General features: G+C 47.3%; 3 protein-coding genes, 1 long non-coding RNA gene and 1 other non-coding gene across 13 annotated transcripts in view; 3 read left to right on the top strand and 2 right to left on the bottom strand.

Moving 5' to 3' along the window:
• The window catches only part of LOC134479447 (uncharacterized), a 45009-nt gene extending 28895 nt beyond the window's left edge, over positions 1 to 16114 (top strand). The window contains exon 2 of the long non-coding RNA XR_015623174.1: positions 14391 to 16114. This is a non-coding gene — a long non-coding RNA (uncharacterized LOC134479447). The remainder of the gene's footprint in view (positions 1 to 14390) is intronic.
• The window catches only part of Slc39a9 (solute carrier family 39, member 9), a 38916-nt gene extending 18851 nt beyond the window's left edge, over positions 1 to 20065 (bottom strand). For 3 of the 8 annotated variants that reach the window (NM_001399670.1, NM_001399666.1, NM_001399668.1), the window contains 2 exon segments: positions 1181 to 1289; positions 19291 to 20065. In NM_001399670.1, the coding sequence (NP_001386599.1) occupies positions 1181 to 1289; positions 19291 to 19386 (205 nt within the window). In that variant the 5' untranslated portion in view covers positions 19387 to 20065. 8 annotated transcript variants of the gene reach the window in all.
• A 336-nt stretch (positions 20066 to 20401) lies between these two features.
• On the top strand, positions 20402 to 30682 carry Erh (ERH, mRNA splicing and mitosis factor). Of its 2 annotated transcripts, NM_001109442.2 has the most exons (5): positions 20402 to 20501; positions 21393 to 21449; positions 22999 to 23086; positions 27315 to 27435; positions 30178 to 30682. In NM_001109442.2, exons 1-5 carry the CDS (start codon positions 20499 to 20501, stop codon positions 30278 to 30280), a joined length of 372 nt encoding a protein of 123 aa, NP_001102912.1. In that variant the 5' UTR covers positions 20402 to 20498; the 3' UTR covers positions 30281 to 30682. The 2 variants fall into 2 exon arrangements, with proteins under 2 accessions (NP_001102912.1, NP_001406426.1); NM_001419497.1 differs by lacking the exon at positions 21393 to 21449.
• An 8228-nt stretch (positions 30683 to 38910) lies between these two features.
• Positions 38911 to 39015, top strand: LOC148005375 (U6 spliceosomal RNA). Its single transcript, XR_015623545.1, has one exon. It is a non-coding gene; the product is annotated as a U6 spliceosomal RNA (small nuclear RNA).
• A 21798-nt stretch (positions 39016 to 60813) lies between these two features.
• Positions 60814 to 142076, bottom strand: Galnt16 (polypeptide N-acetylgalactosaminyltransferase 16). Its single transcript, NM_001100863.1, is given in 15 exon segments — positions 60814 to 62973; positions 67248 to 67373; positions 67988 to 68129; positions 70940 to 71023; positions 72290 to 72382; positions 74228 to 74354; positions 78643 to 78746; positions 79050 to 79134; positions 81289 to 81376; positions 84526 to 84647; positions 86908 to 86973; positions 87819 to 87886; positions 88421 to 88519; positions 91575 to 91732; positions 141742 to 142076. Coding segments are annotated over 15 exon segments (1677 nt in total). The 5' UTR covers positions 141919 to 142076; the 3' UTR covers positions 60814 to 62835.
• Positions 142077 to 143313: the final 1237 nt, after the last annotated feature.

Below are 143313 nucleotides of genomic sequence, written 5' to 3'. Positions count from 1 at the left end.
AGTAAGTTTGTTGGAACTAAGAGTTTGCTCCCTATAGGCTCAAGTGTTTGAAGACTTGGTTCTCAGCCCTGGAGTTATTTTAGAAAGAGTTATAGAATTTTTAGGTAGGTCTTTTCTTTAAAAAAAAAAAAAAAAAAAAAAAGGCTTGCTGGTTCAGACCTTAAGGGAAACATCTACCTCTGCCTGAATATCTCTTCCCTGCCACTTCCTAACTGCCAATGCAAGTTACCAGCCCTTGCACGCACCTGCCACCATAGCTGTGAGCCACTCTTGCACCCAGGCTTTTCCTGCCACTATGGAGATGATCCTCTTAAACTGTGAGCCAAAATCGCTCTTCATGGCTTTCCTCAGGGACTTGATCACAGTAATGAGAAAAGTTACTAATACAAACACCTTCCAACATGGACAAAATTCTAGCAAACCCTAGAAAAAAATATTAGTTCAGCAATCGCTTCCAGAATATGGGCAATAAGGGAATAATTTTCAACTCTATGAGTTCAAATCTCCAGTACTTCTGTAAAAAGCCCGGCATGGTGGTGTGCCCCTTTCCTAACACTGAGGAGGCAGAAGCAGGAGGATCCCTGCAGCTCTCTGGCCTCCCAGTCTTGCCAAATTGGTGAGCTCCAGGTTTAGTCAAAGACCTTTCTCAAAAAATAAGATTGAGTATATTAGGTAAGAGGCTAAAAATGAATGCAACCACGCCCGATTCAATCCCAAGGACCCACATGTTAGAAGAGGAGAACTGACTCCCACAAGCTGTCCTTTGACCTCTGCACATGCACTATGGCATGCGTGTACCCATCCCCTCATACAATAAACATAGTAATAAGGGAAGGTGTGGAGATCTAGAGGAAGAGACCAGATATCAATCTCTGGCTTCCATACTCATGTGTACACATATGTACATGCATATCACACACACACACACACACACACACACACACACACACACACACACGAACTGTTACACTCAAAAAAACTAAAAGCCGTCATTATTGCAAACAAATATGAGGTAGTGTTTCTGAGTTACAGCATTCACAGAACTGCTAAGGACGTGCACAATGTCCAAGATGTCCAAAGTGTCTCTTAAATGCTCTTTCAGGACAAACATAAACCATATCCAGAAGAAATTCCATGAATTCTCTGCCAACACGTCTCAAGTGAGGTGTGTCTCTCTCACCCTCCAGGACCTCCTCATAAAGTGCATGCACCCCTTCCGGCACGATGACTGCCAGTGCAGTTCCACAGAGAAGGCCAGCACCCAACACAGTCACCAGCTTCAGCCGTTCCTAGAAAAACAAGAAAACTATTAGAAAGACCAACTGATGATTAGGGAACATTTTTCATTCATGAAACCAACAGCTGCAATGGCCAGTAAGCCTGAAAAATGGTTGGCTTCACAAGTAATGCCAGTTAAAAGATGAGAAGTTGGGCACACAGGCTTCTGAGAAGGCTGACACAGGAAAGACTACTTGGGCCCAGAAATTTGAGGCAACCTGGGCAACACAAGATCATGACTCTTTGCTTCTTTGTTTGGAGGCAGGGTTTTGTGTAGCCCAGGCTGGTCTCCTAGTTGAAACTGTTGTTGAGGATGACCTTGCATTTCCTCCTACCTCTCTCTCCTAAGCGCTGAGATTACAGACATGAGATCCACACCTGGTTTTATGCAGTGCTGGGGACCAACCGGAAGGCTTCCCACATTCTATCAGCTGAACTACATCCCAAGTCCATCTGTTTGTTTTATAAATAGCTAATTTTTATTAGTTGAAAAACTTGCATACGTAGTAACGAGTCTCATATGGCACTGAAACACTGCTCCAGCATGGAATTTAATGTAATCTGAGCATACGTCCCTCTCCATTTCAGTCCCACTGTCTCCTATCCTCTTCCCAACTAGCCGCGCTGCCACTTTCCTGTCTTTTTCTTTTAGTGATCCACTGAGTTTTGTTAGGGTAGCTTTTAGCAGACGAGTGAGGGTTTGTTTACAGAGCACGAGCATCTTACCAGTGAAAAAAACATTTCAGGCTAGAGAGATGGCTCATCGGTTAAGCGCAATGCTGTTCTCCAGAGGTCTTAGTTCCTTTCCCAGTACCCACATGGCAGCTCCCAACTGTCTGTAACTCCAGTTACAGGGGATCTGGCTCACTCTTCTAGCCTCAGCCGGCACTACACCCATGTGATGCACAGACATACATGCAAGCAAAACACCCATACACATAAAATACAAAATAACAATTTAAAAAAGAAAAGAGAAGTCTCTTCCTCCCTCATAGAACATTAACTACCTTCCAGGAGTAATAAGGTCCCAAACTGACCTGGCCAGGATCTACCAGCTTAAGCAGGCTTTAAAACCACAGCAATCCTACCTTAGTTTCCCAACTGCTGGGATTACAAATATCAGCTGCCAGGGAGACCACAACCCTTAAAGTAAAATGAGAAAATTGGTAACGACCCAGGAAGAGAGTGCTCATGAACAGGGGCAATGAGTGTATTTCCCTAAACCTGCCATCAATGCAAACTGCTACAACTTATCTGGACTACAATTTAACAATTTAGGCTTAAAGTCTTAAAGATGTGAATTCTTGTAAGAAGCTTGCTGTACAAGTATGGGACCTGGGTTCAAATCTCCGCAACCATGTAAAAAGCTGGGCGTGGCTGTATGCCAGCCCAAGGCCAGGTTCAGTGAGAGACCCAGTCTCAAAGGAGTAAGGCAGAGTGAGAGAACAGGGCACCCATAGGTCACACACACATACACACACACACACACACACACACACACACACACACACACACACACGCATGCACACACGCACTCACGCACGCGCGCGCATGAGAAAAAGAAAACAAGCAGTAAGTTATACAGTGTTAGCATGCAGCTGGATGATCTCCATGAGCCAGTTGACGATGACCAACCTATGACAGAGGCAACATTGCTGAAAAGGACCATCAACAACATAAGTGCCACTGCTATGAGATGCAGTGAAGTTGCAGTGACAAATTTTGTTAGGAAAATTTTTTATTAACTACCTTAATTTGGGTTTCTATTGCTATGATGAAACACCATGGCCAAAGCAAGTTGGGTTAGAAAGGATTTATTTGGCTTTCACTTCCACATCACTGTTCATCACTGAAGGAAGTAAGGACAGGAACTCACACAGGTCAGGAACCCGGAGGCAGAAGCTGATGCAGAGGCCATGGAGGGTGCTGCTTACTGGCTTGCTCAGCCTGCTTTCTATAGAACCCAGGACCACTTGTCCAGAGGTCACAGCACCCACAATGGGCTGGATGCTCCCATAATCATTAAGAAAATGCCTTACAGGTTTGCCTACAGCACAGTCTCATACAGGCATTTTCTCAGTTGAGGCTCCCTTTCTGATGACTCTAGCTTGTATCAAGTTGATTAAAACTAGCCAGCATACCACCAGAATCATTTTAGATGCAACATAATTCATTTCAAGCCTAGAAATAATGGCTCCACGGTGTCTACATAGCTGTATTCTCTCATGTAACTTTACAACCGGGGATTCAATCTCAAATTCTGTGTTTATCAAAGTTAACAAAGTGCTGGTAGACTCTCTCCTTTGCCTGTGGCAAATCACTAAGAGAGTATATTTAAATGACGAACTACAGATTCCAGGTATATTTCAAGATGGGAAGAGAGCTCCCAAGCAGTAGTTTCTGTCAGAGTGATGCACTATTTTCTCAAGGGAGGCATGAACTGTGCAGTGCCATTGGTTTTGTTGCCTCATCTTAGAACTTCACAGTTGTAGCTGACTGGGCTGAAGAGTCAGCCAGCTGTATTCATTAAAACAACAGCTTGCATTCAATGTCATTAACTATCAGTGCAAAGCTTTGAAGTCTGTTTAATTTTCTTGGCAGACAGCAAGAAAATTAAATAGTTTTTCTTTTCCTGCTCATAAAAACAATCAACAAATTATTCTGTTCAACCAAATAATACAAGCCATGGCTTTTAGAAACTTTTGATACTGAAAATTCCTGTTTCAATCCTGTGTCCAAGCCCACCTTAGTACTCAAAGCATCAACAGTGCCCTAAACAAACAAAGCTTTTCTCCACACTCTACAAAGATGCTTCGAAGAGATGTTTCTTAATACTAACGTAGCCACTACATGATCTGCCGTTAAAATTAATAACTCAGATCTAAACTTTGTTCAAGTTCTTCTGTCTGAAACAAGGCCCCCCAAAGTTCCCGGGCTCTAAGGCAGCTCTCTGACCCTCCCGTGCTTCCGTCCTCGGTAAGCAAATACTGCCCCTGCCACTGCATAGCAAGAGGATGTTGGCACACTCCACGGAGACTCTGCTAGTTCTTATCTTTGATATCATCTGCTTCATGCACAGAAAGCTTCTACAAGTAGGGTAATGCAGTAAGTTATACAGTGTTATGAACAGTAATGTAAATGAACAGTAGCCAGAGACATCTAAGACTTCTCTTTCCTAATTCATAAAGATTAATGAAGTCTTCCAGGAAGTAATAGTAAGCATATACTTCATGAAAGCCACTTCCCCCAATCTTGAAATAAAAGACTAATCTGTTTTTCTTTCTAAACTTTTATGTTAAATATACCTGTTGATGGTGGCATATGCTCAGATGTAGAGGCAGTCAGGTTTCTGAGCTTGAGGCCAGTCAGGGCAGCCAGGGCTGTACAGAGAAACCATGTCTTAAAACACAAAACAAAACAACACAGAACTGAATATAACTAAAAACCTATGTAGAGTCTTTCAAGTGACCACTGAAAACAAAAGCAGAATCCACTAGCAAAGAAGTTAGGAGAAAATAGACAATAGATGTACCAGTAATATATAAAGGGCCTACTGAGTAGACTAAAACAATAAAAGTATTTTCCCTATCAAAGTTATTTTTAAAATGAACAACAATAATATGGAAATAAAGTGCCATGGGGATTTATGGGGTAAATACATCCTTAAATATTGAGAACCTTCTTAGAGATATTTATGCCCTTTGACCCATCATTCTATTCTCATATATATTCTCTCTCTCTCTCTCTCTCTCTCTCTCTCTCTCTCTCTCTCTCTCTCTCTCCTTTTCTTTCTGTTTGAGGCAGGGTCTCTCCATTATGTAGTCTTTCTGTCTTGGAACTCACAATGTATACCAAGCTGGTCTCCAACTCACACAGATTCACCTGCATCTGCCTCCAAAGGGGTGTACTGGGCCACTACGCCTGGCTCCATTATTTCATTGTTTTTGAGACAGGGTTTCTTGGTAGCCTGGCTGTCCTAGAACTCCCTCTGTAGACCAGGCTATCTTGGAATTCACAGAGATCCGCCTGCCTCAGCCTTCCCAGTGCTGAAATTAGAGGCATGCACCACTACCACCCAGCTTATTATCCATTCTTAATATGTGAAATATGGCCACAGTTTTAGACATTTAAAAACTCAATCTAGTATGTCAAAAACAAATGGGTACACAAGAATTTCAGTATAATAAATGATTGAGTGTAGTGAAGACATTTGAAAATGGCTCTATTAAACTTGAACAATAAAGGAAAATGATAAGGAAATAATTCCCAAACAAAAGGGAAAATATAAAATTATACATCACCTACTCAACCATGTTAAAAATTACAACAGAAGGCTGAGCAATGGTAGTAAACACCTTTAATACTAGCACTTGGGAGACTGAAGCAGGTGGATCTCTGAGTTCCAGGACAGCCAGAGCTGCACAGAGAAACCCAGTCTTGAAAAAAGAAAAAAAGAAGGAGGAGGAGGAGGAGGAGGAAGAGAAAGAAGAAGAAGAGGAAGAGGAGGAGGAGGGAGGGGGGACAAGAAAATGGACATAAAATGTGTGGTGATTCAAATGGGAATGACCACCATAGGAGTTTAAATGCTTCGCCCATAGGGAGTGGTGCTATTAGGAGGTGTGGCCTTGTTGGAGGAAGCGTGTCACTGTAGGGGTGGGCTTTGAGGATTCATATATGCTTAAGCTAAGCCTGATGACAGTTTCCTGCTGCCTGTGGATCATGAGGTAGAGCTCTCAGCTCCTTCTCCAGCACGCCTGCCTGCCATGGTTCCCACTATGATGTTAATGGACTAAATCTTTAAAACTGTAAGCTAACCCCATTTAAATGTTTTCTTTTATAAGAGTTGCCTTAGTCATGGTGTCTATTCACACCTAAGCAATGAAATCCTAAGACAAAATGTGATTCCCACAAACTATAAGTAAGTATAAACAGGCCTTCCCCCACCCTAAGATGCTGGAAACAGAAGAGGACTGAGCAGGTAAGAGCTCTATGTGCTCTTCCAGAGGACCACCTAAGTTTGATTCCCAGAGCCCACATGGCTTCTGGCAACTATTTGTAATTCCAGTTCCAGAGTATAGACATGTATGCAGACAAAACACCCATCCACATAAACTATTTTTAACCGCTAACTATGGGCTGGGAATGCAGCAGGATTCATGGCTAGCAAGCATGAAGCACTGGGTTTCATCTCTAACACCACATAAAAATAAGTGGCATCTGTCTGCAATCCCACCATTAAAGTGGAGCCAGGGGTTTCAAAACCCAAGGTCATCCTTAGCTACTCAGCAAGTTCCAGGTCACTCTAGGTTAGCATCAGATTCTGTCTCAGGTGGGGAAAACCTCAGGAAGCAGAGGAAAAGTGAATCTCTGATGGTTCCAGGCCAGCCAGGGTTACACAGTGAAATCTTGTCTCAACGACAAAAATTCCTGGAAGCTGGAGAGAGTTCAGCAGTTAAGAGTGCTTGCTGCTCTACCTGAGAAGGTTTGAATCCCAGCACCTACAGCAGACTTAAGAACACTTGTAACTCCAGCTCCAAGGGATCCAGTAACTTCCTTCTACTCTTGTGGACACCCCCACACACATGCACGCACTTTTTAATTGCCAAGTTAACTAGAGACTATATAAACAGGCCTTGAACTTATTAACCACTGAAACTCAGTTTCCCCTCATCAGGGTTACTACTAAAATCAACACAGAACTGGCATGTAACTCAGTACAAGCCATTAAAAATATTGTTCTCTGGTTGAGTCAGGGGTGCTATGCTCTGGTGTCACCATTAAGATGTTTTCTCCAGCTGAGGGTGGATCAGGAGGAGTTAGGGGTAAAGTGATCAAAATACACTGAATGAAATTCTCAAAGAATCAATAAAATATTTTAAAAGATTAAACTTGATTTTATCCATATGAATGCTTTCCCTGCATGTATGTATGTGCACCATGTGTGTGCCTGGTACCCGTGGAGGCCAGAAGGCAGCAGCGTCCTCCGGAACTGGAGTTAGGAATGGTTGTGAACCACCGTGTGGTTGCTGGGACCCACACATCTGCAAGAAAACATGCTGCAAAACCCTATACTGTCTTGTAGCCCGTAAATATATTCTTAAAAGGTGTTATTTCCTTTGCTGAGTGGTTTTAAACTTTGCACTTTGAGGGTTTGTGGTTCTTTGGAATGCTTTTCAGTCTCTTGCTCTCTGTCCTGTGTACTCATTTCCTCTCCTAGTCCCTGCCGTCTGTCTGTACACAGCTGAGGAAACCATGGGGCCCTCCAGAGGCTCCCTCAACTCAAGTGTGGGTTGAAAATGTGTAACTCTAAGTCACAAAATAACATTTGGAAGATTTCCAGTTCTGGAAAAATAGAAAGCTTTGGTAGTATCTGGGACTATGTATCAAATAATATGTGGTTTTCAGGTCCTCACAGCTCTCATTACTACCTGACCATTCCATGCAGACACTAAAGGTCAGCTGCCATGCACTATGGCACTGGACTGATTTTTTTTTTTTTCCGGGGCTGGGGATCGAACCCAGGACCTTGCGCTTCCTAGGCAAGCGCTCTACCACCGAGCCAAATCCCCAACCCCCTAGACTGATTTTTAAGACATGGATCTTACCATGTTGCTCCAGCTGGCCCTTCCAGACTCAGTCATCCTCTTGTTTCAGCCTCCAGCATTTCTGGAGCTACAAGAGCACACCCCTTTGCCCCAGTTAAACTGCTGGATCTTATGTTAGACCAGTATGAACAATTACCTAGCTGTAACAGAGTCCAACCAAGAAAGAGAAACCACAAAGTCATCTGAACAGGCAAAGTTGAATACAAAGAGGAAATTTAACAAGGGGCTAAAATAACTAGCTAGTAAGAAAAAGCTTTAAAGAATATACAGGTAGCAAATACAAGGAGTGGCTGCCACCCAAGGACAGATATAAGAGTGCCGGAAAAATGAGAAGACTGTGGTCCAAAGCCTGCTGAAGAGGGCATAGCTGGAGTTGAACGAAGAGCAGAAGTCTCTGAGTTACCATGCTGGTAGAACTCACTGCAAACAAGCACTCCAGGGTGTTGGAAAAGCTGTTCATGAGTGTCTCACTGGAGACTGTTCCATAAAATACCCAGGAGGGGTGCCAATGGAAACTGATGCCTGCTGAGTGCCCCAAGAGCCTAGACTGAACAGTTGGCTGCAGAGAAGCCTACCCAGAGGAGGGGTTAAGACTCCAGCACATTGCAGGAGTTGCCAGGGATAGACATTGTGTGGGGCGGCTGGCATGCTAAAGAAATAAGTGCCAGAGAAACTGCCCAGGAGCCTGCTCAGCAAGGATGCCAGAACGAGAAGGATAACACCTCCCTCTTATTATTATTCTCTAGCCTCCTTTACTGACAAGGAGTTAACATCCTGCCAGCTGGCAGATGAGATATTTAAAGGGCCAGGTACATGTTTTTTGCAGAGAGAATGATGAAGACTGAATTTGGAACAAAAGGCACTCAACTGGTATCTAGCCCAATAGTTTATGAGAAAAAGCAGGAGCTACATGAGAACCAAGGGCAAAATGCTTATCTCAGGAGGTCTGGCAAATCAGACTTGCTGGTTCTCTGGATTCTCTAGGTTTCCAGAAGGCCAAGTTCTAGATAGGAAAAGTGCCACCAATACTCTGCCTATCACTAAATAACTAGCAGTTGTCAAGTACTCAGTAATCCACACGCTCTATCTACTACAATCCCTTTACATGTGTCAGCTCAGTTAATCCTAGCGACAATCCTATGAGGTAGGTACTTCTATTATCCTCGCCGTACAGTGGGAGAAACCAAGACCTAGAAAGTAATTTGCCTAGCCTCACATTGCAAGTAAGTGGCGGAGCAATGACTTGGACCTATGAAGTCTAACCCCAGAGTTTATACTCTTTTTTTTTTTTAAAGATTTATTTATTTATTATATATAACTACACTGTAGCTGTCTTCAGACACACCAGAAGAGGGCATTGGATCCCATTACAGATGGTTGTGAGCCACCATGTGGTTGCTGGGAATTGAACTCAGGACCTCTGGAAGAGCAGTTGGGGCTCTTAACCACTGAGCCATCTCTCCAGCCCCAGAGTTTATACTCTTAATCACTGGGCTAAACTGCCTGTCATAAAATGTGTTTTACTGTTGAAGAGTTTTTTGCTTTTACCAAGTGTTCTCCCATTTGCCTGTCAAATGCATAAAGAAATGAAGCTGACTGTGTGGCTTGGTGGAGAGCCCAGGGTTAGCTAGAGTATAATAAATGCACAGGATCAAGGCAGCAAGGAGACCCTTCCACGACAGGTGTCATCATCTTGACCTTGTCACTTCACGGCTCATATAACTGAGACGGGATCTCCAACCCAATAACCCATCTACTTCTGGCTCAGGAAATTGGAAATAAAAAACACTAGTGTTCAAGGGTAAGTGAAGAGCTTTCTGTTTTTCTTTTCTCTTCCTCTTTTCTTTTCTTCTATGTAGCCTCAGCTAGCCTGTAATGCACTCTGTAGATCAGGCCAAGCCTAAGCTCACAAAAATCCCCATGCCTCTGCCCACCATGTGCTGGGACTAAAGGCTTGGGCTACCATGCCCGGCATTCTTCTCTTCTTAAAGAGAGTTCCTAATACATGCAACCGAGTGGCTCTGAACACCCATCTCAGCTGGGATGACAGTGATGCAGTAGTACCTCACCTTGCAGAGGCTCCTAGGACCACACTCACATTTAGCACTATTCTTTTTTTTTTTTTTTTTTTTTTTTTGGTTCTTTTTTTTTTCGGAGCTGGGGACCGAACCCAGGGCCTTGCGCTTCCTAGGTAAGCGCTCTACCACTGAGCTAAATCCCCAGCCCCTAGCACTATTCTTTATTACCTGGAGTTCCAAATGGAGCCCTAGTGGATGTTAGATCTCATCATTCAAAAAAAAGCCTCAGTTCTAAGTTCATCCAGTGTGGATTTGGGGATATGGCTCAGGGTTTGGTAAAATGAAGATCAGAGTTCAGATTCTTAGCACTTATGGAAAAATTTGGGAGTGATGGTGCGTGTCTGTAGCACCAGCACTTGGGGCAGAGACAGGTCAGTGACAGGGAGGGAGCCTTGCTGGCCAGCCAATCTAGCTGAAAAAAAGCAAGCTCCATGTTCTGTGAGTGCAAAAGTTGAAGAAGCAACTGAGGAATACAGACAGATAGACAGACAGATACACGATCTTCAATTAGAAACATTCCGAATAGGTTTTTCTCTTCCCTTTAAAAGGATATCATCATAAAAAAATGGAATATAATTAAATAGTGAAGATATCAAGTTGAAAATCTTAGTTCAAAATGGCAACTACTTCAGATTCCAATTGGGCACATGTTATAGACATCTGGGCCTTGCACACATACAACTGTTTACTAGAGGGGTTGAAGTCTTACTATCCCAACTAAGACCATGGTGAGAGAGAAACTGGGAAGGCAAAATGTTCTTGGTGTTGAGATGCTCCTGGTTTAGTGGGTGGAAAGAACCGACGTAAACAGATCCTTTCTCACAACATCTTTACAGTGCTCATCAGGAAAGTGGTGTCATTCAGCGGACAAACACTCTGACATCCGGAGTCAAAGTCTCTTGACACCAAAGTGTGTGGCTTCTGCCAAATTAGTTATTTGTAAAGCTACATTAACACTACCTTTGGATCTTGTCCTGAGGCTTAAATAAGACAAGTCATACCAGTGCCTGATATATAGGAAGAGCTCAGGAGCACACACGAAGGTAGAGGCGCGCACCCTTGACTCTAGCATTCGGGAAGCAGTACAGGTCTCTATGAATTCCAGGCAAACCGCATAGAGTGAGGACCCTTTGTTAAGGAAACAAAAGAGGGGCTGGAGAGATGGCCGGCGGTTAAGAACACCGACTGCTCTTCTAGAGGTCCTGAGCTCAATTCCCAGCAACCACAAGGTAGCTCACAACCATCTATAATGGGATCCAAGGCACTCTTTTGGTATCTGAGGACAGCTGCAGAGTACTCATACGAATACATAAAATAAATAAATCTTAAAAACAAAAGAAAAAACTACTTTATGGGGGCTGGAGAGATGGTTCAGTGGTTAAGAGCGCTGACTGCTCTTCCTGAGGTCCTGAGTTCAAATCCCAGCAACCACATGGTGGCTCACAACCATCTGTAATGATATCAGATGCCCTCTTCTGGTGTGTCTGAAGACAGCTGCAGTGTACTTATATATAATAAATAAATAAATCTTTAAAAAAAACTACTTTATTATGCAAGTGAATTTTAATTATGTATATCCATATAGCATCTTAGAGAAAGTGAATTTTTCATAAAAGTATTGGATCTGATTATATCCTAATTTTGTCTCACTTAAACTTAGTTTATCAGTCATAGAGCCTTACAAAGTAATCATCTGTAGTTATGAGGAAAAACGTGTTACTGGCTGCTTTCCAAATAAGGATAAATCCACTGAGGTAAAATTTAAAGTTTTTAAAAAAAAAAAAAGATTTATTTATTCATTATATATGAGTACGCTGTAGCTGTCTTCACACATACCAGAAGAGGGCATCAGATCCCATTACAGATGGTTGTGAGCCACCATGTAGTTGCTGGGAATTGAACTCAGGACCTCTGGAAGAGCAGTGCTCTTAACCACTGAGCCATCTCTCCAGCCCAAAAGTCTTAGAACTCAGAAATAAAATTCAAAAAAGGGGCAAAAGCTATTGCATTCTCATAAAGAAATAAAAGAGTAAGACACCAGACAATGCAAAATGTCCTTGAACTGCCTCAAAGGGGACCAACTGCCAAAGAAAATGCAGACTGAACAAACTTGCTCTTTAAACACAAAGCCTTGTATTTAGTGATGAGTCAAAACCCAGAGACACCTATTTTGAATGAATCACTTATTGTAAGCAGACACAAAAGACAACCCCAAAATGTGAAAGGACAAAACAAACCTTAACACTAATATTTCAGTACAGAAAGAAAAAGAAAGTTACATACCAAGAACATTGTCACAAAGTGGGGAAGTTACAGGGCAAACATGTCTCCAAGGAAAACAGGAGCCATGAAAGCTAAGGCCAGCCACCACCACAAGCTGTCTGTAGTACAAACAAAAGCTAAAAAGTGTCTATGATTGTGAAGGAGGTGAGAGGGGAAGCTCCTTCATTATCAGACGTTTGTTGCCACAAGTCATCAGAGAAGGTCAGGGAAATGGGAGGGAGGAAGTGTAAAGGAAAGTTCAACCAAAACTAAGCATATATGGAAAAGCCAGAAGGAAACCTAATAAAAAAGTTTAAATGGAAGTCCCCTATGACAATAAATAAAGTTGTTTTCAGAAATTATAGGTTATTAAATTCCTATCCCAGGGAACATAAATAGTTTTATGTCAACTTATCAGAGAGGAGAGAGCCTCAATTGAGAAAATGCCTCCATAACACTGAGCTGTAGGCAGGCCTTTACGACATCTTCTTAATTAGTGATTGATGTGAAAGGGCGCAGCACATTGTAGGTGGTGCTACCCCTGGGCAAGGTGACCCTGGGTTCAATAAGAAATTGTTGGCTGGAAAGATGGTTCAGTGGTTAGGAGCACTTGACTGCTCTTCCAGAGGTCTGGAGTTCAATTCTCAACAACCACATGGTGGCTCACAACCATCTGTAATGGGATCCGATGCCCTCTTCTGGTGTGCATGATATACATAAAATACATGAATAAATAAACCTGAAAAAAAAGAAATGAAGCAGGCTGAGCAAGGCAGTAAAAAGCACACCCCCATGGCCTCTGCATCGACTCCTGCTTCCAGGTTCCTGCTCTGAGTTCCAGTGCTGACTTCCTTCCCTTCAATAACAGTGATGTGGAAATGTGAGCCAAATAAACCCTTTCCTGCCCAAGCTGCTTTGGTCACGGTGTTTCATGATAGCAATAGAAACCTCAGACAGGTGGGATACCTCTCTACCAATGGTTGGTCAAGGACCTCTGAAGACTCCCAAACAATATGAGCATCTGCCGTGGCTGTTGGCTGTCCACCATAACTAGAGGACAGCATATATTTTGGTTGCAGGAACATTTAAATCAGGCTGGAACTGAGCTGGACGCTTCTTCCTGTTAGTTTCTACACAGTGCTTCAGGGAAAATCATCACTGATTATGAACCTTGTGTGTTCCACCATCAACCAGCCGTAAGAAGTACTCCATGGTGCAACAGTGGCAAGCCAGTAATGAAAATGAAGGTAACCACTACTCCTGGTCTGAGTTAAGACCTTCTCCAGAGGAGGGTAAACATAGTCGGTACTGTAACCCTGGTCAAAAGCCCATGGGTGGGTATGCTGTAAGCACCAGTGGAAAAGCTCCCGCTATTGTTTTGCTAGATGGACATAAGATACCCATTAAGTTGCTAACTAAATAATCATGTTTATACTGATAAATCTGCCTGCTGTTAGCCGTGCTCAGAAAGCTCCTTTTATCAGTGTTCAGTGGTAACTACAGAAAGTCTCAACTCAAAGTGTTGAGAATAAGAAAGTTTTCAGTGACCTGCCATAAATGGGACTTTTCTATCATCCTCTCCAAAGTTGAGGAAACACCAAGGAAGACAGGATAGAATGAATTAAGAGCAGAGGAAGGAATGGAACGAGGTAGATGTTGACATCCTGTCGTGTAAGGGAAAAAAGCTCATGAACCACTCCCTCCAAAGCTAACTCCTGTAGAACCTATAAGCAAATAATAGTAGTTGGAGAAGTGGGGGCTCATAAACTACAGCCCCTCCTTGTCTGTTTATCTAAAGATAGTTAATGGCCTGTGGGGGAGGAGAGAAATTTCAGTAGTATAGTTACAAGAGTAAGGAGTCCACACTCCTGCTAATAACCTCTCACCCAAATCCTGTAACCAATCTTAATGAAACTCACCAGGTGGTCAAAATACAAATAAACAAATAAAGACATAAAAGTAGGTAGAGGAGGGACTAGGTAGGAAGAGGAAGGGTGTGAGAGGGAGAGGAAGGGAAGCAAGTAAGGGCCACTGGGTAAATATGATGAAAACATATGCATGCATAAATATCCCACAGTGGAACCCCCACTATCATGTCTAATTAACACATTCTAATAAAACTAAATTAAAAAACTGGATATCATGCTCTCTTCCCCTTCCATTCCAGAAACAGCTGTATCTTCTTGTGCAGTGCCAGCCTCATCTCTGAGACATGATTGGAGTGAATAGATTTGGCCATATTGGGTGCCTGGTTACCAGGAGTGCCTTCACCTTTGACAACATGGAGATTGTTGCCATCAATGACTCCTTCATGAACCTCAACTACATGGTCTACATGCCCAGTAAGACTCCACCCACCGGGCTGCAGAGATGGTTCAGTAGTTAAAAGCACTGATTGCTCTTTCCGAGGTCCTGAGTTCAAATCCCAGCATCCACATGATGGCTCACAACCATTTGTAATGGGATCTGATGCCCTCTTCTGGTGTGCATGAAAACAGCAACAGTGTACCCACATACATGAAATAAATAAATAAATAAATAAATCTTTAAGACTCCATCCATAGAAAATTCCACAGTACAATAAAGGCTGAGAACAGGAAACTTGTCATCAACAAGACAATCTCCATCCTCTGAGAGAGAAATTTCCACCCCCATCAAACGTTGATGAAGAGTATGTTGTGGAGTCTACTTATATCTTTACCACCATGAGGAAGACTGAGGTCCACTTGAAGGGTGGAACCAAAAGTGTCACCATCTCTGCCCCTTCTGCTAATGCTCCCATGTTTGTGTTGGGTTATGTTGGGTGGGAGCCATGAGAAGTATGACAACTCACTTAAGACTGTCAGTAGCTTCCTGCACCACTGATGGCTTATGTCCCTGGCCAGTGCCATCCATGACAATTTTGGCATTGTAGAGGGATTCATGACCACAGTCCATGACATCACTGCTACCAGAAGACTTGTCAGTGGAAAGCTATGACATGGTGACTGTGGGGCTACACATCCTCGCAGTCACTTGCCAAGGTTGTGGGCAAGGTCATCCCAGAGCTGAACAGGAAGCTCAGTGGTATTGCCTTCCTACACACAATGTGTCCACCATGGATCTCACATGCTGCTTGGAGAAAGTTTCCAAGTATGATGACATCAAAAAGGTACTGCAGCAGGCATCAGAGGGCCCACTAAAGGACTAGGTTGTCTCCTGTGACTTTACCCTTTACCCAGCTTTAATGCTGGGCTGGCACTGGTCTCAATGACAACTATCGTTTTCTGATATGACAACGAATATGGCGATAGCAACATGGTGGTGAACCTCATGGCCTACATGAGTAAGAAATAAGAAGCTTTGGACCACACAACCAGGAAGAACGTAAGAAGAAGAAAGGGTCTCTGATGTTGGGGAGTCCCTGTCTCAGCTCAGCCCCCAACACTGAGCATCTCCCCTCACAATTTTCATTCCAGAACCCCAGAAGAAGGGAACAGCTCAGAGAACCCTACTCTCTTGAATACCACCAATAAAGTTCACTGCACCCCTCCCCCCAAAAAATTATAAATCAAATGAAGATCTTAAAAGGCTTTATAAGCAGTACTGAAAATCCTCCCCACATTTTCCAATGTCCTTATGTCCTAGGCCTAGCTTACTTCATTTCATCCTTCCCATAGCCTGTAAGCCGAACACAGATGAGATGAGTGTGCAACTGCTGGCTCAAACAACACTGACTGGGGTTTTATTGTTCTGAGATTATAATACAGTTACAACATTTGTCTCTTCCCTTTCTTCCCTCCAAATCCTTCCATATACCCCTCCTTGCTCTCTTTAAATTCACGTCTTTTTTCATTGTTATTGCATGTGTGTGTGTGTGTGTGTGTGTGTGTGTGTGTGTGTAAACATATATATTCCCAAATATAACCTGTATAATGTTGCTTGTATGTATGCTTTCAGTACTGACTATATGGTATGGAATAACCAAGTAGTGTATATTCTTTCTTGTTTTGCTTTTTGAAACATGGTGTCTCTAGCTCAGGCTTGATAGAAACTCACTATGCAGCAGAGGCTGGGCCTCAAACTGTAATCTTCCTGCCTCAGTCTCTGAGGGCTGGGATTACAAACTAGCCCCGATGATACCCAGCGATTGTTGTCTCAGCCCCTCTGAGATTGGTGGTTAGTCAAACTAGGCGCTAACCTCACCCTACAGCAGCACTACGCTCATTTGCCTACTACAGCCTCGGTCTCTGCAGATGAAAACTCAAACTGCTCTCTCAACACAAAAGTCCCCACGCTGAAAGTCTTCAGAAACTTTTACAACAATATGATTACTACAATTTCAGGGATAATTCTGTGTCTGCTGACTCTAATAACAACACCTATGGGGCTGTATTTGCTATGCCTTTTTTCCACTTCATTTCATTTTTGCAAATGTATTGGGTCTGGATTTGAATGGAAATTTAAAACAAAAATAATCCTCAGGCAATCAACCTAAAATCCCATTCTAGCCTTCTGTATCTACTTCATTCATCAATCAGGACAGCCGAGGAGTGTGAACTAGGTAAACTAGGTTCAGTCTGTTTCCACAGCGTTGTTCCCAACTGCCAAAGAAAACCAACCATCTAAATGTCAGGATGCTACACAGGACCTCAAAGTGAGCTGTGGCCTCCTCACAAGTCTAGTTCACATCCCTATATGCTGAGAAATTAGCATCTTTATAATCATAGTTATATATAATTGATTTGACAACTAAAAATTTTATTCTTTGTTTCAGAAATCAAAAATTCATGAAGGTACAGTTTCCAGGCCCTAGGGTAAAGAAAAAGCCATCCACGAAGAAAGGTGGTTCTCCGGTGGGGAGAAAGTGAAGGGAAATCAAGTCATACCCTTTAGATGGTCAGATGTAACAAGGAGACTGCTCCAGCAATTTCAGATCACTCATTTCTAACACTAATGCTTTAAGAGTTGATGGTTCCATCCGTCAACTGACTTCATTTCTGCTCTGAGAAATCTTTAGAGAAGCACATCTTTAATTCTGCTTTGAGGAGGCAAAAACAGGTGGACCCCTGTGAATTTGAGGCCAGCCTGGTCCACAGAGTGACTTTAGGACAGCCAGGGCTACACTGTCTGGAAAAACAGCCGGTCAGTGGTAGCGCATGGCTAGTTCTAGGAAAACAGATGCTCCCTTCTGGCCTCCAAGGGCACTAGGCACACACAAGCTGCACAGATATCCATGCACACCCCCCCACACACACCCCACACAAATATTTTAAAAGAAAGAACAAATGAAAGAAAACATTGTTAGAGGGATAACAGAAACTTAGGCAGAAAAGTAACCCAAAAGTTCACTGGTCAAGGGCTGACAGGCCACCTGATGCCCAGCTCTATCCAACTGCCACCTTGACAGGAAACAGGAAACAACAGTAAATTTAAATACGCTAGCAGAGTCAGTCTGTGAGCAGGATTTGTCCATGTGCTAATAGTACATGTACTATGTACCCTTGCCACGGTGGACAGTGGCTGAAAGTGGCTGTGACTCAGACTATCTCATTCCAAGATACTTGATGAACTTTTTCAAGTTACATAGCCCGTTTCCTTGTCTGTAATATGGTTGAGTGAATCTGTTGCTGGGGTTTTGTCTGTGTCAGTGCTAGGAACCAAATTTGGGCTTTTCATATTCTAGGCAAACACTACCATTTGTCTATACCTCAGGCCTTTCAGAGAGTCTTATACATATAGTCATATATGTATGTATGTATGTGTGTGTGTGTGTGTGTGTGTGTGTGTGTGTGTGTGTGTGTTAGGGTTAGGGGCTGGAGAGATGGCTCAGCAGTTAAATCACTAACTGCTCTTCCAGAGGACCCAGGTTCGATTCCTAGCACCCACATGGTGGCTCACAACACTTTGTAACTCCACTTCCAGAGGACCCCACAACTTCTTTTGGCCTCCAATGACACCAGGATTACATGTGGTACGCAGACACACATGTAGGCAAAACATCCATAAATAAAAACAAAACTAAAAACCTTACAGTATCATTAGATCCCAAAGGGCACACATGAAAAAGGAAATAGAAAAGAAACACATGAGCAGAGGTGAAACATTCCTTTGTCTGGCTGAAGGCTCTATTTCTCCTCCCCACCTAGACTCACCACCCTTTCCACCACAGACTGTTTTCTTCACCACTAATGCCTTTCCTTCCCAGTCCCTTTGAGGCCTACCTCATGCCTCATCTTTCCTCTGAGGAAGTTAGTCCTTTCAGGAATAGAACTGAGGCAAGGATTTGTTTACCTACCAATCTTGAGGATGACACTATGGAATTCCCTTGCATGGAGTAGTTTTTCGCCCTAAACCTTTGAGCACTGTATGCCTAGGGAACTCTGACGATCTAAAGAATAGATGTGCATATCCTTTCTCCCCCTCCCATAACCTCTGTTTAATGGATGACAACCTAACAAAAAAACCCTGCTATGTAGACCAGGCTGGCCTTGAACTCAGAGATCCACCTGCCTCTTCTTCCCTGTGCTGGGATTAAAGGTCCAGCAAAAAGTTTATCTCTAAACAAACAGATTTGAAATTAATCTCAGAATATCCAGTCCTTGGCTTCTTTGAAAGTGATACTAACAATCTACTTTAGTTTTTTTCTCTCTCACACTGATTGTAGTGCTGACATCCTAAGCTTTCCTCCAAAAGCATTTATGATTTTTCTCAAGAAATTGTTATACTGATTTCGCCTCAGTGAAATAATAGTTTCCATTTGGTTTTATCTGATATCTTGATTTCTTGAAACCTCCGGAAATGTAACTGTGGTTCCTGTCTATAGAAAAATGCAGAGCCCCAACTTTTGGTAGTGGTGGGGTGTATAATTTTCAGAGGATTCTGAACACTCCAGGTTCTCCAGTGTATCATCTTTCCACCACTCTTGGTTAAGATTTATAGGGCTGAGTGTGAGCTTTGTTTCTACTGTGAAATGTTACATCTTTCCCTTAATGAGTCCTTAGAGCTGAGAAGCAGCTTCTTTGCAAATATCACTATGTCTAGCACCATCCTACCTAATGCTTGGCAGAAAACGGACAATTTCTTACCTCTGAGAAATTAACAGCCAAAGGAATGATTCCAGCCACGTAACATCCCACCAACATTGCCAAAGACAGCAGACTAATGGAGAGAAAGTCATCCATTCTGCCCTCCTGTAGTCACCCCTCCACCAGGCTTTAAAATTCCAGTTTCAAACGGCGCTTGGGCTGTTTAAACGTGTGGTCTTCCAAGAAAACGGGAATTTCCTCACTTCTTTCAGCCTTGCCACCGGCCGGTGAGTTCATGAAGCCCGCCGCTCTCTTAAGAAGCAAGCTCCTTTTGCTGATACTAGCACCAGAGAAAACTTTGCGCAGTCTTAGGTACTTGGTTGCCAGTCACTGGGATTCCGGTAGGTAACAGATGGAGAAATTGTGCAAAAAGAGATCTCCTTAATCGTCAGAATGAGGGTGACACGACGACCCGCTCCCCAAGACAACGTCCCTGGTAGCAGCAGGAAAAAAAAGGTAAACCCAAGTGTCTTCTCCACACGCGGTACCAGTTCCCAGGGGTGGCACCGCAGGTGATACGCCCCCAGGGAAGGGACCAGCCCACCAGTGCCAGCAAAGTACCTTTCGAGTCTAGAGTCGGGCAAGATGTCCTGCAAGTCTCTAACAATGGGCTGGAGGATTCAACAGCAAAGTCGATACGACGCTGTCTCTGTCCTACACCCGGTGCTACCCATGGTACTTCCCTCAGCCAGGCCCTGACCCTGAGCCGCCAATACTACAGCTGCCATGGCCGCCAAGTGGCACCTCTTCATTACTCCCACTTCCGGATTGTCTCGCCGCCTCCTCTTTAGCAGGGCACTTCCGGGTTACAACCGACCTATAGGCCCGGGCCCTTATATTGCCGCCATTTTTTAGAAAGGCTAAAAAGAGATGACTGGTGTCGCTGTTGTATTCCCCATCACTTTAGCCGCCTATCTGTTAATTAAAGTACAGAAGGCAACACCCTGAAACAAAGTGTTCTTTCTAAAGCTCCGAAAGATTCTCTTACACATCTCCGCGCCCTTATCCAAGATGGCTGAAACAGAGTCGGTATCCACTCTAGAAACCGGAAATGTGTGAATCTCTATGGTCCGAAAGGCTCTTTTGCGTCGCGCTTCCGACGATTTCCGGCGACGGCTCTCGCGGGATTGGCTGTTGGCGGCGTTGCGGCTGAGCTCGTGTGCGGCGGCGGAGGTGTTATCGGCGGCTGCAGCAAAGCGTTTGGCGCGATGGTGAGTTTCTCAGCGGTTGCCGGGGTCCCCCAACTTCCAGGGCCACCCCTGCTCCATACATCTTCCCAACCTTCCCGCCCCTGCCCATCTAGCGCGAGCGAGCTGCTCCCCGCCCCCTTCCCCCCAGCTCGCGGATGGACCCTTTCCCTTCCCGGCGCTGAGCCGCGGGGCCTTGACTGTAGGCCCCGAACCTGGTCTTACTTGCGGCTGCGCGCCCTGATGCTGGGGGCGATGTGTGCGGTGGGCTGAGAATACGCTATCTGCCGATCGCTGCCTGTAAGAGGGAGGCGTGGGGTGCCGTTCTTTCTCTTCAGATGCACTAGCGGACTCTAGGAACAATGGCCGGGGAACGTGTGTCAGACGTTTCCTGAAACTGACACACCCGTCACCTTTACTGTTTCCCGTATGTCGGCCTGGGGGTTCGGATTTGCTTTGCAGTGTGCAGCATCAGCCGTCCCTCGGCCCCCGAACTTAAAAGAAAAAAGTTTTTCCCTTTTTCAGTATCCTTACTTGCCCTGTTTTGGCAATTATGTCAGCATTCAATCTTGCCTTGGAAGTGGAGCCAAAAAAGAGACTCCAGGGTCCTGGCCCTAAAATCCAACAAGGAATGTTTTTGTTTAGTTTGTTAAGTTATGTGTCTGTTTGCACGTTAGCACAGGTGCCCTCGGAGGCTAGAAAAGGGAATGAGATCCCCAGGATCTGGAGTTACAACAGGCGGTTGTGAGCGGAGGATGTGGGTGCTAGGAACCAAACGCATGCCCTCTGTAAGAGTAGCACGTGCTCTTAACCAATGAGCTATCAACATTCTCGTTTTTCTTTTTTCGGATCTTAAAAGATTTCCTTTTCTGTGTATGGTGTTTTGCCTGCATGTCTTGTGCCACTTGCATGCAGTGCCTGCGGCAGACAGAAGAGGGCGTCCGATCCCCTGGATTGGAATTACCGGTGATTGTAAGCGACCATGTGAGTGCAGGGAATTGAAAACCGGTCCCTTGGAAGAGCAGCTTGTGCTCTTAACCACTGAGCCATGTCTCCAGTACTCCAGCCCTCCTGCTTTTAAGTAAACAAAGGGGAAAGATTTGTAGCAGGTGTGTTTTTACTTTTCAAATGTTACTATTTCAAATTACTCCTTAATTTGCCTTAAAAAATTTAAAAATGTGGCAAAGAGTGACTACCTTGTTGTCTAGGATGAGCCGTTACAAGAAAGTAAATATGGTTTCCATGAGACCAATTTTCTTCTCAACCACAGACATTCTGAAAGTAACTTTTGAGTAGCTGGCCTTTTATGAGCCCCTACACAACTAATCCCACTTTCTCTGCCTATTAATCACCAAAAAAACACTGTTTACATCGTTACAGTTTCTTTTGTTACCAACCTAGGGTTTCGTCTCAAGTCTTCTCAAACTTAATCAAAATGACACAAATCTCTGGGGATGGAGAAATAATAATGTTCTCTTGCTATATGAAATTTAAATTACTTTTTTGTTGTTTTTTAATACCCAGATAGCCTAGATCTCAGATTCTCAGTTCCATTTGTTGATAATTAAATTTTTGGATTGTCTCAAAATAGTTTGGACATCCTGACATAAGAATTTATTTTTTACCAAACACTAGTATTGCAAGTGAAGAAAACAAGGTGAATAGTTTGGTTGAGGATTAGGCTTGCAGTGGGGTTGCATCATGCTAGCATTTGTTTAATTAATTATTCATTCTTAAATGCATGGGAGACACTACATAAGATTATGCTGACCAGGATTCTTCTTTGTCTCATTTGAAGACATTTTTTATTTTTGCTACTTTGAAGGGAATTGTTGTTGGTGACATATAGTGAGTAGAGACCAAAGATGCCACAAAACATCCTATGTCAAACCCAAAGAACTCATTACTGTCCCAGAATATACTGAGAACTCTGAACTGACTCCACTCCCTAGTGAGCAGGAGAAAGGCTTTCAGCGTCCTGCAGTCCCTCTGAATTCACAGATAAATGATTTGGGTATGCGCTGGCCCTTTAAGGCAATGGATGATTTTAGTGTGGTATTTACTATATACATTTTATATTGTTACTTTTTCTTACATCTTGATGTTTAATAGCTCCTGTATAAAATGTGACTCCACTGTTGTGCTCAAGTCAGAGAAGACATTAGGTCGATACAGTGATTATAGTATTTCCTTTCTCCTTTGATTACCCCATGTCTTAGTTTTTATTGAGTTAATAGAGCTAGAGGCCAGTGGAGACAGAAAACAGGTTCTAAAGGTTGTTAGTAAGAAAATACAGAAGCAGGTATATTTGGAGTTTGAGAAATGATGCAGCAGAGAGTAAAGGACTGACTTAGTTAAGGGAGTTGTGACCCAACACTGATACAGAAGTACTGCAGGATGAGCAACCTAGTTATGTTTCAGTAACTATAATACCTGTCTGCGTCATGTTGGAGCTTATGTCATGACGTGAATTTCTGAGTTGCTTGTTAGGATATTCATTGAAGTTGTTTTTCCCCTTCAGTCTCACACCATTTTGTTGGTACAGCCTACCAAGAGGCCAGAAGGCAGGACTTATGCTGACTATGAGTCTGTGAATGAATGCATGGAAGGTGAGTGAGCACGGAAGGTAATGAAGGGGAGTCCTCAGTCCCTCACACACACCATACCATTCTCTTGGGAGATGAGTAGCATGTGGGGATGAGAATCTTTTGCCCCCTACTTTCTTGAATTACTCGTTTAGGCAGGGAAAATAGGTTTTTAGCATGGACTGTTACTGCATTTTGTTATGAAATATGGGTGTTTTACATACATCCTTTATATCCCTTGGCTAAACTGTAGCATCCTTGAGTTGTTAACATGGGCTCTGAGAATGCCTTCTGAACCTAAAATAAGTTAGCTCAGGGAAGGTCAGGGTTCACAGAAGGAGGTCAGTAGGATTTATCGGGCATTTGCTAAACTCACACCAGACTCAAACCCAGTGGAGCCATTAGAGAGCACAGACTTACTGTTCGCTGCTAAGTGGATTTATTTTTGTGCTTAATCATTACATCATACTAACTGGTTGTGCTGCCCGACATTTCTAGGAAATTATTGCTTCTTTCTATCAAAAGTTATGTAGTTGATTTGGCTCCTTTAACTCCTAATCACACTGATTACTGTGAAAACAAAAGATTCTTATAATCAAAGATGACTTTAAGGTAGCTTTTCTACAATACCCATGGCACTGCCATCAGACTCAGCTCCTAAAGATGAAAAGGAGAGTCAGGTGGTGGTGGCACACACTTTTAATCCCAGCACTTGGCAGGTAAAGGAGGTAGATATTAGATATTTGAAGCCAAGCTGATCTACAAACTAATTTCCCAGACAGCCAGGACTACGCAGAGAAACCCTGTCTTAGGGGGAAAAAAAAAAGGAAAGGAAAGAAAAAGGTAGGTTTTACGGAGGAGGGGAGACTTGCAATGTCTTCAGGTCCATTTTTCTGCTAACCTTTTGTTATTAAGCTCAACTACATAGCAAAAAGAACTGCGGCCTTCGAGGACTGTCGCTGGGCCCATGTTGTCATGTTTGGACTGCAGACGGCAGCCTTTCCTAGCCTTAATTAATCTTAGTAAAATCTAACTTTGTTTGCCTATGTATGAAAGAGTTTTGATACCTATTCAGGCTAACCTGGAATGCAAGATTTCCCTGTGGCCTCCTAAGTACTGGGATTGTAGATATGTGCCACCATGTCTGCCTCTAATATTTTGAATCTTGTACTTTAATTGATACATGGGTTCAAGTTTGTAGAAAAATTGAACAGAATATAAAGTTGGTCCCCTGCCTCTGTCCGTTGTTGATGTCTTGGGTCGGTGTGACAGGTTGTTCCAGTGGGGCTGACTAGGGCTGACACTAAGTGGTGACTAAGTTTCCTAGTTTACATTAGGGTTCATTCTGTGTTATCCAGTTCTGTGAATTTTGCCAAATTTTGGTTGGCTTGTCAATTTAGAGTTATAAAGAAAAGTTTCATTGCCCTGAAATTTATGCCTGCCCTGTCCTCTAAACCCATGGCAACTACTAGTCTTTAAACCTGTAATACCTAATACAGTGTAATATGTAAATAATATTACACAGTTTTTGTTGGAGAAATAAGTAAAGAGTATAGATGTTGAGTACTTGTGGCAATCGTTTTTCAAATGTTTCCAACCCATGATTAATTAAACCCATGAATACTGTGACCCCACACAGGCCCAGTGAGCTGGTTGTAATTGCTGCAATTGCAATAACAGTGTGCATTTAAGGTTCTTCTGTGTTTTATGACTTCATTTCGTTTTTTAGATTATAAATGTAGTTTATGAACTTGGATTGTAGCTCATTTTATAGAGTACTTGCCTAGTACTTGTACAAAGCCTGAATTTGTTCCTTGGCACCACATAAACAGGCATAGTCCGAACCTGTAATTCCTGCACTTGGGAAGTGGAGGCAAGAAGATCAGAAGTTCAAGTTTATCCTGTTGTAGTGATTTCAAGGCTAGCCTGGGCTACATCCTATTGAAAAGGAAAAAATGGTAATTTATTTTCCGTATTAAAAAGTTAAAAGACGAGTGATGGTCATTACCATCCTATGTGATTCCAGCACTGCTGAGGCTAAGGCCAAAGAAGTGAGAGTGTAAGGGCGGCCTGAGCTACATAGTAAGTTACAGGACAGCACGAGCTGGGTACTGGGGTACTTTCTGATAAAGCCTGCGTGGGGAGGATGTAGGGGAGGGGCTTGAGAGGCTGGGGCAGAGCTCAGCAGTAGAGGATTCGCTTAGCATTTGTGAAGCCCCAGGTCCAAGCCTACCACTGCCAACAGCAAACACTTCTTTACCATGAAGATCTGCCTATATCCTTCCCTCCATCCCTTTCTCCCTCCATCCAAATCTGATTCTAGTAAAATTATTTACCAGATTTATTAGTAAGAGCTTTATATAGAGATAGTTTAAATTTCTTTTCTCTTTGGGGGGAAGTATATAGAAATAGAGCTGATTTTCATGTACTGATCATGTATGTTACAGCCTTGTTACTTCATTTATTAGTTATAATCATGTCTTGGTGGCTTCATATCGACAAGACCACCTCATTTGCAAATAGAGACAGTTTACTTCTTCCTCTCTGCTCTAGATGCCTTTTAACTGCTTGCCACTTTGTTCTGGCTGCGGCCTGTAGTGAAGTGCTGAGTAAATGTTCGTCCTCCACATGGTAGCAGATAAGCATGGTCTGTGTCCACAAACATGGCAGGAGTGACAGGCCAGTGCCGTTTAAAGATGCACAGGGAAATTAATTACTTTCCTGGACTTGACTTCCTGTTTGATTCTAACAATTAGTTACCTGATTGGAGTGTAGTGTGCTAGTTGCAGTTAAGAGGGGAAGGGTGGCTCAATAAAGGCTTAAGCACCAGTGGGTGAGAGCCCAAGACCCCTGTAAGTAAGCAGCCTGTGCTTAGGATCTGATGCTGAGGTGTGGAGACGGGTGGGTGGGTCCTAGAGGTCCAGTGGCCAGTCTAGCCTGAGTAAGGTGCAGGCCAGTGAATACACCCTGTCTCAAAAGTGAACAAGGATGGCATTTCACGTCGGTTTCCTCTGTAGCCCTAGCTATTCTAGAACTTGCTCTGTAGACCAGACTGGCCTCCGACTCACAGACGTCTGCCTGCCTCTACCTCCTGAGTGCTGGGATTAAAGGCCTATAGCAACTCAACTCCAGCTTTTAAAAATTAGTTTAGAGGTTCCTTAAGAGCTTATATACTACAATATAGGGCATGTTGCCCACAAATAACTAACATTGATAGCACTTCTCCCTTGTGTGGTTAGTGGTAGCAATGGACTGAACAGGTAAATTCCCCCATTTGTAGAACTTTTTACTGGTTGGAAATTAACAGGTAATGTGCTCTGTTGATAATTGTTAATGCTACCATTGATTGTGAAGTTTTGGTTTGGAGACAATTTCATTTATAGTAAGCTGGCCTGAAACTCAAAATATAGCTGAGGATGAGCGTGAACTTCCGATCCTCCTTCTTTGCTTCTCAAGTGCTGGCATTACATATGTGACCACCACATCTGGTTTTATTTTCTTCTTGTATTGGAGTACTTGGCGTGTGCTAATGCTTCATATGTGTTACTTCAGATAATCTATAGAACCCTATATAAAGGTGTTTACTATTTGTCAGGTAAGGTTTTTCTGGGTAGACGCGTTCGTCCTGAGTTGTGTGATAAGTAAGCTAACGTTCTAGCTTCCTCTTGAGTCTAACATCTAGGCCCTTCAGTGCCATATTAGGTCAGGTTCCAACTCCGTCACCAATCACTGTGACTTTCCCATTGCATCAAAAGTTGAAGGTGAATAGGAAACTTCTGTGTTCTGCTCTCCAACTTTACAAAGATTTACTGGGAACCTTGATAAAGAATCACACTAAAGCTGGGCATGGTGGAACACACCATTAATTCCAGCACTTGGAAGGCAGATGCAGGAGAATCTCTTGAGTTCCAGGACAGCCAGGGCTATATGTAAACAGACCTTGTCTCAGGGAATGGAAAAAAAAACCACAAAACCACAGTAATATCTGAAAAGGGTCACTGCTAATGACCAAACAAACATGGGCCCTCAGGCTAGCAGTCTACTCAGGTGCCCAGCCCAGACCTTTAGTGTTTGTTCAACTCCAGGGGTTTGAAGTAATCATATAATTATATAAAGCACAACATAGTTATCAATATTCTTACAAATTTAAAACAAAGGTGACCAGCCTGCAGTTCTTTTCCAGATTAGTTTTCCTAAGGTAAATAAAGTGACAATATAGCCCTGCTTAATGGTCTTGTTCTCTCCCCCATAGGTGTTTGTAAAATGTATGAAGAACATCTGAAGAGAATGAATCCCAACAGCCCTTCCATCACATATGATATCAGTCAGTTGTTTGATTTTATTGACGATCTGGCAGATCTCAGCTGTCTTGTGTAAGTATTAGCCACTATATCTTTAATTTGTATTTTTCTGGCTTTTGTCCATTTATATAGTTACTAGTGTTTCACATACAAATAATTAAAGGTTAAGATGACTCTAGAGCTGAAGGCATCCGGGGTTTGGCGGTTGAGCGTGGGATGAGGATAGACAGGCTCCACATCGTGTGCTCTAATCCTGATAGTCCTTTTCTTGGGGTCTCATCCTCTTACATTTTCCTAAAGTAATTCTTTTCAGATTAAAACCAAAGTTCTGTTCTTGAAGTTTAATTTAGTCCTACCTTGTGTAAGCAGGGTTTCTTTTGTTTCTTTGGTGTGAGGTTTTAGATTCTAACATGTTTATTATAGTTGTATTTGAGTTTTACTATCAGTAGTACCAATGTAAATATTGTCCTGTAGTCTACACCTTTAAGTAGACTAGATTGCACTTAATAAGGATACATGAACAGAGCACGGTCCTGGGGAGTTACTCACTTTTGAATACTTCCCATGAAGAGCCTTAGTAAAGGACTGCCTCTGTGTTTTTTTTTTTTTTTTTTGTTTTTTTTTTTTGTTTGTTTGTTTTTTTTTTTGTTTTTTTTGGTTTTTTTTTTTGTTCTTTTTTTTTTTCGGAGCTGGGGACCGAACCCAGGGCCTTGCGCTTCCTAGGTAAGCGCTCTACCACTGAGCTAAATCCCCAGCCCCCTGCCTCTGTGTTTGATGAGGTAAGTCAGGCAGGGGAGAGCTTAGGCGCTTGGAGTAGGCAGCCTCTGGCCTTACCTTTCAGAAAACTCTTGGTGTTGCTTGTGTAGAGCATTCCTATATGTAGGAGTGCAGGTTTGTAATCCCAGCTAATCGGGAGGGTGAGGCAGGAGGATGGATAACATGAAGCTTTAGCTTAGATACTGGTGAGGGGTCTGGTGCATGGACTGTTGAGCTGTACTATGTATAATGGATGACAAGATTTATGATCTGAAGAAAAATGAACCTTGCCCAGCATCACTTAGCTATTAGGTTGCTTCACTTTAACCCTTGATTTCCTTACTTTTTATTTTTAAAAAAAATTTCAGGTACTTGTAGGGATTTTTTTTAAAAAGCTAAAGAGAACTAATTTAGATACTTTAAGTAATATCCCATGCTTAGTAACAACTTTGTGGGATTGGGGCTTGAGGCAGAGTTTCTCTATTTAGCCCTAACTGTCTTGGAATTCACTCTGTAGTAGACCAAGCTGGCCTTGAAGTTAGAGACCCACCTGCTTCTGCCTCCTGAGTGCTGGGATTAAAGGCCGTGCCACCACTTGGCTAACTTTAATACATACTATCACTTACCTAATTCTTTTTTTTTTTTTTATTTGTATGGGTATCTTGTCTGCATTCTTATGACTTTTTACTACATGCATTTCTGATGCTGTCAGAGGCCAGAAGAGGGGGGTCAAATCCTCTGGACTGGAGTTACATACAGATGGGTATGAGCATTGTGTAGGTGTTAGGAATTGAACTCAGATCCTCTGGAGCCATCTTTCCAGCCCCCTCCCCCAGTTTGTCTTTTTGGTTGGTTGGTTGGATGAAAACATGGTTCCTCTGTGTAGCCCTGGCTGTCTAGGAACTTGATTTGTAGGTCAGGCTGTCCTCAAACTCAAATCTGCCTGCCTCTATCCCCAAGTGCTGGGATTCTATACTGACACACCCGGTGCTTTGTCTCCCTTGTTATACTCCAGCTTTGTTTGTTTGATATTTTCTGTGTATAGGTGTTTTGTCTCCATGTATGTCTGTATACCATGTACTCTGTATATGCGGTGCCTTCAGAAGTCAGAAGACAACATTGACTCCCCTGATACTGGAGTCACAGACCCTCATGATGTGGGAGCTGGGGATCAAACCCAGGTCCTCTGGAGAGCAACCAATGCTCTTAACCACTCACTAAGCTGCCTCTCCACCCCTGTACTGCAGTGCAGCTTAAGTGTGTGTTCCTCCACATAGAGTTGAGTTTTAGACAGCTGGAAAGCTTCTCTGTTCTTCAAGACCCATAAAGACACTGTGACTGGCTCGGTGTACTGCAGTCTCTGAAAACCTTCATTATCAATAGCGTTCTGCTGCTGGAGTCTTCTGCCTTACCCTTCTCTTCTGGAATTTCCATCTGTGGGCCTTTGGGTTTTATTTTAAAAAGCAACTCTTAAACTATGAGTTCCTTAAGCAGCCGGAAGTCATTGTTGAAGTAATAATATTCTATTAGAGATTTCTTAGTTGATTCAGAATAAACTTAGCAAATCTAAAGCTACTAGTATTTAGCTTTTGTTTTTAATCACTAAAGGAATTATAAAATAGTTTGATAAAAATAGAAGCTATGTAGTGGAAAAAAAACACAAGGTTTTGGTCAGTAGGTGTGTTAACTGGGTGCTTAAGAGTGCTGAGCCTTGGCTTTTACACCATAAGATCATTCTAGGTGATGCAAATCTGTTTGTTTAAACAGCAGCACTGGGCTAGAGAGATGGCTCAGTGGTTAAGAGCTCTGACTGCTCTTCCTGAGTTCAATTTCCAATAACCATATCGTGGCTCATCTATAATGGGATCTGATGCCCTCTTCTGGTGTGTCTGAAGACAGCGACTGTACTTATATACATAAAATAAATCTTAAAAAGCAAAACAAACCACAGCAGCATTGTCCACTTTTGACTTTCTTTGTGTGTGGAAATGTGCAGGTTGATGCCATGCCAGGCAGTTCTGTGGGGCTCTAACTTTGCATGTTTGTTTCTGTTCTCAGTTACCGAGCTGATACACAGACATACCAGCCGTATAACAAAGACTGGATCAAAGAGAAGATCTACGTGCTCCTCCGTCGACAGGCCCAACAGGCTGGGAAGTAATTGAGTTGGAAGCGTTAGGGGCTGGGGGTGGACTTGGAACAGGTGCCCACAGCGCGCTGTAGTGAACCTTTTGTATGATAGTGAGCCTGTTTCCGCTGTGTTACACTCGAGCCAAGATTGAATGTCTGACGTGAACCGTGAATGATCTTTTCACTCTGAAGCCACCGTTGCCCCTTTGCTCCTTTACTTTCGTTTTTTTACTTAAACATTTTTATGAAAATTCAGATAGAAAGCATTTTTGCCATTTAAGGTTGGTTCCAATCCTTGAAACTGTCCGAGTCTGCTTTATAGCAGTGAGCGCACTAACCCTTCGTGGGGGGTGGGGTGGGGACAAGGTTAGTTATGTCCTCTGGGAAAGTCTTAGTGAAAAATAAAGAAATGTTCTGTAGTTGTATTTTCTCACTGAGTGGTTTTCTTATTTGTTTTTTGTCTCTAAATATTGAATTGTCTGACAGACCATTTCTGTTTTAAAATCAGCAGGCTGCTACACAGAGGACTTGAGTTCACATTTGGACACATTTTACTGTGATTTCTATGACAATAAGCCTTTACCTCATTTTTTCCAGCAATCAATAGATCTCAATTGTAGTGCCAATATTTGTATCTATTATGGCTACAAGTATAAGATGTTTCTACACTTAATAGTAGGACCACATCCCATGACAAATTGGAAATAGTCTAAGACCAAATGCATTTGGTGCTACAATCTAATTAAGAACAGAACACGGAAAACACTGCTTTCCTCTCCTGGCTGCCTGGTAGCTGTTTCTTACCTCACTGCAGCTTCCCAGCATTGCTAGGAGTATCTAGACCTAGTATCATCAGCTTAGGACAAGAGTGGAACTCAAAACACAAAATGTGTGTCTTTCACACTATCCTAAGTTGGAAACTATAGCATTCTCTGGGAGAATGTACCCTGGGAATCTGCAGCAGTAAATACTAACTGCTCACTCCTATGGAAGCTATTAGAGTGAAGGGAAGACCACGCAAAATATACAGAGTCGTCTTGTTTTGGATACAGTGGTTCTGTGATGACTTAAACACATCAACCGGCCTTCTAGTTGTTGAGTGTGTGCACTCCTAAGTCTATTTCATGGAAGTCAGCATCTTCATATACTGATTGATAGTTTACAGGGAGGCTCATGGCTGGCCTAATGTTCCCCTCTTTTTCCTTCCACATCTCCTGCATTAGTCCTTTGACTCTTTTATGTTTTACGCAAAATCAAATTCTGAAGTATATATTGTAGCATTGGAGATGAACTTGAGGCCTAACACATTGAAGTCATACTCTCTCAGCACTGAGTCACAGTCCTGCTTGTCTTAGTGAATGTATCACTGTACCAAAGACTCATTAAGACTAGGGTGCCCAACAACCCTATCAGTGATGTTCACTAGGAATTAGCCTGAGGCCATAATTTTTCAAATAGCTGCAGAGCTAAGTCAGGTGGATGTTTTTAACAGCATTTGTCCAGCTGCTAATTACGTTTTTCCGGCGCGATCTTTGCTTTGTTTAAGGTATAATAGAACAAGTCTGGAGGGAGGGAGGGAGACTCTTCATCCTCCAGCTTGATTATAGGTTATGACAGACATAAAAGTTACAGCCCTGTCCATGGTCACACAGGAAAGGGTCAAAAGGAGGTGGCGGTAAGGGGTTGCTGATGAGATGGCTCATTGGGTAAAGATCTTTAGTAACCCTGTATACAGGTAGAAGGAGCAAACATTTCACAGTTCTCAGAGCTTCTCATAATTTATAATTTTTTAAAAGTTAGCCTTTTAAGGTGAGGTCCGTAGTAAACTTAGTGCTTTGGCTCAACTATTAACACTGCCCCAGTGTTGGCAAAGATTGTTAAACAGTGGCTGGTTGGCTTTTTCCATAAGTAAAACAGATTTGATTGCTGCTGCCTAAGGCAGGGACTTGAAGGAAAATTACTTCTGACACAGGCCATGGAAGTGGCTCATCTTGTAAAGGCACATGCTGCTGGGGGTTGGGGATTTAGCTCAGTGGTAGAGCACTTACCTAGGAAGCACAAGGCCCTGGGTTCAGTCCCCAGCTCCGAAAAAAAAAAAGAAAAAAGGCACATGCTGCCAACACTGACAATCTGAGTTCAACCCCAGGACACGGTGCAAAGAGAAAATCAACTGCCAAAAGTTGTACTCTGGTCTCCACATGTATGTATGCGCACACTCAGCTCAACAAAAAATTGGAGCAAGTCACAGCCTAAATAAGCTAGGTGTCTGTCATCGAAGTGTTGGGCAGGAATGCTGGTGAGCCATTCTACATACAGCAAGGCACGAGTGGTTCTGTACGATTACAATGGCCAGACTGAGATGGGAGAAACAGCAAGACAGGTTGAAGGTGATCTGTATCAATACTGTTAGTATTTGACAGTTGAAATGAATCGGGCTGTCCACATGTGCTGTCTAAGAAACACTTGGTAGGAAGACTCTCAGGGATGGTTTCCAACTAGCTTGATGAGACCAACATTAGCACTTAGGACAACAGCATGTTACTATATTAATCTGTGTGTACACGTGCGTGTAGAAATCAGAGTACACTTCCGGGATGTTGGGTTTCTAATGAGCTCCTAGATCAGGAAACAGTCATTGTGTCCCTGCAGCACTTCAAAGTAGGAAATAAGTGGTTTGTTTTATTTTGTTTTGTTGGTATTTTGGTTTTTATATTTTGGCTTTTTCCCTCTGAGTCAGAGCCTCCCTCTGCAGCCTCTCTCATCCGGCCTTTGCTCTGCACCTTAGACTAGTATCAAACTCAGCAATCCTGCTCCGGCCCCTCAACCACAGAGGACTACAGGCATCCATGAGCATGCTTGCATTCATTTCCATAAAGGATGAAAAAGTAGGACCACACTCCGTGGGTGATTCACTCGCAGATTACATAGCAACAGACTGGATGGAAAAGACAAAATTTTAATCTCAAAGACCTTCAGGGGCTGCGACTCCACAAAAATGAATGGCTGTGGGCTGCATAGTGCATTTGACTGCTGTCGGAGAGACCTGACCAGACTCGATTCATAAGCCTGATAACCCACGCTTCGCCCCGGTTAACTCCTAACACACAGCTTGCTGATTCAGTTGTCTTAGGGTTACTATTGTAATAAGGCACCCTGGCCAAAAGTCACTTGGGGAGGCAAGGGTTCATTTGGCTTATATATCCTGAATCATGTTTCTTTGAGGGAAGCCAAGGCAGGAACACAAGATGGGCAAGAACTGAGGCAGAGGCCAAGGAACAGCACCTAGGACCTCCTGCACCACCCACAATAGTCAGGGTCCTCCCACATCAGGATCGGAGAAAACACTCTACGGGCTTGCCTACAGCTAAATCCTATGGGGGGCAATTTCTCAGCTGAGGTTCCGTCCTCTCAGGTGACTAGCTTGTATCAAGTTGACAGAAGTAGGCAGCATATCGGCCAGGCAAGTGCTTCTCTTCATGGTAGTAATCCTCGTGGTGGTTCATCCATCTTCCCAGGGATTATCCTGAGCACAAAAACACGACTCATGTACAAGAGATGACTTGAGTAAGAGCCACCCTATCCTAGACACCTCACGCATGAGTAACACCTCTCATAGTTCTTGACTTGGAGCAAGAGGCCAGTGCAAACCCAGTTATGAGAGTCACTACTGAGAGAAATAGCTGTTTCCTGCCTTGAACCTGTCATTTTTCCCAGTTTGGGTATAATTTGCCATCTAAGGGTCATTGCTTACATAACCAACAATCTTGCCTAGTAGTATATATCATTATATCCCCTCGAGAAGGAAACCGAAAAGTCAACCCACAGTCAAGGTTTGTCTGTGGAGCAGAAGTTTTCGTTAATCCCTTATCTGCAGACCAGAAGTGTAAGGTTGCACAGTAGCCAGCTCAGTGAAGAGAACACTTCTGTTGCTACCTGGCCTCAAACTCCTGGGCTCAAGTGGTCCTCCCCCTTTATCTCCTGAGCAGCTGGGGTCCCAGGCTGGTTAGAGGACAGTCTAAGCTGGGCCTAGAAGGACAGTGGGAAGCTAGGACAAGCTGGGGATGTGCTGCTGAAAAGTGTCTGAGGGATAGTAAGCCACTGTGTTGGGAGTAGAGAACATAGCAGCTTACAGGTATCCTTAAAAGATTTTCAGTCATAACGTGTCAAACCTTTGCGTGGAAAGGATTAGGCACTCTGCTTTGTAGACTAGATTGGAAAGCCAGAGAATGTAATATCCTTGAAGCCTAGTCATGGAGTTTTTCAGTGAGATAGGTAAGGTGAGAAAAAAAAAAGGCTCTTGATTTGTATTACAGGAGATCTTTGCAGCAGTGTGTTGTAAAGACACATATCACATTTGCAGGAAAAGGGGCAGGAGTGTGGGTGATACACCTGATCCTAATGTTTGGAGAGTCAAGGCTTGAGGATCTCCAGCTTGAGATTGGGGGTCGGGAAGCGGCTTCATTGTAACAGCCTATTATAATCAGCTACATGCTTGCACTCTCCCTGTCTCTCTCCCTCTCCCTGTTCCTCCTCTTCTCGTTAAACCTCTCCCTCTCCCCCTCTCTGTCCCTTCTCTCTCCCTTTCTCACTCTCTCTCCCTCTCTTCTTCCCTGTCATGAAGGACTTTACTCTCAACTATGATCCTGTTGCTTTTGGTTCTTTTTTTTTTTTTTTTTTTTTTCCCAGAGCTGGGGCCTTGCGCTTCCTAGGCAAGCGCTCTACCACTGAGCTAAATCCCCAACCCCGATCCTGCTGCTTTTGTCAGGGATTTTATAGCAACAGGAAAAGTAACCAAGAATGAAGTTCACTGAAAACATAAAAGTGTGGTGATATGGAATGGTAACTTTCTAGGGTGGAGGTGTGTGTGTGTGTGTGTGTGTGTGTGTGTGTGTGTGTGTGTGTGTAGAACTTAACAAATAGGCTAGAATGCTTGACCAGCAACCCCGAGGGGTCCACCGGTTTCTTAAAGCTGGAAGTCCAAGCTGACTTTTTAAAAACATGAGTCCTGAGTGTTGAACTTGGGTCCCCCTGCATGTCAAGCCAGCCCTCTACCACTGAGCTGCTTCTAGACCTGCATTTGTTTTTTCCCTTTTAACGAGGGCAATTTACTCACAGGTGTAAACAGAGAAAATGTCTAAGGTTTTTATTTTTATTTCTTTAATTTTTTGAGATTATAATCTAATTGCATGACTTACCCTTCCCTTTACTTGCTCCAAGTCCTCCCCTATATCTCTCTCTGCTATCTTTCCAATTCATGGCCTCTTTTTTCATTAGTCATTGTTACACACGTGTGTGAATAGATATATACAAATTTCCCAGGTCACAAAGACAACCTGGAAAAGTTGTAAGAGCGGGAGGAACAAGGGGTTTTGCTGTGAAGATGTCAGAAGCTGCACCTATGAGGTCTCACCAGCATGGCTGCCTAAACATGAGCTGAACAACAAGCTAGGCAGTTGGTGGCACACCTCTCATCCCAGCGCAGATCGTCAAGGACAGTCAAGGCTATACAGAGAAACCCGGGAAGGGCTTGGAGACAGGGCATGACCAACAAGAGCCATGCTAGTGTGCCACAGGAGCTTCAGCGGTACAAAAGAACTTCCAGGCAACTAAGGAATGCTGAGAATGGGAGAAACCGTCTTCCCCAGGGACGAAGGCACCAGTTATCAAATACTGAGGGGCCATCCCAGAAAACAAACATACGCAATTAACATTATACAGACTCGGTTTTATTTTATCGGTCTGCATGCTACAACTTTTCAAATCCCAGAAAACTGGATTCAGTCAAGAGTTTGGGCCAGCGGAAATAAAAAGCAAAAATTACCTAGACTTCCACCTCCATAACAGAATAATAAAGCCTAGACCAATTAAAAAAAAAAAAGTGGCGGTTCCACTCTTGAGATGCTAGGCAACAAGACATCGCGGGGCTGTGAACTAGGAGAAACTAGGAGTCCCACACCTCTGCCTGGATGGAGTTTTCTGGATGGCAGACATGGGGAGGGTTCACATAGGGCCACCCACCTTGCAACTGAGGAGAGCACTTAGAATCCAAGTGAAGCTGAAGTATCTGGGCATCACAGCTGACGGTTTGAAAATACTCGGCCTAAGGAGTGGCACGACTAGCAGGTGTGGCCTTGTTGGAGTGGATGTGGCCTTGCTGTAGGAAGTGTGTCACTGTAGGGATGGGCTTTCAGCCCTTCCTCCTAGCTGCCTAAGAGTCTTCTATTTGCCTTCTGAACAAGACATAGAACTCTCAGGTCCTCCAGCTCCATGACTACCTGAAAGCTGCCATGTTTCCCGCCATGATATGGGGCTGAATCTCAGAACCAACTAAATGTTGTCTTTTACAAGAGTCGCCTGTTCTTGGTGTCGCTTTATAGTAATGGAAACCCTAACTAAGACACAGGACAAAGATAGGGACAGGAGGAAGCAGAACAGAGAGGATCTCCCAGAGTCCCAGTGTTGGGGTTTAAATCTCGGCCCGTGCCTAGACAAAGCTCACCAAGCCAACATGGTTCCACGTGGAGAGGTTTAATGAGAGAAGAAGAGTAAAAGGGGTGGGGGAGGGGAGGGGGAGTAAAGGAGGTTGACCCTGGGCACGTGGGGGTAAGGGAGAAATGGGGAGAGAAGGGACAGGGGAGAGCAGAGCAAAGAGAGAAGTAAGAGGGAAGTAAGAGAGCGAGGAGGAGCCAAGCAGCCCCTTATATAGTGTCAGGCACGGCTGGCTGTTGCCAGGCAACTGCGGGGCGGAGCATTCCTGGCTGTTGCCAGGTAGCTGTGGAGGTAGAGCTTAGACAGACTACCAAAACCCAGGAAGCAGGAGCCATGGAGGAATCCGCACAATGGCTTGCTCCTCAGTTCATGTTCCTATACAAGCCAGGTCCACCTGCTCAGGTCCCCTGCACAGTGGGCTGAGCCCTCCTACTTTTTAAATTGTCATTAATCAAGAGAATGTCCCCTAGACTTGCCTAGAGGCCAATCTGATAGACACATTTTCTCAGTTGAGGTTCGCTCTTCCTCAGTGACTAGAGTATCAAGTTGACAAACTGACCAGCACAGAGAGGTCACCTCTTAGAACTCATGTGGGATGAGGAGACGTACAGAGAGTGACCAGCCCAAATAGGTCGTATGGTTACATAGGGCATACACTGAAGCCCGCAGTGTGTGACCTATTCATAACCAATACTGAACTGTCCCTCAAACCAAACTGACGCTAAATTTCCTTACCAGAGCTTTAAAATGCCACGCAAAGGAATCAGTTGATCTGCAAATAATTTCTGTGCCAAAATAAACACCAATATCTATTGAAGAAAGATGAATAAAGTAACATACCTGTCCAACACTCAAAAATTACTAGTAAGAGAAAAACTGGAAACGTTGCTCATAGCCAGAAATGAAAATCAGTCAGTGGAATCTAACCTTGAAATAACAGGGAGGTGACTACCAGACAAGAACATTAAACAGCTTTTATAAATGTATAGATACTAGCTAGTATCGTTGTTTAGGGGAGAATGGAAGACATGTCTAAATTTAATAATTTTGGCTTTGTTTCTGTTTTTCCAGACAGGGTTTCTCTGTGTAGCCTCAGCTGTCCTGAAACTTATTTGTAGACCAAGCTAGTCTTGAACTCAGAGATCCGCCTGCCTCTGCCTCCCCAGTGCTGGAATCAAAGGTATCCGACCTGCAATTTAATTATTAAAAAAGAAAAAAAAAACAGATGGAATTTCTAAAGAAAAAAAATGTATGTTTGAGCAGATGTGGCTCAGCTGTTAAAAGCATGAATTGCTTTTCCAAAAGGACTAGAGTTTAACTCCCAGCACCCATAATAGGCAGCTTACAACTGCCTGAAACTCCAGTTCCAGGAAATTCTACACCTCTGGCCTCTATGGATACACACTCACGTGCGCGCGCGCGCACACACACACACACACACACACACACACACACACACTCACACACATACACACACACACATGACCTATGCGCACACACATAGGATTAAAAATAAAATAAAATTGTAAATACATGTATATATGTTTTTAATGAAAACCATACTAATAGGCTACAGTTAAAAACAATGTGCCATTTCTTGAAATTTGCTGAGAGTAGGTTTTAAACTTACCCAAAGTTAAATGTTAGGTAATTCATATGTTAATTAGTTTGATTTAGCATTTTCATAATATATAAATTAAAACATGTTACACCTGATAACTACACATAACGTCAGTTTGATAAGCTTAAAAGTAAAATGTAATTTCGAAGCCATAGTCAGAGTGCAGTGTACTAGTTTCATTTCTGTTGCCATGATTTAAACATTCTGACCAAAAGAGGGAAAAGGAAGAAAAGGGCTTATTTGGTTACAGTTCCAGGACACAGCCCATCACTGAGAAAAGGCAAGGCAGGAACTTGAAGGAGGGAAGGGCTAGGGGGATCACCCAGTTGTTAAGAGGGCTTCCTGCTCTTCCAGAGGATCAGAGTTCAGTTTCCGGCACTCAGTACTTAGGGGTCTCACACCTGCCTAATTCCATCTTTAGAAAATCTGATGCCCTCTTCTGGATTATGCCAGCACCTGCACGCACACACACACACACACACACACACACACACACACACACACACACACGAAAGTTTTTAAAAAATAAAATAAAAAAGTAAGACTTCCAATGCTAAGTTCAGTGACACATATAGGAATTTGGAACAATAACGCAAAGATTTGTACGGCCTCTGTGCATGGATGATATGAAAGTATGTGAATCATCTTTTTTTTTAAAAGTTTTATTCATTTATTATATATAAGTACACTGTAGCTGTCTTCAGACACACCAGAAGAGGGCATCGGATCTTTTTACAGATGGTTGTGAGCCACCATGTGGTTGCTGGGAATTGAACTCAGGACCTCTGGAAGAGCAGTCGGGTGCTCTTAACCGCTGAGCCATCTCTCCAGTCCGTGAATCATCTTTTTGTAAAAAAAGAAAGAAATCTTTATTTTCTAGTCTTCAAAAAGCCAGATTCTTCTTTTCACAAGATAACCATGATTAGAAAAATGGCCATCCAGGACTGAAGAGATGGCTCAGCAGTTATGACTGCTTCCTGCTTTTGCAAAGCACTCATGTTCACTCAATTAGTCTGCAGCACTCATAACTCCAGTTCCAGGGGTCAACACCCTCTTCTGCCCCCTCAGGTGCTGCATACTTGTGGTGCTCATATGTGCAACATACACACAGGCAAAACACTCAGATGTACATACATACGTATATATATATATATATATATATATATATATAATTATACACATATATATACATATATATATGTGTGTGTGTGTTTCTATAACATATAACACATAACACACAGAATAAAACATATAACATGGGCTGGAGAGATAGCTCAGTGGTTAAGAGCACTGACTGCTCTTCCATAAGTCCTGAGTTCAAATCCCAGAAACCACATGGTGGCTCACAACCATCTGTAATGCGATCTGATGCCTCTTCTGGTGTGTCTGAAGACAGCTACAGTGTACTTACATATAATGAGTAAATAAATCTTTAAAAACAAAACAAAGCAAAAAACATATAACATGTGTGTTTATATAATATATAATATATGTGTGCTTATATAATATGTTATATTATAGATAATATATAATATATTATATTATAGATAAGATATTATATTATAGATAATATATAATATAATATATATTAAGATATATTATATACATATATCTGAAAAATCTTCAAAGTATTTCTGTTTAACAAGAAGCTTGACTCTATAGAATCTAAACATTAACTGCTTTATAAAAAAGTCTACTTCTTTGCCATTTTTAGACCAAGCAGAGCCCAGCGTAAGTCAAGGCAATCTGTTCACACGTCAGGCTTCTCCCCAGGAAGCACCTTGTTATGTTATCCCCATATGCAGAATCCGATCTAATATAGTCAAACCCTGTGATACATTCCAGCATCATACTGACACAGTCATCAAGCCTTACAAGTGTACCAACAATCCCTTTGTCGCTTTCACCACAACATGAATTATTGGTCCTACATTTCCTGCCCACGTTCTCACAGCAGGAGCTGCAAAGGGTGAGGGAAGGAAGCATTGGCCACCATGGCTATGATGGGAATATCAGTGTCTTTCCAGTGGAAGCTGTTTATCATAAAAATTTAACATTACATACTAATCACCTTGACTTAGCCATTCTATGATGTGAGCATGCGTGTATATCTCTTTCCTTTCTTCCTCCTCCTCCTCTTCTTCCTCTCTCTCTCTCTCTCTCTCTCCCCCCCCCTCTCTCTCTCGTTCTGGGGATCAAACGCTGAGTCTTATACATCATAGAGTACAAGGTTGTACAAAAGTATTTTTAACAAACATTGATTTTGGAGTTTTGAGACAGGGTATCACATATTCATGGCTGGCCTCAAACTCACTACGTAGCTATAGATGACCTCGAGCTTCTGATCCCTGAGTACTGGGATTACAGGTGTGCCACCATACAGGATTGGATTCTTTTTGTTTTGTTTTGTTTTATTCTGAAACACGATCCTGCTATGTCACTTAGACTCAGGCAGACCTCCTTCGTCATCTTACTCCATGACTGCTACCCACAGCTCCAATATATTCAATTCCTGTTTCTCAATTTTTAAAAGTTCTCAACTAAAAAAACAGAAAAGATTCTCAGATAAAATCAGAGATAACCGACTGCCGGCGTGGACTATACGAGATCAAAGGAACCTCCGTAGACCAGGTCGAGAAAACAGATGCACACTTAGCAGTGCACAGGGCATCGCAGATGGGAACCATACGGATAAATAGGGGAGCCTCTCGTGTTTTGAATCTTATTTCCTATTTGTGTGTACACAGGTGTGTGCAGGTGCATATGCCTGTGCATGCAGAGGTAGAGGTCAGAGGTCAGCACTGACTGCCTTCTTCTATCCCTCTCCATCTCACTGTTCCATACAGAGTCTCTCACTGAACCCTCACTGGTTGGCTAGACTGGCTGGCCAGCCAGTGCAGGGAACCACTTGCCCCTGCCTCCCAGCACTGGAATTCCATGTGCGCTGACATGCTTTTTTTCTTTTTAACTCGGGTGCTGACAATCTAAACTCAGATCTTCATGCTTTTTCATCGAGCATTTTCCCCACTGAGCTATCTCCCTAGCATTTATTTTTAATGTATTTGATAAAACATTCATCTAACCTGGTCAGGCAGCACATGCCTTTAATCCCAACACTCAGGAGGCAGAGCCAGATGGAACTCTGGGAGTTGGAGGCCAGCCTGGTCTACATGGCAAGTTTCAAGACAGCCAGGATTATATCAAGAAACCTTATTTTAAAACATCACCACTTAAAGTAAAAACATACTGTGGGGTTTATAACAAGCAAGGAGGCATGTATGACAGAATAGCCATGGGTACAGCCCAGCTGCTAGAGTGCTTGCCTCCCCAAACATGAAGCCCTGAGGTCAATCTCTGTCACCATATAAACTGTGTGTGATGACATCATATAATCCTAGTGCTTGGGAAGTTGGGGCAAGAAGATCAGATGTTCAAGGTCATCCTCAGCCACAGGGAATTTGTGGCCATCATGAGCTACATTAGACCCTGCTTCAGAAATCAAACTTAAAATCAAACAACAACAAAAACAACAACAACAAAATCTACATGTAATTACTCCTGAGGAGATTTGACAGGCACTTAGTCTAAATGTTTAACTTCTGGGCCTGAGGTGAGGTCGAACGTTCTACATTTTGCAAAACTTCCAGGTGGCTGTACTCTGAGTAACAAGGTACCCCACATGATGCAGCTTTGTGAGGTAACAGAAGAAAGTGCCTGGTATATTTAGATGCACAGTGATTAGTGTCTAGAGGGAGCAAAACATTACAAGGCACAGGTTCAGCTACGAAAACAGAATGGTCTCCGGCATTGTGGGGAAGAGCATAAACTTTAGTACCAGGTGCTACACATGGTTGGGGGCAGAGGTATTGGCATGGGCAGAGAAGACAAGGAAACAGGAGACTTGCACATTATAGAAAGGTCAGCCAAACAGTAGGCCAGCCCCTCAGATGAGTGACAGGGTGGAGTGGCTGAGAGTCTGAGGTCATCAGGACATTTGAGAGATAGCAGGGTTAGAAGAAGCTAGCTCATGATCCAGTGGCTGTATGTGTGTGTGTGTGTGTGTGTGTGTGTGTGTGTGTGTGTGTGTGTGTGTGTGTGGTGTGGTGTGGCCATGATGGGAACCTTCGGGGAGTCATTTCCTAGTGATTTACTCTTCTGTCTACTCCAATTTGCAGCTTGAGTCATAAGCCATCTCTAAGAAAGATGTTTTATCTTTGAGGACAGCAGCAAGCCTTCCTGCTACATTTGAGGGCCTGTGTGAGCTCATCCTGCACGCACCTTTCTCTTTTATAATTATATACTTGCTTGCACTGGATGCCAGATTCCAGACATATTGTGGAAAGGTTGGTCTAAAAGCCTCTTCTGTGCCAAACGTAATTTGCTTTATGCTTCTCGAGAGAACAGGGAGAAGCTAACAAGAACTGATTACATCACTTTAACTGAGACAGGCCCTGGGTCCTTGTCAAGAGATGTTTGAATTTAAGGCCTCTAGACTGTAATTTGGGAGAAATGGGATAGATCATGGTTTCTTTCTTAGAAGCCTGTGGCTGGAGAGCTGCCATGGTTATGCTAACTCCCACCTCAACCTACAGGCTTTGGTTTGAGAATACCTGCCCTGCCTCGGGGCTCCAGGCTTAGCCAGCTACATTGCTTCTGAGGTCTCAGAAAAAGAAAGTGTAAGTGAGTCTTCCACTGTCTGCTCCAGGGTGAATAGGCAGATACCCAGCAACACTGATGCCTTCCCCTCAGTGGCCTTGATCATGTCAGAGACTACTTTGCCTTTGACCCTTCATGAGGTCACAGTTGGAAGCCTGTGGAAACACAGTCACCATTCCCACTGTGATGTGGTTCCAGGAAGGGCTGTCACTTACCCAGTCATTACTCTAGTCCCAGTGGCAGGTCGCAGATGACAGAGGAGTGTTAGTGGGAGACTTCAGGTGCTGGTACTGAAAGGCTATTGAGGACAAACACTGCCATGACTGAGGAACTGCTGTGGCTCTAAGAGGTCTAAAATTAAAAACCTTGATGTCACCAGAGTCAGGCCTTCTGAACACGTTCAAGATTTTTGGGTCAGTGGTTCTCAACCTGTGGGTCATGACCCCCTTGAAGTTGCATAGCACTTCTTTACATTACGTTTATAACAGTAGCTAAATTACAGTTATGAAGTGGCAACAAAATAATTTTATGGTTGGTTCCACAACATGAGAAACTGTATTAAAGGGTTGCAACATTAGGTAGGTTGGGAACCTCTGATTCGGACTAAGAGATAGTCTCTTTCTTTTGCGTGAAAGTCTGTGCTTGCCCCTCACATAACTGTGTACACCAGACCTGTGTGGCCTGTGTGACAGAAGAGCATTTCTGTGGTCTCACTGGCTGTTCCTGTGCGGCTAACTGTAGACAATGGAATCGTGCAGTTGATATAAGAGTCTGGGTCATTCTTAACAGGCCTCAACAGGGGGTTGGTGACCCCCACAGCAGCTAGAGTGTTCTGTCCTAGAGCCAGCGATTGGAAGTCACTCATTTTCCCCCTCAGAGACCACCTTCTCCAGGCCAGTGAGTGGTTTTCTGAGCAGCTGTCCTGTAGGTCTGGTATGTACCAAAAGGTTTAATAGAAACATGGGGTTTGGGGTTTTCGAGACGATTCAAGGAGTAAAAAGCACACTACCTAAGGTTGGATCCCCCAAATCTACTGAAGGCCAGATGCGGTAGTGTGTGTGTCTAGAATCCAAGCTCCTATGAAGAGAGATAGAGACGTAAGACTCTCTGGAAGCTCATAGGCCTGCCCGCAAGCCTGACGCACACAAGCAAGACGGTTTCAAACAAGGTAGAAGGTGAGGATCAACAGCCAAAGTTGTCCTCTGACTTCCACGTGTTGTGGCACGCACATGTCCACACACATATCATTATACCATACACACATACATACACTCAAAGAGAAGGAGGGAAGGAGGAAGGGAGGCTTTGATCTGTGGAGAGGCTTTGACCTTCTGGGCCGACATCTCTCTGCTTGGGCTCTACCCTGCCATCCCCCTACTTCACCCCTCATCTTGCTTGGGATCACTCCCGCATGGTCATCCTGCTAACCCTATCCATTCACCCAGGTGACTTCACATTCCTGTGACAGCCATCAAATGGCAGCTAAGCTACTTCCCCTTCCCTTTCACCTCAATGAGTGTGAGCCTTCTGAGCCATCTGAGCCACCCTCAAACAGCTGTCAGGCTCGCAGGCTTTTGTGCATTATACTGTAGTAACAGTGCTACTGATGAAATACCTCAGAAAGGAGTGTGAAAGGATTCCTACCGCCATCATCTTACCACTGCCTCTTAGAAGCCTGGACCCTCCAGCAACCCAGCTTCAGAGATAGGAATCACTTTTCAACGTGCCAAGAGAACGGGCTAAAACCCTGCTTTGGTTCCCTACTATACTATGTCAAAAGGGCTTTAAGTTGAAAATGTCGCCAAGCGCATTGGTAAGATCCCACTGTGGCCGGCTGTCTCCATTGCTTCTTGTGTTGTTTTGCATCTGGCCCAGCATCCTGAGAGGCAAGAAAGAAGGCAGCCCCTGCATCAGGTTGGGTTCAGACTCCATCTTACGGTTCGCTCCTAAGGTTGGACTCTCTAGCACCAGTTTCCAGGTTACTCCCCAACAAATCTGCACCCCCAGGTTACACGCCGGCCCCTGGAACTTCACTTCCTAACAACCACCAATCAAGAGAAAAGCAGAAGTTACGTTCCCAGCACCAGCCAGTTATGTTAAAGGACAAATCGAGTTCCGTAATGGCTCCCCAGTCAGATGTGTGCCAGGTTGGATACCCCCTTCCTCCCTCCCATCCTGCTACATCAGAGATGGTACTGTGGCCCAAGCCTGAGCTTGAATAAAGACCCTGGTGCGATGGCATCGGAATCGATTTCTTGGTGGTCTTTTGGGGTTCAAGAACGCTGGACTGGTCCAACACACGTGATGCCATGCCTGTTGAGGTCAAAGAACAACAGAACAACTTACAGGGCTCAGTTCTCTCCCTCCATCATCTGGGTCCCTGGGGACCAAACTCAGGTTGTAAAGCTTGGAGGCAACCGTCTCTACCAACCGAGCCGTCTTGCTGGACCCTTGCTGCCATTTTTATGTGATGTAAGACCCAGGGCAAGCACTTTACCACCGAGTCATATCCCTGCCCCACTATGATTGTTATTTGTTTGGGGTTTGCTCCCAAAAACTCTATGGAGAGGTATAACTGAAACAGGAGTAGTCGTAAACCGATAATTACCAACAGCAGGTGATAGGTATTAATCGATGTTTTTTTCCTATACTTGAGATTTCTCATCTTTTAAATATTTATTTATTTATCATGTATAAGTACACTGTAGCTGTCTTCAGACACACCAGAAGAGGGCATCTGATCTCATTACAGATGGTTGTGAGCCACCATGTGGTTGCTCGGATTTGAACTCAGGACCTCCGGAAGAGCAGTTTGTGCTCTTAACCGCTGAGCCATCTCTCTGACCCAGAGATTTCCCATCTTGACACCTTTCAGAAGGTAAAAAGGATTAACTGTGAACTTGTGTCAGCCTTGACTTCCGCAGACCTGGGCTTTATTTACATAGCCTCCCGCTTACTCCCCTCTCCTCTGTCCCCCCCTAGAAGCCTACCAAGATGGAGGGCTGCTGTTTTCTCAGAGCAGTGCCTATTTAAGCCACAAAAAAGAGCTTTTGTGTTAGAGGTTTCTTTCTTTGTGTAATTAGGTTCTTGCTATGTAGCCCAGGCTAGCCTTGACCTTGCTGTCCTCTGGCCTCAGCCCCCTGAGTGCTGAGGTGACAGGTATGTGCCACTATACCTGAGAAAGGGAGCTTTTTCTCTGGATTATTTAGCTGCTTGCAGGAGGAGCTCACAGGAAGGTCAGATGGCTGCTGTGTCAGCTAGTCATCCTAGGACTGGGAGGCAGCAGGGGGACTTTTGGCGCCACCGAAGCTGCATTTCTGACCCACTGACACGCCTCATGCAGGGCTCCGAATCAAGCCAGCACTTTGAGCTAAACCCTGGTGATATTTGAAAGCTGTGTACTCCCCTCCTTAAGACTGCTTCTATCCGGACACAGCGCCTGGTGGAAGGGACACTCCCCGTTCTGATCTGATAGCTGCACAGTACCAGCTTTTATGTATGCATGACACCCAGTCTCAAGCCTCTCCATGTGTGTCCCTGGTCTTCTGTGGGCTGGGCAGGACACGATCACACAGGGGACCCTAAAGAACTCCTGTTGAGACAGAGGACCTATTGATGTGATAGTTGATAGTGAAAATGTCATCCTAACTTTAGATCATTCCTAACAGCCACCAGTCTCTGGCGTGGCTGTGGTCACTGGTGGTTTGCAAAAGTGGGTTTTTTTGTCTGAGACTAACAATTGATTATACCATCCCACAGGTCCCAAGGACAGAGCACCGGAGGCCAAGGACTGAAATGTCTCTCATGTAGATTAGCTGACAGCTTTTCTCCGTGACATCACCCCTTAACTTGGAAGCAGGCGGAGCCCATCGCCCTCATCCCTGCTGAGTCCACCTAAAGCAGCTCTCTCTGTTTCCTAGGGGTGGCAGTCAGCAGCTATTCACAGCCGAGCAGGGTAGGAGGCTTCATTTCTCACTTTCTCCTCGTCCTAAGGCCAGCAAGTCATTCGTCTTACATTGAGACAGGGCTGGGACCTCTGGGGCGACCAGGTGAATAAGTCCCCAGTCCCCAGTCCCCACCCTAGGTTCTTACAGGTCTTCCTGTTTGGCCTGTCATCACTATGCCAGTGCCTTGGCTCAGGCCTTCATCGTTCCCAACAGCCGGTTTCCTAGTCGATCACTCTTTCTCAAGGTAGCTGTGTCCTCTAGTCAGTCACCGTTCTCTTGTCACAAAGTGACCAAACCCCAAACAAGGGGAGGGGCTCATTTGACTTACGTAACCAAACTTGAACCTGATCAGGACTGGGGCTGAGGGACCAATGGAACCAGGGGTGCAGCCTTTTCATGAAAAGATCTCCATTTCCCTGAAGCAGTAGTTCACTCTTCCCACAGATCAGCTTCTTCCTCATGATGAGAAACATGGTTGTCCTCAGTTGTACCATTTGTGCGTGTGTGTACCTATGTGAATGTTCATGCGTGCATGTACAAGCTGCACATGCACATGTGAACATGTATGCGGAGAGGCCAGAGGTAGGCATTGGATGTCTTTCTCAAGCACTCTCTATTTTTGAATTTTATTTTTTATTTATTTTTGAGACAGTCTATTATATAGCCTGGACTGACCAGGAACTCACTATATAAACCAAAATGGCCTTCAACTCACAGAAATCTGCCAGCCTTTGCCTCCTGAGTGTACTAAGACTCCCAGCTCTATTTATTTATTTATTTCAAAATGTACTTATTTATTATGTGTGGTGGGAGGGGCACATGAAACTTGGAGGAGTCTGTTCTCCTATCATGAAGGGCCTGGGGATTGAACTTGGGTCATCAAGATTGGCAGCAGAGGTCTTTACATGGTGAGCCTTCTCACCAGCCTATGCTATTTTTGAGACAGGGTCTCTCACTGTACATGGCATTCACTGATTCAGGAAGGCTGGCCAGCAAACTCCAGGGATCATCCTCCTGTCTCCACATCCCTCCCCCAGTACTCTGCATACCACTGCTCCTTGATTTTTAGTGAGTGGTGGGATCTGAACTGAGGTCTTTGTGTTTGCACAGCAAGCACTTTACAGACTGAACCATCTCCTCAGCCCAACTATTCCACTGTTATCTGGCCATGACTGGTTCACACCTGTGAAGACACTGGGGAGGCAGAAAATGGAAGACCCTGAGCTTGGGGGCAACCTGGGCTCCATTAAGAGACAAAGCAACATTATCCCTTTTAAAAGATTGACTCAAGCCAGTATGTCTGTTTACACCTTTAATCCCAGCACTTGAAAGGCAGAGAGGTAGACAGGTCTCTGAGTTCAAGGGCTATCTGGTCTACACAGCAAGTTCAGGGCTTGTCTCAACTCCCACCCCAACCCCCACAAAAAAAGGGAAGAGTGGGAGGTAAGAGACCTAAGTGGAGGCCCAGAAATGTTAAGTTTAAACAAAGAACGAGGCCTGGGGATGAAACACCTGGTGAACTGCAGCTGCTGGGGGTCACCGGTCCTGCTACATTCTTTTCTGCACTCAGGAGATACCGTTTCCTAGCAACCCTCCCACCCGAGTGGCCACGCCAGAGCAGTTGGCGGCCTTGCACCTAAAACAAACCAATCATTTTAAAAGTCGGCTTCCCCATCAACCTCTTACCCAATCATGTAATGCCAAGGCTGAGCAGCCCCTGCTTGCAGATTGTTTTCCTTTAAAACCCCTCCCCCTAGACCTCGGTCCGCTTTCCTATCCTGTTGCATCAGGAAGGTTTGTGGTCCAAGCTCTCGAGCTTGAATAAAGACTCTCATGTACTTCCATCGGAGTTGTGGCTCCTGGTGGTCTCTTTGGGGCTTTGTAATCTGGGCACGACAGAGGGACGTTTGTTTGTTTTAAAGACTATTCAAGTAAAAATTTCTAAGGAAGTGTTCTAATTGGTTCACCTCAGGTCACATGACCGATGAAAAAAGAGGCTCCACTTTATCCTAGTTTTAGCTGTTTTGTGCCCTAACCCTACCCAGCCTCACAGAGCACATACTGCAGAGCGGAGCATCCTCGTGCTGCTCCCACCCGCACTCCTGAAAGCCCATTCATTGTTTTACAACCTAAGACAACTCGTTTAATCAAATGAACTGAAACTTTGGAGACTTCCGCCCCCTTGCCCACCCCTGGTGTGATAGAGTTGTGGTTTGGGGCTTTATAAACTTTTCTTACTGTAAGGGTCAGTGGAGAGTTCTTTCTGGTATGAGCCTGTTCTCTGACACTGAGAATTAAGGGGCACTGACTGGCATTCTCCTGTGGTCACATCTGTGGGGTAGGCAGTCTCTAACAACCTCCTTAAGGATCCATCCTTAAATGGTGGCACACCCTGTGCAAAGCCTTAATAAGGGTGGATTTGCTAATAAAGTTACTCCTAGTAAGTGAAAGACATCAGAGGTCATGGAGCCGTCTCCTAGTCCAGAGTGTTAGAAAAGCAATGGCTTCCACCCTAAGTGTTCTCTCTCTTAAATTGTTTGCTCTGGGGCACCAAGCTGCCATGTTGCAAGAGGGCCTTTACACAGAGGGCCATGCCAACAAGCATAGACCCAGATCAACAGCTGGAACTTGAGCATTCAGGGGTTCCTCTAAGCCTGAGGTCACCGAGACTTGAAAGATGAGAAAAAGCCAGCAGATGGGGTGGGGATCTGCTGTGTGAGGGTCCTAACTGTGGTTAAGATGTGTGTGTGTGTGTGGGGGGGTGTTTCCTGGAGTCTGAAAGATCAGCAGAGCAATGGAAGAGAAAGTAGCCCAGGACAGAATTGGGACAGGAGGGTGTGAACTGAGCACTGTAGATATCCAATAGGGAACCCTGTGGGGATAGGATTTGATGTATTCCACTCTGCCACTTATCCTGCCAGGCCAGTGCCAGCCTCAGCAGGCCTTGCATGAATAATTCACCTGGAAGGAGATGCCCTGGTGACTCCTACACCTAGAACCAGCATTGAAAGCCAGTTCCTGCCCAAGGAGTCCACCCCATCCCTCTAGGCCGCCTTCCTAGTTACACATCCCCACCATTCTGCTTCATTTTCTCCATCCATATCTCAGAGCAATCCTGTTTGTCTTCTAGCACACTCTTTTTTTCTGTCCCTCTAGGGTACATGCGTCTGGCAGCCAGGGGCCTTGCCTGTATCATCTACTGCTGTCTTTGTGCCCAGAGTAGTGCTTGGTATTTACCAGGTAATAGGCATGTATTGTTTTATTACTTTACTTACAGGCTTTGAACGTCTCTCATATATCGGAGCCAGTACCATGCACCAGGACATAGCAGATGTGCATTCAGCCTGGGGCCTTGCCTCCGGGCTGGCTTGTGCAGATTGGAGGGCTGATGCTGAGTAAGAAGGTCCCACACTTGGCTTGATTCTACGTGTGTCTAGCATGCATGCCTGTGCACATACGTGTGTGGGTGCATACGCCCATGTATGGACACGCAGATGGAGGTAAGAAGTAGATATCCAGTGCCTCTTTTGAGTAATCTTCACTTTATTTACTAAACATGCTCTCCCTGAATCCAGAGCTCCTTGTCTTGCTAGCCAGGCTGCCCTGAGGTCCTCTTTCTCTGGCTCTGATGGCTGGGACTGCAGGGCGGTAGCCAGGCCTCACGAACTTTGTGCCAGTGCTGAGCATCCGAATTCAGTTCTTGTGCTGGCTGGGTCAGCACATTACTCACTGAGCCATCTCCCAGGCCCACTTCGGATTTGTGTTTGGGGAGGGGTAAGGGGGGGATAAAAGCTCATAATTTTACTGTCTTCATAAGAAAATCAACTTAGACCTGGATCGCTTGGCCCTTTCTCTTCTCATCACCTCCCAGCTCAAACGCACGCATCTCTTACTAGCCAGCGTTCCGGCCAGCGTTCCTTAGGTCCGCAGTTGCACTCAGCACCATCTTCTTGGTCGTTTTAGCCTTTTCATGGAAAATAGACTTGGTCTGCCCACCACAGCCGCTCTGTTTCTTGTCATAATGCTGTTTTTCCTGGGCAGACAGAGGACCCTTGTCCTTCTTGTACCGTGTTACCTTGTGGGGCTGGCGCTTCCTACATTTCTTGCAGAATATCTAGCGGGCCTCAGGAATGTTTGAGGGAGCGATATCAGCTCAGAAGGCCCACTTTAGATTACTAAAGTCACACTCCACGGCCTCTAAAGCTGCTGCTCATCCCACTCTGACTCTCACTGCCAGAGAGCTTGCCACACGGTCACATTGCAACAGTTGAGGCCTGTTCAGAGAATAATCTTACAGAATTGTTTTAATACTCAAAGAATTGTAAAGAATCTGTGTTTTTCAGAGATGGTATAGTTTAAGAATAAATTCTGGGAATCCAGTATCTTTGGATTCCAGCCCCAGTCCTTTCCTGGATGTGTGACCTTGAGTGTCACAAACACTGTCTCTGAGTCTGGACTTCATTACAAGTGGAGATGAGCACAGAGTCCAATCCATTGAGTCTCTGTAGAGTTAGATAAACTGACACTATAGGCAACCAGAGAGGGTCCTGGGCATCCAAAAGGCAGGTTCTCTCCGCCATCCATCCACTCCTTTCTTTGCCTGTTTCCTCTCTCCTGTGCACTCCTGGGATGGAAAATCTGGGTCAATGTGAGTTGCTGCTTAAGTGAGAGGAATATTGACGAGAAAAACTTGGGAGTTATAGCCTTCGGAAAGCAATAACACTTCACTTAAAAATTGCTTGAGTGAATTTGACTGTGGACATTTGCAATTTGTATGCAAATAAATGAGACTTCTCTGTCCCGAGCTGAGGCTTCGCCCTGGGCAAAAGCTTGCAGAAGGCCCCTGCTGGGGCAGAAACCTCTGTGAGCTTCCCTCTGCTGCCACTTAAAGAAAAGTCTTCTCCACAGCCTTAGCCCTTTGCGGAGTTTATTAGGATGTCAGACAGCTAACCAGCCAGGAGGCCGTTCTCGAATGGGCTTTCCACATCTCCTCTGCCACATGAGCCACACACTTGCACTCATTGTCTGTTTAATCAGGTACTGATTGAGCATTAACCTGCAAGTGCTGAGTCTCCTGCTCTTGATGAAAACGAATTTGCACTGGGTCAAACCTCATCTGATTTCATGAAAGGCCAAGTCAATAGACAAATTAGAGGAAGAAGCAGAGAACAAGCCGGTCTGTGTCCTCAAACTTTAGCTCACAGAATCAGAGGAGGAATGAAGTTTTATTGTATGCATGCCCATTCATTCATTCGTTCGTTCGTCCGTCTGCCTGTCCATCCATCCATCCATCCATCCATCCATCCATCCATCCACCCACCCACCCATCCATCCATCCAGCCAGCGAGTATTTATTGAGTATCTACTGTGTGCCCGGCACGATACTAGATTCTGTGGACATCTGTCTTCATGGAGTTTGTAATTCAGTGGAAATAAAAAACAAACAACAGAGCTGGAGAGATGGCTCAGCGGTTAAGAGCTCTGACTGCTCTTCCAGAGGTCCTGAGTTCAATTCCCAGCAACCACATGGTGGCTCACAAACATCTGTAATGAGATCTGATACCCTCTTCTGGTGTGTCTGAAGACAGCTACAGTTTACTCATATACATGAAGTAAATACATCTTTTTTTTTTCTTTTCTTTTTTTTTCGGAGCTGGGGACCGAACCCAGGGCCTTGTGCTTGCTAGGCAAGTGCCCTACCACTGAGCTAAATTCCCAACCCCAAAATAAATCTTTTAAAACAAACAAAACACCTTCAGGCAGTTCTAATAAAACCTTGACTCAAGATGAAAGGGCAGACAGTCAGGAGCCCCCTCTCCCACAGGTCCCCTAAACTACACGACAAGGAGTAGAGAAGACAAAGGTCATGGAGCACCTTCTATTTATCATTTATTTTTGAGAAAAGGTCTCACTATGTGTAGCCCTGGTTAGCCCGGAGACCAGGTTGGCTTCACACTTGTGGGTGGTCCATCCAGTCTCTGCCTCCCAAGTGCTAGGATTACAGAGGATTACGGATAAATCCCACCACACCCAATCAGTACTCAACATCCTCTTAGAAGGATCCATCCTGCTCTACACAGAGCCTCATTCATTCATTCATTCATTCACAAATATTTATTTTAGAATCGCATTCTGGTGGTCTGGGTGTGAACGAGGCAAATACTTCCACTTCTAAGAACAATGTTTATCTTTGGGTATCAGGTTCCCCTTTTCTGCATTTTCTTTAACTCACTTTTAAATGTCACCTAATCTCATAATCTCCAAGAACCTCTGGCAGTGGCTCTGGCTAAGATCACAGCCTCTCTTCTTCATTCCAGGTTACTGGGGACCCAAGCATATGAGGCAGGGATGTAGAGAGAGCTCTGCTCCGAAGATCCCAAATGAAGACCCTCCCTGCCTTTTCCTCTTCCTCCCGGCCTCCATATAGATAAAAGCAATAGTCTGAAAAAGCTTCCTTAGTCAGATTGCAATGGCTAGCTCAGGACTGAAGTGAATGCCAGGGCTCCCACATCTTCTATTACTAGTGGACCTCCACCCTCTTGGACTACTGTGCTTGGGCTTCGAGGCCTTACCCTAATGTCTGAAGGGAAGATCCTAGGCAGCTAGAAAGTTCAAACTTTGTGGTTGAGCAGCTCTGCCACACTCCGGGGTCTGCTGCACAGTCTCTCTAACATAGCAGGCCTGCAGGACATTGCCCCGCTTTATCTGCCCCTGTGCCATGCCCATTTTGGGGTCCTGTGTGAAAATACTGAGGTTCAAATATCACCAGACGGCTAGGCCAGAGCTGCAGGGATTGTTCGTTTCAATTTGGCCGGACGTCCCCAAGATCCAATCTGGTGGTCTCACGTTAAAGCATCCAGGCAATACCTGGGATGGACACACTCGGGTCTCACCAAGTGGAAGTAAGTCCAGCTGTCTGGTGGGAAGACAGAGCCCAGGTACTTGGTGCACACTTTGCGCGACCCCACTATGTTCCATGGAGCTCCTCATTCCCCACAGGTCCAATCACAAACTAGCGTTTGCAGATAGAGATGCTTAATCCCAGGAGCCCAGCTAAGGAAAAGCAATCTTGCTGTGTGAAGCTGGGTCCTCAGGAATGAATTGCTCAGGGGTTTCGCCCTTGTGAGCTTTCAGAAGGTCCTGATGTCAGTCAGTGAGACTGCCAGCAGCTGCTTCTGCCCCATGGTCAGGGACCCCATGTCCTCAGGTCCGGCCTGTTTATTCTCTGTGTGTCTGGGTGTTTCAGCCTCTCTCTCCACTTGCTTCTGCGTAGAATACCATTCTCAGCATCAGTAAGGTCAGGAAATGGGATGAGGGATATCAGGTGGGTGTTGGTGTGAGGGAACGCAAGTTTTGTGTTGGGTTTCAGTGTCCCCAACATCTGGGCAACAGCACGAAAGTTCCAGAGTTGATGTGAACTCAGAACCAAGACATGAAAAGCATCAGGGCAGTAAAGAGTGAGTGCCTTGGGTCAGATTTTGTTTGTTTTAGGCCAAGGTCAGCCCAGGCTGGCCTTGAATCTAAAAGGCTCCTCCAGCCTTAACCTCCTATCATAGTTTTAAGAATCTTAAATTTTTAACTTATTTTTGTTTGCATGCATATGTTTGGCATATGCATGAGGTCAGAGGACAATTTGGAGAAGTTGGTTCTCTCCTTCCACCATGAGGGACCTGGAACTTATAAGTCAGGTCAGCCGGTTTGAGAGCAAGTGCTTTTATTATCTTTGAATCCATCTTGCCATCCCAGATTTCATGATTTGAGCACTGAATCTACCTTCTGTGAACTGGGTAAACATTAAAAAAAATTAAAGATTTTATTTGTTTTTATTTTATGTGTACATTAGTGTTTTGCCTGCATGAGTAACTGTTCGCTGTGTACATGTAGTATCTGTGGAGGCCAGAAGAGGGTACCAGATCCTCCAGTTCTGCGATTCCAGTTCACAGAGGGCTGTGAACTACGCTGTGGGTACCGAGAACCAAACCTAGGTTCTCTGCAAGAGCAGCCAGTGCTTTAACCACTGAGTCGTGTCTCCAGACCACACTGGGTAATCTTGAGCAAGTGTGTTAGCATCTCTGGAAGTCATTTCCTACTTGGTGAATGTTGTGACCTCGAAGAATTGTGGAAAGGAACAAGAAAGTTAAAATGTGTATCTCTCCATTATGTCCAGAAAACAGCAGGACAGCTCTGCAGGCGGTGGGGGGAGGAGCCATAGAAAGGACCCACCGTGTAACTTACAAAAGCTGGTGCTACGGCACTGATTCCTTGATTAATGGATCTTTGGGGTGGAAGCTTCTCTAGAAGGAAGGCAGCCACATGTGGCTGATGCTGGCTAAGAGACTCATAAATCACAGACAGAAATGCTGGCATGTGGTAGCTGGCTCAATGGCAGCCCTCAGCCTGGCCTCACCCCACCCCTGCTTCAGAGGGATTCATCACTGCCTAAGCTCTGTGGCAGGCATCCTGCTTAGCCTATGTAAGGCCACACCACAGGCCCTGACCCTTCTGCTCCAGGCTGTGACCCATAACTTCTAGTCAGGATATCAGAACACATCTGGGTCATCAAACCAGCTTACTCAAAAAGGAGCAGGCGAGCTGGGTACCGTGGCTCTAGCATGTAATGCCAGCTCTTGGAAAGTGGGAGCAGGAGTTCAAGGTCATCCTTGGCTACGTGGCAAGTTGAAGTCAGCTTGGCTGTATGAAACCTTACCAAAACAAACAAAAAAAAAATCAAAATCAAAGCAAACCATAGAAGCATGCCTCAGGGTCTTGCTGAGGCAGCCGGGCATGGTGGCAGCATGTCTTTAATCCCAGCACTGGAGGCAGAGAGGCAGAGACAGAGACAGAGACACAGAGACGGAGAGACACAAGGAGAGAAAGAGAGAGAGAGAGAGAGAGAGAGAGAGAGAGAGAGAGAGAGGCAGAGAGAGGCAGATGGAACTGTGAGTTCCAGGCAAGTCTGGTCTACATAGCAAGTTCCAGAACAGCTAGGGCTACACAGTGAGACCCTGTCTCAAACAAACAGACAAAAAGAAAAATCACAGCTAGTATATAGTATATTGTGGGACAATGGAAAATGGGACCCTGGTTGAGGAGGTTTGAACCCCGGAGACCCTGAAAGGGATGGTAGGTGTTTCACCTGACTCCTAGGAAATCAGGCCAGTCACTAGCCGCAGCCCTCCATAGATTTGTGACCATCAGTCAAATAAGGGCAATGCCCCAAGGCCCTCGACAGGTAGAGGATGTGACCTGTGATCACACAGGTTCAAGACAGATCTCCATTATTATGAGGTACCCAAAGGCCTGGAGGCCTAGCTAATCACCTTTCCTTCCCAGACACTCCTTCCCGCAAAAGGTATTAAATCTCAGGCCCACCCTGAGAAGTAGGGTACAGTTTTACTCATCCACTTTCTGCCATGACAATAAACGCCTTGAAACCATGAACTGCCTCTTTTCATGGGATCCGCCAACCTTTGCCTACAGAGCCTCCCGCAGAAGGCTGCCCTGCTTCTCCAGCCTCCCTGCCACTAAGCCTGCAGCCTGCCACAGTCAAGCCAAGGACTCTCCCTGTGGGACCAGCCAGAGCGTCCCCTTTTTAGGCTAGATTCAGCCCCTCAGGGTCCCCCACTCTGTTCTCAGCCTTTCCGTGGCATCCCAGTGAGCCTGGATGCTCAAGAGCCTGAGAACCGACAGCCTCAGCCTCCTTGCAGGCACTTCCCCACAGCTGGAGTGGTGGTCTGCAGTTTCTCACAGCCGGACACCCAGCCCTGACTTCCTTTGGTGATGAACAGCAATGTGGATGTGTAAGCTGAGTAAACCCTTTCCTCCCCAACTTGCTTCTTGGTCATGATGTTTGTGCAGGAATAGGAACCCTGACTAGGACAAGTTGGTACCAGGGACTGAGGTATTGCTGTGATGAGCTTGACCATGCATTTGTTTGGAAGAATGTGGATTTTGGAATGTTGGATTTGGAAAGCAGTGGGATGCTTTAAATGAGGCTTAATGGACCATCCTAGTAGGAATGTGGAAGACTCTGTTACTGAGTATGGTTTGAACCGTGCAGACCTGGCAAGAAGTTTCAGGAGAGAAGAATTTCAGAATGTGGCCTAGAGACTGTTTCTGTGATATTTTGGTAAAGAATGTGGCTGCTTTTGACCCTTGTCTGAAGAGTCTACAGTAAAGGGATTTATACTAATTGCATTGACAAAGGAAGTCTCAAAAAAACCAGCAGAGACTTTGATCTCTGGTTAAGTCTCATGAAGAGCGTTTTGAACAAGTGTAGCAAGCTTAAGAAGGAAAAATATAAAATATATGGTTCAGGTATTAAAGGGGCCCCAAGAAGTGAACTGGAACTGTATCCTATATTCCAAGAGATAACAGATAAGGGATTTGGGGAAAAAGATCTTACCCAGCTAAGTTTAGATCCAGGCATGGTGGTACATATCTTTAATCCCTGGAGACAAAGCCAAACAGTTCAAGGCCAGCCTGGGACAAAACAGGTTCTAGGTGAAGAAAAGCTTAAATCCCGGCATGGTTGGAACACACCTTTAATCTCAGCATTACAGAAAACAGAGCCATGCAGATCTCTGAGTTCAAGGTCAATCTACAGAGCAAGTTCCAGGACAGCCAACCTTAGGCAGTGAAGGAGTTGGAAAACAAAACTGGTGATGATGTAATAGAATGAAGGTGCCATGTTCCAGCCCCCCAGCAAGCAGCAGAACTCATCAGCTTTGGCCACATTCATAGCTCTGGCTTTTAGAGTCTAGAATAGAAGGGATTACTGGGCCAATCAATGCTGGTCAGCTGGAGCTAAGAAATTAGCAGTGATTAAGAAGAGACCAGCATCACTGAGGTGAAGTCTTCTGGGAAGTGTTTTCTGAGAGCACAAAGAAGCTGTGTTCCAGAGATAGCCAAGGTTGTACCTGGTGCTACAGCCGTACTTGGTAATGTGTAAGAGTCACCTAGGTGGTACTGGTTTTGAAGGTCTGAAGGGGTTATGAAGAGCAGCTGAGGCTTGAGATTGTGAGAGGTCATGGAAGGCCACTGGTGAAGGTGCAGCCTCAGTTATAGTTGACAGCCAGGGACTCAAGGGATCATACAAAGGATTTGAGTCTTGGCACCATGAAGAGAGCCTATGAGAGATTATTGGTGAAGCCTAGTTTCAACAGAAGACCCCAGTATATTGGAGATGCATGGGAAGATCACCAAAAAACAGCAGCAGCAGTGGAGTGGATCAACCTGAGCTCAGAGTGCCACAAAGGGCAGAGCTGGAGAAGTGACTCCAGCCCTTTGGAGGAGTCCAGAAGATCATGTGTGGATCCCAGACATTGAAACAACATTGAAGATGCCTTGAAGATCCCAAGAGTTTTGAGATGCCAGAGCCGTGGGTTATCTCCTCGGTTATCTGTTGCTAACAGGGAGTGGAACCAGTCCAGGAAAAGAAGTTTGTTGCAGCCAACAAAGATGAAAAAGGCGTCGGAGATCTGGAAACTGCTTTGATATCAGACATGGAGTTGCAGAATTTAGAGTTTGCCCAGATGGTTTCCTATCTTGATTTGGGGATTACAGTTAAGTGTTTGAATGGATCTCAGAAGAGATTTTGAACTTTGGACTTTTGACATTGTTGATACTGCTATCAACAGACTTTGGAAATCAGACTAACGTACCTTTTTAATTATGCTATGGCTAGATATGGCCCCCATGGACTCGTATTTGAACAAGCCTATGGGGGCCAGGGAGTGGAATGTTATGGTTTGAATATGCTTGACCCAGGCAGTGGCACTATTTGGAGGTGTGGCCTTGTTGGAATAGGTGTTTCACTTTGGGAGTGGACTTTAAGACCTTCATCCTAGCTACCTGGAAGTCAGTATTCTGTTAGCAGCCTTCAGACTAAGATATAGAACTCTCAGCTCTGCCTACACCATGCCTGCCTTGGACACTGCCATGCTCCCACCCTGATGATAATGAACTGAACTCTGAACCTGTAAGCCAGCCCCAATTAAATGTTGTCCTTTATAAGACTTGCACTAGTCATGGTGTCTGTACACAGCAGTAAAACCCTAACTAAGACAGTCTTTATTGAAAAACAACTGTCACAAGGCAGGCTTAGTTTTAGGATGGCTTGGGGGGAATAGAAATGCAGAGAGCAAGGAGAAAACAAGTATTTCCTGGGCTTCTAGATGACTCAGTTCCATTCTCTCCACCCAGGGCCACTGAGTCTCCTAGGCCCCCTTAAAAGGAGAATGAAAAACAGAGCAAAACAAAAAGCCAGTTCTGATTACTATGTCAGGCCTGACCTTGGTAGCTTTTTTTCAGATCCTTCTGTGGGAATGGCCTGGTCTGAGTCATCACTCTGCTGTGTACATAGCAGATGTCTAGGCCACTCACAAGGTAACCACTGAACCCAGCCTCGTTCTCCCTTGACCTACCCAGCCCAAGGTAGGCATCACCCAAGATGGTACCTGAAGTTGTCAGGAAGCATCATATTTCAGAAGGATTGAGCGTCTTATTGGCTCACACCACTCAACACAAGGGTTTGGTATAGAGCAGGGATGTGTGTGTGTGTGTGTGTGTGTGTGTGTGTGTGTGTGTGTGTGTGTGTGTTTGTGTTTGTGTGTGTGTGTGTGTGTGTGTGTGTGTGTGTGTGTGTATTTTTGCTACCTACTCTACCAGTAGCCCCTGGCCAGGAGAACCCATCCCCTTCTGAATGACCAGGCCTTAACTGAGCTCTTGGCAGGGAAGTCCTCTTACCATGAGAGAAGCTGTCTGGGGCCCCTCCTTCCTGGAAGAGTGGTGACTCAGACCAGCACAGAGGACAAACACCAGTCAAGAGTTAGATGTGGTCATAGGGACATTGTAAACTCTAGCCCTTCCAGGTTTCCTTTCCTGGTCCCTGGTGGGAGAGGACCACACCCCAGCCAGAGCTGTGGAAGAGTCCTGAGGCCTTCTGAAGGGCAGTGGAACTGTCTGGATAATTTCTCACAAGTGGGGAGCAAAAAGAAGAACCTTGGTGAAAATCTCAGCCAAGTGAGTGTGTGTGGGGGGTGTGGGTCTGCGGGGAACATTTGAGTTCTATCAATGAACTGGTCTGTGAAACAGCCAGACAAAATGAAGAAAACTGAAGCCACAGTCCAGGACTCAGGAATTGCTTTCTCCTGGACAAGCAGGGGGCTGACCCTAGCAAACATTGCTCCTGTGTCCCCAGCCCTTGAATGTCCTGCAGGCATATGTGAGGCACGTGTGTGCAGTGGGGGAGCGTGTTGTTAGCAGCACTCTAGCCTGCCCACTGCAGTTTATATGCACACCAAGTCAGGACTTATTTTTATCTGGGTAGGTTCAGCTTCTGATCAGAGAAGTGGTGAAGTTTGTCTATTGGTTTCCATGGAAACTGTTAGGTAGAGCATCTGCTGTCTGATCAAGCAAGCCTAGGCTGGCGGGACTCTTCTAGAATGCTTTTACCATTTTTACCCAGGAAGACCATCATGCCTGAATGCTTTCCTGTGTATAGCGCAAGGGGAAAGGTCTGAGGGACTAGAATGGCTCCCAGGGAAGAAAAAAAAGAATTGTTTAAAGGCAAGCAAAGTGGGATGGCCATGTCTACTCTGAGAAGCCCTTGGATTTCTGTTTCTAAGCAGCAACAGGGCCTGTGTGATCAAGCAAGGAACTTGGGCTCAGTCTGTCTACTCTGCTTCCTAAGGCCCAGCATGCCCTAGTAGCAAGGACACCTGCTGGCTCCCTACAGAGTAGCTGTCCCCCGTGCTCAGATCCATTCACTTGTACAGGACACAGACCTGACTCCCAGGCAGGGGAAGCTAGTTGAATGCTTGCAAAGTCCGAAATAAAGGCACCAGCGTATGTGGACATGTAAGAAGTGGTTTTATTCCAGGTGTGTTTCATAAAGACGGTGTCCTTTTGGACAGCTGGGTGGCACATGCTTTGGTCAAGAAGAAAAGCAAAAACAGAGTTGGACTGAGTCCCCACACGGGGCAGCTGCCAAGTGCTGAGCGGGTCTGACCCCAGGAAATGGGGAGAGGCCCCCACCAAGGCTCTCTGAGTAGCTGTCCTTACATTCACAGAGAGAAGCCCAGGTTCCTAGCCCCAAAGTCCACGTCGGAACAGGGCCCAAGCCTCTAGAGAAAAGCCTCCGCCTTAGCCTCAGTTCTCTGGACTCTTCCCGGAGGGTCACATGATCCGAGGCCAGGTCTGTAAATAGCAGGGTGTACATAAGACATCGTAACAGGATGGGCGAAGCTCAGTCACTGCCCAGGTGAGGGGCCCCTGTGCTGAGCCCAGGGCTGCAGACATATTTGGCACAGAACAGCTGAGAGGATGCTGGTGAGAGCCAGAGGTGCAAGGAAACTGCTGGAGAACGTTCCAGAACTACAAACCAGGTACTTGGTGTTTAACACCTGGTGATGTACAGGCTGGGCCCCAGCAGAGAGGGAGATGGGGGGCAGAGACCCACATGGCTGGTAGTGCTAGTCCAGAGCAGAGGATCAGATCCTTTGGAAACCAGGAAGCAGGGAAGATCCAGGCTCTACCTCCACCTATGTAATTGCATATGTGTATGCATACGCAATATTCTGGAGACTTTTAGTCTTTCTGGACTGTGTAGACTCCCTATGAATCTCTGGCTGTCTGGTTTATGAAAGACTGGGTGCTCCTGGGGTAAGACTGGTCTCCTTTGGCGGGCTTGCTTTGGTGTAAGAGACCCCAAGAATTCTGGGGTCTTTTACCCAAGATTATGCGGTTGTAAGCCAATGGTGTGGAGGACAGGATCCCAGAATGATAGCAACCTATAGCCTCCGTGTTCTTAGTAGCGGGAGAGTAGAGAGCAGGTTATTCTGCACACAGACAAGAGCCACTAGCCAGCTTTGCAGCCTACTACAACCACTGGCTTTCGGCGAGAGGTCTTTGCATGAAGTTTTGATCTGGGTGGCTTGGTCTCTACTGACTGGGAATGGTTTTACTCCAGAAAGGGGGTCCAATTCCGACTAGCCACCCTGCCCCATGACGCTGTGTTTATAGAGGCAAAGACCTCTGAAAAAGTGGGAGCCCAAAACAGTAAAGATGAGGGTATTTCAGGGTGCATGACTGGGAGCCAGTTAGAGGGGACAGGCCCAAGCGTGAGGTCTTGGCTTGACATATAGCTAAGCGGAAGTGGAGTCTACTTAATAAATTATACCCCAGATCCCTCTCCAGCTTTTTGCTAAGAATGCGGTCACCTAGAGGGGCTGCAGGCATATGCTGGGCTTGGGGCCTGGGGCTCAGGAACAGGAGGATGTCCTGGAAAGAGACCTTGGTTTTCTGGCACATCACAGCTGGCTGCTTCTCTATCCATGGTCTTCCGTGAATCCCCATCCTCTGCTCCCAGGATGCATCCCTCCCTCGCCCGCCCACTGGACGGAGCCTCTCAACCCTTTCTGCTCTCTAGCTGCCTTGCCTTCAGCTTCACGATGCCACCTGTCCTCTTGTGTTGACTTCAGGCTAGCCCCGTGACCCAACTTGGCTCTTCTGCAGGTTTCTGTCCTTGTCTCCCTTGGGCAACAAGGGCAGTGCCCACACACCATTGCCTGGAGCCCCAGTAGGGCCAAGGGAGAAGACAAAGGGCCAGGAGCAGCTGCCACATCTCTGCCCAGGACAGCTGCGTACTAACCATCTCCTCTCCCAGGGTAAGACTGGGGTGGCACAGAGGGCATGGAGCATGCCCCTGCACCCTGTCTGAACTAGCTTTGGAGAAATGCGTGGTTGGGGTGTGTACCGATGACCCAGTAGAAATGTGAGGAGATGGAAAATAGCCCGCTTGACACTCCCCCACCCTAACCCCTTCCGGTCCCCAAGTCTCATGCAGAAGGTACAGGAGGCTGGGGGCTACCCTCATGTGTGTGGCAGCAGTTGCCATTGCTGGGCCTGGGCATCTGCCTGACATTTGTTTGTCACCAGCTGGGCAGGCTTTGTCTCCAGGCAGAGGCCACTGACCGAATGCTGGATGAAAGATCCTTTCCTTCTCCATTTCTGGATGGGAGGGAGAGGGGAAAGGAAGAAGAAAATGATTAGAAATAGCAATATATGAGCTGGGGTGAGCTCTGTGCACAGTGCTCACCCAATGTGCACAAGGCTGCACTCCATGCTCAGCACAGGGCTGAAAAGTAGTTTGTACTTTCATTTCATGAGTGTGTACACAAAATTGCATATGTCTACAACACACAGTGCCCATTTATTTACTGTGTACATGCACACATATGTGTGCGTGCGTGTGTGTGTGCATGTGTGTGTAAGCATGTGCATTTCCCACACATGTGTGTGAGCATGTGTCCTCATGGAGGCCAGAGGTTTTGTGTGTGTGTATGTGTGTGTTTGTATGTGTGAGAGAGCATGTGTCCTCATGGAGGCCAGAGGTTTTGTGTGTGTGTGTGTGTGTGTGTGTGTGTGAGCATGTGTGAGAGCATGTGTCCTCATGGAGGCCAGAGGTTTTGTGTGTGTGTGTGTGTGTGTGTGTGAGTGTGTGTGTGTGTGAGTGTGTGTGTGTGTGAGCATGTGTGAGAGCATGTGTCCTCATGGAGGCCAGAGGTTTTGTGCGTGTGTGTGTGTGTGTGTGTGAGTGTGTGTGTGTGAGCATGTGTGAGAGCATGTGTCCTCATGGAGGCCAGAGGTTTTGTGCGTGTGTGTGTGTGTGTGTGTGAGTGTGTGTGTGTGAGCATGTGTGAGAGCATGTGTCCTCATGGAGGCCAGAGGTTTTGTGTGTGTGTGTGTGTGTGTGTGTGTGTGTGAGTGTGTGTGTGTGAGCATGTGTGAGAGCATGTGTCCTCATGGAGGCCAGAGGTTTTGTGTGTGTGTGTGTGTGTGTGTGTGTGTGTGAGTGTGTGTGTGTGAGCATGTGTGAGAGCATGTGTCGTCATGGAGGCCAGAGGTTTTGTGTGTGTGTGTGTGTGTGTGTGTGAGTGTGTGTGTGAGCGTGTGTGAGAGCATGTGTCCTCATGGAGGCCAGAGGTTTTGTGTGTGTGTGTGTGTGTGTGTGTGTGTGAGTGTGTGTGTGTGAGCATGTGTGAGAGCATGTGTCCTCATGGAGGCCAGAGGTTGGTACCAGTGTCTTCCTGAATCACTTCATCTTATTTGTTGATACAGGGTCTTTCTCTCACTGACCATGGAGCACATCAATTCAGCAAGACTGGCTGGCCAGCAAGCTGCAGGGATCCTGCTGTGTCCCGCTCCCGGGTGGTGGGCTCACAGGCTGAGCCTGGCCTCTTGTGCAGGGACTCCAAACTGAGGTCCTCGTGATTATGCAGCAAGCACTTTAATAGCAGTGAGGTCATCGCCCCAGGCCTTATCCCCCTTCATTGAAAACAGATTCTGTCCCTCTCTGGGTGACCACTTCTGTGGTATAGGATAAAGTTACCCTAGAGATCAAAGGAAGCAACACTCCCATGGGCTGTGTCCAAACTGGAGGTGTGTTTTATTTGACCTGCACGGCGTCATTTTAAAACCACACAAAACACCTGAATTTCCAGTTTTCCTTTGGACACTGGGTTCAGTTTCTATCAGATGGCTGGGCTGAGGCTTCCCCTGATCTCTACTTTCATCAGGGCTCTCACCCTCCAGCTCCTGGACTTCTCTCCCCTAGCAGCTCCTCTACCAGTTCCCTACAGGCACCAAGTTAGTGACCCATGGCCTAGGTGAACCTCTTCTTTATGGGAACAAGGCTTTCTTCTTCCTGCAACCCTACATGCCTGGCCTGGCCTGAACCATGAGTCCTAGTACCTACACCCTCAAGTGGGAAGTGGCCACCACCTTTATAGCCATGCAGTAAGGTGGGGGTGGGACACTGGAGTTCCCCTATGGCAGAGTCACAAAGGGGATCCTATAATTGTCTTCTTCCAAGCTTGACAGTGTAAGGGGGAAAGCTGTTTCCGCAGATCATTTCAGAAAGACCCGGATAGAAGATGGCGTGTTATATGGGATATGGAGAAGAGATATAAGGCAGAGGCTGGGTTTGGAGAAGACTGAATAGCAGCAGATGTCAATGCTCTGTTTCTTGCCTACTTTCCTTCCCTACAGCCATATCCCTTTTCTTATCTTCCTAAGAGGTGACAGAGCTCACGACCATGAGACTGGAGGCCAAAGAGCTCTGGGGGAGATTGTGTTCTCACTGTGCAGCTAAGGGACAGAGAGGAGCTGCACTCAACTGTGGAGACGGTATTATTTAAAATGTGGCTTAGTTTCCACAGGCATACCTGCATCACCAGTTTCTATTTGGATATCTGGTTGCTCTTATGGGCTCTCACATTTGACTCCATTGGCTAAACCTCCAACAATGTCAGTCTAGAAATACTATAGCCTCTTCTCTCGAAGGAGAAGGAGAGGGGCTTCCCCTGGCCCGTGAGGCTTAGGCTTAGCGCTACCTTGGCATGCAGTTCTCACTAATGCAGTAGCTGCCCCTTTTACTTCCCTCATCAGGTCCCTTGAGAGCCGAACCAGGCTCTTCCTTCCCTTCTTGTCCATGATCTGTGCATTCCTTGGCACGGGGAAGCAATGAGCAAATGAATAACCCACTGGTAGAACCCTCCCTTCTACCAGAACTTCTAGGCAGTCTTTCTCACCAGCTCTCTCAGCCACTCAACTCTGAGGTTGTGCAGGCATCATACATGCTCTGGTACTCTCCTATCCCCAGCCTCAGCATTTACATCCTCTGGCAGCACAGCAGTCCATTATTATATGAGCCAGAAACATGGGGGATGGCTGGACTAGAACCTGCTGACGCCATTGTACCCTGTCTCAGGAGCCTCATAGACATGTGAAGCCCAACTGGCATGGGTTGGAATCAAGGCCAATTAGAGACCAGAATCCAGAAGGGACTGACAGTGAGGGAGCTGTTTGTCTGTCCTACATGGTGGTGAGAGATGTGGCACCCAGAGTGCTTGGGGTTGAGGGGAATCACTAGCCGGGCTCGTAGGAACAGAATGCATGCAGCCTGTGACCACATGGATCCTGGGAAAACAGGTTGTCAGGATTGGCAGCAAGGGTCTCTATGGTCCACGGAGTGCTTTTATAGAGAAGTATTAGAATGGGGCTGCTTGGGAAGACACCAGGAAGCTCTGATTTCAACATAGAGGTGTTCGTGGGCTCAAGGCTTTCCTCTCGGGAAGGGGTTGAAGCTCCAGCTGAAGGGCAGACTGCACCAGCCCCACAGCAGGACAGGGCAAAGGCCAAGCCACATGTCCTAGGGCAAAAGCCAGCAGAAGTAGCCAGTAGGCCCAGCAAGCAGGCTAAATCGTGTGCTTCCCTGCCACCTGGCCTCCATTCTCATACACAAAGGCTGGAAGGGAGAACCTGGCTGTTTTTCCAGCACAGAGCAACAAACTGACACTCATCCCTAAAGAAAAATTGACCCAGGCAAAGAAGCAGAGGCGTGGGTGGAAGGCCTGCAGGCCCAGGCTGAGAGCCAGGCCCCTCCTCACCCTTTGCAGGGCTGTAAGCAGGCTGTGCTACCAGCAGGGTGGAGAAGGGCTGCAGCGGCCTGGGCCTTGGATCCCATGCTCTGGGAAACAAGGAGCCCCTTTAACCAGGGGCTGCCTCCTGCAATCTAGTATTTTGTGCTCTGTCACCGGCTGCTGTGTGCCACAGGCAAGTGACAACATTTCTCAGAACATTAGATTTTCCTTCCACAAGTAACCCTGAACTGTTTCCTAGGATACCTCTGAGGCTAGTCACGTGAGCTTGCAAATCACCGTCTCTAGACCTCGGATTCCCAGTGAGCCCAGCAGCCAAGAAACCCTTACTCAGTCTGGTTTATGTCTGTGGGCTCAGGAGTCACACTGAGCCTGGCTACTTCTACTCTTTCCAGCTGTGGGAGCTGATCGCCCGTGTCGAGGGAGCTTCAGTTCACTCACTGCATGGCAGGGCTAGCTGAGAACGATCTTAGCAGGTGGCTGGAGGAAGAGGAAGCTAAAGGATGATTGTGGATGGGAACCGTCTAGCACAGTCTGGGCATCAGAGCTAGTTCGTATTTGAGCTTTGTAGTTGTCATCAAAGACCTGACAAGCAGCGTTAGCAAGACAAATTGTTCCTGCCCCCAGACTGGCAGGACTAATGTTCAACAAACACTTAGCTGCAGTGTCTGCTCATGAGTGAAATGATATGCTGGGCCTAGACGATGCCAGAGGCTTCTCAGATTCTCATTCGAGAGGCTTATCTGGGAGCACACGCCTCAAGTTGGGACTCCTTCGTCAGTGCATAACTGCTCAGTGTCCCTTGGGGCTGCTGGCCATCTGTGCCTGTTGGCGGAGGCTTACCTGCTTGCCTTCTTTAGGGTTACATGATTGTAGTACTACTGGGGATCCGGGGGAAGACATTAAGGTGGAGGTGGCAGCCAGACATTTCCCCTGCTGCTGGATAAGGTGATCACTAAATAACCATGCCTGTAAGACAGGGAGAGGACAGTTCTGGGTGGATAGTTATGGGTGGACGGGTGATGAAGCAAAGAGACCCAGGACTCTCTTCAAACTTCTTACAAATAACTAGAAGCTAAAGGAGAGTATTCATTGCACGGTTTCCATCGTGCTTTACATTGGAAAATGTTCACAGTCAAATGTCAAGATGAGGGAACTCTGCTGGAGCTAACCAGAGGGGCATTAAGGAGGCCCCGAGGGATGCTGGAGAGAGGGAAGAAGGAAGCAGTACAGGACCTGGCTGGGTCTGTGATGGGGTTTCCACAACCTGCCCTAGAGCTGATGCGGGTGTGGCATTCGGGCATTAGCTATGCACGCAGAGTCCCGAAGACCTGCAGCCCACCACACACACCCAGACTCTATTCCAGCATAAATTGGGCAGCATTTCTTCCTTCAGAAGAGGAAGTGAGAGACTCAGAGCTGGAAAGGAACGGGCATGGCAGGAGCAAAACAGGGAGCCCTGGGAAGGAGATTTATGGATGGTATAGAAAGAGGGGACACAAATGAGCAGAGAGAAACCCTAACTACACTCCTGGCTTCCATCCTGTTAGACTCCATCCTGTTCTTAGCCCTAAGCAGCTTACCTGGGCTGGTGGAGGGCTCTTGGCAGACCCTCTGCATATCCCCATTCCAAGCAGGAGGTCACCAGCTGTGTTCTGGCCTTGGGATTCTAAGCAGTTGACTCCTTGCTTAATGACACCAGGGAGCACTTCCTTCACTGGGACACTGAGGAGAAAGGTGGTGTTAGGCTGCTCTCCCTTTTCTCTTGCTTATCCACCCCTTCCTTCAGAGGCCAGCCACAGCTACTGAGGTCTCTGGGTCTGGCAGTCTGGGAAGGCGGTGGGGTGTGGGGTGGTGAGAGCAGGGTTGTAAGAGGCAGAAACAGCCTCAGTCCCCATAGGTTCTTATGGGAGACCTGAGACACAGAGGACCCTGAAGCGACACTCAGGCCTAACCCCTGGACTCCTTAGACCGGAAGTGGACACCTGGGAGTTTAAAGGTGGCTTCAACACCCGACCTCAAAGTGACAGTGAAGGGATGATGTTGGAGAGGCTGACTGAAAATATATAACCATGTAGATATGTTTAGTCTCACTGTGATTAAAGAACGCATGTTAGAGAACAATCATTATTTGCTTCCCATATATCTGTGTGTGTCTGTGTGTGTGTCTGCCCTTGCTTCCCCCAGTGCTCTCCTTTAAGCAGGATTACCATTGGACCTCACAATGCCTTCATAGAAATAGATGTGGCATTCACTGCTCAAGTTGCCTTACTCCACCTACTAGAGGGTTGCTACAGCATACTATTTTGGTTAGAATGCTTCCTTCCATTCGCCTGAAGTTACTGTAAGGAGTCTACAATGGCCACTATGTGACTAGCGTCTTATAATGGAGCGATGCAGTCTGCACTGCTGTTTGGGACAGCCCTAGTGAAAGTAACGGATTAGCAGGCCAGCTGAAACTGGGCCTGGACGCAGAGCAGCACTGTGGCAGGACTGCCGGCCGGCCTTGCAACGTGGAAGCTCTTTTAGCCTTCTCAGACTTTGTGGTACCCACCTGAGTCATGTGGGCAATCTAAGAATCCATGTGGAGGGGTATTGACATGAGTCTGACCTACTCCTGGCCCCTCCCCCTTTGACCTGGAGCTGAGCCAGCTAGATAGGAAGAAGCCACAGAACCAATCGCAGGAACCACGTTCTACTGATATACGGGGCACACTTAATACAATGCCCTATCTTGGGAAGGGTTCAGGTTTGGGTTAGAGCACTTCTTTGCCTGGGGCGGAGAGGTCTGGGGTGTGGAGAGGAAGGACCTAGTTCGATCTCCCCAGAATCCCTCACCACAGGGTTCCTCAGTTCCTCTAGCTGGTCCAGTGTCCAAAATGCCATCCAAAATGTAGGCACCTTGACAGTGGGAAGACACTGCTACTCTCAATTCCTTGGTGTCTCAGATGTGCCACATGAACAAGTATGGGTTCCTTGCCCTTCAGGAAGAGGCACACTTACTACATTCTCATGACTCAATGTTCCGCATCTCTCAATTAGGGGCCAGAGGGACTGAAGCTACTTAGCTGCCAAGTTGCTTCCAAGGAGGCTGGTGTAGCTTGGGTTGTTGTTGTTCAGGAATTTCTGAGAAATTCCCAGCAGTCGGATTGGGCTTACTGCTTTTCAGGCAGGCTCTATTTGGAACTTTGAGTTATATTATCTGGGTTCAGCATCTAGCTGTTCTCCAGGACTTGGCTGCAACGTAACAATAGGAACTTTCCAGGCATTGGATATGCCCTCGGAGAACAGATATGTCCTCCTTGCAGAACTTGTAGGCAGTGAGGATGGAGTAGCTCAGAAAGCCACAGACAGCACCCTTGAGAAAGAAGCAACAGGGGAAGGAGTGGCTCCCCGGCTGCGTGTTCTACAGGAAGAAGGCTAACTCCACACACTCCCAACCCTTATCCACCAGAGTTTATTCGCTCAAAAATGTTCATCTTAAAAGGCGTTTATGGGGGTTGGGGATTTAGCTCAGTGGTAGAGCGCTTGCCTAGGAAGCGCAAGGCCCTGGGTTCGATCCCCAGCTCCGAAAAAAAGAACCAAAAAAAAAAAAAAAGGCGTTTATGCGGTGTCTATTTTTTGATAGGCACTATTCTAGGGACCAGAGGAGAGCCAGGGACAAAAAGGGTGATGGCTTCTTGACTTCTGCCTCAGGGAGCTTCTAGGCAAGTTCAGGAGATGACATCAAATTATCCAGTGTGTGTGTGTGTGTGTGTGTGTGTGTGTGTGTGTGTGTGTGTGGGAGAGAGAGAGAGAGAGAGAGAGAGAGACAGACTGATGTAGGCTTCAGGGGAATGTCAGGGAAGACTGCCACTGCCAATTTAGTGTTTAGACAAAGTGAGCCCAAGGAGGGGAACAAATGAGTCAAAATCTAAAGAAGGTGAGGAAATGAGCCATTGACCAAGACGCCAGAAAGGATTTAGAATCAGGAAGAAGGGACCTGGTGGCCCACCCTGTCACCATCATGGTGCTGTCTTTCCTCCCTCAGCCCCCTTCCAAGTGTATGGCCCAAACAGCCACAAGCGTATTTGCATTTTTGCTTCCTCTCCGCTACAGCAGGCATTTCCCCGTGCATTTTTGGTCTCTGTGATTACATACTAATGGATGCATAATATTTGTTTAAATGGCTGTAGCCACTGGGCCAGCGTAAGCGGTAGCTGCATCTCATTTTCCCACAGCAGGGTCTGCGGTCAACAGCTCTGTGCTCTGATGACTTTATCTCCTTGGGATGAGTTTCTAGCAGAGAGAGAGCAGGGTCAAAGGTGAGGAAAGCAGCGTGGCCTCAGCTGCATGATGCTGTGTGGTTTTCCTTTGGAGACAATATATCCATTTCAGTCGGGGAGGCAGTCTGTAAAAATGCAGCCCCATCACGCCTGACTGATAATTCTCAGTAATGCCTCCTCTCAGAAGGAAGAGGAACACTGGCAGCTGGAGGATACAGACTCAGGGCATGGCAGGTCACTGGTCCCCACCGTGGAAGAGGCTGCACTCACGTGAGCTCGGGATAGACGTTCTCCAGGTACCAGCGGAAGGACTTACAGTCCATCTTCTTCCTCTGTTCGATCCGTGTGGCCACACTGAAGGGAAAGAAAACAGGGCAAAGGCCATGATGTGGGGAGGGAGGCCCCAGGGGACCACAGAAGGAGACCAGTCCCCCTTTCCATATGTCTCAGGTGGTCTATACTAACATCTGACCTGAACACTCAGTTCTCCTATATCTCCTCTGTCTTCTCGGTTTCTCCCTGAGCTCACAGGACCACACTTCACCCTCAGCCTCTTACTCCCCGAGAACCCGTTAGCATGTACAAACTGTCCCGGTCTTTTACAGAGGACAGAGGATTTCATCAACTTCCAGTTTAGGAGATAGGGTCTAATGAGAAGAGCGAGCTGTGAACATCTTTCAGGAGTCTGACAGGTTGCAGCCTTCTGATGTGCTGTTGGGACGTGTGCTTGAATCTCACCCTTCTCAGCTGTCCTCTAAGGACCTTTGTAGCCCATCTGAGTAAGCTAGGCCTCAGCTGCTCCCCTTGGATTTTTGTGAAGATCAAAAGGAGATCTGGGGACATGCAGGGCTTAGATGAGACTAGGGCCTCAGGAAATATTAAGCACTCAGTGGCTTGTCTTTTTCTTTCTAAGGATAGATAGAAATAAATAAGTGTGTGTATGCGCAGGAGGGGGGATTCGTTTATAACTGATCACTAACAATGCTTTCAAACTTCTCTGACTACGAAATTAACAAGGAGAGCAGACACCTTCAATCCCACGGACACACGGGTGGGTGCACATCTACACGTGCATACCCAATGGAATCAGCCTCAGAAGATACTACATTCCACAGATAGCCATCAACCCCTGATTTTCTAGTCTGTCTGGCACAACATTCATCGGTCGTTCCCATCTCATCTTCTCCTTTAATGCTGATTCACCAAAGTGATTTCATAATCCATCTGCATTTCCAAAATGCTTAACCAGACGATGGCCATCGCAGGCCATGACCGGAAAGAAGGCTGACAGATCGCAGGTTTGGATATCTGTGGAGGGAAACCTGCATTGTCCTCTTAAGACAACCCTTTCGTAACTGCTACCTCAGATGCTGCTCTTCCTGAGGGCAGCTTTGAATAGGCGACACTTTCAACTTTCATGGGGACACTTCCCTTGTTATCTGTCTCCGGGAAGCATGTAGGACCAGGGTCTATACCCTCCCTCCCAGAGCTCAGAGGAGCCAGAAGGCCAGGACTCAGTTACTAGGGAGACTGAGATATCCAGTATGCACCTACTTCATACTTGCCTGGCTGTGCAAACAAGGGTCGGGGGAGACAGACAGGGGAGTCAGAGGGACCCACCTGCCAAAGGCCTTCCCGATGGCCGAGGGCCGGGCCTCATAATAGTATTGCTTGTACTCGTCCATCCATACCTCTGCGGTCCTCTTTGTATTCCTAAGAGCAGAGAAAGGGCAAAACAAAGGCATCAGACGGGGGTGGTCAAGGTGGGTCAGTGTGAGTTCTTACAGCTTTTAAACACGCTGTGGAGACTTAACCCACAGCCCCATGTCTGCAGGCAGGCACTATGCCACTAAGCTCAAACCTCGGACCCCTTACTTTTTTTTTTTTTTTTCGGAGCTGGGGATCGAACCCAGGGCCTTGTGCTTGCTAGGCAAGCGCTCTACCGCTGAGCTAAATCCCCAACCCGACCCCTTACTTTTAATGAAATTTGGTCACACTATGCTACCTGGGCTGGTCTTGAACTCACTCTGTAGACCTCGAAGGCCTTGAAACGTCAATCCTCCTGCCTTAGCCTTTGAGGTAGCTGGGATTGCAGGCCTGTATGATCAGGCCTGGCTGTTTGTCGATTAACAAGAAGAAAAAAAAGATGGGCTCCATCTGTGCAGTAAAGAGCAACAAGAATCCCAGCTTTACAGGCAAAACAATACTGGCTCAGGGTAAAATGAATCTTATAGTCTGTCCTGTCAGTGATCTGTCAGGACCCATGACAGCTCTCTACTCAAAGGAATCTGTTCTATTGAAAGACCTGTTATGTGGACAAAAGGGACGCACGCAAGAATAGTTGCCTAAGAAAACACTGGCAGCAAAATAAATGCCTTTCAGTAGGAAAATATTTCTAAGCAATGGAGAGTGAGGCAGTCTTGGAAAAAGACCAGGGTTAGTGATACTGATGAGGACGGACAGCTGTGACACAGTGCCAGAGAGCCACGCCCCTGGAAGGGCACATGATGACCACCCGCCAAGACAAACATAAGGGTCTCTATACAAACTATACATGAGAATGCATCTGAAGTCTAACATGGTAGTCCAGCCACCTACTAAGAGCAGATGGTTCTACTTAAAGGCTTCAATAGCTGCTTCTGAAAAGACAAGCGGGCAGATGGGAGCGAGAAAGAACGAAGATGGCTTTCCCTTTCTTCTTGAATATGATAAAGAGTTATTATCATAAATATGTTATGAATATCATCTGCATGTCAAAATTGGTATTGGTTCTGACTGTGTGTTTGCAGTAACTATGACTTTTACTATGAAAGTGGGGTGCAAGGGGGCTAGACAGATGGCTTGTTGCTATTATAGAGGGCTTGGGTTCAGTTTTCCACATAACTATTTGTAACTCCAGTTCCAAGAGATCTTGGCACCTTCATCTGGTCTCCTCAAGCATCAGGAATGCACATGGCATCCGTCCCTAAATAAATCTTTTTGTTTTTGTTTTTGTTTTTTAATGGGGTGGGAGAAGTGAAACAAAACAAAAATCATTCATTTAGTTAGATGTGGAAAGCACTGGTCCGACCTATACAAACCAGCATGGCTACGTGAGGGGAAGACGTGACCTTAGCAGGACAGCTCCCTGGCCCCCAACTCCTCCATCAGGTCACAGGGTGGTCTTCCAGGACACTGTTCCCTCTCCTGTGAGACCCAGCGTCCTTTGTGGCTGGGGATATGCATGGTTGGCTACCAAGTCAAGTCAACGTGGGGGCATTGGCAGCCATGACCAACAACTGAGGTTCAAGGAGTAAGGACAGCAATATATCGGCTACTTGGCCATTTGTCTAAGACTTGTGGAGAAAGGAATTTGAGACAAGAGAGACCTAGGGGCAATGCTCCAAGTTCGTCCTCTCCCCTCAGAAATACCCAGAGTGTCAGACCTGGGCTGGCAAATGGAGAAACTGAGCCTGAGATCCAGGTTGCAACCCAAAGGCACATGAGAGTGGCTAGCTGGGGTGTCTAGAGTGAGGGGAATCCCAGGCTTCCTCCAGGGTGTTTCCCATCCGGACCTACCTGATATAGGTTAGGGCATTGCCTTCAGGGAAGTTGTAGGGATGCCGCTTCCTGAAGACATGGCCCACTCGGCTGCAGGGCACAATCTCCAAGCTGCCACCACACATCCATACCCTGAAGGAGAGTTCTGTAGGAGATGACAGCGTCAGAAGAAGAGGAGGGATCCCTCCAGGTGATGGTGGGAAGAAGGGAAGGGGATAGATTTCTTTCTCTTTGTCTCCTTGAAAGTACATGCTGGGATGTGAGCTCTTGTGGTAGATAAAAAGAGGTATTTCCTTATACACGCTCACACCATGCACACACATATACCCTGTGCATGAGCCCCAGGAGAGCAGTGGAGAAAGCTTTGAAGGAACAGAAACACAGAACACAGGCGGGAGACAGGCACCAAATGACAGCATCTCCTCCAGCCCACGGGTACAGGCTCCAGCCAGACCCGAGTTAGGAAGACCAAGCTTCTTGCAACAAGTTGGAGATTCAATGGGGGAAGACTCCTAACAGCTCGCAGAGGAATATAGGAAGACTCCTAACCTCTGGGCCCCCCCCACACACATACACACACCCCTACACCTATATACCACTGTTATGTATGTTAGTGAGGTCACCTCATCTCACTCAGCCCGTATGACCTTGTTTTGTCTGCTCTGGTACTTGCTATGCAGCCTACAGTGCAGGCTGGCTTTAAAGTCTCAGAAATCCTCCTGCTTCAGCATGAGTGCTTGGGTTAACACGAGTGTCACTTTTTCTTGTTTTATTTGAGATGGAGGTCTGTATTGCTCAAGTTGTTCTTGAACTCCTGAACTCAAGTAATCGTCCTGCCTCACCTTCCCCAATACTGAGATAAAGGATACACATTATTGATCACAGTTCTGGGTTTTGTTCTGTTTTGTTCTGTTCTGTTTTGTTTTGTTTTATTTTGTTTTAAGCCTCTCCAGGATCACTAAACTACAAAGTTGAAACATTGCAATACAAAGTTCATACTTAGCAAGGCACACATCAGGTTTTTCCCCCTCTCTTTAACTAGTATGTGTTTGTGTGGTATGCACATGTTTGTAGCTTTCTGGGCACAATGGTATATAGGTGTGTGTGTGTGTGTGTGTGTGTGTGTGTGTGTGTGTGTGAGTGTGCGCGCACACACACACATGTGCATGGGACAAGAGGTTACTGTCAGGAGTCTTCTCCCATTTGCTTTCCGACTTACTCACTGAGGCAGGGGTTCTCGTTGATACAACTCCTGCTGGCCAGGTGGTTCTGGGGATCCCATCTGTACATTTCAAAGACTGATATGTGGGCCACCACAACCACTTGGCATTTATGTGGGTTTTGGTGATTTGAACTCTGGTTCTTATAACTTCGTGACAAGAACTTTGTGCACTCCCTAGCCCAAGCCACACTTGAGTGAAATTCTTCAGTTCATTTGGTAAATGTTAACTGAGCATTTCTTATGTGTTGTGCACTGCTCTAGATTCTCATGGGGGGGGGGCAAAATCATAAAAATGAGGAACCAAAACTACAAGCAAACAAGATTATGTGAAGAACAGTGATAAACTCAAGGCAGGAAATGCAGGGCCTGAGAGGGACAGTGGAGTTGGGGGTGTGGGGCTAAATTTTAATTAGGATTACTAAAGAGTTTTTCTTTTATTATTATTTTATTTTGTATGTGTATGGGAGTTTTGTCTGCATGTATGTCTGTGTGTCAGATGCATGCCTGATGCTCGAAGAGGCTAGAAGATAGTGTTAGATCCCCTGGAACTGGAGTTAGAGACAGTTGTGAACTGCCATTGGGTGCTGGGAATCAAACCCGGGTCCTCTGGAAGCGTAGTCAGTGCTCTTAACCGCTGAGCCATTTCTCTGGGCCCTGATCTGAAAAATTTTCAACTGAAAAGGGGACACTAGAGCAGAGAGCCGAAACTGGCAAAGATTTGAAATGGGTCACGAAAGTCTCAGGGGAAGGATTTTCCAGAGGGTCAAGAGCCCAGAGGAATAGGCACAACCTGTGAGTTCTGGGCAACCAAGGCCTGTTGAGTGAGGCAGGGCGTGAAAAATGAGAGAGGAGAGTGGAGTGTATGCATGGGCTTCTATGAAGGAGCCAGCAATAGAGCTCTGGTTGTCGCTGTGAAGGACGTGAGAGTCCTTGCAGAATTTGAGCAGAAGAAACCCTAAAGTGACCTTCAAGGTTTGGGCATCTGCCAGCCCCACTCCTGGTGGCTTCTGAGCTCCCGTTTGTGGATGTCTCAGGGGATATGGGTGCATGGCTCAGTTTGGGTGGCTCCTGTCTTTCAACAAAGGAATAAAATAAAAAGTTCAAAGCCATCAGAGATAGGAGTCTCCAGGCTCAAAACTGGCCCAGCACCTGACCCTCTGAGGGCCACAGCCAGCCAAGACACTTCTTTGAATTTCTTCTGAGGAACAGAAGCCTGGCCAGAACCTCTCTCAGCTCTGCCTTTCAAGTTCCCCCAGCCTGGGAGCCCTTGCCTCAGGCAGAGTTTGAAGAGAGCTATTTGATCATTCACTGGCTTCTCTCTCAGTTCCCAGCCTGTTTTAAAAAAAAAAGAAAGAAAAAAGAGAGAAATGTCTGCATGCAGGAAGGCTAGGCCTTTTCTAGCCTGCTGGGCCTGCCTCAGCTTCACAGTAAAACTATTTTGCCAAACCTTCAGGCTGAGACCAGGACGCAAAGCAGGTCACTGGGACTGCAAACACAAGAAACCGGGTGATGATGCATGAGTCACAGTGCCTCACCTCACAGCATCTACTCATATGAGTCTGCCTATATACTCCGAGAGTGATCGGAGGGGAAAAAAAGCCTGCTCCTGTTTCCACATGGTTAGATAGTGCACCTGTTTTCCCCATGCTGCAGGAGAGGACAAGGTTCTTGCCCTAATATCTCGCACAGGCCTTGAGAATACCTCACCACCACTCAGGGACTCTGCTGTGAAAGACTGTCACACATGGCACTTTCTGACTGAACTCAGGAAGACAACACCACTACTGGTACCCTAGTGTCACTTGGGTGGGACACCACCAGCCCTATCTGCTACTCCAGAAACCTGGTCAGGTAAGGGAGACTGTGAGGGGAGCTTTGAGAGAAGGACCAGACAACTACCCTTGCTCCCAAAGACCGTGGAATAGACTCTGCCCTCCTAGGTTTCTCTGGGAGGCTCCTGTTTAGACTGATAGAGCCCTATTGCTTCCTTCCTGGCACCCAGGAGCGGCCAGTAGGAGGCAGCAGCAGCTAGAGATTAGTGAGGGGCAACACCTCCACACACCCATGAGAATGCAGGGCCAGCCAAAGGCTGCTTGCTTCTCCATCTTTCAGACCTGGGAATGGCTAGCTACAGCTCCCTGTGGCCACAGTGCCACCCAGGACTGTGCTGGCTAGCTAGTCTTCATATCTGGTCCACATTGTATATGAATCCTGTGAACACCCAGGCAGGGAGCTGCATTTACACTGTGTGTGTGTGTGTGTGTGTGTGTGTGTGTGTGTGTGTGTGTGTGTGTGTCCTGATGTACACACAGTCTCATGACTATTTACTGGAACCCTGCAAAACAGGGTTCTTTCCTTCTTTTGTTGTTTCTTTTGTTTATTTGTTTCTTTTTGGTTTTTTCCCATGGGACTAAACTGAGGTTATCCAAGTTGGCGTCTTCTCCCAGTGACCCAGAGCAGAAATGCTTGAGCCTGGGCTCCAACCTCAGTTGGTGGCACTCTGAGGAAGCTCAGTCAGCTACTTCCTCCCTTGTTCTGTTCCATCTCCCTCTTGCTGTCCCAGGCAGCCCAGGAGGTGCCATCCTCCTGGGTCTGATGGTCTCACACACAGTGATAACAGCCATGGCTTCATTTCTATTCAAAACAAGCTCTGGAGGAAACCGGGTCCCAGAGAGGCTTAATTTGCCCCAAATCAAACAGGCTGAAGAAGCCCAGTCAGAGCCTGTACACTGGCTTTTGCCTCCATATTATATAGCATCACCATGTGCTACTCCCTACCTCTTCTGGAAGAGAAGCAGCCACATAGTTAACCTGTGTCCAGTCATTACTGTTCCTATACAGACATCTAGCCATTTGGCCACAAACTCCCCTGGACACCTACACTGTTTTCATCTAGCTGAACAGATCACTCTCTGTGTTTTTTTTTTTTTGTTTGTTTGATTGTTTTTTGTTTTGTTTTTTTTCCCGGAGCTGAGGACTGAACCCAAGGCCTTGCACTTGCTAGGCAAGCGCTCTACCACTGAGCTAAATCCCCAACCCCTTGTGTTTTTAAAATCAGGTAAATGGAGACAGTTACCTCAGAGGGTCCTTACACTGATTAAACGACTTAAAACAATGTCATATCTTTAAGAGCAGGGCCTGAAGTATAGACCGCTCCGTCTAAGCTTCAGTGTTGCTCTGGTGGCTTACTATTATTAATTTATTGACTCACCAAAATTCTCTCCTCCCCAAATGTCCATCTGGGCATCATACTTTCCCAAGTGGTTAAACCAGGACTTGTCGATCACGAAGATTCCTCCAGCTATAACAGGTGTCCTGAGAGACACAGAGAATGAAGTTGCAACCTTGAAATGTGGAAACCAGGATCCTCCCTTCTGGCTTCAAGTCCCATCCCACAGAGTCACTGAGGCAGGAGGCCTGGCCAGCTCTCAGGGCTGTCACAACTGTCCCCATGGTCTCAGTCTTCTCTGTTCCTATAGGCAGGTCTGAGGGCTCAAACAGAGTCAGCTCCTAGACTGGACACCCTTGGGAGCCCTAGTGATGATACACACTCCAAAGAGCCTCCCAGACCCCTGGCCTAGGAAGGAGGGCTCCCCGCAGAGGACACAGCAGGCTGACCTGATGGGTTTGGTGGGATCTGTCCGGGTCATCTTCTGCTCCAGTGGGATCTGCTCCCACTTGAAGTGCAGACTCCAGTCGAATCCTACAGGCAAAGTAGAGTGAGAGTGGGCTCAGGAGGAACCCCCTGGGCTTTGGACTTTCTTCTCCACTCTTTAGTTTCTTCTGGTCAGACTGGGGTGGCAGAAGCCATTGTTCCACTACTCACATAGAAACATGTGCCTACCTCACATGCTGCCCGCCTACTAAGAAGACAAATGCTACAAAGGTGGAAAAATAAGATGAGGTATCCATCTTATAGCAAGGTTGGTCAGCCAGGCTCACCCACTGGCTGCCTTTGGAGCAGGGATCCGAATGAAGAATACCATCCATATATGGACATCTGGGAAGAGGGAAGTCCAGACATGGGCAGCAGCAAGTGGGTGCTGGTTTGATTATGAGAATGTCTTCCATAGGCTTATCTATCTGAACTCTCGGTGCCCGGATGAAACTGTTCTGGAAGGATTAGGAGCTGTGGCCTTGTTGGAGGAGGTATGCCCCTAGGGTGGGCTTTGGGGTTTTAAAAGCGCACGCCAGGCCCAGTGCCCTCTCTCTGCCTCCTGCTTTTGGGTCATCTGTAAGCTCTCAGCTACAACTCCGGCACCATGTGTGCTTGCCTGCTGCTGCCACACTTCCCGCTGTGATAGTTATGGACTCATCCTCTGAAACCATGAGCCCCAGACCAGTGCTTCCTTTTATAAGTTGCCTTGGTCACGGTGTGTTGTCACAGCAATAGGAAAATAGCTAAGACAAAGTACAATGGCCCTGAGGTGACTTCTCGGAGGGAAATGGCTGGCTTCCCTTAGGATCTTACCCAGCTTCAAGGTCTAATTCCTGGTTGGGTCCACTCAGTGGGTAACCAAGTCCTAGAGAAGACTTGCCTAGCTCCAGTAACAGACTTTCAAGAGCAGCAATATCCAATAGGACCTTCTGTATGACAAATATGTTTTATATCTAAATGGCTCAGTGGGGTCACCAAAACCTTGTGTGGCTGCCAAAACTGAATATGGGTTAAACACTTGAAATGTAGCCAGGACAACTAAGGAGTTTAATTGTAAATCTTATTTAATATTAATTAATTTAAAGAGACACATGTAGCTACTGTCACCTGAATTAGGTAGCTCAATGCCAGGCTCTGCGGTTGTCAAAAAGGACAATAAAAGCAAGCCACCAACTCAAGCCACATATTCCATCTAAAACAGTCCAGAAGAGGCCAGGACAGAGATTGAGAGGACAGGACAGGTTGAGACCTTCCTAATGCTGTGACCCTTTAATACAGTTCCTCATATTGTGGTGGACCCTCCCCCCCCACCATAAAGTTATTTTGTTGCTACTTCTTAGCGGTAGTTTTGCTATTGTTATACATTATAGTGTAAACATCTGATATGCTCAACCCACAGGCTGAGAAGCACTGGGCTAGAGCAATCGCTCAGCAGATAAGAGCATTTGAGGCTCTTCAGAGGAGAACGTCCATTTCCAGTATGCACATGGTGGTTCATGACCATCTGTAACTCCAGTTTCAGGGGATCAAATGCCCTCTTCTGACCTCTGTGGATAGCGCATGTACAAGGTACATATACATGCATGTACAATAAAAATAAACAAATTATCTAAAAAACAGCCCAGGAGTCACATGAAAACAACATGAAGTTAATTTGAATAAAACAGTCTTAATACAGTCTATCTAAAACATTTCCGCATGCAATCAACACAAAACACCAAATGAGATGGTTTACACTTGTCCCCACTAGAATCCTAACCACTGCTGTGGGTTTTATATACTTAATAGCCCAGAGCAAATCTGACTAGATGATTTTCAAGGCTCAGTGGCAAATGTGGTGAATGTGAACCACGTGAATGGTGGCCTCTGGGGTGTGTGTTAGGAATCCAGGAGAGGCCACAGGCTCTGTTCTTCCTGTCCAGACAACTTCTCTCCACAAGACTTCCCTTAGGCCTTTGGCTAAGTTCCCTGAACCAGCAGCACTGGGGAGGAGTGTGTCCGTGATGAGGGGAAGGAATGACTGACTAGCTAGCCCCACCTCTGACATATGTAAAGCGCTTACAACCCCAGTCTCTCCTTCTGCCTCCTCATCTTCTCCTGGGAAGAATTGGCAGAGTGAGACCCTTGAACCAGGGTTTTCCCCTGCTTTTGCCTGCCTCTCTTCAAGCCCAGAGGCCCTTCCTGAGGAGCAGGACCCACCTCCTCGAAGATCTGCAGATGCTGCCAGGTAAGCAAAATTGTCCAGGCTGATGACGTCAATGATGGGGCTCACCACACGGGTGTGGTCCTAGAAGAGGAGGATTGGAAGGTGTGAGGTCAGGGGTTTCTACACGAGGCCCAGCTGACTGCTCTGCAGAGGGACTTCTGGAACATGGGGTGCTACAGTCTCCCCAGGCTCTTGGAGGACCCTAGGCTGGACTAGATCACCACACACACCTATCTCCAGGCACAGCATTACTCTTTCTTCACTTCCTCTCATGTCATTTTGAGCCCTCCTGGGCTATCTCCTGCTCCGTGATTTCCTCTCTGACTGCTGCTGGCTACAGTCACCATCATGGTCTCAACCATCCTGGGACAGTGACTCAGTCGCTGCACAGGCTGGCTCTGCTGCCACAGCTCTGAGGCATTCTGTTCTCTGCTATTCACCTCTCTACCTTCTGGAGTTGAATCTCCTCAAATGGGCAACAACAGGGGAGGGCCCGGGACTCTAGGGTTCTGCTTTAAAGTCAGCCATCTCCCAGAACACAAATCCAATTTTGAAACACTGGTGTATAATACAAATGTTCCTGATTTCTTGAGTGGGAGTAAATCATGGTGTATACCCCAGGAAATCCTAACTACAGTTGGTAAGCTTTTTTTTTTTTTTTGGTTCTTTTTTTCGGAGCTGGGGACCGAACCCAGGGCCTTGTGCTTCCTAGGTAAGCGCTCTACCACTGAGCTAAATCCCCAGCCCCGTTGATAAGCTTTTTAACACTCCACTGAACAGCCTCTTTCCCCCAACCCCATTCTGCTTCCAGTTCTTTTTAAAAAAGATTTATTTATTTACTATTTATATAAGCACACTGTAGCTATCTTCAGACACACCAGAAGAGAGCATCAGATCCCATTACAGATGGTTGTGAGCCACCATGTAGTTGCTGGGAATTGAACTCAGGACCTCTGGAAGAACAGTCAGTGCTCTTAACCACTCAACCATCTCTCCAGTCCTCTGCTTCCAATTCTAATACCCTCTCATCCAAGCCAGATGTGATGGCACACACCTGTTTACTCAAGCAATCGGAAGCCTGAGGTAGAAGGATGGTGTGTTCAAGGCCAGCTGGGCTACACAGCAAGACAACAATGACAAAGTGACAAAGCCACTCTAAAATGTTTCTTTACATCTATTTTTCCTACCTACCTACCTACCTACCTACCTACCCACCCACCCACCCACCCACCCACCTACCCACCCACCCACCCACCCACCTACCTACCTACCTACCTACCTACCTACCTACCTACCTACCTACTTACCTTCCTACCTATTTATTTACATGTATGTATGAACCTGTTATAACACGCATGTATGCTGCATTCAGTTCTCCTCATCTACCCTGTGGGTCCCAGGAATCAAAGTCAAGCCCTCAGGCTCAGTGGCAAGCACCTTTACTCCCTGGCTCCCAAGCCCCACTTTGCATAATTGGAAACCCCTTAATTCACTCATGGCTTGGCTGTTCAAAGCCTGGACAACGGCTGACAAGAGAAGCGACTGTACCTTTTCTGTGCTACCTAGGGAACCAGCCTCTCCCTGTTGAGATAGAGTTCACATGCTACAAAGTTGATAATTTGTATTTAAAAGTATAATTCAGAGAACTTCGGTATTCACACAGTAGACTATCACCATCTCGTTTTAGAACACTTTATCATCCCCTCCCTTAGAAACAAAACAAAACAAAACAAATAAAACAAACAACAAACCAAACCCAGCCTACTTTCTATTTCTATGGATTTTCTAACTTTGGACCTGTCCTACAGATGGGATCATATACTATATGGCCTTGTTGACTATCTTTCATTTCTCAGGTTTTCAAAGATGATATACATTGTAACTAATCTCAGTGCTTGGTTTTTCTGGCTGGATAATATTCTATTATATGGATATACCATAGCCTCTTGGCTACTTTAGCAATGATCCTGAACACAGGTGTAGTTCTTATTTTTATTTCCCCAGAATCTATATCCAGAAAGGGGAACTGCTTTATCACAGGGGTAGCTCTGTTTCAACTTCTGGAAACTTGCCAGACTGTCCTCCAAAGCCTCTGCTGGGGCCACTATAACAAGCAATGTGGGAGAGCTCCCGTGTGCCTGCACCCTGACAACACTTACTATTGTCTTTTTGATTTTGGCCATCCTTGTAAGTATGAGGTACAATCACGTTTCCCAACAAACCCATGAGCTACTCTTGTTTGTGTGTGGCCATTTGTAAATCTTCTTTAAACAAATGCTCAAATCTGTTGCCTGTTTTAAAAATTGGGCTGTTTTTCTTCTCTTTCTTTGTCTCCCCTTCCTCCTTCTCTTTTCTCTCTGTTTCCTCCTCCCTCTTTTTTTCTTCTTCCTTTCACAATGTAATCCAGGCTGGTCTGGACTCAGGTATTATCCTCCTGCTGATGTTGGGATTATAGGCAGACACACCACACCCAGACGGGACTACTGCCCTCTTAGGGTTCAGTTGTAGTGACCTCATCCTTTTCTGTCAGCCCATCCTGATGAACAGCAAACACATGGCAGGAGCCTCCTGCTCCCTCTTCCCCTTTCTTGGAGAATTCCAATCTGCACTGCTTCCATTGTGCTTTCCAGCCTGATCACAGATTTCCCCAGCCCAGGATCCTGTGTGCCCATTACAGTGTGAGCTTCTGCTGTGTGCCTGTTATAGTGTGAGCTTCTGCTGTGTGCCTGTTACAGCGTGAGCTTCTGCTGTGTGCCTGTTACAGTGTGAGCTTCTGCTGTGTGCCCGTTACAGTGTGAGCTTCTGCTGTGTGCCTGTTACAGTGTCAGCTTCTGCTGTGTGCCCATTACAGTGTGAGCTTCTGCTGTGCGCCTGTTACAGTGTAAGCTTCTGCTGTGTGCCTGTTACAGTGTGAGCTTCTGCTGTGTGCCTGTTACAGTGTGAGCTTCTGCTGTGTGCCTGTTACAGTGTGAGCTTCTGCTGTGTGCCCGTTACAGTGTGAGCTTCTTGGCTCACCAAACTCCCATGCAATGTGATTCTTGTCCCCCAGCAGGCACAAACATGACAATCATACTCATGTTTCAGGAGAGACAGCTGGCTGGGTGGGGTCTCTTAGAGGTAGCAGACCCTGAGGTTTCCTGCAATGCCAGCTTAGCTCTGCAGATAGTGAAGGCTGCCAGCACCGAGGGCATCTCCTGAAGGGGTCCAGCACCCACAGACAGGCAGCTCACCTCCATCACCCGCTGCAGCATTGGCTGCAGCCACTCGACGTTCACCTCACAGTGACTATCCAGAAAAGTGAGAACTGAGGCTCCTGCCACATCTGCCCCACGAACCCGGGACCGGATCAATCCTGCAAAAGGAAAGGAAGAGCTGAGCTACCACCCTACTAGTGTCCCCAAAGTCCCAGGGTCCTCACTGCTTCCGGGACTGTGATCTCTGAGCTACTGTGGGTAGCCTCCTCCTTGTGCCTCTGTTTCTTTCCTCCCTCTTTGTCTCCCACACCCTCATGGTCACCCAGGGTCACTCAATGCTCTAGATGCAGATGGCTTGTCAAGCTGAGAGAGTGACAGACCAGATGACAAAACCAATCCCTTTGAGAACCTCCATGGTTCTCTCCAGCTGCACAGCCAGATGTGACAGGGAGAGAATCATCCTGACTGAGCAGGGCTTGGGCTTGTATGCCGGCCATTCACTCACCTTGAATGAGCCTTGCTCGGCTTCCTCCCTCCCTTCCTTCCTTCCTTCCTCCCTCCCTCCCTCCCTCCCTCCCTCCCTTCCTTCCTTCCTTCCTTCCTTCCTTCCTTCCTTCCTTCCTTCCCTTCTCCTACCTTTCCTCCATCCCACCCATTTTCCTCCCTTTTCTTTCTGTAGTCTTGGGGATCAAACACAGTGTCCTGTACATGCTAGATAAACATTCTTCCATTGAGCTGTATTCCCACTGCTAGGTCTCAGTTTCTTTCTTACCTATAGAATTAGAAGCCTCCATAACCCAGCCTGTCACATCGAACAGTAGAGCAAGGAGACAGCCTGGTACCAGAGACCCACATGCATTAGGTTCTTCTGTCCCCACCTTATTTTCCTAGTGGTTTCACTAACTGCTCACTAACTGACTTTGCCATTGGCCGTTCCTGCAGGTGGCATGGAGACATCGTCAGTTAGGAGAGCAGAGGTCTAGCTGGTTCTGCCCAGGCCAGAGCAACCACTCATGTCCTGTGAGATGTGGGAAGGGAAGGGCCCCCATGCTGAGCCCTCTGTCTATAGGTCACTTTCTAGAGACCCTTCCCTGGCCACACCCCTGCTCGTCACTCTTCCTCTATCTGACCGGCCATCAGTCCAAAAGGCTTTCTTCTTAAAGGAATAGAGAAAGCATAGGAGCATAAATTATCACCCACTGTTGGCAAAACCCTAGGACAACATAATCCCAAGCCTCAGCCTCTACTGCATAGTGGCTGAGAGACATTTCTCTTCAGCCTCTTCCTTGACAGTCTGAAGATTTCAGTTAATGATATCCTTATGGCTTAAATGGCCTTTCTTATATAATATCTATTACATATTTCTCTGACTCTAAAACCTTCTTGCTCCTTGTCTTGTCAAGTCTAAGAATGTTCTGTCTCTCAAGGTCTGCTTTCACCGCAGGCCACCTAGTCTGCTACCTGTGCTGCCTGGCCTGGATTCTCACAGGAAGAAGAACACATAGAGAGGGACTAAAAGGCTGGCCTTTGAGTATGTCTTCCAGGCTGGAATCCTAGCTCCTCCATTCACTACCTTTGGGAAATTACAGAACCTCTTGATACCTTGCTTCTCTGTGGGCAGAATGGGAGCGCTGGCTGTCATGCCTAAGGATAAGAATGTCAGGAGAGCCAATGTCTGCCACAGCCCTCCAGGGAGTGGGGCTGCTAGCACTAGTGTCTGTCTACTTGTCAGCTCCTGCCTCTGACTGCAGCGTGCTCAGCCTGCCCCACCCTCCCTTGCTCTCCATCACCTGTGTCTTGAGGTGCCTGCTACTCTTCTTCCTATGGAGGCCTATATCTCCCACCATTGAGGCCCACTCCGCCACAGAAGTCCCTCCTGCTCACCCTACTCCTGCTCCTCAGTCATCACACTATTCACAGACATATAATTTGGCTGTGGAGAATGTTAAACATCCCCACACAAGCGAGCTGGATATCTAAGCTCACTCTTCATGCATGTAGGGTAGGCACATTCTCTTCCCCGTGGCATCTCCTTGCCCCCTTGCTTCAGTTTGTTTGTTTGCCTGTTTGATTTTATCTTTGTTTTTTAATGTGTGCTTGGGACTTCTCTGGTGTCTTCTAGGCTGGGCACCACACTGTGCTATCACCGATGCTTCCTGGTTGGTCACACACAAACCCCCACTGATGCTCCAACACACTCCTTGATTGGTCACCCCCTCTCTCCCCCGTTTTCTTGGGGCTTTCCATCATGAGGCTCTTGTTCATCTCTATAGCAAGCCTGTAAGGCAGAAGAGTGCCAGCACGGTCCCATTTCTCAGAAGAGAGAAGCAAGGCAGACCAAAGGGTCTTAGGATAATACAGAGCCCAGCACAGGAGTCGGGAGGTAGAAGACCACCACGGCACAGACCCAGTGCTTACCTTCTCGTTTGTCATTTCGAAGGCACTTGACCTTGGGGATCCTGGTCAGAAGCAAGCAGTCTTCAGCTGAGGGCAGAGGGGAGGAAGGCAAGCTCATTTAGATATGGGCATAAGATCACACTGGCTGTAATAGCTGAAGGGTAGCCCTGTCCTCACTCCTGGACCAGGCAAGGACCTTAGTGTCTATGAACCAACTCTAGCCAGGGGGCACCAGAGAGCACCTGGAGCATTGAAAGGGACTCTTTTATGTCAGTTTTAACGATGAAGGATGCTGTGGATATTGTTTCAGGGGTGTGTGTGTGTGTGTGTGTGTGTGTGTGTGTCTGTCTGTCTGTCTGTCTGTCTGTCTGTCTGAGTGTGCTTGCTTATGTGTATAAGCACAGAGGCCAGAGGTCAACCTCGGTGTCTTTCTCTTTATTCTTTACCTCTTTGCCTTATTTTCTGAGACAGGCTCTCTGTCTCTCTGACCTTGGAGTTCATAGTTTGGGTTAGACTGCCTGGTCAGTGAGGCACCCACCATCCGTCCCCCTCACTTCCCTGAGCACCGGCTGACGGATGTGCACTCTGGCACTTGGCCTTTTACGTGTGTGCTGGATACCTGAGCTCAGTTCTTCATGTGTGTACAGTAAGCACTTTCTCTACCGAGGCGTCTCCTCACCCCCTTGCTTCAGTTTGTTTGCTTTTGTTTTTGTTTTTTAATGTCATCTCACGGGTGTATCATTTCGACGATGCCACACTTGTCCTTTGTTAGGCTCTAAGATGAGGAATCACCCTAAAAAGACCAATGATTTGCCCGCCTGACAGAGGTTCGTGTGTGAGAATCAAGATGGCAGCAGAGAGCTCATCCCAGCAGCTGGGGAGCAGCTAGGGTGGGGCATGGAGGGTCACGCAAAGGGAGGATGAACACTTACGATCCGAACTGAAGTCATCCACTAGTATGATCTCCTGGATCAAGCCGGCAGGAGTTCGGTTCAGAACACTGGAATAGCAGTGGGCACACGAAATGAGCCTGCGGTCAGCCTTTCTTACACATCTCTGTAAAAGCCTCTCTCACCATCGAGGCTCCTGCCCGCCCCATGGCTGGCGGGGTGGGGGCTGTCTCTCTCTGGGAGAGGATACCAGGGCCTCATCACTCCGAGTGCTGTCACTAGGTACTCCTTCTTGGGTTACACTTGCATCTAAGTGTGCTGGGCCGGTGGTTGTCAGGCACCTGCTGTGTGGATACCCAGCTTTATGAGGCCCGGTGTCTATCCCTGCCTCTTTCCACTCAGAGCCTGCTGCACGTCTGCCTTCTTGGATTCGACCTTGGGTTTGACTTCTTACTTTTTGACTTCTTGGGTCTCCCAAAAGATTCATCAGATCTAGCTTCTTGGAAGGACAAGACTTAGGCTTCCAGTGCTTGCTGTTTCCCCCAATGTCTGCACACTATACCTGGCAACAAGGTCCTGTCTAGTCAGAAACTCCACACCGCCAAAGACCGCACGGGACAGAACCATAAGGGTGAGGGGCTTACCTCTTCACTGTGCGCAGGAGTGTGGAGCGAGCCTCGTTGTGGAAGGTGATGATGACACTGGTGGCTGGCAGGTCCGAGGAATAGGACAAGGATGGGCAACTGAGAAGAGAACAGGGGGTCAGAGGTGAAGAGGGTCAAAGGTGAGCAGTGGTGGCGTGCTTAGGCGGCTCAGTGCTTTTCTATACTCTGCTGTGCCCTGGGACAGCTTTGTAAGGCACAGGTATTCTCGAAGCTAGGATAGAGCTCGCCTCCCACAACGTGACGTTCCATCCCACAAGGGCCCAGCACCCACTTGCTGGCTGGCCTGGGGTCCAGGAAGGAAGTTGCAGATTGAGGAATCGTCCTAAGCCTGGGGGTTCTTTGCCAAAGACCTAAAGTACCACCGCACACATGCACTGACTTTTGGGGAGGTTTAGGGTCTACATATAGGCCTTAGGATACAGCCAGGAACCAGACAGCAAGGCTGCTGCTGCTGGGTCGGGCCACTGGGACGAGGTGGTGGGGGAGAGAGAAAACCAGAGTCCTTTTTGCCTTCTCACATCCTGATGCTTCTTCCTCCCTGTCTCCCAGCTCTGGAAGGATCTGGCCAGAAATTCCTCCCACTCTGCCTGCAGGGTGGGGGTGGAGGGACTTCCTTCCCACTCTATAGCACTGACAGCCCTGCCAGAGCTATGGGGCAGGGGCAAGCCTGCAGGACAACAGCTTCCCAGAAGACACCAAGGGCAGTCCCTGCCACTCTGCTCCCTCCTCAGCAGCGCCGGGCTCCCCCATCCTGGCTTTGGACCCCAACTGCCTCTCCTCTCAGCAGGAGGAGTTAAAAATCTTCATTTCTGCCTGCCTTCCTGCCCATCCATCGCTTCTGTGAATGTATTCTTCCCTGGCTCCAAACCGCTGGAAGGCAGCCGCCTCCGCTGGTTTTCCTAAGCACTGTTCTTTATTACAGTCGAGCCACACTACTCCAGAAATGACTGGGGTTTTTTTTTGTTTTTTGTTTTTTTTTTTTTTGTTTTTTTTTTTTTTATTACAGTGTTCATGCCACGGACAGTAGCTCACGGTGTGAATCCCAGGCCCATATCCTGCCCTGCAGAGAGGCTGGGTCAGACAGGCAGGGAGTCCCACTGCTAGTGTGAGGCCCCAGGGAGAAATCCGGAGAAGCTTTAAAATATCTCTTCTTGAGAGGGCTGTGGGGGAGGGGCTCTCTTCTGCTCCCAGGAGCCAGGCTGTCCAAATGGCTGCTCCCTTGGGGAACAGACCTCCAGTGCCCCAGCTCTCTGTCCTTGTCCCCAGACATCATGTCTAAGGAGAGAAGCTAGACAGTAATGTCTCTCTCCTTGAAGGAGGCAAACCTCCCACACTTGTCTGGAGGGTAGACTTGAACTTCCCCCACACCTACATTCTTCTGGGATTTAGATGTCGGGTAGGCTACCCGATTCCCAGGAGGCAGGAGCTGTCCCATGTCTATGTTTGCGGAGGTTTGCTCGTGTTCCCAACAAGTCCGCCTCATGTAGTTTCCCACTCTGACAATAGCATCCTAGACAGAGGTCAGGACCAGGAGCTAGCCCGCAGCATGGAGTCCGTTGGAAGCTGTATCCTGGGAAGGTGAGGTTTGCAGCAGCACACTGGCTTTACCAGGCCTGCCCCTCCTGGGCTCCCCCTGCACAAGTGTGCATGTCACACACTCATGCTGATCTACCTCGGCCCTCTAAAAGGACCTAGCAGTAGCAAAGGGCATCTCGTCAACCCACCACAGTCCTGGATGCACACTCCCCCTTTTAGTTTCTCAGTGAATACATGAGGAGGGACAAGGTACGGTAAGGTGGAAAGGTAGACACAGATGATCCAGGCCAAGCGTTCAGTTTCCATATGGAGTCAGGACATAGATTTCCCTAGGTCCTGAGGACTAAGTTAGCCATGACTAGGGCTGTCCACCGAAGGTCTTGCAGAGCAGTACATGAACCTACCATTGCTTGCAGTAGAGAGAGAAGATGTTGCTCTCAGGCTGACTGACAAAGGACTTACATGTCTGTTTGCTAGCACCTGTAATCTCAGCACTTGAGAGCTGAGACTGGGAGAGAATCAAAGTTTAGGGCTAGCCTGGGGTATGTTCTACGCCAGCCTGGGCTACACTGTAAAACCTAGTCATGCACATACCCTGCCCCCACAAATACACACACACACACACACACACACACACACACACACACACACCAAGACAAAGAAGGAAAGGAGAACACAGGAACATCATGTGCTGACTGAAGAGTAGATGAGACCAGGAATGGGGCGTGGGGGGGCGGGGCTTCTGCAGCAGGAGTAGAATGTTTCTGAAGTGATGGCAGGAAGAAGAGGTGATAGCATATACTCTGGATAGGTCGCACTGGACTGAACCCAGGAAGAGTTGCTGACTTGTCAGAGTCCAGTCACAAGCTGGGACTGACTGGTGGAAGGCCTCACTGGCCCTGGTCTAGACCCTTGCTCATCTCCCACAGGAGAAGAACAAGGAACAAGACTTGGATGCATTTGCAGGAGCTGCTGGGGCTGGGGGAGGAGGCAAGAAAGGGATAACAAGGGGCACCCGAAGCCTTTCACTGTTCAAAGAGGGAAGGGCTGGAGCCCTTGCTTCAGCTGTGCAGTTCGCCCTCTTGGGTTTTCTTGAGGTCCCCTGGCTGGCTACTCTTGCTGGGATGTCTGATTGAGGTACAGAGGGGCCCTTCTGCCTCTAGCTGGGGTTTTCCTTGACCTTTCCAATGAAACCTAGTATGGCAGTGGCCTTTAATTCCAGGACTCAGGGCAGGGGGTGGGGGGCAGAGGCAGGCAGGTCTCCACAAAGAACCCTGTCTTGAAAAACCGAAAAGAAAAGGAAGATGGGAGGGAGAGAGGAAGAAAGGGAGGAAGGAAGGAACACAGAGGGCAGGATAATGCTGAGTTTGAGGACAATTAAATGTCTAAAGTCAGTAGATGAAGACTGGGGACATTGTATTTATTTATAAAATATATACAGTTTGCATGTGTGCACGATCACACACGCATAGAGACATACGAATAAAATAAGTAAATGTAATAAAACAATAGAACACACATGAGTGAAAGAAACCAAGCCAACCAACACTGGTCTTTTCTTGGCTTTCCCATTCTGTCCACGCAGGAGATGCCATACCTGTAATGGCGGGTGTCCCGGATAGGTCGGTCTGGGCTCAGCTTGTCACTCTCCAGTTGGTTGAAGGCATGTTGTCTGTATGGGTCCTCTCCAGGCTTCAGCTGCTTGGCTGACAGGTACGCCTTCTCATCAAAGCCTTTTGACGGTGTTCCTGTCACCTGAGACAAAGGTCAGCATCAGAGAGGGCCCAGGCAGGAGGGTTCCATGGGAGCAGGGATCCATGGGAAGAGATAGGGAAAGATACAGTGAGTACGAGCTAGGAGTGTGTCAGCTGGGTCCTCTCAGCTGTACCTCCCCTTGACAGAACAAGTGCATTATAAATCTGGATACAAACTAGCCATTATTTTGGAGGTGGGTGTGTACTTGCTATTGTGTATGTGCATGGATACAGAGTACTTGAGTCTGAGGGCAGAAGTCAACATGGGGTTGTTTTGTTTGTATGTTTTTTGAGATGATGGATCTGAAGCTCACTGATTCAGCTAAGCTAGTTGGTCAATGAGCTTCAGCCTGTCTCTGCATCCCCTGTGCTGGAGTTGCAGGCATGAACCACAAGACCCAGCTTTTTAGTAGTTTTGGTTTGTTTGTTTGGTTGGCTGGCTGGTTGGTTTTGTTTTTTTAAACACAGGTACTGGGGATCTGATCTAAGGTCCTCCAATTTTGTGTGGCAGGTGTGGTTTTGGCTAAACTATTTCTCTAGCACCCAAACCAGCCATAATTCTAAAGCCAAGGCTCTCTGCTTGGCACAGAGAAGGTATTTCCCAGAGAAAATCAGTTGCCTGGAATAAGGTACCTTAAGGATACTAGAAACTAGAGAGGGTATTCTGGTAGCTGGAGAGTCGACTAGGACTACACTTGAGCCTGGCTCTGGGTTAGGCACATGCAGGCTGCCTGTGGGTTAGAGCCAGAGCTTGGATAAGCTGCTGCAGGGAGTTTCCATTGAGGAGAAGCAAGCCATCACAGGCTAATGCACTACACCCTCAGGACCAAATGTATTACTACAGTGTTAGAGCTTCTCTGGGACTTCTGCTTACTGCTTCAGTGACCCCATGTCTGATACTGGGCCCATTGGTGCTAAGTGCTGGAGAGAGACGGATAATTAATGGGCCAGGCTCACACTCCTTAGCCACAGCCAACGCTCTGCAACCAGAGTCCCTAGAGAGAGACAAGGGAAGACACATCAGAGATGAATGGATGGATACACATACCCTGACGTCTTATTATTTAAACCAAACTGTGGGCCAGATGTTTCCAGGGGGCAATGACAAACTATCAGCTGTGACCGCATCCTGACTCCAGCTCTTCTGCCCAATCAGCAGCTCTGGGCTGATGGGGGGAGCAGAAAAGAGGACAAGAACTGTCCACCCAGAGAGCCAAAGAATGAGGTTTCTGTCACAAGCTTCATCTTAAGAGGATGGTCCCACCATGGCAGTGGGCCCTGTAGACACGAGGGTTTTTCTGTGGAGTGACACTGGAATGTTTCATCAACAAAGCTTGACCTAACTTCCCTTGGAAGAATGCTAAAAGATCTAGAAGCTCCTAGCTCCTGACCGCTGCCTTGCTACCACCTTCTCCAGTGGCCCCTTGACCTGGGGGCCTGCTGGGAGCCTAGGGGGTCTGAGGACAGATTCAGAGAGGGAAATCTTGTTTCTCTCAGGAGATGTGTGCTTCTCCCAAGCTAGATTCAGCTGCTGAGGGTGTATACTCAGAGGTGACAGAGCAGCAGCCACGATGCTCTAATATTCTGAGAGTGCTGTGCCAGGAAATGAACAGAAGTGTCATTGGCCCCCTGTGGGCTCAAAATCCATTTCAGCCAAGAGAGGAGGGAGAGAGGAGGGGAAAAGGGGTGATCCAGCCTGAGCCCCAAGTTGCTCTGGGAGTGAAGATGGAAAGGCAGTGGGTTGTGCCCTTCGACCCTAAGATGATGACGACGAGCTAATGCCGGTCCCTCCCTTCCCCCAGCTCTGCATCAGGGAAATGGAAAGAAGCAGCTAGCTCATGGCTGAGGAGCTAAAATTAAAGAAAAACCACAGAGGGAAGAGGTTTTCAAACTCCCATGGGGCGTGTATCACCTCATTATCCTGAAAGTTGACTGGGGGAAACAACCACGCTTATTTAGTCAGAGCTTTTGGCCACTCTGGGCTTAGGAAACCTCTGAGGCTGATTCCACACTCATCCTCTGCTTATTTAACACTGACTGAGAACTATACACCTACCCCAGACCCCTCCTAAGGGTGTGAGGCCTAAGGATCACCTGGGCTTACGTTTATGAATGTTTGAACCCACCCATCCATTCACTCACTCAGTTATTCATTTCCCCTGACCTCTAGCACCACCACGTACCTGGAAGTGGGAAGGATACTTCTGAGCTTGCTCCTTGCCTTCCCATGTCTCACCCGAAGCCTCTTTCAGAGAATGTTCTGGACTCTGCCAAGCCTTCAAAACCAAGCTAAGTTTCACTGTGTTCTTGAGAAAAGTCTATAGTTCCCGTACACAACCCAGAGCCTCTGTGTGGCCCAGTCCAACTCCATATGGGATAGGGTCTGGAGTGAGATATTTTTCCTGAGAGACAGTTTGCAAAGAAGGAAGCCATGGGACACCGGTCCACTTCCTCCCAGAGGTCTCCTCTCTCCTATCACATTGGCAGAATGTAGTCTCTGAAACATTGCTTGTCCCTGAACCAAGTAAAGGGGAGACTGAGGGAGGAAGGATGTGCCTTGTGGTAATACCGTGATCCCTGTAGAGCTTCCCTTCCTTTTCCCTCAGACCCCACCTAGCTGGTATCTAGATATCACTGCAGCCTTCCACTTCTGAGGTCTAGCTCCTAGTTCACCAGATCAGACCATAACTCATTTCCTTGTGGCTCTCTAACGCCTGCTTTTGCTTTTTGCCTGTGCTTTTGAGACATCCGAGTCTTTGAATGTTCTGTGCCTCTCAAACAGCGTCTCGATATATCTCTGCTCTCTGCGTGCTCCACACACTTCACTGTGCTCCTTGTAACGCAGACAGACACTTCATATACGTCTACTAAGCTACAAGTTCAGGGTCAGCTCTGAACTTAGACCTCTGTCTTGGGTTTCTCAGTTGGCGGCTGTAAAGCTAACACAGCAAGTACTGTGGGGAGCTGGGAATACAGAAATAGAGAGTTAGGAGGAGAGCCCAGTTGGTAAAGCGCTTGCTTTGCAAACACAGGACCTGAGTAAAATCCACAGCACCTATGTAAAAAGCTGGGTGTGGCTGAACATCTTTATAATCCTAGTGCTAGGGACTGAGACAGGAGGATACCTAGGACTCATTAGCCTATTTGGAGAGCTCTAAGCCAGTGAGAGACCCTGTCTGAAAAGAACTTGTCTTCTGGCGCGTGTGCGCGTGCACACACACACACACACACACACACACACACACACTTGGAATGCACCTTGCCCACAACTACCCAAATATACATTAATAATAATAATAATAATAATAATAATAATAATAATACTTCTTAAAAAGCTTTTGATCAGCAAGATGGCTCAGAGGGTGAAGGCACTTGTCACCAAGCCTGACAACCTGAGTTTGATCCCTGGAAACCAAGTAAAGGTGGAAGGAGAGAACCAGCTCCACAGAGTTGTCCTCTAACCTCCACATGTGTGCTGTGGTATGCACACGCCCCCAGAATAGTAATTGATTTTTGAAAAAAATAATAACAAAAGGAAAGAAACACATCAGGGCGGCCCTAGAAGAGGTACTTAGTAGCCATCTGGTTCTTTCTTGCTCATGCCAGGCATGGCTAAGAAGGGTCATGAAGAAGCAGTTCCTGCGCCAACACGAGGGTTTATAGCAGAGCAGCGGGTAACATGGTCACAGAGCCTCACCCTACCTCAGGCCAGCTCGGCAGTAAGCACAGCTGCTACTTCCCTTCTCCTCCCTCCTACAGGGGAGCACAGTGGCTGTCCTCTCTCCCGCCACCACCTGGCTTCTTAAGCACAGCAGGGGGAAGTGGGAGTGTATATTTGGTCCTTGGCTTCAGGGCCTGTGATGGTTTGTATGTGCTTGGACCAGGGAATGGCACTGTTAGGAGATGTGGCCTTGGAGGAATTGTGTCACTGTGGGTGTGGGATTAAGACCCTCACCCTAGCTGCCTGGAAGTCAGTGTTTTGCCAGCAGCCTTCAGATGAAGATGTAGATCTCTCAGCTCCTCCTTGCCATGCCTGCCTGGATGCTGCCATGCTCCCATTTTGAAGATAATGGACTGACCCTCTGAACCTGTAAGCCAGCCCCAATTAAATGTTGTTCTTATAAGAGTTGCGTTGGTCATGGTGTCTGTTCACAGCAGTACAACCCTGACTAACTAAGACAGGGCCATCAGGAGCTAGCATAGGACATGGAGGTAGCAGGGGACATGTAGATCCTGGGCATGGAGCAGGTGATGGTACTTGTGCTGTGTGTAGAATTCTGAGGCCAGGCTGGAGCCTATCACATGACACTGACATTTGTGTTCTTCTACTGAGGTGAGGTGCCTGTGGATGGGGAGGGACTCATGAGGCCCCACCCACAGCTAAGGAGCTATGGGTAGTTGACAGCTACTGTGGGAGTGAGGGTGGCCATGGGTTGCCCACGGTCCAGTGGACAGCCTCCCTACATGTGCAAATGGGCAGCACTAACTGGCTTCAATGAATTTTTTTTAAAGAGGTCATAAAGTTGGGGGGTGGGGTGAGAGAGCCAGGGGTAGGTGACAAAGGCGATAACATCAAAATACATTGAATACATGTATGAAACATGTACTATACAGTATTTCATCTAATATGCAATACTATTTTTTTTTAAGTGCTGCTCGTTGCTGGGAGGTGGTGGCACGTATCTTTAATCCAGTACTCAGGAGGCACAGGGAGGTGGATCTCCCAGTTCTAGACCTGCCTGGTCTACATAGAGAGTTCTAGGACAGCCAAGGCTACACAGTGAAACCCTGACTTGGAAAAAGAGAAAAAGGTGCTGCTCATCTGTGAGTTCTTACATCTGGCACACAGTAGGTACTCAGCAGGTGTTGACAGAATAAGGGGATGGATGAAGAGCTGAAGGAGCAAATGAATACCTAAATATTGTCCCCGCTCTCAAACTTAGTAGAATCTTCCCAGCCCCCATATGGCAACGTGTGACCCTCTATGACTCCAGTTCTAGCCTCCACTGGCATAGGTGCCTGCCTATGTGATGCAAAGGCATACATGCAGCCGAAACACTCTTACACATAAAACAGAAACCTTTTAAATTGGTATGACCAACCGGGGAAGACACAAGTGTGACTCTTCCACACTGCAGAGCATCAGGAAGTGGGGGTCCTGTCCCTCGCTGGATTCAGCCTCTCCTGTTGCTCTGCTTCAGAGGCAAGGCTCCTCTCCTCCCAGTCTGCCACCCTTGCTCCTTGGCCTCCTGCAGAACTGCCCCCTCTCCCATCCTCCCTGAGCCTCCCTCCAGTCTACATAAAACCATGAGGCCACCCCACCCTACCTTCCTCCTACGGTGCTCACTGACGCCTGGAAATCTGTGTGTATTTTATATCTTAGTCTTCTTGGCCATTTTCTGTTTTAAGAGCACAAGTTTCATCAAAGCATGCACGGACGGCCTGTTTTGTTGACTGCTGGAACCTAAAGTCCACAGTGGTGCCCGAGTGGTACGGACACTTTAAAAGCAATGGCTAGAGAATGAATGTGTGAGCTGGGGAAGTGGCCCAGTGGTTAGGAGCATTGGCTGCTTTTCCAGAGGGTCCCGAGTTCAATCCAGCTCTCACATGGCAGTTCATAACCAAACCTGTTTCAGGAGCTCTAATGCCAGCTTCTGGCCTCTGTCGGCACTGATCACATACGGGATGCACATACACACACCCAGGCCAAGCATCCCTCCGAATAAAACAATAAAATAATTATTAAAAAAAAGAGCAAATGTGTGAGAAATGATAGCAACCTCGTTTTGCAGCCTTTTGACCCATATCTGGACAAATACAACATCTGAAATTGCAGAGGACAAGCAGGTGACAGAAAAGCTGTGGCTGCCTGAGGGTTTTCTTGCCCATTTTCCTGTCAAGGTCTCTCACTGTCCCTGTCCCAACACCGCATGAGTGAGTACAGGATGTTGGGTCCTTATTACTTTACTCCTAGCTACAGTAGTACATTAATTCATTCCAGAATGGTTATTTGATTCAATCTAGACCAATCAGAACCTTGAGACGTTTTTATATGATGAGCTCTCCTTTTTCCGTCCCATCCCCTCCCTCAGGATAGTTTGAATGAGCTGTCTTGTCCTAGCAACCGAAAGTTCATAGCTATCAGCCCTTTGGTCTCCTCAATGAACAGGAAAACCATCTCTAAAAGGAAAAAAAAGAAAAAGTAAAATCCCAAACCCAGCAAAGGAGCCCCTGCTGGCAAAGACGCAGCCAGGCAGCTGCCCATCCTGAGACAGCAGGCTGGTCCCTGGTATCTGGGCCAGAGGCTGCCATCCAGGGCTAGGCTGGCCATTCCCAACATTCCCTAGCAGGCAGGGCAGTGTGCAGCCTTCAAGATGGAGCTTCCAGGTGGACCACACCAGAAGCCCTTTTGTGTTGCCATGGTGAGGAATGGAGGCCGACGAGGCCTGCTGAGTGATGGGCTGCTGAGTTTCTCGTTACCCTCCAGCCCCTGGCAGAGGGTTCTTGGCTGAAGTGTAAGCAACCACCCTTTTCTTCAGTATTTGTCCTTCTATGGAATGCCAAACCCGGCACTTTCTTGCTCGGTAAGCTCAACCGCATGGAACTGCTGGAGCTGGAATAGAAGCTGGGCGGAGGGGTGAGAGGAGCCCCTCATCTTGAGAGCTTCACCTCCATCGTCACTTTGATTAAACTTTGAGACTTGCTTGACTTGCTTCAGCCTTTTCCCATCAAGAATTGCCTATTGCTTCCTGCTGCTAAAATTAGGAAGCAAACAGCAAAGGGGAGGTTTAAAATAAGAAGGAAAATTTTCCATGTCAGTTTCTACCAGAACAGCTCAGCCCCATCCCCTAAGCCTGGTAAACTTTCCCTTCAAACCTCCACAGACCTCCCCCTTCTTAAATGTAAACAACTCCAAGGCTGTAGCCCTGTTTTATGAATGGCTCCTGAGTTTTTTGGTTTTTATTTTATTTTTCCCTCCTCCCGAGTCTGCTAGAAACCAGAAACACCTGGTGAACAGAATGTGATTCTCTCCATGAAGCCGAGAAGAAATTCCCATTCATTCTCAGAACTGGTAAGCACATCATTCAACATCTCTTCTCCAAGTCTGGGATGGGGGTCCCCCAGGGTTTCCCTGACCTCTGTGACTACTCTCATCCAATCAGATCAAATGCCTCTGTGGCGTGGGACCAGGAGCCTCCGGCTGGATACAGGATGCCTGGCCCAGATGTGAGCCCATCTTCCGAGCTGCCTCAGAAGCTATAATTACAGTGGCAGCCAACCTGGCCCCTGGAGTCTGATGATCTTGGTCTGGCCTGCCAGATCCTGCTGCTCTCTGACCTTGGCGATAACTTACCTCACCCTAGAGTGCTTCTTCATCTGGAAAATGGGAATTCCAGGGATTAAAGGAAATGAATGTGTAATACGTCTAGCCCAGGGCCTGGAGTGTACATTGTAATAATAATTATGGCTGTTACTAATTATCTCACTTGCCATTTCTACCAGTGGTTCTGAACCTCAGCTTCACCACAGAAGCCCCCGGGAGATTTTAAGAGCCATCTGCTCAGGCTGCCCTGAAGACCACTTTAGCTAGTCCTTGGGGCTGGGACAGAAACATCAGGACTCTGAAGCCATCCACATTGTTCCAGTGTTCTCCACGACCCCAGAGCTGTGGCTTTCCATGGGTACCTAATGATAAAGGACTGTCATAAACTAGTGGAATCCCAGGATCTTAACCCTGTGAAGGACTTCGGGGTAATGGCTACCCTCACCCACTTCTCAGCAAAGCCCCACTTTGAGTTTCTACTGCCTTTCTCTGTATTGACCTAGGACTTCCCCACCTGCACAGCCAACAGAACTAAGCTTGAGCCTAGTTACCATGGAGACCTACCTACCATTTTACAACACTTCCACCTCCCTTGCCAGTAGATTCAAGATCACTTACCTATCAAGGCTCACTGGTAGGGACACCTACCTAGGGCCCCTGCCACTCCTGTCACTCTCTCAGGGTGCTGCTGACCACAGAGCTTTATGGGACTTAAGAATTCTAGTGCATTCCAATGCTCAAGTGATTTCACTAAGAAAACCAAGGGAGGCCCCACTGTACATTCCTTCAGGCACCAAATGGGTCCCAGAAAGGCTGGAACATGGAGTCAGGCCATGACTCTAGACAGTTCCTGATTAGATCCGAGAGGCTCCACAGGTCGCCATGTTCTACCCTGTGGCAAGTCCCGAGACCGCCTGGGAACGGAGAGAGTCTAAGGGTAGTAGTCTCCGCAGAGACCCGTGGTGTGACCTGCTGGTTGACTAAAGCATTCCTGCACCTGCAAAGGACATCAAAACCCTGCTTTGTCCTCCCAGCCACAGCTTCTGTAACCCAGGAGAGTAGGACTTCAGGATCTCTGCTACAGTACGGAACACACGCCGAGGACCTACTGTGTACCTAAAGCTCTGTTAGGTGCCTGCAAAAGACATTCTTCTCACATCCATGCTTTATACAGGACAGACAGGAATGGGACGGGAGTGATGACCATCTGTCCACAGAGCCGAGCATAAAGCTTATTTGTGCCCTTGGGCCATTCCTGGACTTAGAGGAGCCTGGGAACCTCCTTCCAAGGTTGAGGCTCGTGGCTCCAGGGCAGGCCCTGGGCTGCCTTCTTCCTTGGCTTACGGCCAGGGAATCAGGCTACAACTCGCACAGGGACGTGCCCAGTGCTGTCGTTCTTGGCCTGCACATGAGCTTGGAAGCATTTCTTATGGTTCAAAAGAACATGGGAAAGGGAAGAAAGAAAGAAAGAAAGAAAGAAAGAAAGAAAGAAAGAAAGAAAGAAAGAAAGAAAGAAAGGAAGGGAGGGAAGGGAAGGGAAAGAAGGAAGGAAAGAAGGAAGGAAGGAAGAGGGAAAACGCAAGAGTTTTTGTGACTTAAACCAAAATAGCACATAACCAGACTTTTTTGGACCATTCTGGGCCCCTCAAGACACTTTCCAGCCAGGGACACCCTCAGGGTCCTGATAACCTCAGCTGCAGACTGATTGAAGAAGGGACAAAGCTGATTTCTACCTGGGGTCTTACCTGTCCTACTGTGTCACCCCCTCATCCTAAACAAGTTGTCAGTGCTCTGCTGCTAAGCAGAGAGAGATAACAGGAAGAGCTGCTGAGAAACAAAAACAACAACAACAAACCAACCTCAAGGCGCTCCACTCTCCAAATAACCTCTTCTGGAGCAGACGCTGCGGACCCAGCCTCTCCAGTTTTAGTCACAAAAGCAAAGTGCCAAGGTCCACATAGTGTCCTTGCCCTCCAAGTGCTTCATAGTCTGAAGCCATTAGACTTGGACCTGCCAGATAGCAACTAAGGAAAAAATAGCAGCAACAGGCCACAGAGCGAATAGAGTGCGAGCTTTGTAACGGTGATGGCGATCTCCTGATTAAGCCCAGTGCAGCAGAGGCAGGTTCCCAGCTCCTACGGTTCTTACAGTCTACTGTTTGGAGACAGAATCTTGCTTCCTTTTTATAGGCAGCTGACCTTGAACTTGAGACTAGCCTTCACTCCTTGAGTGCTGGGGTTACAGACTTAATAAGTGGCCATGCCTGGCTCAAGGTTCATTTTTTTTTTTAGCACAATTCAAAATACACAATACAAAAGTCTCATTTATAGAAATGAGAAGTAGAAAACAATCTGAACAACAACTACAGGAGAAAGTAAGTTGTGTTCTGCCAATGAAGCTGGCTGAGACAGGATCAAACATAACCAAGTAGAACAGCGATAGTTCAGATCAGCCACTGATCATCTCAGCTTTTAACCCTTCTCACAGCAAAGTCAACTCAGGGCTGGGAGATGGCTCAGTGGACAGAGCACTTGCCATGTTCTCAAGGACCAGAGTCTGATCCCCAGAATCAGCAACACCTATAATCCAAGCACTGGAGGGATAGGGGTGGAGTGGGGGGCAATCAGAGACAGGGGACCCCAGGGCAGATTGACTAGTTAGACTAGCCAGTCCTAAGCTCAGCAAGAGATATCTAGCATCAACTTCAGGTTTCTACATGCACACACACAGGAGAACACACTTACACACATGAAAGCACAATATGTGCATACACATGCAAAGAGAAAAAAAGGAGAGAAAATAAGACAAAGAGAGCCACATCAGACTGATAGGTATATGTGGGTCAAGCAAGAAGCAAACTTGTGTGGTCCATGACTAACAGTTGAGCTATTAAGACGTGGGGTGTGTGTGTGTGTGTGTGTGTGTGTTGAATATAATGAATATGAATGAATATATACATATACATATATATATATATATATGGCTATATGTATATATTAATTCCATTCCTGGAAAATCTCCGTGACATAAGACAGACTGTTTGCATCAGATGTAGCATTAAGAAGAAGAGAACTTGGGTCACTTGGGTCATAGCTAGTCTCTGGCAGGTCTGCCATGATTTGAATGTTAAACCTGCATCCCCGCTGTGCTGGTATTAATAATAGGCAGCCTATGAGGAAGAGATTGAGCCCTCACGAGTGTACTAAAACCCCAGTGACAGAGACTCCAGAGAGAACCCACCCCTCCCCTTCAGGTCCTTCCACCTCCAGGCTTCACTCACAATGGCAAACAGTGCGCTGTCTTGAGAGCAAGAGAGGGCAGCCCCAATGAGACGCCAAACCTTATCTTTACCAGAAGTGAATTTCCGCTGTTTCCATGCCACCTGTGATGCTCTTCTGTAGTGGCACAGGAGGACTTAAGCCAGGGTTGCTGCTAGACTTGTCTCTCCCAAGAGGACCATTGACTGGCACATCACAACCCCCCTGCCTGGCCTGCAGCCCAGCATTTTATCTAAGAACAAATGGGAAAGTGAACTCAGGAAACAGGAGTGACATGATATTTGTTCTTTACAGACAGAAGAACCTTTTTATTTCTTTTGGGACACACCACAGTGTGGCTTTATTCAAAAAGAAAATAAAAAAAACAAAACTCAAATGTTGTGATCACAGTATGTCACAGGTGCACACCAGAGGTACAGATGGGTACGCAGCGTTCACTGCAGCGATGTGCATGGACCTGTATTTACACAGACCCATGGGGCAGATACATTTCTTCTTGAAAGACTCGGGCATGCAAAGATATAAATCCCTATACAAATCCAGTGCGATCCTGAGCAAGCGGCAGCTGTACTGAGAGAGGGGCCCTTCAGCCGGAAGAGTTAGACATGGAAGAGAATTTCGACTTTCCTGAAATTTGACAAAAGAATTAAAGTGGGCAAATACCTGTCAGATAGTTAAAAACTTCATGAGACTACAGGCTTTACACAGAGGGGTTTCCTCGAATGAACCAAGCAGACCTGCCAAACATAGGCAAGAGGCCCTAAAACTGTGCTGGGAGGGGTCTAGCAAAAGCCGGAGGAGCGAGCTGGAGGTGGACTTGCTCAAGATACATTGTGTCATATTGAAAAATTTCAAAGAATACACAAAAAAATACTTAAAATTAAGACTTAAGTTTTTCCTTCACTTCCCCCCCATCTCCCCCCACCCCCATCCCAAAGGAAGAAGGAAGGAAAAGAGGGAAGGAGGGAGGGAGGGAGGGAGGAAGGGAGGAAGGAAGGGCAGACGGACACAGAGAGTTGACAGGAGCTGAGCCATGGCTAATCAGTTGTTAGTGTTGGAAAACTGACTAGACAATGCAGAAATCCATAAAGCTGACCTCACTTCTTAAAAGACTGCCAGGAGGCTCATAAGTTTATATTTGAAAAAGAAATACAAAATATAAAGAAAAAAAAACAAACTTTGAGTCTTTTCTTCCTCTCCAATCTTGGCCATAAAAACCAAATGCTGTGAAAGATGATAGTACATAAAAGACTTAAGGCTTTAATAAAACAAAATGTCTCAAAGTCAAATACAAACCACCCTGTGAAAAAAATACCAGCCAAAGAAAAAGAACTAAGTTTCTTTTTTAGAGATTTGCTTTTAATTGGGGGGCAGGGGCCTGGGTGGGTGGGAACAAGGCCAACCTGGAGGTGGAGTTACAGGCAACAGCTGATAGCTGCTGGGTGTGGGTGATGGAAACCCAGCTGAGGGCCCTGTAAGAGTAGTTCCTACTCTTAACCTCTGAGCCATCTCTCCAGTCCAGGACTAATTTCCTTCATATATAAAGAGTTCTTATATATCAACAAGAAAGGACCAAAAAAGTCCAAAAGATGGAATATGAAAGCAGGAAGGTAAGAGTTCAAGACCATTCTCAGCTACTTAGCAAGTTTGAGGCCAGCCTGGGCTACATGAGACCTTGTCTCAAAAGCAAAACAAAAACATATAATCCAAAAGAAACAGACATAAAAGATATGAGTTAGGAAAGTGAGTTTAAATAGCAAATAATAAATGAAAAGATGTTCAAACTCATCGATTATTAAAGAAGTACAAAGTAAAATCAGATATAATTCCTTGCTAGTTCATCTGATGAAGTTCAAGGGTAATTATCCACACTCAGCATTTTGACAGCCTGGAGAAACAGGAGCGCTCCTGCGTTGCTGGATTATTAATTGGTACAACTGTGATTTAAAGGCTGTTTGACAACCTTAGCGTTTTAAAATTTTGACTTAGCAGAAATTCCATTTTTAGGTTAAAACACACCTGCTTCCCCATGAGACAGTCCTAGGTTCCAGCTGTGCTCTCAGAGGTGCCTCTAAATTTGCATTTGCTTTGCTTTAGGGGATCAATTATCTGATCATCTTACATCTCCAGGCATTAAGCCTGCAATTAAACTATCCAATATATGAAATGTACTAGTTCAGCAACTGCAGACTTGTTGGAAACAGAAAATGCTAAGAATGCTAAATGAGTGATAGGAAGCACGGGTAGGAGTTTGTAGCACGATTCATAGAGACAGTTCACAAGCACAAGCCTGGGTCTGCCTGGAAAGCATGGGGCAAAACACTGTGTGCCCCTCTTCCTCCTCTTCCTCCTCCTCTTCCTCTTTCTCTTCCTCCTTCTCCTCTTCTTCCTCTTCCTTTTCTCTTCCTTCTCCTCCTCCTCTTCTTCCTCTTCCTCTCCTCTTCCTCTTCCTCCTGCTCCTCCTCCTCCTGCTGCTCCTCCTCTTCTCCGTCTTCCTCTCCTCCTCCTCCCACTCCTCCTCTTTTTCCTCCTCCTCTTTCTTCTCCTTTTCATCTTCTTTTTTTCTTCTGTTTTTTGAAACAGTGTTCCCTGGATAGCCCTGGCTATTCTTGGAATTCCCCTGTAGACCAAGCTGGTCTCAAACTCAAGAGATCCGCTTGCCCCTGCTTCCCGAGGCTGGTATTAAAGGTGTGTACCACCATGTCCAGCAAACTTATTCTTTTACAAAAAATTTTAAACAACTCTTAAGCTGAGTACAGTGGATCGTGCTTTAATCCTACTACTTAAAGAGGCAAGAAGATAGAGAATTTAAACCCAGGCTTGGCTACACAACACATCTCTAAACAAAACCCTTAGCTCCCCCCAACCCCTTGTTTGTTTGCTTATGTGTGAGCTCAAGAACGACATGTGCAGGGCTGGAGGTAAGAGGCGGCTTCTCAGCAGTCTGGTCTCCTCATTCACCATAGCGGTCCTGGAGATCCAACTCAGGCCATCGGGCCAGGCAGTGGGGCGCCTCACCCACTGATTCCACCTCACTTCGCTCTTCTCTGCCTAAGATAAAACCAGAGCTAATCGTCATATCATCAGCATCTCTATTCTGGGAGAGAGTCTCGGGGAGGAGTAAACTGTTAAGGTGTGAGCCACGCCCACTTCAGCTGCCACACTGTGTATGGACAAGGGTGCTTGTCAGAGTGGCTGCTCCAGACAGAGAGGAGGGAGGCGAGGGGAAGAGAAGCAGTGGTGACTGGACCTGGGTGTGTGTGTGTGTGTGTGTGGACCTGCAGTCCCTGGTCAGTGACTTGTAACTGAAGATAGGATGGAGGTCTGTCCCAAGTCTGCTGGGATCACTGAAGCCCCGACTATCCACACTAACAAAGTTGCCCACCCATGGATGGGTGGATAGATAAAAGTGGCATACGTACACTATGAGATGCCATTTGGTCTTCGTGAAGAAGGAAATTCTGTCACTTGCAACCTCTGGATAGAAGTGGGGAACAGTCTACTGGGAATGGAGTACCGAGGAGATGATACTCGAAGGGCACAAAACCTCAAGGGAAAGAAAGAAATCTGAAATCTGACCAGCATTTTTTTAAAGAGCTGTTCTACAGCGAGGTAGATGAAGCTAAGAGCTAAGTACTGTGTGTCTCAACATCACTGGGAAGGAGAATCTCCAGCATTCTAATCATGTCCAATGTTGGGGGTGAAGGTGGGTTAATAGTTTGATTTGGTCACTGTATTAAAAAATCAATAGTGAGACAGGTACGTGTAGGGAATAGTTAACCCACCTGGGACTCCGCTTGGCTTGGACTATGCACATATCCCTCTCCAAACAACAAAACTAGCAATATGTTGGCAACCTAGGGCCCACCCCCTGCACCAGTATATGCTTTACATATACTTACTTTAAATAATCAAAGTAAGTTACTCCCTTTGATAATGCCCTGTTGCTATTTAAAGGGCATCAGGGAACTATGGGTAATGGACCCGTCTGGTCTAGGCTGGTTTTGGGTTCTTGTGCAATAAGGTAAACTGTTTTCTAAATGAGTCCCTTATTTGCCATCTCATGCCTATGAATAGTTGGGTGCATATGTGATTAAAATAGAATGCACTGAGGAAGGGAAATGTAGTGAGCAAAGGCTATCTATAATCCACTCTGCAATCACAACAGAGGTGCCCAGGCTAGCCTGCTTGCCAGCCAAACTCCTCCTCCTCTCAGATCTCATAAAAGGAAGCCTCAAACAATAACCAAGGTCTTAAATATTGTCTCCCATGTGGTTCACTGACACTCCTAATGGCCTGTTTTCTGACCTTTATACTATCATTTAACTGAATAAAGTTCCCCGGCTACTTGGGCAGTCTGTGTGAGCCATTATTTCAATTCCTTGTATAAAAGGCAAGGAACACCCAGCCCAGACTCCTACCACTGATAACAATAACATCACTTTGTGACCTCTCTAAATATGTTCAGCTGAAATTTGTTAATTTGTTGGTAAATAGTAACAATGTCATCATCAGAGTGAGGGGAATCAGGAAGGAATCCCAGTCATGTCATGAGGGTCGCCTGTACCAAATGAAGACCCTGGTCATCCGGCCTGATGAAGTTGGTACTTAGGCAAATAGGTGGTTGGTGCCACATTCTGTCCATATTAAATGCTTTAAAAAGAAATAAATCACCTTTTCTAATCCCTCTGCTATCGAATGCTTAACTGAGTAACCTAGCCAAAGGTTGTGTACAAGCCAAGGAGAGCTGGGAAGGTTTGTCAGTCAAGGTCCCTCAGGCTGGCCCACAAGTCGTTCAACAGGGTTCTGAGCAGTTTCCACAGCTGCAGATGTTGGTGATGACCGGGGTTTGGGGGGTGCTGCCCTTAAATGAAGTCAAGGCGGGGTCTTCCACAGGGCCAGGTATCCACAGGAAGGCGTTGAGCAAAGGGATTAGGAAGGCTCAGCCCCCTAGATCATTGAGTGACCAGTGACATCTGTCACTGTCATCTCGTCAGCATTTCAAGCATGTTTATCGAAGAGCAGAAGCCAACACAGGCCAGGTCTATGGGGAAGGCCGCTGAAGAGCCCAGAATTTCTCTGCATGTGACCTACTATTTTTGTCCTGGACACTGCACAGGCCCTCAGGCATGTTAAACTTGGAATGAGTACACTGTGTCCCATTGACCTGGGAGGAGTCTCTAGCAGCTCTGATGAAGCGTCACCAAGATGGTCTCTCAAGGGGTCTTGAGCTTTGGACAAGAAGAAAATAAATGACCGATGGGTGGAGCCCCACTCTCGGTGCATGAGCTAGGCAGACAGGATTGCAGGTATAAGCTCCAGGAGGGACAGACGCGTCTTACCGTGGTTGAAAGTTCCCCAGTGGGGAACACTGTGGGTTAATGGCTGGGGGGGGGCTTTTCTCCTTCATTTTTGTCCTCAGTTGTTAAGTTAAACTGCCTTAAAAGCCACTTAAAACAGATGCTAAATTGACGCCCCTTGGAAATGTCTGGCAATGAATTTCTAGTGCTAAGGCCTCTGGCACGTGCCTTTTCCCTATTATCCTGTCACTACCTTCTCTTGTCGTAGCAGAATGTCCCAGACCATACCCCAGACACCCAGAAGGTAACTCAAACCTTGGAAAGAGGGACCAATATGCACAAACATGTCCTAGTTGAATAAGGCTTCTTGGTTGGTTCTGGTTTTGGTGCCTAGGATTAAGCAGAGGGAGGCTCCCAGCTCCTACGGTTCTTAGAGTCCATTGTTTGGAGATGGAATCTTGCTTCCTGTTATAGGCAGCTGACCTTGAACTTGAGACTAGCTTTCACCCCTTGAGTGTTGGGATTACAGACGTAATAAGTGGCCATGCCTGGCTCAAGGTTTGTATTTTTTAAGCACAATTCAAAATACCATACTTAAGTCTTATTTATAGAAATGAGAAGTAGAAAACAATCTGAACAACAGCAGCAGGAGGAAGTCAGTAGTGTTCTGCCAAGGAGCCAGATACCTGGCAACCATTTGCAGTATCTGTTGTGGAGAAGGGTACTTAGCAAAAAAAAAAAAAAAAAGAAGAAAAGACATCCAAATCAGAATCTTAAATGAGAGCAGCATGGCGCCCAGCAGCCAGGAGGTGGGAATGGACACCCACAGAGGGGCGGGTGAAAGCAGGAACCACACACTCACAACTGAGTATCATCCGGGATGGATCCTGAAGACATCAGCTCAGGGAAAGAGGCCAATCAGATGCGCCACACAAAGTACTACGTGATTCCACTTACAGGAGACATCTCAGGGAGTCTCAGACAGCACTGGAATCTCAAAGGCATAGTTCTGGGACCATGAGTAGGGAGAAGTGGAAAAACACACGGGCTCAAAGCTTCAGGGAAGGAGAAGAGCAAGCTCTAGAGAGCAGCTTCCTGACCCTGACTAAAGTCAGTCATGAGGCACTGTGCTCTTCAAATTCTATTTAGAGGGTAGAGTCCACATTAACCTTTAAAAGTTATTTTTAATTATACATATGTACTCATATATGTATGTATATTTATGCATGCATGTATGTGTGCGTGCATGTATGTGTGCATGTATGTGTATGCATGCATATATGTGTGCGTGTATGTGTGCACCCGAGTGCAGCGGACCTCCCTGGAGCTGGAGTGGCGGGCAGTCGTGAGCTGCTTGATGAGGTGCTGGGAACCTTCTCTGCAAGAACGGTGTTCACTCTTAATCCCTGAGCCATCTTTCAGGCCCTGCCCACGTGTTAACTCGTTTTACTTTTACTACAATAAAAATTCTTTTAGGGGAGAATGCAGGATGGGGGAGATGGCTCAGAAAGTAAGGATTCTTGCTCAAGCATGAAAACCCAAGTTCAAATGTCCAGCAACCATGTAAAAACAAACCAACAAATCAAGTGTGGCCACGCAGGAGCTGGCAACCCAAGTGCAAAAGGGGAGAGGGGGGCGGAACCTATCAGCTCCAGTCTCTAGCTTCAGTAAGAGACCCTGTCTCAAAGGAATAATGTGAGAGTGACAGAGCAGGACATCTGGTGTCTTCCTTAGGCCCCCTACACACACACACACACACACACACACACACACACACACACACACACACACACACACACACACACACTGTGGGCCTTAGTGTGGCTAGCAGTAAGTTGGCTCACATAATCTCAAGCATTTGGATATTTGGTCCCTTGGTGGTGGTGCGGTCTGGGGAGGCTGAGGAGGGGTAGCATGGCTGGAGGAAGTCACTACAGATGGACTCTGAGGCTTCAAAGGTTCCACACCATCTCCACTGGGTTCTCTTTGTCTCCTGCTTGAGGTTTGAGATGTAAGCTGGGCTTTTCCTGCCTGGTGTCTGCCACCAGCTGCCACCATTCCCTGCTGTGACAGACTTATCTCTCTGCAACTGTAAGCCCAAAATAAACCCTAGGAATTCAATCAAATAAAACTAGGAACTCAACACAGGTGCTCACTCTGCCATGGCAGCTGGGGCTTTTAACCACTGAGCCATCTCTCCAGTTTCAAAGGGTTTTTCTTCCCAGACTTAAAAAAAAAAAAAATTCAGATAACATAAAAGGACATTAAATCACCCATCATTTTTTCATCCTAACAAGTCACAGATTTTATCCTTTATTAGGCTTTTCTTGTCACGGCCCATAAGTTTTTACATAACTAGAACCATAGGAGCTGTGCAGTCTGGGGAGGCTGAGGAGGGGAGGACTTGCTGGACGAAGCTTCCTTCTCTAAGCTGCCTTTGCCACAGTGCCCTATCACAGCTCTGGAAAAGTAATGAACACACACGCTCAAATAAAAGTAATTTGAAAGAGGAAAACACAATCTCGGAAGTGAAAAGGTGTGTGTCTTCTTACTCATTGGCATGGGATATGCTGGAAGCTCCTTCAGTTTTCTGGGTCCTTGTCTCTTCGTCTGTAAAGTTCAATCAGCATAGGATCTAGGAAAAGGGGTTGGGGCGCCCTTTAAACAGAAGGCACTGCGGTTATTCCAAATAGCATGAAAGCCTGGGGAGGTGACTCAGTGACAGAGCACGTGCTTGGCATGCCCAAGGTCCCGGGTGCCATCCCTAGCACCATAAATCTCATCAATAAATAACTTAGAAATGAAAATGTTGACACGGCAGGATGTTCACCATGCACGGTTAAGTGGGGGAGAGAAAACAAACCACAAATTAATATGTGTGCTGTGATTCTGTTTGCTTATCTTGATGTTCTCATTTGTCCTAATGAATAATTATTACCTCTGTCAAGGAAAAACATTATAAACAATATTAACTCTGAAAGCTCTACGTAGGGCAGCACAGAAAACGGCTAACACAATAGGGGCCAGGGCCCGAAACAGACTGCACAGCTCCTATGGCTGTAGCTATTAAAACTTATGGACCGTGACAAGAAAAGTCTAACGAAAGATAAAATTTGTGACTGGTTAGGATGAGAAAGTTATGGGTAACTTTATGTCCTTTTATGTTCTCTGAATATTTTTTTTTTAAGTTGGGGAAGAAAAACCCTTTGAAACTGGAGAGATGCTCAGTGGTTAAGAGCCCTGACTGCTACTGTAGAGTGCTGAGTTCCTAGTACCGACATCGGTGACTCGCAACCACCTGGGACTGCAATTTCAGGGGTTCTGGAACTCTCTTCTAACCTTCAAGGGCACCAGGTATTACACGCGGTATGTATAAACACATGCAGGCAAAACTTCCACACACATCAAAAAAAGTAAATATATTGCTTAAAAAAAAAGAAAACAAAACTTTAATACTTGTGCCTCTAGCCCAGTGGTTCCCAACCTGTGGGTTGTGACCGCTTTGGGGTGTAATGATTCTTTCATAGGGATCGCACATCAGCTATCCTGCATATCACATATTTACATTACGATTCAGAACAGTAGCAAAATTACAGTTATGAAACAAAATAACTTTATGGTTGGGGTCACCACAGCATGAGGAACTGTATTCAAGGGTCACAGCATTAGGAAGGCTGGGAAGCACAGCTTCTGTTACTCTTGGAATGGCTGAAATCAAGGCTGCTTACTACAAACGAGGCTTGCATGGCTCACAGCGCCCTGCTGTGTGACACCGAGGGGACAGCTTCTCCAGCTGGGGCTGGTTCTGGCCCACAGTACTCTCTCCTCTCCATTTCTTATCTCTCTGGCCTCTGACCCCCTGACCCCAGGCATCCAGATGCTGTGGGCTGACCAGCCCCTCCCTTTGGGTTCTCCAGAACACCCAGGCCCCCACTCTTTTGTCTCTCTTCAATCATGTAGATCGAACTTCTCAGCATTTTAGTTTCATGTCTGGAGGCCTTGCTGGAACGGAATGACAAGTTAGTGCCATCTACCAGTAATGCATCCCCCTCCAAGAACTGCGCTTTCAGAAACAGCTTCAAGAGCACACTATTTGATGGAAGCCAGCTTTGAGAGGCATCCAAAGGCTTTTAGATGTTCAGGACCTCTGATCCAGCAACTCTGATTCTAGGGTGTTATGAAACAATACAGCTATGATGTGGAGACAAAGAATAAGCCATCTATGTCTCAAAATTGTACGCATTTATTTGTTTACTGTGTATGGGGCTTTGTCTGCAGGTATGTCTGTGCAGCATGTGAAAGTCTGGTGCCCTTAGAGGCTAGAAGAGGGTGTCTGGTTCCCTGGGACTGAAGCTACATCCAGTTGAAAGGAGCCGTGTGGGTGCTGGGACTTGAATGTGGGTTTCAGGAAGAACAGCGAGGGTTCATAACTACTAAGGAGTCTCTCCAGCCTCAGATTTATGCCTTCAAAACCGAGAAATATTTCAAGCACATGGAAAACTATACTGAATAAGAAATAGTGATGTACCACCACGCCTTTGTTAAATCTTAACATTTGCCATGTTTACCCAACATTATTTTTAATGTTTGAAGAACACAATGTTACACATAATATATATACACGTGTGTGTGTGTGTGTGTGTGTGTGTGTGTGTGTGTGTGTGTGTTTGGGCTGTGCGCCCAAAGTGGCATGTAGTAATGCATGCCTTTAATCCCAGCACTCGAGAGGCAGAGGCAGGTGGAGCTCTGAGTTCGAGGCCAGCCTGCTCTGCAGAGCAAGTTCCAGGACAGTCAGGGCTACACAGAGAAACCCTATCTTGGAAGAACAAACATGCAATTTTAAATTTATACAGAATAAGTAGTATTTAGATCCCAGGAAAAGGCTTAGTGGGTAAAGATACGCCACTGAAGTTTAACAACCTGAGTTTGATCCCCAGGACCCATGTGGGAGAAGCAGAGAACCTGCTCTCCAAAGCTGACCTTTGACCTCCACATGTCTGCCATGGCAGGTGAGCCTCTGTGGGTGTGTGCTTCAGGGGAGTCAGGGGAGGAGAGAGAGGACACACACATGGAAGGCCAGCTGTCGAGCTGGATGTGGGATGCACAAAGCCCTGGATTTGATCCCCAACAACAGAGGGAAAAGTGATTATTTGAGTGTTGGGATTAGGAGTGGTTTTGGTTATGTCTGAAGACTTTGACAATGAACTAATATATTTTGGAAATCTATCATGTCAGGTGGCATTGATACCTTAACATCATTATGTTTCTGTATTTGTAATTCTTAAATCTGAGATTTACACATTTTCTGGGAACCTAATGATATCTACACTCAGAGAGTATATTCAAACAAAATTGTGTATATAGCCTCCCCTTCTTGTTAAGAAGCCCCCTCATAAAGCATGGATCTAGAATGTACTTCCATTGGTTAACCTTATTTAAAAAGGCTACTTGCTTCATTTCTGAATTGTCCCTAACCATTTGTAGGTAGGGAGGTGGAGAGATTCCCATCTGCCCTGCCTTTTTTTTTTCCTTACCTTTATTTGTTTACGTGGGTGGAAGAAGGATTGATTGTATGTGAAGGTCAAGTGACAACTTGAGAAAAGTCAGTTCTCTCTTTTTTCCCATGGGGGTCTCAGGGATAGAACTTAAATCATCCAGGTTGGGGTCAAGAGCCTTTGCCTACTAAGAAAATTTACCGCCTCCCTGAAGCCAGTGACAAGCTCTCCCTCGGGATCAAAAGCACCTACAGAGTCCTTACACCCACAGATCAGTGGAGTCCTCACCCCTCGTGAAGGAAACTTGTCTTTGCAACAGACAGAGACAATTATAGAAAACCACAACCAATCAAAACGTGGAGTTGTGGAGCCCAGTCCCAATGGATCTATTTACAATACAATCCTGCTCCTAGGGGTCAGGAATCACTGCACAAAAGGAGGCAGAAAGACTGGAGGAGCCAGAGGATTGAGGAGTTTGCTGTGAGACTGTGTCTCCCAGGAATGTCAGAAGTGCACATAAAGTTCACCAACATGGCCGCCTCAATATGGCCGCCTCAACATGGCCGCCTCAACATGAGCTGAACGAGAGTAACACCAATGGACATGACAAAGTGGATGGGGAAAGACCACGAGAACTCGACCCTACACGAAGAACTACAGACAACCCAGGAATGCTGAGAGCGGGAGAAATAGCCTTCATCAGGGAAGAACACACCAATTAGTTATTCAATACCAAACGGTCAGCCCCCCAAACATGCAAGTAACGTTATACGGACTGAGCAGGCTGCACTTATGTATTTAAGAATGTGCTGGGTTGGAGATTTAGCTCAGTGGTAGAGCGCTTGCCTAGCAAGCGCAAGGCCCTGGGTTCGGTCCCCAGCTCTGAAAAAAAGAAAAGAAAAGAAAAAAAAAAAAAGAATGTGCTTACATACACATATAATGATAATTAATGAAAAAGGGGGCCATGAGTTTGAAATAGAACGAGGAGGAGTATTTGGGAGGATTTGGAGAGAGGGAAGAGGAAATGATGTAATTGTATTATAATCTAAAAAAAGTAAAAAGGTTTTTTAAAATAATAAATAGGAAAAAAAAAAAAAGCAACCATATATTCCACATCACTGAAGGAGTTCTCTGGAGACCAGGCTTGGGATTCTTGGGGAAGTCACAGCTTTGGCTCTCACTGGGAGCCTTGACCCAGCTAAGGGTCCTTAGGGCTGAACTGGATCAACATCAGCTTTTTGAAAAGGGAGAAAGCCAGAGCTGGACTCTAAGTCGACTCCCATGGCCCTGGCTTACAGCAGGCACTTGGAAAGTAATGTGAAAGGGTGGTGGGAAGAGAGGAGCAGGGCAACCCACCTTGCCCTCCCAAAAGCACTGTGTTGGTGGGCTCCACAGACCGGGGCCAGAATCACTACGGAACCCGGGAGCTGGTGCCTTTTGTTCCCCTGGACCTGGGCCTTTGGGTGGCTGAAGCAACGGGAGAGCAACGGAGGAAGGCATGAGAACACTGCTTCAATTCCAAGTTGGCTGCCAGCCCACTTTGAAGATCTCTCAATCAGCTGTACTGGGTACAAGCCTTGTTCATGGCCAACGGCCCTGAGTCTCTTGCCAGCTGAGTAGCCAAAAGAGACTCTGGGGACTTGGGGGGCAAGATCTAGCAGGGGTAGGAGGGGCAGTTTGGCAGTAGTAGCCAGATGTTCAAGACAGACCCCCAACTAACAGTGCATGGATAACTCTGGTCGTTCATCAAGGTGGCATGGAGAACCTCTTGTGAGTGGGCAAATGCAGATGTGTTTTTCCTGAACGGTGAGGAGGTCACATGGGCTCTGTGGAGAGATTCGGCCCCCACAGCTGCACTGGGTCAGCACTCACAGTGACAGACCCACTCTGATCAGCAGTTCTACTACTGGGTCTGCATGTGTGTGCCAGTACAGGTATGACCTTGTGTGTGCAGCAGTGTGAGTGGATAGCACATATATGTCTGGTGACCTGAGTTTGATCCCTAGGGATCACACGGTGGCAGGCAAAAAACCAGCTTCTATGATTGTACTCTGATCTCTACATAGGCACTCTGTCACATGGGTACACATGGGCACACATAAGTAAATGTAGGAGATGTTAAATAAAATAAGCATTTATTATTATATTACTGTGTGCATACACATGTGTGGGCATTGGAGGAATTGCTTCTCACTTTCCGCTCTGGGTTCTGAGACTCTAGCTAGGTCCTCAGGCTCGCTTAGCAAGCACTCTGACCCGCTGAGCCAGCTACCAGCCCTCTCAGAATCTCTGAGGTGGTGAGGGAGGTTGTGGGCTGCAGAGGTGAGGCTGGGGTTCTGGCTAGAGCAACAATGGACCTGAGTCTCAGCTCTTCACAATGACCTGACCTGACCACGTTAGACAAAGGACAGGCAGGCCCTCTCTGTTGAGGGGATCAAGGAAACTTTGTGACATAATGGCCACCAATCAATTCACCCCCATGTTGTTGCCCAAAGCCTTTCCTGTAATCTGCTCAGGACTTTGCTTTCCTTACCTACCCCAGGCTCTCTCCTTCTGCCCGGGACTCATCCCAAGACCCTGCCCAGGAATAAAGTCAGAACAGTTAAGACCTATAAACCACAGCGAAGCTGTTTCTCCTTCCTCCTGCCCCACTTCTCTCCTTTCTCGCCCTCCTCTTCTTTTCCTTCTCTTTTTGTTGTTGTCTTTTTGTTTGCTTATTTTATTTTATTTTATTTTATTTATTTTTGGACACAGGATCTCACTATCAAGCCCTGGCTGGCCTTAGGCTTGCTAGGTAAACAATCGAACTGGGCTCAGACTCAGTGATCTGCTTGCTTCTGCCTCCCAAGGGTTCTGATTAAAGCTTTGCCCTACCTTGCCTGATCTGTTTGTGTGCTGTTGGTGGGTTGGTTGTTTTCTGAAACAGTCTTGCTATGTAGTCCCAGCTGGCATAGAACTTCCGATGGCTTTGTCTCCATCTCCCTAGTCCTGGCATCACTGGTGCGCTCTACCATAACTCACCACACAGAACTCTCTCCCAAGAGTTTTGCTGTTTCTATCCACAGCACCTTGTCAGGAAAACAGGGCTCTGCTCCCCTGGGACTTTGTTCCCTCATGGCTCACCTGGGAGACTAGCTGTCCTTTACTCTTAGCTCAATTGCACTGACATCTGCCGTGCTCTGCCCAAACTTCCTATTTGTTCTCAATGGCGAGGCTGCTCTCAAAGACACTGGTTCATCCTACTGAAAAAACAGAAGGGCAAGGGCTCTGCCATCAGCAATGCTCCTCCGAGTCTCAGAATCAGAATCTTTGAGAACCTAGGACCTAGATCTCCCACCACTAGGCTTTCATCTGCTGGACAAAAGTCCTAGCCTAGAAGTCACAGACACTTTCCTCCCACACACATTCCGGCTCTGCCGGCGGCGTCCCAACCTGCTGCAGTGTCGCACTGAGAAAGATGCCCCGTGAAGCCTCTACTGCATCTTCATACTGGCTCCAGGATTTGGTTTATTAAATTGTCTTCTGCCACAAGGACCACTGACTTACAACAGCTGTTGCCACAGCAACCAAGCAGCCGGCCTGCTGTTCTAGCTAACAGCCATGAACCTCCTGCTGGCAATTTGGCTTAGGGACAGCAGGAGAAGACACCCTGAAGTGTGTGAGAAGCTGGGGATGACAAAGAAGTGACAGAGAGGGAAGGGCAAGGAATTCACCAAGCATCGTGCTCAGTGCTTGTGGAACAGATAGTTCAGGATAAAGAAAGCTGTGAATGACTGGCACCAGAGGAGTCCCTACATCTTCCAGTGATGCAGGCTGCCCCTCCCCAGGTACCTCTTTTGTGAGGAAGAAGGGACCTGGTGCAGGAAAAGGGCCACACAGCAAGGAAGGAGTCCTGCCAGCACCAGGCACTCACCAAATCCATGGGCAGTGCCTAAAGGTGGATCCAGAGAGGCGTGAACCCTGTGCCCATTGTCCATTTCCCAGAAGAAGGCCGCTTGTATGAAGAGCTACCATCTAAAGTATAGTTTGTGACTAGGGATGTTGAAGTCCCACAGTAATGAATTCAAGTCCTTTCTTCTCCACTTGCAAACTGTTTAAAATAGGCAAGTTGCTTAACCTCTCTGAGCCTTGATTTTTCTCCGGCTGAAAAATAGGGACGAACACAGTACCAGTCTCATCCAATGATTTCAAGGATTGAGGCTAAATCCACGAAGGATACAAGACAAGTGCCAGGCGCATAGCCAGCGCTCAGTTAGTGGGAGGACTAATGCTGTTACCACTACTTTGGTCATGGACTATGACTATGTCAATTAGCAACGCTAAAGACTGGGCCACGGTGAGAGACTTAAGATGCTGAGAGTAACTAAACTGGACCTCATAGGAGGACATATATTATAATATCATTTTCACTCTTGCATATTAACAAATACAGTTACCGGTGGTTAAGGAGATGGCTCTGCTGGTAAAGTGCTTGCTTTGAAAGCGTGAGGACCTGAGTTCAGATCCCCAGCACTCAGGTAGAACCCTGGTGTAGTAACGTGTGGTTATCTAACCCCAATGCTGGGGTGGTGGGGATGCGTGGACGCCTGCAGCTTATTAGCTGGCTGGCCAGCCTAGCTGGATCAAGAGCCCCACATTCTCAAGAATATGGTAGACAGTGAAGATGTCTAATGTCAACCTCAGGCCTCCACCCATGTATACACATGCGTGCACACACACTTGCATGCACATGTGTACCTTCCTACACACACACCAAGTTGCCAAAGGGTAGGCCTAGGGGACGATACCGTGCTGCTTATTATCTTATTTTTTGTCTTTGTCTTCTGTTCTTTGTGGCTTTTTAAAACTATGTAACGCAGGCTGGCCTTGAACTCCTGGTCTTCCTGCCTCAGCCTCCAATCGCTGGGCTTGGAAAGACGTCTGGCTCTTTACAGCTTTTCTGAACTAAGTGTGTTCATGAATTAAATATGTAATTAGAAAAAATACTGTTCTTATAGGTTACAACTGAGCTAAGTACTAAAACCCATGAAGGAGTGAACTTCATTTTATTTATTATTTATTTGTTGATTATTTATTTGTTTGTACTCAAGCTCATGTGAGCATGTGAGCAGAGCTAAGAAGACAAGTAAGCTCTCTCCTCCCACCATGTGGATCACGGGGACTAAACTCAAGTCATCATTCTGTGTGGCAGGGCCCTTCACCCACTGAGCCATCCCAGCAGCTCTGGCTGTTTGATTTGTAGCCCAGGCTGAGCTTGAGCTCACTGGGTTCTCCCGCCTCTGCCTCCTGAAGGGATCACAGGATCCTGTATCAGGCCAACTTCAGGGAGTGCTTTGAATGGGTGAGCTATACAGTGTGGGGTTAAATCTCACTGAGGCCGCTCTTTCTTTTTAAAGCCTTAAAATATGAACCAAGGGGTATAAGAACCATCTGTCCTTTAGCCCTACCACACCAGACCTGGGTTCCTGCAGCCCCTGCCCTCAGGAGGCTGAGGCAGGAGGATCACAGGATTTTCTAAGTTTCAGATCCACCTAAGCAGAACAGTGAGACCCCCATCTCAATGTATCACCATGTAATACCTTGTTTATACAAACTAGCAACCAGAAAGGTGGAATAAGGAAGATAAGGTAGGAGCTGACAAATGGGGCTATTACAGATGTCTGAAAGGCACACATTGGACTGGGAGGCCACAGGTCTCAAGCTTTCCAACATATAGAGCAGAACTATACATAGACAACTGCCAAAGAGTGTGGAGCAAAGAAAGTGGTGGCTTTACAGAGACACACATGTGTGTGCGTGTGCATGTGCGTGCATACAGACAGACAGACAGACATCCTGCTGCAGCAGTCCCATCTTCGGCAACTTGTGCCAGACGAGAAAGACTAAAGATACATGATGAATTGCTTGTGTGAATGAGAGGCTGGAGACAGCCCGATGTCTATCAGCAGCTGACTGACGGGTTGAATAACTTACAGTATGGCCATACAACAAAGAAATACGACACTGTAAAGACAAATGAATAAAGAAAAAAAATAAAAACCAACTGGAGCCCAGGATGTAGTCAGTGGTGGAGCACTTGCCTAACACGTGCAAAGTCCTGAGTTCAATTCCTCAACATGGGGCTGGGAAGTGGGGGGCAAGGGGGGGAAATACAGAGATGGAGAGGGAGGTGGGGAAGGGGGAGAGAGAGAAAGAGACAGTTCTGTTTGGGCAATCTCCTTTATATGCCAAAAGTATTGTTTTTTAAAAAATTAAATATAAAATAACAAAAAGTAAAAATTTGTTCAGACTGGGTCTCACTGTGTAGCCCAGGCTACCCTTTACTTTTGCCTCAATCCTCCTCAGCCTTCAGAGCTCTGGGATATAAGAGTTCACCGCCATCATGGCTGCTCCCAGAACGATAGTTCCAGATGCTTCCCTATGTATAAAGTGAGACACAATGGCAGCTTTTTTTTTTTCCTATTGCTGTACTAAAATATCCTGACAAGAGTGGATGAAGGGAGAAAGAGTTCATTTTGGCCCACAGTTCAGGACATAGTCTGTTGTGGTGGACATGAGTGTCTGCTCAATTCTCTCCATTTCATACAGCCCAGGATCCTCTCTGGTTTCACATCATTAACATAATCAAAACGATCCCTACAGGTACGCCTCGTACCATCTCCAGGTGTTCTAGACTTGTCAAGTTGAAATGAACACCATCCACCATCACAGGCAATACGTTCATACCTTTTTGTTTTTTGTTTTTTTGTTTTTTGTTTTTTGTTTTAGAGACAGGGTAGCTCTGTGTAACCCTGGCTGTCCTGGAACTCACTCTGTAGACCAGGCTGGCCTCGAACTCAGAGATCCACCCATCTCTTCCTTCTAAATGCTGGGACTAAAGGTGTGTGCACCACCACACCGCCTGTTCAGATTGTCTTATTTGTGGGTAAAGAGAGTCTGGAAGACTACTAGGAACAGCAGTAGGCTAACAGCTGAGCAGTTGGAGGATAACCCTTCCTGCAATGAAACCATGTACCTTTCTGTGCTCTCTGGTCTTAGAAGCTTTGTTAGCACACTGCATACTCAACATTAAATAGAAACTCACACACTGAGAAAAGAAGTTAAGAGCTCAATGCGATAGCTGAGGTTTGCTAACAAATACTTCAGGGGGAAAAAGTGTGAGCTTTCATGAAGTGACAGTGGTAGAACGCTCATGGTAAACACTGGATTCAGATCTCCAGAACCCATGTAAAATCCTGGTGGGCCCAGAGGACTCAGAGGATGTGTGCAATCACATGTAGACAGAGCACCCAGGGCAAACCATCTAGTCAAGTAGCTCACACGGTAAGACTTCAGCTCAGCAAAAGGCCCTGCCTCAACATACAAGGTAGACATGACTGAGAAGGACACTGAGAATCAACTCTAGACTTCCACACACATGCACCACACACACACACACACACACACACACACACACCACACACACACCTATACACACCTACACACACAATATACAAAGGCAAGAAAATAGTATGTGGTGTAATCACACAACGGAATTCACCAGTAGAAAGGAATATCACAATGCTGAGACTGATGCTGAGGCAGGAGGATGGGGAGTTTGAGGCCAGCTTGAACGACATATTAAGTATTGAGACCCCGGTGCTGTTTTTTGTTTGTTTGTTTTAAAGTGGGTTGCGGAGACGGCTCAGCAGTTAAGAGCAATGGCTGCTCTTTCACAGGACCCAGGCTCAATGTCCAGCACCCACATGATGTCTTACACCTATAACAGAGCACCAGAGGATCCAGCACCTTCCTCTGGCCTCACTGGGCACCAGGCACATGCACAGGGTGCACAGACATACATGCAGGTAAGACACCCAGACATATAAAATATTCGTAAATCTTTTTGAAGTGCACAAATGGTGAAGCACACTTTAGTCCTAGCATGGGGATTAGGATTTCAAGGTCAACCTCAGCCACTGGGCAGTTTAAGGCTATCCTGGACTGCATGATACCCTGTCAAACAACAAAGGAATGAACTAATAGCATAAAACTACAGGATGGGCGGATCGTATGGCATTATGAGATCTGGAAGAAGCTAATCAGAAAAGCCCACAGTGTGGGTGTCCACTAGTTGGAAGCTCTCCGGAAGCCATGTAGAGGTAGTGCCTGAGTAGAGTGCATGAGCCTGGGGCTGAGCGAGGCTGGGATTTGGCACTGAGTGGGCAGGAGAGGTCCTTATGCTAGACATGTTCAATCACAGTGATGGTTGGGTACCTATGATTTTAGTGAAAGTCACCAAATTGTACCAAAGCATGATGGCACAACCCTGTGATCCCAGTTGGAAAAAATGAGGCAGGAAGATGACAAGTTTGACTTAGGGTGAGAGACCAGGGAGACAGTGTCTCAAAAGACACAAAGGTTGGCCAGATGGCTCAATGGATGAAGACACTTTCCATGCAAGTCTGACATTCCTGGAACCCACATGGTGGAAGGAAAAAATTACTTCCAATTGAGTCCCGTACCCCAATAAATAAACAAACTGGGGAGGGGAAGAAAACTAAGGCCACTGGAGTGCTGGTATGAGAGAGGCTGGGAACTTCATGATGTAAATTACACCTCAATATGACAGTCATTCTGTTTTCTTATGTGTATGATGTGTTTGAATGTATATTGCATTGGGAGGGGTGACCATGTAAGAGGTGCCCATGTGTGGGGTGCATGTATGTGCCCATGGCTGATGCCAGGTGTCTTCTGTGATTACTCTCCACCGTATTCACCGAGGCAAAGTCTCTCAGTTGAACCCAGAACCCACTGGTATGGTGGGCTGGCTCCTTGTGCTTATGTTGTGAGTGTTTTAACCACAGAGACATTTCCCCAACACTTGGGGTTGTTTCTTTTTCTTTTCCTTTGTGTGCGCACGTGTGTGTGTGTCTGTGTGTGTGTGTGTGTGTGTGTGTGTCTGTGTGTGAGACAGACAGACAGACAGACAGAGACAGAGAGACAGAGATAGAGAGATTCACTTTGATGCCTAGAATTGTCTTGAACTCATGACAATCCCCCTGCTTTAGCCTTTGGAGTCCTGGCATTACAGGCATCAGCTAAGCAGTTGGGGGGGGGGGCTGTTTTGGTTTTTATCTTTGCAAAGGAATGAGACTTCTAAGAGTTGATAATAGTTAGGAACATGAACTGTGGCCTTGGACTCAATGGGTTAAAATTCCATCTCTCCCTGTGTAGCTGGGCCAGCTACACAAAGGCCCCAGCCCGAGTATCCAGATGATAATTAATGCTTATCTTAATGCAGGCACTGTTCCAGGTACTTTGCATATGACAGCCTAGCTAAGCCTTACAAATCTTTAGTTACAGAGGGGTTAGAAGACTAGCTAGCCCCTGGTCACCAGCTAGCCAGTGTTAGGGTAAGTGGCGCCCAGATTTCAGAGCTAAGCACATTGGACAGCACTTATCTCCTAGTGACGGCTGGCATCACCTAAGACAGGCATTGAGAAGGAATTCTCACAACATGCTGACACACTCGGTGCTGCCGAGGTGTGCTGACACACAATCAATGCTCCCGCCAGACGAGGGGCAGGGAGAAGCCACTATTAGTGGATTCCCATGGCTTCGGTTTGTCTGATTGCATTTGAAGTGTTCAGGGAGAAAGAAGCCAAACCTGGTTTAGAAATAGTGTGGAAGGAAAGGGCTCAATTCCTCAGAGCAGCTGTAACAAATCCCTTTCTTCTGTGGGCTAGACATTGAAGGATGGGACTGTACACTGAAGTCAACACAAGTCTTAGTGGACCTGCTTCTCTGGCAGGCAGGGAGGCAGGGCCTGAGGACTTGGGTTCTGAGCTGCTCTAGCTGCTCGACCACATCAGTGGACAAGCGCCTGCCTTCTGCTGAGGCTCAGCTCCCGTGTCTGTAAAACTGGCAAAGTAAACGAACAGAACCACCAACCCGGGTCTCCAGTGTCTTGAGGATTTCCTGTGGCGACAGGAGCAGACTCAGCGTAGGTTTATGGGATACACTTAGGGCCCAGTGAATGGGTGGCATTGCCTTCTCGCTCATTCCCCTCTCACCGAGAAAACAGAGCACTTTGCAGAGGGAGGTGACCTGACTCTCCACCAGAGAGCCCATCTCCCTTGGCCAAGAGGAGGACGCGACATTCAGTCACACAGATCTGAGTTTAGGATAAGAAGGGTTATTAGATATAGGACCCATCATTCTCCATCTCCCCAGAGAACAGAGGAGACTCGGGGGCTAAGACTGGGAGGGGGGCTATCTGAATAAGGCAGAAAGAAACACCTGCCATAGGCCACAGTTAAAGGCATGGAGGGAGCCTGTCCTCCGTCTTCAGGAATGGGAATGAATCCAGAGGCAATCAGGGGTTCCCCTTAAGGGTATCTGGGATAGCACCCCCAGCCCCTGCCCTACCTTCACCGGCCTTAGTCTCTTCTCCCAGAAGCATCAGAGCCCAGTGGAGCAGCACCTACTGCAGGAGACCTGCTTTCATCTTGACTCAGAACAAGCGTCACTGGGACTAAAACACTAGCTCAGAAATAAGACGATTTGAGTGGGGTGTCCCAGCTCTGTCTCATACGTACTGTGTGAGCCAGGGTAGATTATTTAATCTCTCTGTGCTCCAGCAACTACTCCACAGAGGTGTGGGGGAAGAAGAGGAGAGCCTGTGTATAAAAGGCTTAGCATGCCTCAGTACACAGTGAACCCTCCATAACTGACAACCACTACCCAGCCAGTGTCTTTTGAGGCAGAGGCAAAGCCACCCACAGGTCGCCTTTCCCACTTGCAGTTCTTGTCTTCAGTGAGGACAGATCCAGGAGTGTGCCCAGCAGGGGCACCCACCCAAACCAGCAGAGCCTATGAGATCACGCCCATTACAGAAACTCAGGGAGCCCTCAACAGGAAGAACATGGCGCTTCTTCAGCTTTTGCAGAACCCAGACAGCTTGTAAAGCAACTTCATGCACACATCTCAAATGCATGCACTACCACAATACCTACTTTCCAGATGAAGGGAGTGTCAGGAGTTAGCGAAAGAGAAAGGCTGTCTGATCCATGTCCTGCATGACCTTGAGCCTCCATAGCAAGGACGAGGCTGGTCCTCTCTAGCACTCACTCTCCTAAGCTTCTCGCTTGGTGGTTGGCAAGTACAGGAGAGAGACCTGCAGCTTGAGGTGTGTCTGACCCAGATAAGATCAGCTGGGGGAAGACCCTAGACTCACTGGGTTGTGTCTACACAGCTGGTTGTCTTGGGTCACTCACCATAGATATCCAGAAAGGTCACAGTTGAGATGCGACATCAGGTTTGGAGGCCAACTTCGAATGTTCCTGTGTAGGGCACGTACGTGGATCGGTTGGTAAAGTATTTATCTACCATGCTCCAAGCCCAGGGCTCACTCTCCAGTACCAAAGAAACCACGCCTAGTGGTGCAGAGCTAGAGTCTGGAGGCAGGAGGATCAGAAGTTCCAGGTCATCTTTGGCTACATAGAGAGTTCAAGGTCAGCCTGTGCTACACAGGACCCTAAAAAAAGAAAGAGAAAAAGAAAATCTTCACGTAAAATGTGAAACACTAGTAAAAAAAGACTCAGATTCATCTTCTAAAAAGCATATCCCTCATGGGCTAGCTCTCGGCTGAAGACTGCCGTTGTTGAGAGTAGATGTGAAGAGGGTCCCCATACCAGCAGATCTAAGAGCCTCCTGTGCACAAGGCTCTAATGCTTCCCTGGCCCATGGGTCACAATGTCCCTGGCCCCATGGGTGTGTACAGGGAGTATATGGGTCCTAAATGCTATGAGGGCTTTCTTCAGTGATGTTAGCTCCCTCTAACAGGGTTGTACTGTCACCTGGCAAAGGACCCAAGCGGGGAGCCATTGCTTAATTCTCAGTGAGGGCTGAAATTGCATTTTCAGTCTCCAGCCTCACTGTCAAGGGCTAGGGCTTTTCCCAGGCCATTTTCATTCCGGCTGAGGCTTTGCTGTAAGCCCAGGGCTGCAGCATTAGGGAATTTTCTTGAGCCAGATGGAGTGGCTGGAGTTGCCTTTTCTTTTTGTAGATATTTTGTTTTCCGTGTTTGGGTGTTTTGCCTGGATGTCTGTCTGTGCACCATCAGTGTGCACAGTGCCTGTGGACACCAGAAGAGGTTGTCAGATCCACAAGATCCAGAGTTACAGACAGTCGTGAGCCGTTATACAGATGCTGAGGGCTGAACCTGGATCCTCTGGAAGTGCTCTTGACCACTGAGTCGTCTCTCCAGCTCCTAGAAATTCCTTTCAAGGGTTACGCTCTTAATTAAGTCTGCAGCAAGCATCTTGGGTCAGGGAGAGCCTTACAATTTCTGTACCTTTTGTATTTGCCTCTCACCAACTCCCACCAACAGATGGTTCTAGAGCCTGACTCAGAGCTGGTTCAGTGGAGGGCAGCCTGGATTAAGTATTACAGATCCAGAGGCCGCTATCTTCCTGTCCTTCCTATTTGTCATAGAGCCATCCGGGACGGTGGGAGGCAAAGGGTCCCTCTCCTGGGAGTGCAGAACTCAGGGAAGATCAACTGCCTCCCAGGAGCCCACCTGCAAAGGTGCAGGTCAAGGTGCAGCAGGTCAAAGTGCAAGCTCCAGGTGTCTCCAAACAGCAGACGGAGGTGCCCATGTGGGAGTCACGCCCTTTACCATATGGATCTTGGGGACCGAACTCAGGTAGTCAAGTCTGGTGCTTTTACTGCATCAACTGTCTAGTGGGCTTCGGACAGGATCTCCTGTAGCCAGGGTGGCCTTGAGCTCACGATGCAGGTGAGGAGGACCTTGCACTCATAGTCCTTTCTGCCCCCATCTCTTGAGAGCTAGAATTACAGATGTGTGCCAGCACATCTGGCTTCCATCTTCAAACCATTGTACATTGGATCCCTGATTGATCAAGGAAGTGCCCACATTCAGTCAGTTATTAAAAACAGCTGAGAGCAACTGAACCCTCCTGAGGGCAGGGAAGCCTTAGAGCCATCCCTATGCTGCCGGCACTGGCATTCTGATGGGTATCCCCAGGCTAACGTCACCTGTCAGCCACCACTACGGAAGCCAGAAGGTCCCTCTGGCCACTTTTTCCAGCCAAATGACAACCACAGGACAGCATGTGCTGATCTGAGCTGTGGTCCTCTAAGAATCAACTTCCCACACCCAAACCTGTTGAGATTTTTAAAAACTGATGCCAGAGAGACCAAGTGTTGTCCTCTCTGTGGTGTTCTGGTTGGCCAAACTCTACTAGCACCTCTGGTCCACGGAGATGTGAAGCCACAGGGTCCTCTTGCATCTACTTATATCGGAGTCATTGCAGACGTGAACTAAGAACGCCTGGGCCCTGCTCCCACACACAGCTAGGTATTCACACCATGCAAAAGGAATGAAGGCCACGCCACCAGCCAGCCCAGGGAACACACTGTGCTGGGGTTCCTGGCAGGAAGACTCCTCATGGGGACACAGCACATGCAGGGGTCTGGGGGTGGGTGGTGTCCCCGCTAAGATTCACCTACCACCAATTGCATCAGAGGCTTCTCTGTAGCTGGGGCTGAGTCTGCTCCAAATGCTTCTGTTGCACTTTAATGCAGAGCAAATGTACTGTGGCTTTTTAGAGAGGTAGCAGTGTGTGGGGAGAGCGGGGAGCCTGAAGCCTGGAGGCTGGATTCAGAACTGTTCTGCAGTGTTCTTTTGAACAATGGCTACTCCTTCCTGAAGTCCCTGCCCCATCCATCTGGTCACCAGGCAGCCATTTAGGCCATTCCCCTGCTGTTGGGATCCTGTTGGGAAGCAGTGGACAGGTCTCTCCAGGGGCTGGAGGCAGCCCCACAATTAATGCCCCACTGACTCGGCAGTTCATCAATCCTTGGAAATATTTTAGCTTCCTAGAGCCAGGCTTGGAGAATTCAAGGAGAATTCAGAACCTCTGGTGCTAAGTGGGGCTTTCTCTGAGTCCTCAGAATATCATTGAACACCCAGATCTGACAACATAGAGAAACTCCCTTCAGGGCTGGTGGGCCTGCGCTGAGGGTCTCTGGTTAGCATTTCTCACTCGGAAGCAGCTTTGTCCTTTTCAAGCTGGAGTTCCATCTCAGATTGGAACACAAGCTCAATGTGACCTGAGAGAAAGACATATGGTGACAGGAAGGCAGGCTCAGGTTGGCCAGCTGCCTGGCACATTGCTGTTTGCCCTTGGGCAAGTCACTTCACCTCTCTGATCCAGCTCTCCTGCCAACAAAATGAGAAGTTGAAAATAATTCCTGCTTGTGTGCTTCTTATGTATTCTTAGTATTATTAGATTCAAGAAAGCCAAAAGAAAAAAATTTCTGGGCTCATGAGAAGTAAGGAGTGGGTGCCCTTCTCCCTCCAGAGGAGCCCAGCATCCCCGAGCAGTTGTGAAGACTGTGTTAGACTTCTAGCTACACCACTGGGGAGCACTCTGCCCTGCTTGGTCCAAGCAGTCAGAGGAGCAATGGCTTCTTCCTGCATTGAGCCTACGAGCCAACCATCTTCATACCCAGCCACACAGACACCAGGCTTGTGGCCTCTGCCTTTGAGGACTCTACAAGGACTTCACCTGGGGAACTCCTGCAGCAGAAAGGCCAGCAATGCCAGTGTGGCTGCACGAAAGGGTCCCATAAGAACAAAGGAGGCACAGGGACAATCACAGATTCTTTCTACAAACCTGGTGAGATGTGAGGACTTAGGGAAGCCAAGAGCTGTGAGTGACACGTCCTAGAGACTGTTATTCCTAGAGTCTTCTTGGCTTTTGACAAGAGTTAGACCTGGGCCAGCCAGATGACCGCATTCTGCAGAGATCTGGGCTCTGGATTGGAAAAAATGGCTACCTGTGGTGAGGTTGGCCAACCCTGCCTGTTCACTCCTTTCCCTTATTTATAAACTATTGTTGTTGTTGTTGTTGTTGTTGTTATTATTATTATTATTATTATTATTATTATTATTTGTGTGTGTGTGTGTGTGTGTGTGTGTGTGTGTGTGTGTGTGTGTGTGTAGGGCACGGGAAAGTGAAAAGCCCTGTCTACCCCTTTCAATAGTCACAACAGTCACGTCCCATCTTGCAGCGAATGGAAGGAGGTTCTGCTATATTCTCAACCTCTGGTCAAGGGGAGGGGAGGATGGGGATAGTTCACAAGGCAACATCTGACTCTCTCTGGTTGCTTGTACCGCCTGGTGAAGGGACTCTGACCCTGAGGTTGGTTTCTGAGTACAAATCCTGATCTGCACATACCAACTCTAGGACCCTGGGAAAGTTACTTAGTGACCTGACCTGTATTAGCAGGCTGTTCTTCAGTGGAGGGCCAGGAGATCAGGTCATCCTGCATATATCCTTCTCTGTACGTCAGAGCCCAAGGAAAGTCTTGGATCGGCCTAGCTCCCAACAGCTGAGCATCTGGCCTAGGGAAGCTTATTGTGCACCTGCTAGGAACCGGCACAAACAGGCTGCCTTGGCCCCTCATCTGCTAAAAACAATAAAATGAAGAGTGATCCTCCAAGAAAACTAAAAAGAGGGCTGTGGAGACAGCTCAGGGGTGCGTGTGGTGCTTGTTCTACAGATCCCACAACCTAAGTTCTAAGCTCACATAACAGTGGTAAGGTCGTTTCCACTGAGTGGTCCACCGACCCCACACATGCCTCCCCCCAACCTAGTCCACACCGGTAACTATATACGAAATGGTTTTAAGTATTTTAACTTGTTCTATAGTTGAGGTGTGCCCCGCCCCCCCAAGTAGGAGAAGTTTTTATTTACTTTTTGAGACAGAGTCTCACAGAGCCCAGGCTGGTCTTGAACTCCCTAGAGCGCTGAGAAAGACCTTGAATTTCTCATCTTCATGGTTCTCCGCCCCAAGCTAGGATTGCTGGCACGTGCCACCATGAAACAGCGAGGTTTAAAGCTCATCTCTTCTACTGTGTTGAACTGCTTCCGTTGCTTCGCTTCTGTGTGGTATCCCATCCCAGATGGAGGCCTGCTCCTTTTGTGAGGATCGTTCTGAGGTTTAAGGGATACAGAGAGTTTCTCTGCCATGGTCAGGGGCTGGATGTTTGGAGAGGCTGGGCAGCAACAGGGCTCTGGCCATCTCACCTTCTTGCAGTCCGTAAGTCCTGCCAACCTTGCCAGGCTTACCACCCCGCAGCCTGAACACCTGCCAAGTTCACTCCTTCTCCCTATTCCTTCGTTTGTGCCATGAATCACTGCCCTGCACCCATCCTGACTTTAACAGACAGGGTTCGTTCTCTCCTGTGAGTTATGACATCACAGGGCAGCCATCTTGATATGCAGGTGTCTCTGAAGGCTTGAAGCGGAGGACTCTGGCTGAATCCAAACTCTGTTGGCAGACAACCAGCCATCTCTGACTCAGGCTCCTTCTCTGAGAAATGGGGAACAAGCAGGTCACAGGCCTGCTGGGAGGGTTGAAAGCAGTGTACCAGGTGCACACTGGCTCTGTCCCTGTCCCTCCTCAGCTGTTCTCAAAGCGGCAGCTCCCATCGACCTCCTAGCATCCCAGCACCAACACAGAAGCCAATCGAGAAAAACACTAATGGATTGATGATTGCCTGAAGCCTCAGCGTCTGGGAGAGATTTGTAAGCAACATTAGATAATGGACACACAAGTTAACAAATTACAACTTACGATAGCTTGTACGGGAGTGCTCTTACAGTGCCTACAATTTACAATTCTGGACTCTTTACATAAACTAACCCACTTAATCACACAGCTGCACACTGAGGCAGGGCCTGCTAGCATCCCCAATCTGCAGGTGAGAAAACCGAGGCACAGAAGGCTTAAACAGCTGCTTAAGATGCATAGCTAGAGCCCATGCCAGCCCCTGCCTCCAGGGTCTGTGCTCAGAGCCACTCTGCTGGGCTGCATCTTCCTCAGAACCCTAAGGAAGCCCAAATGTTCTTATATCCACAGCACCTGTTGCCATGGAAGTAAGAGAGAAGAGGGCAAGAAGAAAACAGAGGAGTTTCCCCTTTCTTTCCACACTTTGCAGGTTTCTGCCCTCCTGGGAATCCATGTCCTGATGACCTGGGTTCAATTCCCAGAACCCATGGTGGTAGGAGCGGACTCTCAAAAGTTGTCCTTTGGGGTTGGGGATTTAGCTCAGTGGTAGAGCACTTGTCTAGCAAGCGCAAGGCCCTGGGTTCGGTCCCCAGCTCTGAAAAAAAAAAAAAAAAAAAAAGAAAAAAAAAAAGAAAAGTCCTTCAACTGCCAGATATGTACTGTGGCAATCACGCCCCCCCCCCACGCACACACAGTCATAATCATAAATAAAATAAAGGCATTGGTCAGTGTATTAAAGCATATCCAGTCTGTAAAGTGTAGATGGATCACTCAATAAAGGCCACCTCACATAACACTAGACTGGATCACGCAGAGCCCATGTTCAACAGCCCCCTTTCAAGTCCATTTCAGACACAGCCAGTCAACCCTTTTCCCATTTGGCTTGACTTCTGCTTCAGAGTCCTCAGCGCAGCTCCAGAGTCTGAGACAGAATTACAGCCGAAGCCTATCTGTCATTCTGGCTAACAGGGCAGAGACGGACCGCCAAAGGCAGCAGACCAGGGGAGTAAAAGGCTTCCCGCCTCCACAGCTTCCCCCTTCCGCAAACCCATTTTCATCACAGTGAGAACTAAAAAGACACTGAAAGGAAAGGCTGGTTTTAATGATGGTGTGAGGGCTAGGGCCATGCTGAGAGGAGCGCTGTACCGTGGATGAGGACAGAGAACAGGAAGCAAGGGCTCAGCAGCAGCTGGACCAGAAAGGATTCATCCTGTGGTGACCGTGAGCTATGACACGGGCCACGCCCTTCCCTTGATGTACTTCCCTCCTTAGACAACTGGCCGCCCAAGAGTGTCATGAACCTATGCAAGCCCCAGAACTTTCCAGTGGGAACAGGCAGGACATAAACCAACCACGTATGCAATTCGATCTTCTCTAGTAGCCATTTTTTTTTAAAGAGGTTAAAAAAGGAACAAGTGAAATTAATTTTAATAGCAGAGAGGGGTCTGGGGATACTTTATGATAGGCCATGTGCTTGGCATGCATAAGGCCTTGGGTTAAGTCCCAGGAATTTGGCACTGAGAAGCCAAATTCCTAAGATTGAATTGGTGTGTGTGTGTGTGTGTGTGTGTGTGTGTGTGTGTGTGTGTGTGTGTATCTTACCCCAATAACTCCAAACAGTATCATTTCAATACAGAAAAAAAAATTAGTGAGGTTATTTGAGTTTCTTTTTCTGATGTTATCTTTGAAATCCAATATATATTTTTATAGTATGTTTCAATTTAGATACAAAGATTTCATTAAAAATAGTCTGTCTTGAGTTCATAAAAAAATTAGAGTTAAAAATGTAGATTCCACATATAGATATGCTTTTAAAATTTTCCATAAGTTTTCCAACAACCAAAATCAGTGTCTGCTTTAAAGTTTAAATCAATAAAAGTGAAATAAAACAGAAGACTCAGTTCCTTAGCTGCAGTAGCTACGTTTTAAGTGCCTGAGAGACTCAGGTGCCCCATGGTGACTGTGAGGTCTAGACGAGTGTTGAGTGTGTAGGTCTCCTGAAGACAGCTTTGCCCACCAGCACAGAAGTGTTAGGCTCACTCCTGGCCTTGTGAAGATTCTCAGGACCTTGGGGGTTGGCTCCTCCTAGTATTCTTGTCCAGGCCTGTTGACCCTGTCTAGGCCATTTCTTGTCCCCCCAACTCCCCTTGTCCAATGTTGGCTTCCATTTCCCTTGGGCTCTGAGATTTCAAACAGGCCCACTTCCAACTTCACTCTGAACCCCAGGTATGGATCCCTGTCCAGGTGAGGTTCAGGGACTCTACTCATTTGGAAGGGATATTCAGGAGATGCTGTGTTCTCAGCTAAATGAAAAAGAGAAGACTGTCAATCTTGGGGTGCACCAGGGATGAGCCATCATCTCCTTCTAGTGATCTGGGGGAAAGCCCTGGTGATTTTCACATTCTCCTGAGGTGGTACCAAGATGCCATTTGTGTTCTCTTGGAAATCCCTCACAGTTCACCGCACCGCTGTACACTGTCCTCCAGGAGTGGAAGGGCTTTACCTAGTTGCTTGGTTCCTTCTTTATCTGCTGTCTTGGGTTGGTGAATTATTTTGGTGCTGTGCTTGGTCCTAACCAAGCTCTTTGGCTGTACCAAAACCACAACAGACATCACTGACTGATCACAAGGTCTTTTTCTCCATGAGCCTCAGACTGAGCCCTACCCCTCAACCCCTGGGACACTGCCCCATAACTGGATCCCAGAAAGAGAAAGGAAGGGATAAAAGATGGCTCTACACAAAGAAGCAAGTCCCAAATTTCCTTGATGGAAACATAAACCAACAAACAAAACTTTTCAACACACAAACACCAGCTCCCCATCCCCTGTCCCCAGAGGTGACTGGCTTGGCTCTGTTGGAGAGTAACACAGGCTGCTCAGGCTGCAGAAGGCCCCAGACATCACCAGCCCTCCCCAGCTGCATTAAAGGAAGAGGAAGCCAGAACGGTGAAGCTTCTTCGGAAAGGGCACCTTTGACTGTCCCTGGTCTGCAACTGACCTGTGTGAGCTGACCCACAAAGAGAAGGCCTTGCAGGCAGCCAGCAACACATGAAGCCCATCACCCATCACTTGGCTGCTAAGGAAGCCATTTGAACTTCAAGGGATGCAGCAGCCCCTACCACACTGAAAACAGCCCCTGAACAAGTGCCACCTCTCCATCTTGGGGTAGCCCCAGACCTCAGAGTCTCCAGTAAAAGAAAGAGGAAAGAATCCCAAGGTCCTGCATTGCCAGAAAAAGGGAATCCAGAGTCTGGCTGTACCTGAGGAGAATGCCACCAACCAAACAAGGAAACAAAGGAGGGCTTGATCAGATTCCCAGCCGCAGCACTCTCCCGTCCACAGAAAGCAGTCTGTAGAGACAGGCCTCCCATCTCCCCCCAGTCCAGTACATCAACAAGGGCTCCATTCTCCTGTGCCATTTACAGACACTAGCATCCTCCCTTCCCCCTCACCAGGCCCACACCACATGTATCAAACACACAAGACATAACACACAACACATGACACCCCCCCCAAGACATAGACACAGGTCACCTCACATACAAACACACGTACAATGCGCTTGAAACATATGCCACCCACATGCCCACACACTGTACGCAGTGTTTCACTGATCCCACATGCTAAGGACAAAGTGTTCCAAGCCATAGAACATTAAGAAACAACACTTACAAATAGATTTGATCATCTTGCTGGAAAAATGAAATGAATGACACAGTTTCCTGACTTACCAAGCCTGCATGCTGAATATAATTTATCACTTCTCGGAGACTCAGTAATGTATCTCTGAGCCTGTCTTTACCAGGGCCCTCAGAGCCTAAGGACCTGGCCTCTCCCTCTGGCTGCTTTCCCCACAGGCCGTCCTAACCACAACTGCCCTAGCCAGGGACCCCAGGCATTATAACCTCCAGAGATGAGGCTTACACTTGGCTGTCTGGAACACTCTCTCCCTACATATCTTTCCGTTCAGGCCTCTGCTCAAATGACAGCTTTCCAAAGAGACCCTTCTTGGCCCTGTTCGCCCCCTTTCTGCCCTCTTATACTGCTTAATTTCATTTTCACATATTTGCTGCTATCTAAAAAATTATGTTCATGTCTTTATTGTCTGCCCTACCCCAGGACCCAAGCTCCTCCAGAGCAGAGACTCTGCCTGTTTTCTTAATGCCTGTAACAATCTTGGAGCATAATAAGTGCTCAGCGAACAACTGAGGCGGTGAATAGGTGAAGCATCTGGCATTCAGACCAGTGAGTGCATTGAATAGCAGCAACTTTCTGGTTGGCCTCCTGCTGTTATCTGTCACTTTCCAGGATGTCTGCAGCTCCAGGGGATTCCAATGTCGATCCTCCTCTGCTCTGCTGTATTTGTAACCAAGGAGCAGCTCAAGATTGCCAAGAGATGACCAACCTGCTGCTGACTGACTTAACTGATTTTTCCAAACAATGTTTCTTCCCGGGCTGTGGCCTCAGGGCAATTGAACGCCTGCCTTCTGCCATCAGTCGTCGGAGTACAGGTCTTTGTTGCTTCTGGTTGTGAGCTGTTCCAAGATCTAAGTCTACCTAGAGACACTTCTACAAGCCCATCCCAGACACACTCAGACACCTTCAACAGGAGTGGCTGTGTAGCCCTGGCAGTCAGTGGGAAGGCTGGACTCCTGTGATGTCAAGGTTGCCAGCATATGGCTTTCTGTAGGCCTTGTGCTCTGGCCTTATTCTCCCTCAGAAAAGCACTGTGAGGCCTGGCCTAGGGCTCCCTTGTTTTTGCAGCCTGAGCTGGGCGGGATGGCCTAGATCCTGACCTAGAGAGTAGACGTGACTCACTGGAGGCTGAGCCTCTGCTGTAGGGCTGGCCCCTGCAGTGGCTCCTGGACATTGACTCATTCCCTTTCTACACCCCCACCCCATACACCACCTTCTCAAAGACCAGGCTCAGTTTCTGTCCTGGACCAGTAGCCCCTGCAAGGCCCTCAAGGAGCCTGGGATGGCAGGTCCCACAACTGTGAGCACACCAAGACTTGTCACCCCTCTCTAAGCTCTCTGTAACAAGGTTTGTTTTTGACTTTTGGGGAGCCACATTGAAACAGCAGGAAGCGTCTTTTCCTGGAGCTGCCTTTCTTCCATGCCAAAGAGCCTTATGTATAGCATTAAACACACACACACACACACACACACACACACACACACACACACATACACACACACACACATACACACACACACACACACACACAGAGAGAGAGAGAGAGAGAGAGAGAGAGAGAGAGAGAGAGAGAGACACCAAGGTTCTTCTGTTCATCCACTTATCCAAAGGACCCCCAATCTCCTAACCATCCCTGGATATTCAGCAAAGTCCTTGGATGTGGCTGAAACCTGGAAGGTAAGGACACAGGCAGGCCTGGGCTGCAGCCCCTTCTATAAGCCAGGGTTCAGAGGGCGTTGCCAGCCCAACATAGCCCTAGAAAGTAAAGGCCAAGACATGCAATTTGCCAGTGGTACCCTGGTTGCATCAGGAAGCAGAAGTGGGTATCGAGAAACTCCGCCAGGCAAAAGCACCAAAGGATGCACTAACGTCTGAGGGCAGGACTTTTGCTGAAGCCCCACCCCCTGGCTATTCAGCATCTCCAGGGACCAGCAGACCTCCCAACCCCCGCCCCCATAACCCCCACCGGGCTGCTCTGAAGGAACAGACAGCAGCTGGAGGTTCCTTCATTCACCCTCCTCCTCCCAACCTCGATTGCTGGGCCAGCCCTGCCTCTCAGGGAGCCAGGTCTCCTGCTGTGCAATAATTGGACCCTATTTCACGAGAGTGAGTCTTTTTTTTCTCTCCCCTACCTGCTGCTATTGGAAGCATTTATCTGCTGACTTGAGCCTGTGGAGAGACACCCTGGCGGGCCTTGAACTATTCTAAAGCAGACTGGTTCTGCAAGGAAACCTTTCCTGCTGCTGCAAAGAAATCTCTCTCTTTCTCTGTAACGGCACCCAGTGGCTTGTTCTAGTCCCTGGACCCCAGTCTCCAAAGGGAGGTGGTTCTAGAACCACCTCTAGGTGGCAAGGAGACAAACTGTGAAGCAGAACTGAGCTTCAAATCCTGCATGTGAGCAAGTGCGCTCTCTCTCTCTCTCTCTCTCTCTCTCTCTCTCTCTCTCTCTCACACACACACACACACACACACACACACGCACCATCCTCCACACCCATGATTTCAATAGCTAGCCTCTATTTCCATCCGGGGGCTGATCTTCTCTCATCAGTCTATCAAAGAGCCCAAATTCAGTGGTGCTCAAATTTCTTATATAAATTAGGAAACTACACTGGGTATGCAATCCCAGCCCTCAGGGAGGCTGAAGCAAGAGGATTTCTGTGAGTTCCAGGTCAGCCTAGGCTACAGAAGAAGAGAATGTCTCAAAAATAAAACAAAATGGCCAAGCTTTTGGATGACTTATATTATGTCTGGTTTCTTTTTTTTTTTGGTTCTTTATTTTTCCGGAGCTGGGGACCGAACCCAGGGCTTTGCGCTTCCTAGGCAAGCGCTCTACCACTGAGCTAAATCCCCAACCTCTTATGTCTGGTTTCTTTTTCATATTTTTATTTTTGATTATATGCATCTGTGTGTGTCTCTGAGTGTGGGTTTGTGCAGTTTGGGTGTAGCGCCCACGGAGGTCAGAGAAGGTCTCTGGAGCTGGAGTCGGGGTCATAAGTAGTTGTGAGATGACCAACACAGGTGCTAGAAAGCGAACTTGGTTCCCCCGGAGGAGCAGTACATACTCCTAACCACTGAGCCACACCATCCCGCCCCCAGTTCGGTGTCCGGATTCTTACACAGGGACTACAAGGTAAATGTGAATAGTGCTTCTAGAGAATCATTTACAAAATACCGGGTGGACGTGGGGTGGTAAGACTGCGCATGCTCAGTACAGATGCAATCCCCACCCCCCACCCCCATCCCCCGGTATTTTGACTCGTGAGAGTGAATGCACAAGTGTGGAACCTGAAGAGAAGGGAGGCGGGAAAGCCAATCAGGATCTCGCTTGGGAAAAAACAGCTCAGCAGATCTAGAGTCTTAAACACCCACCCCATACTGGAGGCACTCACGGGTCGGACCATGGATAAGCCTTGGTTTTCTCCTGTGTTAATTTGCAAATAATGTCGATACACAGCTCCCAGGGCTTGTGTGAGGGAGGAAATGCTGATCTAAAGTTTGGGAAATACTTGTCCAGTGTCAGAAGTATCAAACGAGTGTGACCGCCATCAATGTAACACAGAGCAGGCAGCCACTACAGAGGCTGGACTAAGTGGCCTGAGATAGTTCTCCGGAGAGGCTGAGCACAGTATGAGACTGTCCAGAGCAAGCCCGATGTCTAAGTGAATCAAATTTAATGCCCCGGAGGTCATTAATTGACCCCACCTGAAAGCGGGTTGCCCCTGTTCGTTTCTGAAAGGCTTGAGTCTGTTCTCCTGTGACTTCGCTCTGCTGCTTATTGGGAGGTGTTCTGGGTTCCCTGAAGAAGCAGGCCAGGCACAAATCTCCAATCTTCTAACTATCCTCAGTTAGAGGCTCCTCTCTGACCTCAAGGTGGTTTCTTCCATTATAGCATGACAGCCCCCTGGGCGGCTTAGCCAGTCTTGCCCTGTGCCCCCTCCATGTCCACCTTAAATGGTATTTTTTTCCACCTCAGAGCTTCCTCTGTTTGCTGAACTGAAGACAACCACCACAGAAGGAAGCCAAGTCCCTCAGACCTCCCAGCATGGAGCAGGGGATTACTGGCTGGTGGGGGCTGCTGTTACAGCACAGAAATAAAGGGGTTGCTGGGAAAGTGAGCAACCCCTTAAGATGGATCCTGTGCCCCTGGGCCTCCCTGGCATCTCTGTGAGAACTCCCCTCAGCTTGGGTGCCTCTGAGCCCAGGAATAGACCCTCTCCCCCACCCCCAGCCCTGCCTGCGAATACTTTACATCTGAACATGTTGGGAAAGGGAATTGTGGGTATTCCTGTTTTTCTCTCCCTAACCTCTTTCTCACATGTGGCACCTCAACAAATTAAATACAAAATCATTTTCCATCATTTAGGCAAATCATATTCCCGCAGCTCCAAAATGCACACATAAATAAAACACAAATCCATTCAACTGCAATGGAACCTTAGTTCTCAGAGAACAGTCCTAGAAAAGGCGCTGTCAGTGTCCCCATCTATAGTGAAGTTCCCTGAAAGACCTAAAGGGTCACTACAAGACCCTATAGCTCTGGAGGTCAGATGTGCCTACACTGTGTCCTCACAGCACCTAAAGAACTCCCAAAGCTATTTTCTCCCTTCCAGAAATCTACCTGGCCAATTATTTAACCAAAGAGAACAAAGACTAACGAAGGTCTGCAGGAGGTCTCTTGTCCTTGGTTAGTCAGCTTCCTCTTCACTTTAGGATAAGAGCAGGCCAGGTGTGGACATGCTTATCCTAAAAGTCAGGGGGCTGAGGCAGGAAGATCTTGAGTTTAAGGCCAGCCTGGGCTTTTCTGTCTCAAAGAACAAATGAACAAAAAGAAAGGGAGAGATGGAGGGAGGGAGGGGGAGGGAGAGATGGAGGGAAAGGGGGAGGGAGGAAGAGAGAGAGGGAAGGGGGAGAGAGGGAGGAAGAGAGGGAGTAGAGAGAGAGGGAGGGGGAGGGAGAGAGGGAGAAAGGAGGGAGAGAGGGAGAAAGGAGGGAGAGAGGGAGAAAGGAGGGAGAGAGGGAGAGGGGAAGGGAGAGAGGGAGAAAGGGAGAGGTGGGAGAGAGGAGGGAGGGAAAGAGGGAGGAGGGAGGGAAAGAGGGAGGAGGGAGCAGTTCCAGTTCAGAAAATTCATGCCTAAACCTTTCATGTGTTTAGACAGGAAATGGTTATCTTAATTGAGTATGTCCCTACTGAAAACACCCAAAATAGTTTTGTTTTGTTTTCAAATAATGTAAAGTGAAATTCCATGTAAGACTCTGGCCTCTTACTCATGCCTGGTAAGAGAATTAGCATATAGAAAACTTGAAACCAGAACCAACCAACCCCATACTCCAGCCCTGGTTACTGTGCACCCTGCATCAGCTGGCATCCTCTGCTAGAGCGATCAGTGTGGATTCAAGGGGGATATTTCCAAATACGCTGCCTTGCCCAGCAGTGCAGCAGCGAGGCAGTGAACAGAGTCAGCTTCTCCCTTGAATCCAGATTCCAAGACCAAATCTTCACATCAGAATCTGTGACACACAGGCTGAGAGTAGGGCAGACTCAGGGCCTCTCTGAGAAATTTGGCCATAGGGTTGCCATGCCGACACCCCACAATGCCAAACAAGCTCCCGGAGGTCCAGAAGCAACTTGGCTGGCTTTGAACAGGCCAGACAACAGGGCGAGGGCAGAGTGCCTCCAGGACCAGATGCTCACACGGACCCCTCCCTTTCTGGTTTGAGCTCTCTGGTTCCCTGGGGGAGTAACAATGATGCCTGTCTGAATTTGCTCAGCCTCTGACAGCAGGGCTGGCCACCTCATTCTCTAAGAATCTGAAATTATGGCCCAACTCAATGGAGATGTTTGGAAATGGCCGACAGTGAGGAGTTATCAAAACTTTTAGAGAGAAATCAACAGTGGTACCTGCCTCCTTTTATGCTGAACCAAGCATCCACCTCCTGAGGATGACCATGTTGCCTTACCTTTCTACTGAGGACAGGTTAGAGCTGTGGGTAAGTGATAAGGGGAACTGGAGCTGGAACTGTGCACTGCTCCTAGCGAGCAAAATCCCGCTGCACTCCTCTATCTAAGAGGTACCAATTGACTCTTGCCGCGTGCATCGATGTGGGAATGCAGAGAGCATCCAGCATGGACCCTGCATGCACAGCTTCTACACATCGGAGAGCAACGTGGAAGCAAATTACTCAGCACAGGAACTCGAGGCAAAGCAACATCAAGGGCAGCCTGCAGACAGGCCAGATACTGGCAGCAGAGCCATCCCAGGCTAAAGCCTAAGAACACAGGGTGATCTGGCTGTGTACCCAAGTGGTAAGGGAAGGTTCTGCCAGTCAGCTCCATCCAGCGAGACTCATCCTCGCTTTTCTTCCTGGCTCCCAGTTATCTCCCTAATCCCCCTGCACACCCTACACTGAGTTTCCAGTCTTGGCAGCTCTCCAGCAACCAGTCAACACCTGCAGGAATGGGGGTGGGGGGCAGGGAAGTGTTCATCAGGGCCACACGCCCATAACTTCTAAATCTCCTCCCTCAAAACTTGTGCTGTGTCCCACCAACAGTCCCCAGTACAACACACGCCCCATCCCGAGGCTCTCATCTGAGAGGCACAGGCGATAGGTGTCCCAACCAAAGTCAGGGTTCAGGCTTCCGGATCAGAGGCTATGGAAACCTGTCTGTGGTCTCTGCCATCTTCTCCCACCTACCCACCCACAGCACCCTCCTCTCCTAGATGAAGGGCACCCAGCAGGTCATCAGGATGGGGAGCCCGATCAGCTGGCCTCACCTCTATCATGCTGGCCTTAGGCTGTGGTCCCTGACACTGGGGCTGGACTGACCCGGGACTAAGAATAGAGCAGCAGAGACTTACAGCGTGGGAACTCACTGGAGTCTAGAACCACGAAGGTTTGTGCTGTTCTCCCTCTGACTTGTCAGTCCAAATAGCCCCAGTGCCATAGTGTACAGGGTTTTTTTTTTTTTTTTTCCTCCATTCTGTTCAGACATTGACAAGTGCTTTGGAAGCCATGTCCTAAGTACAGGACAACGGCCCTCCTAAGCACGTTTGTAGTGATGCACCACAACTTGGAATCTAGATTAAAACACAAACCTTAGGGCCTAAGGTCTTCTCTCTCCAGGCCCAGAAACTGATTACCATAGGTGAGTTTTTACTTCTTTACAAACAGGTGATGTGAGAGAATCTGGGCAGGATGGAGCTGTGAGAGGGCATCTAGAGAACCATCCTCATGCTCTTGGCTTTCACTACAAATACCCTGTATTCTACTGGATACAGGTGTCAGCACTCCTGACCTTGCACCTATGGGAGGAGGTCCTGTCCCTTCTTCCCTTAGGTTCAGATCTTTCTGGGCCAGAATCACACCATCTCGGAAGAATGCTCCCATCCTAGCGTTCTCTCAAAGGGTCCCCTAGTCTCTTTCCTCAACAGGTGCTGGGCCGGGCCACACGAAGCCCTCATCAGCTGACCAGGCGAAAGTGTAGACAGGACGCCCTCTACAGGCTCAGCTTGCCCCCTCCAGGGTCTACTGTGCATCTTAGTCCGCCCCCCAAGCCCTCGCCCCAGTTCTCCTGGAGCTCCTGGAGTGCTAACACCGCTTTTGTTTCTCCGACTCGCTCAGATGTCAGGAGGGTGATCTCATGAGAGAGAATTGCCCAGCCCAGACGCAGACACAGTCTTTTTCAACTGCAGACCCTAGTGTTGGAGGCGAAGAGCGCTTACGAGGCAAGCTTTTTCCCACCCCTGGGGAGCCAGAAAACACCTCTGGGGAAGGGAGGGATCAAGCCGAAGAAACTGGTCCAAGTTGATGTGATGGCGCTAAGCCAAGGGCAGCGCTCAGCGACCCTTCCCTACCCACGCCGCCGCCCGGCGTCCTTTACTCCAGAGGCTGGAGACCTGGTGCGCACCGCCACCTACGCGCTCTTGCTGAGCTCTGCTCCCACCAACCGCTCGCTGCACTCCAGGGCCAGCCGCCTTCTGGGGATGGCGAGAAGCCCGCAGCCCCCTAGTCCCCAATCCCGGCGGCGCGGGGCCGCGAGAGCCGCCACGTTCCTAGTCGCGCGCGCACGCCGGGCCCACCAAACTTGCAGCACTTTCTCCCTGCCCCCCACATGCTGTCACCCTCCCTGCATCCAAGCACCCTGGCCCCTCCGGGCCAGCACAGGTTGCCATAACAACGAGCAGGAATTCTCCAACATATACAAAGCCTGAACGGCGCTCGGGGCACGTAGCCCCCGGCCGGGCCCCGCGAACCTCCGCTAACAGCGAGGGGCAGGACGCGCGCCGAGGCTCCCCGGCCGGCCGCTCACCGGGTGCGCAGAGCGTACTCACAATGAGCGGAATGGTGCGGTCCTCGCGGAGCTGCTCCGGTCTGCCTCCGGCCCTCTGCGCGCCGCGGCCGCCGGAGGATGCTGCATGGGCTCGGTTGTCCTGCCATAAGTAGTAGAAAGTGCCCAGGATCCAGGCTACGGTCAGGATGGCGATGGCATTGGCGCGGATCTTCCTCATGGTGGGCGGACGGGCGCCCCGCGTGGGGCCCGGGGCCGGCGTGCTCTCAGAGCCGGGGCAGTGGAGCTTGCTGTCCCAGCCGTTTGTTATCGCTTACGCCCGGCTGCTCAGTCCTGCAGAGCAGAAAAAAGAGAGGTGGTGGTGGTGGTGGGGGGGGGTGATAGGAAGAGACAGGAGCGCAGAAGATCCACACGGTCCTAATGCCCTTCAGCCCCGAGAGCGCGCGGCCCCGGGCGCTCATTCATTCGCGCGCCTAGCTGGCTCTGTGCTCCAGACGCCGCGGGCAAGCGGGGCCGCCGCGCACCGGCTAAAGAGCGCGCCTGCTGGGAAGTAGCGCGGGCCTTCCACCCGCATCCCGGGTCTCGGTGAGACAGACGCCGGGCGGAATGGCGATGGGCCAGAGCTGGTCTCTGCTCCCAACGCTCAGCTATCTCGCTGCCCCCGCGCGGCCCTGGTCTCTCTCTCTCCACCCACACCTACCCCACAGCCGAGCGGCCCTGAGTCACCAGCGAAGACGCGCGACCCCTGGCCTTGGCCTGAGTCGCGTAGCTGCAGTTCCGGGCGGAGCTGTGAACTGAGCTCTGGCACGGGGGTTCAAGGTGTGTTCAGAGAGTCCTGCGGAGGGGGCACGGCTGGCGAGCTGGCAGAGTCTTGACTTTAAACAGGAATCCTTCTCGGAGACCCAGGACTCCCATTCTCCCCGTTGGCCCGAGGGGGGTGGGGAGTTGGAAGCTGGTGCACTTGACACTCAGGAGAGCGAGGTGAAGCTGCGTTGCCATACAACCAATGCAAGCAAAGGGATGCGATCGCTGGACACCTTTCATTACCCCGGGGCTCCTAGCTTTCTCGTAGGTCCTATCCGCCCAGGCTTCCCGGTTCCCTGAACTGTCCTGAGGCGTCATCACCCTTCCATCAGAATGAAGGGAGCCCACAGAGGCCAGGCCAAAGGGTTCGATTAGTGGGCAGAACCCCGTCTAAAAGCTTTCTGACACTTTTCCGACAAAGTGCAAAATGAGGTGGTGAGAGACAGGATAGACATCATTGAGATTCTGATTCTGCGGAGGCCCTGGAGTCGGAGAGAGGTGAGAAGCAGGTGTGAATAATTCAGGCTCCAGGCAGAAGACAGGGCGGGCTAGGGCCTGTCAGGCAAAGGAAGACACTCTGAGCTGGGAGATACCGAAGTAGGTGCTGCGGAGGAAGAAATCATGTATTGCAAACCGTTCTTCAGTAACGAACTATAGAAACTATTCCTGGAAGTCTAGTCTTGCAAAGTGGTCTTTCGGAAGGCTTCCCAGAGTCGGTGGATAGATCTGGAGAATGGGAGGGAAATCCTAAAAAGGCAGAGAAGAGCGAGGAAAGGACAGGGACAGCCAAGGTCCTGAAGATAACACCTTG

The sequence above is a fragment of the Rattus norvegicus genome, chromosome 6, assembly GCF_021556685.1.
Source record: "Rattus norvegicus strain SHRSP/BbbUtx chromosome 6, alternate assembly SHRSP_T2T, whole genome shotgun sequence".
Lineage (NCBI taxonomy): Eukaryota > Metazoa > Chordata > Mammalia > Rodentia > Muridae > Rattus > Rattus norvegicus.
Note: the sequence above shows the minus strand (reverse complement) of the source record. Positions and strands in the feature narration are given on the sequence as shown.

What these genes read in the sequence shown, in the direction of transcription:
- Erh (NM_001109442.2), top strand. An exon ending in GATTGGAATTACCGGTGATT is followed by an intron (nt 21,450 to 22,998) that starts GTAAGCGACCAT and finishes TTTCCCCTTCAG; the next exon opens with TCTCACACCATTTTGTTGGT. An exon ending in TGTGAATGAATGCATGGAAG is followed by an intron (nt 23,087 to 27,314) that starts GTGAGTGAGCAC and finishes TCTCCCCCATAG; the next exon opens with GTGTTTGTAAAATGTATGAA.